Source organism: Lagenorhynchus albirostris, chromosome 18 (assembly GCF_949774975.1).
Source record: "Lagenorhynchus albirostris chromosome 18, mLagAlb1.1, whole genome shotgun sequence".
Classification (NCBI taxonomy): Eukaryota; Metazoa; Chordata; class Mammalia; order Artiodactyla; family Delphinidae; genus Lagenorhynchus; species Lagenorhynchus albirostris.
In genome coordinates, this window is record NC_083112.1 from 77,897,728 (window position 1) to 78,037,862 (window position 140,135).

At 54.8% G+C, this 140,135-nt stretch overlaps 1 protein-coding gene across 9 annotated transcripts; it reads left to right on the plus strand.

Moving 5' to 3' along the window:
* The first annotated feature begins 1,406 nt into the window (after positions 1 to 1,406).
* ATP11A (ATPase phospholipid transporting 11A) lies at positions 1,407 to 121,027 on the plus strand. Of its 9 annotated transcripts, XR_009536849.1 has the most exons (31): positions 24,822 to 25,441; positions 58,288 to 58,410; positions 63,489 to 63,578; positions 64,357 to 64,437; positions 67,852 to 67,959; positions 70,918 to 71,046; positions 73,431 to 73,534; positions 74,009 to 74,059; positions 76,822 to 76,886; positions 77,554 to 77,635; positions 78,846 to 78,996; positions 80,110 to 80,307; positions 81,547 to 81,720; positions 82,814 to 82,977; positions 83,721 to 83,792; positions 84,860 to 84,933; positions 88,686 to 88,789; positions 93,003 to 93,184; positions 94,903 to 95,154; positions 96,294 to 96,468; positions 98,549 to 98,651; positions 98,903 to 99,048; positions 99,609 to 99,668; positions 100,133 to 100,260; positions 102,120 to 102,255; positions 107,977 to 108,042; positions 108,705 to 108,808; positions 110,898 to 111,063; positions 118,873 to 118,921; positions 119,228 to 119,744; positions 120,117 to 121,027. XR_009536849.1 is itself a non-coding variant. In XM_060129492.1 (30 exons), exons 1-29 carry the CDS (start codon positions 25,370 to 25,372, stop codon positions 114,357 to 114,359), a joined length of 3,453 nt encoding a protein of 1,150 aa, XP_059985475.1. In that variant the 5' UTR covers positions 24,822 to 25,369; the 3' UTR covers positions 114,360 to 114,370; positions 115,185 to 118,923. The 9 variants fall into 9 exon arrangements, 8 of the variants coding, with proteins under 8 accessions (XP_059985477.1, XP_059985479.1, XP_059985481.1 ...); XM_060129492.1 differs by lacking the exons at positions 119,228 to 119,744; positions 120,117 to 121,027 and adding an exon at positions 114,267 to 114,370 and having other exon boundaries at positions 115,185 to 118,923; XM_060129494.1 differs by lacking the exons at positions 24,822 to 25,441; positions 119,228 to 119,744; positions 120,117 to 121,027 and adding an exon at positions 1,407 to 1,519 and having other exon boundaries at positions 114,267 to 118,923.
* Positions 121,028 to 140,135: the final 19,108 nt, after the last annotated feature.

Genomic DNA, 140,135 nt, shown 5'->3' on the forward strand with positions numbered 1-140,135 from the left:
CCCAGGCTTCTGTATCTAATCCCCAAAGGGTCCACGTGGAAGCTTCTCTTCACAGCCAGCCAGGGGGACACTCAGTGGCGTTCCTCCAGGGGCCCTGTCAGGCCCCTCTGGTTTCACAAGCGGTGGCCCGTGGCAGCGAGAACAGATGCTGGAAACAAAGTGCATCCTTTAATTCAAGGCTGACGGTGATTGAGAAGAGATAGTTCGTTTCCCCTTGGGGAAACAGAAGCATTCCCTGGGATTGAAATCGAGGTGTCTGAGAGACGCAAGGGTTCTCCGTCTGGTGACCAGATAACGCACGAGCGCGCGCCCCCCGGGGCCTGGAGGCCCGGAGCCCAGAGCTCCTTCCCGCGGGCCCAGCTCAGCCTCCGGGTGACCGCCTGGCGCAGCCAGGGACGGAGGCAGGAGCTGGACCGGCAGGACCGAAGGGGTCGGCCAGCCGGGCCGGGCGGGCCGAACAGGTTCAAGGCTGATTCCAACGCCTCAGCCCCGCCGGATTACAAGTGCCTGTGACTGTCGCAGCTCTGGAGTCCTTGGGCCAGGGGCCCCGGGCGAGGGAGCCGGCGGGGTTTCAGAAGGAAGCGGGGATCCTAGGTGGGAGACGCTGAGCTTACCTTCGCCTCGGCGCAGAGGAGCTGCGCGACTCTGGGCAGCCCCGCGGGGCCCGCCTCGGCGCCCCCTCACCTGCCAAGCAGGCGGGCCGCGCGTGGGGCCGTGGAGCACGAGGGAGACACAGGCCGGGTTTACCGGTCTCCGGCCCAACCTGATCCCGCCCCCTCCCCGACTCCCCGCGATCTCGCCCCTGCCCTCGGGCCTTCGCGGGGAGATACACGTTTCAGGCCGGACCCAGGGCTGGACGCCCAGGGCCCGCCGTCCAGGCCCCGGCTGCGCGGCCCGCACCCCCGCCCCGGAGGCGGAAGCAACAGGGAGCCGCGCCCCGCCCTCCGCCCCCGGGTCCCCTCGGCGGCCCTGCGCCAGGGGGCAGGCCGGGAGGGGGCAGGGCCGGGGCGGGCTGGCACCAGAGCGCCAGGGCGCGGGAGCGGGGCAGGGGCGCGGCCCGCGGGGCGCATGCTCACACGCGCTCGTGACGTGCGCACGGGGACCGGCCTGCCGGAGGCCGGGCTGAGACGGCGGCGGGCGGAGACCGGGAGCAGAGCAGAGCAGGGCAGAGCCGCGGAGCGGAGAGGAGGAGCCGAGCAGCAGAGCAGCGGCGGGAGCGCCGGCCGCCGCGCCCCCGAGCCCGCAGCCCCACCGCCTGGGCCTCGGCACGCGGGCTCCGGTCGCCGAGCGGCCACCCCCGAGCCGGCCGCCGCGGGCCGGGCCGGGCATGAGCGCGGAGGGGCCGCGGCCGCCCCCCGCACCGCCCGGCGCGCCCAGGCCGTGACCGGGGCGGGGCGCGCGGCCGCACTCGGGCCCGGGCCCATGGGCGCGCCGAGCCGGGCTCGGGGGCGCTGAGCGGGCGGGCGCGGCCGGAGGAGCCATGGACTGCACCCTCGTGCGGACGCTCGTGCACAGATACGTGAGTGCGGCCGGCGCGGGACCGGGGCCGGGACCGGGGGGGACTGGCCCTTCGCCCCCGATCGTGCCGCGGCCGCCGGCCCTGGGTCGCTGGGGGCTTGGGCGGCCTCGTGCGGCCGACCGCGCCCCGGGGGACGGCAGGACGCGGGGTACCTGCGGAGCTGGCACCTGGGCCCCGACGGCGGAGGAGCCGGGCGGAGCTGCCGGGGCAGAGACTGCTTAGATCGGCGCGGGCCGGGCTGGGGAGGGATGCTCGGGCTTAGCCTCGCCTGCTGGCGCTACCCCAGGGTTAAGGGACAGGGAGAGGGGCACCCACAGGGAAAAAGGCGGTGGCTTTGCTCGTTAGTTTGGTAACAGCACCGGGGGGTTCGGAAGTGAAGTTTGGGACCTTTGTCCCGAAAGTAACCAGTCAGACCCGAGGCTGGCGGTTCGGGGTTCCCCCGGAGTCTTCGCTCCGGGAGGCGCGTGGCGACGCCGGGCTTGGGCAGGGGGACACGGAGGGTCAAGTTGGGTTTGTTTCCCATCCGCCGGAGGGGAGCCGCGTGCGGCGCTGTCGCCGGCCCCGGGGGTAGAGGGGGTGCGCGCAGGAGAAGGAAACTGGTCGCGTCTCTGACAAAGGCCCCCCTGTCCCCCGCGCGCACCGCCGCCAGTCGCAGGTTGCAAAAGTTGTGCGCACTGAGGTTTCCGCTAGGAGAGGGAACGGTGGTGGGAACTTGTTTTCTTCTGGCTGAGGAATTCCCTTCGTCAGTCATTCATATTTACGTGTTTTCTTCGAGGAGACCTCGGCCGCATACGAGGGTGTTTCTGTTCATCCAAGGGGAACGTTGAATCAGTGCCTTCCCCCGAATCCACTCACCAGAGGACTCAAGGGTCAGGGGAGCTCGTGGCACCTTCCAGTAGCTCCCCTGGGGAGGGCAGTCTGCCTTCCGGTTAGTGGGGCGAACCCCTCTGGGATTCTGGTTAGGGCCGGGAAGGCTTCCCGTGGGAAGGGCCCTGTCCCCTCAGGGATTCTTGAGTCCATCTTATAACGTGAGTGTAAACATCAGGGTCACCTTGGTGTCTCTACAGTAGTAAGTTCTGGAAAATCAGGTAACAGTGGCAGTAGGTAATCAGATGTCTTAGAGAAACGCTTGACGGGTCCCAGACATTCTGTTCTCAGGCTTATGGCCCACGAGCTCGGAGCCAGCGTTTGCCTAGGATGTGCTCACTAGTTTTCCAGTTAATTTCTATTCTCTTGCAACTCTGAGACTCTGTGATAGGAAGGAGAGTTGAATTGTGAGCGGTAACGCGCAGTCTCTATCCACGGGTCTCCTGGTCTGAGGCCCACCGCCTGGTGGGTCTTCCCCTCCGTCCTGCTCCTGTGACCCCTTCGTCCTCGGAGTCCGGCAGACAGGTGTCCGAGTTTTGTGCTTTCACTCCCTTACGTCCTCCAGGCCTTCAGCTGTTTCATGGCATATCAATCTCTATAAATGTTGGTGTACCTGATATATTTTAATTCCCCTTTGCTGTGTTATTAGACTTATTTTTCTCAGACCTAACTGGGAAATATTCTTCAGTGAACTTTCCCAGCATATATGTTTGGTAATGTCCCTGGGATCCAGTTACAGGGTGCTGTTATTGTTTCTTTGTTTCTCATTCCACATCTTTTTTTTTTTTAAGTCTGATCATTTGTCTACTTCACCATATTCACATACAAAACCATTCATTTCTATGATGTGAAACTCATGTCTACGTTATTAAACTAATTTGACTTTTTCCAGAAACAGTCAATTTGTTTGCTTATAATTGGATTATCTTTCAATATTTAGGAATTAATTATACTTCCTTTTGCTAGAGAGCGAAGAGAGACTCTGGGATTAAATATTCATATTTCCTTGTGGTTTCCATATATGACGTATTTCATAAGCATGAATAAAGTCATACCGTGTTCCCATCTGGTGTTCACACAGTCAGAATTTCCAGGACAAAGAAACCTTTTCATGATGACGCCTGAGGGCTGCCAAAGATAAAGGAGTCCTTGGAAACCATTGCTGTGGGTATTCTATTCTGGGTTAATTCCAGAGAGGTAGAATAGGCAAATGAATGAGAGGATTCCCTTCCGGGTTAGGCCAGGTATATGCCAAAGCTGGCATTACTGGTCGTTTGTGAGCCTTGATGCATGTCAGCCGCGTAGAGATGCGCTGTACTTGTAAATGGCAAAGCGCTTCTGTACCTTGAGCTTTTAAAAGAAATGTTTAACGAAGTGGGTGGAGAACTAGTGTTATCCTCCTAGAAGAGATGTGAGGTGGGAAACCCAGAGTCGGGTAGTTTAAGTTCTGAGAGGCACCTGCAGAGTCTCCGGGAGCCCACCTGGATGTGGACCTGGCCTGCCCACTTTGAGGCCGTGTCACCCTGGGCAGGTGGCTTCGCTTTTTCTCTGCCTCGGTTCTCTCATCTGAGGATGAATAGCGGTACCCGTTGCAGAGGGTTATCGTGAGAATTAAGTGAGTTAGTACAGGCCAGGAGCTAAGAGTGGTGCCCGGCTCTGCGGAAGTGCTCAGCACACGCGTCACGACTAGCCGTTAGCATAACTTTGCCCCCGGTCACTGGCCGGGGGAGGGCAGGCATCTCTGTCGGTTGCCGGCCAGGCCAGTCAGTACAGCCACCAGGGGCCCTGGGTGCCCTGCTCTGGAGCAGCTTCGGGAAATTTTGAAACGAGGGGCGCCAAAATGCCGCAGGCCCCACGGAAAGCCTGCAGGCCACCTCTGAGCACAACAGTTATTTCCAGGCCAGGAGGCCCACCTTGTCGGGACACTTCTCTCCTTTCCATCCACGCCTCACATTCGGGAGATGTGACTGTAAAGCTTAAGTTTGTTATGTTTCTGGCGTTTGTGTTTAGTAAACATCACTGATCCCTGGAGAACCTCAAGCGTGGCTGTGTTAGAATGCTTTACACCTTTAAAATTCACCATTTGAATGCATGCTCATGGGTCTGCGTTGGTTTGTTTTTTTATCACCAAATGCTGTGTGCCGTGGACGTCAGTGCCCACTGGTGCTGCCCTACAGGCGGACCCATCCATCCGAGGCAGATTTAGTTTTAACAGCTTTCATGGCGCTTCCGACGTGGGGCCTCCGGATCTGCCTGGAGTCTGCACCCCAGGACACTAAGTTAAGTCACTGGAACCCCCGAGGCCATCAGGTATTTGAAGTAGGTGACCCCCTAGGCTGGCCCGAGGGCTGTGCTGCAGTGTTTGCACAGGCCTTTCAAAGCATTCTGCCAGGTGTATAATTTAACCTTTGTGTCCTGGCTGTTAAGTTCAGTTTCTTCCATTGTCCTTTCAAACGCTGTTTAATGTCCGTTGCCACAAGGGACCTTCACATGCTTTTCTTTCACGCCTGAGGGTAGGTTTAATAACCCGAGGGGAAGAGGGAGTTTAGGTGTTTGGGTTTGGCTGCAGTCAGTTGCATTTCTAGGGATGAGCACGCTGTCCTCAGTTTACAGTTAGCTAAAACCACCTGGAATGCACTGAGCTGCCGCTCAGTACGCAGGAAGGCCTCTGTTTACAGCTGTGCTGGGCCTTGAAACCTAGAGACGCACTGTTCCTCGGTGCTGCGACCACATGTTCCACTGGCAACAGGGTAATCAGAGCTGCTTAGATCCCCAAGTCCCAGACTTACAGATGCTTTTTTAACCAAGTTAAACGCCGGCAGAAATGCTATTTATTTGCAAGGAAAATCAATAAAAAGTCATTTTTACAGCAATATAAACTCAACAAGATTGAAGAAGGGATTGTTTTTGCTTTTACTTGACTCCTGGTATCTGAGAAACAAGACAGTTGTTTGTGGAGGTCAAAAGTTCAGCGTCAGAGCCTAACAGGCAGCTTGAGACCTGGGCCGGCCTCTGACTGCGAGGCCTTGGGCGTCTTCCTGCTTGAAACGAGGCACCGACTGCGGCTCCCTGGGGGCGCTGCCAGGATGGGGCCCTGTGGCATGGGGAGGTGCTCTGTCAGGGGGCCTCTTATCTGAAAGGTGAGCCCGGTGCTGCTGGCAGCCCCAGCTCCTCGGAGGGACGGCGTCTGCTGCTTCCTGGAGAGCCTCTGGCCCCCCTCCCCCTGCGGAAGGTGTGGAGGGCCGTGCTTGCCCTGCACTTGGTGGAGAGCACAGCGGTCCTCAGACGGGACGCCCCTCTGCCACCGGCCCACGCCTGTCGGTGCTCTTGCCGCCCTTCTGGTTCGGGGCAGGTGAGCCCGCTCTGTAAAGATCTGTCCTGCAGCTTGGGGTCCCCCGCCCCTCACCCCTCCTTATCCTCAATCAGCAGCGTCTCCCTTTTAGGGTGACGTCACCCAGTCCCTGTGGCACTCAGCCATGCCTTGAAATCGCCTTTTTTTTTTGAAAAGCAGACGTTGTTTGTTTGTTTGCGGTACGCGGGCCTCTCACTGCTGTGGCCTCTCCCGTTGCGGAGCACAGGCTCCGGACGCGCAGGCTCAGCGGCCATGGCTCACGGGCCCAGCCGCTCCGCGGCACGTGGGATCTTCTCGGACCGGGGCACGAACCCGTGTCCCCTGCATCGGCAGGCGGACTCTGAATCACTGCGCCACCAGGGAAGCCCGAAAAGCAGACTTTCTTGACCCCACATTCCCTTCCCACGATCTCCCCGCTTCCCTTTCCTTCACAGCCTCGTTTCTGTAATGTGGCATCTCGGTGTCCCTCCGGTGGGCGTGTCCGTCCCCACCTCCATCGTGTCCGAGGTGGCCCCACCAGGGGTCACCTTTCTGCCCTCACAGCTGACCCCGGCGTACCTGGTGCAGGTGTTACCAAGCGCAAGTTCATGTGCCCGACGCACCGCAGCGTCGGAGTTCGGAGCAGAGAAAGGTTTATTGCAGGCAGGGCCGAGCACGGAGAATGGGCGGCTCGTGCTCAAAAACCCTGAACCCCCTGACGGTTTTCGGGGAGACGTGTTTAATGGCAAAATTGGGGGTGAGGGCGTCGGGGCGCGTGACTGTCTTCTGATTGGCTGGCGGCGAGGTAGCAGGGCGGGGCTCCAGGAATCTGTGCTCAGCCTGAAGCGACTGGGTGGGGTCTTGGTTCCTGCGGAAGAGCTCTGAGATGTGGTGATGTACGTGCCTCCAGGGGGGCCAGGCCCCAGGCTGCACTGTCGCCCCTCCCGTGTCTCTGCGTCCCCCGCTTCCCTGATAGCAGCTGTTGGAGTCTGCCCTTTGGAACCCAGGGAAGGTCACGGACACTGAAACTTTTTCCTATGAACGAGAGACGGGGGACCCGGAAAGGATTTGTAGCCGGAGGGCCTCACAGGGTCCTGCTGGGTTTCTTAGGCGCGGCACACGTTTGGTGTGTGTTCACCGACGCAGCCTGAGCCAGGCAAGGGGCAGACAGCCGGACCCCCGTCCCTGTGGTCCCAGAAGTGCTGTCCCAGGGCGCTGGGCAGCGGTGGGCGCTGGAGCCGGGACCGCGAGGCTCGCCGGGCAGCGGTGGGCGCTGGAGCCGGGACCGCGAGGCTCGCCGGGCAGCGGTGGGCGCTGGAGCCGGGACCGCGAGGCTCGCCGGGCAGCGGTGGGCGCTGGAGCCGGGACCGCGAGGCTCGCCGGGCAGCGGTGGGCGCTGGAGCCGGGACCGCGAGGCTCGCCGGGCAGCGGTGGGCGCTGGAGCCGGGACCGCGAGGCTCGCCGGGCAGCGGTGGGCGCTGGAGCCGGGACCGCGAGGCTCGCCGGGCAGCGGTGGGCGCTGGAGCCGGGACCGCGAGGCTCGCCGGGCAGCGGTGGGCGCTGGAGCCGGGACCGCGAGGCCCGCTGAGCTGCGGCGTCTGGCGGGCGCGGCCAGGCAGAGAGGAGGGCGCAGCGGGTCAGCCGCCCCTTCACCGGGGTCACCCCGGGGCCTCTCCCTTCCCATCGACACCTTGCCTGGGGGAGACCTGGAATTCCTCCTCTGTGTCCGCAGATCCCACGTTACCTTCTGGAGCCCAGCCTTCCCCCCGCCCCCCACTCCCCCGTAGGCCCGGGACCGCTCCTGGCACAGAGTCAGCGCTCCGTGAACATCTGCCCCAAGACTGATTGCGCCTCTTATCACTGCTGTTAACAAGAGCCTTGAAGAAGCTGCCCTTGCCTGCTTCCGAAGGAAAGCGTGGCGCTTCCAAGGACTTGAGTGACTGATAATACGTCAAGCTTTTGGATTCTCTTTCTCTGGTACATTTCACAGAGTCTTAACAATGTGGGAAAAGACGGGAAGGCGTCCGGTCCCACCCCCTCACTTAATAAACACTAAGTCCCCAGGGTCACAGCCGCGGTCCCCGCACCTCTGGTGCGGACGCCTGACTCGGTGGTAGCTTCCGCCGTGCTCTGTCTGTGGCTCGAGGGCAGGTCCTCTGAACACTGGGCTCCCGGGATGTGTCTCTTTTCCTGCATCCGTCCTGTGGACCCCGGGCCTGGAAAGGACCCTCTCCCGGAGCCTCGTCACGAACGAGCATTCTTAGCTGGTCCCCTGCGAGGCCTGGACCCCCGTCGCGCAGAGCGCAGAACTTTTTGCGTGGATGCCTTTTGTTTTCTGGGCAGGGGGTTCCCAGATTTGCTAGGTTCGCAAAGGAGTGCCTGCCCGGGTGAAGGCCGAGAACCCTGTCTGCAGGCGCAGGTAGGGAACCGGCCCTCTTGTCCCTCTGATGTGGTTGTGTCAGAGCTACCTGAGCGTCTGGCCGACATTTAAACATGGTGAGTGTGAGCACGTGTCCAGGTTTCCTCGCCTCTTCATAAATGGTGTGATCGGGCAGTGCTGCGTTGGGTGGCTTCCCGGGACCATGGCTGCCCCTCACGGAGGGTTCAGTGCCCTGTCCTGTGGCTGCCCTGTCATCACCACCCCAGGATACAGGCTCCTCCAGTTCGGGTGTACCTTTGAGCCCAAAGCAAGCTGCGTCTGTAGGGAGTTTAGAAGACACCCGTGTGACCGGCCACCGAGAGCAGAGGGGTGGGCTCCGTGTCCCCCGGTGTGTGTGCTGGGTGCTGGGGGGTGGTGCCGGGGCGGCGATCCAGCAGTATCTGCCGGGGTGGGAGGCTCGCTCATGCTGCGTGTGGACCTGGAAAAAACCCGCCACTGGGTCGAGAGTCAGGAGAGGATTTTAGGCCCCCTCTGTTAACGTTACCTCTGTCACCTGGGCGAAGGCCAGACCAGGTGAGCTCTGTGGGTGAGTTAATCATTAGCTGCCTCTTCAAACCAAACCTTTACATATTTCCCCCATTTTTTTTTTTTTTTTTTTTTTTTTTTGCGGTACACGGGCCTCTCACTGTCGTGGCCTCTCCCGTTGCGGAGCACAGGCTCCGGACGCGCAGGCTCAGCGGCCATGGCTCACGGGCCCAGCCGCTCTGCTGCATGTGGGATCTTCCCGGACCGGGGCACGAACCCGCGTCCCCTGCATCAGCAGGCGGACTCTCAACCACTGCGCCACCAGGGAAGCCCTATTTCCCCCATTTTTAAGTGGAGCGGGAGGAAAGTCATTTCCCCCGAGTCCTCCTTTCCCCACGCTCTCAGCGAGGAGTTTGTTGGTAACATATTTACACACATTTGCAGGTGTCCTTCCCGTCTATGTTTCCGTCACTCCTGACTTGAGGGGTTAGTCATCCTCTGAGGAAAAGAGTCACTCGGATGGATTTCCAAATTCCTGGTCCAGAAATGTTTAACCACCTCTCACCCTCCTGGTTTATGTGGGCAAAATGTTTCCCATTTTTCTGGGGTTTTGATTTTGTCTTTGGTGGGTTTCAGTATCAGAGCACCTCTTGGGAGTGGTGTAGGCAGTAGAAGAAGTCAGTTTTCCTGGGAGGCAGCAGCGTGCCCCGCGTCACCCGGCATCAAAATCTGTCCCCGCTCGACACGGACTTGAGCCCACATTCGTTGGCTGCCCCTGTCAGGGTTGGTGGCCCTTGAGAAATTTGCCCCGTCCATTGTGTGTGATTTGCGGATAAAACATTTTCGCAAAGGTGGGCTGCCAGTGGCAAAAAGGCTTTTAACTTCCACTCACTTTGTTTCTGCTGTGCTCACACCAGTGCCTGTTTCACGGGTTCCGTGATAGGTAGAGGCCAGAGTTACCGTCTTCTGCACCGTTTCCTCCACATGTTACCTGCTGGGGGACCTGCATCCGTTCCAGGAGCCCCTCCCGCCGCCGGGCACGCGGGTGGATGGGATGCTGCGCATGTGGGCGTGGTGTTCCGCTGGAGCCCGTGAGTGCATATGCGCCTGAGAAGATGCGAACGCTCTTTGCGAGTTTCCTTGGGGCTCACGAATCTTTCTCTGAACACAGTGGACGGGGGCCTGGCTCGTCCAGTCTGCTCTTCCCGGCTGTGTTCCCCGGGGGCAGCTCACCACCCCTCCGTCCCCTCGTCTGCGTTGGGCCAGGGGCTTCCCAGCGAGTGTGGACGTTGTGCCCTTTGCCATGACCTTTCAGCGCCCTTCTTCACGCCTCTTTCCTGGGTCTTAGGTCAGAGACCAGCCAGCACGATTCTGAGATGCCGATCATGTCAACACACCTGTTTGATTATCGAGGACGTTGATGCTAAGAATGTGGCTGAGGAAGGAGTGGTCTCGATGGCGAAAAGCTGACATTGTTTCTGGGGTTGTTCTCTGAGATGCTCATGGCGGGTCTGTGAACTTTAATGTTGTGTTTAAGCGCCGGCATCTAAAATACAAAGCTGTGACAGGCCTGGGCGTGTCCTGGTCTGCTCACCGCAGGCAGGGCTGGTGCCCACTGCAGAGCTCAGATTCTCAGCCTCGGGGCTGCAAGTGCAAGACCTGGGGCCTGGAGGTGGGTTCCTGTGAGGGGCCTCCTCTTGGCTTGCAGGTGGCAGCCTTGCCTCCCCTCAGCTGCCTCCTCTGGTGCCCAGAGAGGGAGGGAAGGAGGGAGGGGAGCAGAGCAAGTGATCTCTTCTCCCTCCTCTTGTAAGGACACCAATCCTATCAGATTACGAGTCCACCCTTATGACCTCATTTCATCTTAATTCCCTCCCCAAATCCCTATCTCCAACTCTAATCACATCGGGGGTTAGGGGTTCGACATGTGAATTCAGGGGGACACAGTTCAGTTCAAGGCTGTATACTGTTAAAGGAGGCGCTGTTTGGGTGGTAAACGTTCACACAGGTGAAGAACCTCAAAGGAGGCGGTTTGAAACAGCGCATCGTTTGCTGACTGTTTTATCAAACAAATACAAAAAAAAATGTTCCACAGAATCTGGGAAGACTAAAATAAAATAAACATGTAGTGGGAATGGGTTACTTTTTAAACTGTGGGGCAGATTTAGGCCGGTGTGACCTCTGACAGACCACAGTTTGCATTATTTGATCAGATCTAAGGTTGTGTGTATTTATATCTTTTTCTTCTCTTTCTGTTGCTTCATTTTTCCCCCGTAGGAGGATTGGTAGGAGAATGGTGGTTGGTATTAAGACTAGACTATAAAGTGTTGTTTTGGGTTTTGTGTTATAACCTAAATCCACAGCGTCTGGCTTGTTGACAGGACAGATGTCACGGTATCTGCCACGTAACTGGATTGGGCGCACGTGTCTGCTTCGGAAGCTGGGAGGCCGCTGCGTAACGAGCCGATTCTCCTAGTCAGTGGGGTTGGGTTTTAGGGACTCCACGCTGTCGATCTGCTCTGTACAGGGTGACCTCTTACCTTTGGCAAAATCGGAAAGTGATGGTTGGAAGGTGACCCCGAGCTGTCATTAGGGTGACAGGGACGTGACTTCTCTGCACATCCAGAGCATGGTGTCACCCTGTCGCCCACACATCGTGGGCTTTCGCGGCAGTGCGTATAAGTTCCCAAGCCAGCTGCTGTGGACCTTTCCCTCTTAGGTTTCTCTGTAATCACAGCCTCGTTGACTTTTATTAAAAATTTGCTTACGCTGTTGTAAGCCCGCGTCGGAAATGACCCTAAAGCATTATTCATCATATGATTAGGACCCTGGATGGCCTCTGCTGTTGCTGTGAGGCTGGTCGCTCACCCCGTCTGATGCTGTGACACTAGTTAAAGCCACAGGACCCTGAGGGGCTCTCCCACCTCCCGTACTGTCCCGTCTGAACTGTCTGTGCAGAATGACGGGCTCTGCTTCCTGAAGGTCAAGTTCGTACCTGGGCCGTGTGCGTCTGACTCTGGCCTGGCATGTTGGCCTCCCTCCCTCGAACCTGCTCCCGGACAGGGGGGCCGACTGCTCCTCCCTCCTCTCTGGACAGACCCCTGGCTGCCGGGAAGGAGTCAGCCATCCTAGCCGTTACCTAATCTCCCTCCTTCAGAGAAAAGAGGATCTCCTCCACCGTGTTTTCAGCAAAGGATTAGGGACGGTGAAGGGCGGCCATTGGAACGCCATCCGGATTTCTTTGTGATTTTTCAGGACGGCCTCGGGGACTGCCCACAAAACATGAGATTTTAAATCACGGAATTAATTTAAAGTCATTCCATGGAACAAAATCATGGGGTGATCACTGGTGTGGAAGAGATGTGGTATGAGGGTAAAGCAGACCTAGATTTATCTGTCACTTTCAGGTGAAATATCTGAAGGTGATGGATATATGCATGTGGAATAATTTACATTACCTTTTCTGTTTAGAAAGTGTACGGAAACAGTTGTTTTGACTCGGATCAATTTAAGCAGAGCATTAAAATAGTAGATATAACCATGAGGCGTGTGCGTGCATTTTTTTCAGTTGGATATAAACCTGAAAGCCACGCGTGTTAGAAAGTTGGGGTGACCATCCTGTGGTTAGGGTCTGAGTCCTCGCTTCTGATGTTCAACTCACTTCACCATTTTTCTGTGGTAAAATGGGAATAAGCTATGGAAACTCTTGATGCTGAAGAACACGTGTGGGGCAAACCTAGTGAGATTCCAGCAGAGGAAGGCGTGCGCTGCGCTCGGGACACAGCGGGTGCTCAGCATCGGCTGTTACCACATGTTTACTGACACTTGCTGAAGGGATTCGGCGGCAGGGCAGAATACACAGACACCCCGGGCGCCCCTGGAGGCTGCATTTGGGTGGTGTAGGACAAAATAAATAAGCACACAGTAGGCCAGGTGTCGGGAAGGGCCGCGGACAGACGTGAGCCGAGGAGGGGTCAGGGGGAGGGGGTGTGACAGGAGCCAGGTCTGGGAGGGGGAGACAGGATGGTTCTGGGCAGGATGGAGGCCAGAAGCCAGCCCAGGGCGGCAGGCCCGAGGGCGGTGGGGGGGGCGGGGGGGGATGTGACAGGGATGATGTGTCACCAGCGTTTTGTTTGTTTGTTTGTTTTTTGCCGTACGCGGGCCTCTCACTGTTGTGGCCTCTCCCGTTGCGGAGCACAGGCTCCAGACGCGCAGGCTCAGCGGCCATGGCTCATGGGCCCAGCTGCTCTGCGGCATGTGGGATCTTCCTGGACTGGGACACGAACCCGTGTCCCCTGCATCGGCAGGTGGACTCTCAACCATTGCGCCACCAGGGAAGCCTGTCACCAACGTTTTAATAGGAGCATGTGGCCGCCCCGCAAATTTCATTGCTTAAAATATGGAATGTGTTATATATGTTGCCTTTGATAAAGGTTTCAGTTTGTTTTAAAGTTATATGGGCCTACTGTAGAGCACAAGGAACTCTACTCAATACTCTGTGATGACCTATATGGGAAAAGAGTCTAAAAAGAGAGTGGACGTACGTATCTGTATAACTGATTCACTGTGCTGTACTTCTGAAACTAACATGACGTTGTAAATCAACTATATACTCTAATAAAACTTTAAAAAATTATATGGCCAAATGAGGAAAATGTGACATAATAGCTAAATTAAGATGGTTTAACATTATAAAGATGCATTGACTTATTGAGTGAATATACGGTAGGTTGGTTTATGGGCAGTTCTTTTGTGATTGTCGTAAAGTATCCCTAAAATTTACCATTTTGCCCATTTCGAAGTAAGTGTATAGTCCAGTGGCTTTAAGTACATTCACATCACCTCCATCCATTTCTAGAACTTTTTCATCTTCCCAAACAGAAACTGATTTAAGAGCAATTTTAAGTAGTTTATTCCACATTTGATATTGTATATCTTGCTTTTTTGGGAACATGTTTTTTTTAAATCAATGATAAGGACCTTATCAGGGTCATGGGAAGACTTATTGAAACCTAAGTGCTGATTAAATTTTAATGGAAAATGTACCTTTGGCAGGAGGGTTTTTTTCTCTTTTAAATAATTGGCAATGGTAAGTTTTATTAAAATTTAAGTACTTGAATGTGAGCATTCATTTGGGCTTTATGTTTTGCTTAGTGTGTGCTTGTCGAGAGCGGCCGGAGTGGTGATTACCGCTCCAGACAAGAAAATCTGATATTTGTCTTAGAACAAGTAATTCTGTAATGAAACAGAATATCATAAAAGTTATGTCTAGGGCTTCCCTGGTGGTGCAGTGGTTGAGGGTCCGCCTGCTGATGCAGGGGGCGCGGGTTCGTGCCCCGGTCTGGGAGGATCCCACATGCCGCGGAGCGGCTGGGCCCGTGAGCCATGGCCGCTGAGCCTGCGCGTCCGGAGCCTGTGCTCCGCAACGGGAGAGGCCGCAACAGTGAGAGGCCCGCGTACCTCCAAAAAAAAAAAAAAAAAAAAAGTTATGTCTAGTTGGCAATACTTTCAAATAATATAGTTCATAATGGTGTTTGTTTAACGATATGATAAAGCCACGTGGTTTTCTCCTAAGTGCGTTAATACGGAATAGCAATTAAAGCATTTTATGTGAAATTTTCCTCCAGAAACTGCATTCTGCTGATTCACTGGTTCAGATCAGTTTTCTGTTTTGAGTTAATCTATAACATGTGTTCTTTTACTGTCTAAAAAATTATTAAGAATAGATTAAACTTAAATTTTTTCTGTAAAATTATTGGGTCTGTGAGAAGCAGTTTCCTGTTATTTCTCCTCCAAAGGGGATATGAGATTTTTCTGTTCTTAAATTGAAATAATCCCTTGATTTCATAAATTGCCCTGTCGCCTTTTAGAGAACAGCATGGTTTCAAAAGCAATAAGTCCCATTCTTATCAAGTACTTAATTTATTAACGAGAAACTTAGTTGAAAAGTTGAATAATTTTGGCTCGTAAAACGCTGCAGCTGTAGCAGGGAGTTGGCGAGATGCCCAGCTTGCCAGGCGCTCTTTGGAGCTGACGGAAAAGTAAAAACTAAAGGGCGCGGATGACACCTCCTTAGCCCCCTCACAATGGAAGTTTCTTGAAAGGTGGGTTGATGCTGGTTTCTATCAATCCATTACCCTTGCAGATTCAGAAAGGTTTTGGGTCTGAGGGAGGACGTCTCATCCACACGGAGGCCTCTGCCCCTCACTGGAATGAGGACAGGTCACTGTGGTCGCCGTGCCTGGGGCTGAGTTTTTTCCCTTTTTTGTCCCAAGCCTGGCAGACAGTTCACCCACCTTCAGTCATTTTCTCAGTGAATGACTGACTTCCTGCCTGTGCTCTGAACTCACCGAGGGTGGGATTTGTGTCCCGATTGAGGATCGTGTGTATCCGATTCTTCTCGATTTTGTTATTTTAATGGCCCCGTTGAGGAAGAGAGCGACTTGGTTCAGGTCTTGACCCGAAGGCCATGGGCCGGGCCCGAAGAGCAGACCCTAAGGGGGATTCAGGGAGCCGGTGTGTATCAGGGATCCTGCATGGCAGGCGGCGCGCCCGGCGCCCCACGTGGGCCCACGAGCTGCCCGCTCCCGCCCCGGGCTCGCTGGCCCTGCTGGGGATGGGGCCGAGGGGGGACCTGGGCGGTGGGAGCCTGGACTCGGGCCTGCCGCTTGCTCGGACTGACCAGCGTTAGGTCTGTAGCTGGCAACAGTGTCACGAAGATTTTCCAGGCTTTCTCTTCACAGACGGGCAGGCCTGCGACCTGAAGTCCCATTGCCGGCCTTGTGTGCCCTTCTGGAAAGGTGCCTCTTCAGTGGGTTTTGGATTGTGTCTTAAAGGCCAGGACAAGGCCTCCAGCGTGTAAAATCCACTTGTGGCTCTGCAGCCGAGGATGCCGTCCACACGCGGCACGTGCCCCATGGAGTCCGTGTCCCCGCCGGTGAGTGTGGTTCACACACACACGTGTTTGCTTCTCCGCTTTGGTCCTGATGGCTTGATGACCACCCGCTGACGCAGCGCAGCCCCCGTGGCTCTCCAGCGGGTGGAGTAGCAGGGGGAGGTGGGCCCAGCGCCCCCAGAGGACAGCCCGTTGTGACGGGCGGGCGGGTGGACACAGCTCCGCAGCAGGGGGCCTGGCCCTACGTCTGGGGTGGGGTGGCGGCCTCCCTGGGCCCGTGGGCAGTTCTGACACCTGGTCCCTACGGTCGGTGTTCTCGCTGCGGGTAGGGGGACCAGATGTTCAGTATTTAACGAAAGGGGTGATGGAGGGAGGTCATTCAGAGGCGGCCAGCAGGGCCGCGGGGAGACGGATAGTAATAAAGATCGACTGTCAAACCAGGACAGGCCCGGGCGGAGTCCACTCTTTCCTGCTGTCGCCGCTGCTCCCCGAGGGGCTCGGGTGCCCTGGGCCCCGTTCCCGCGGACCCGGGCAGTGGTTAGAGATTAGTGACGGCGAGTGGCAGAGCTCGGAGGCACTGATTGTGGGGCTCAGGGGGACGCGAGGAGCACAGGGTGGGCGCCGACCACTGCTGCCCCTCACGAGGGCGCGGAGGCACCTTGTTGTTGTAAACGAAGTGCTGAGGTCAGAGATCGCTGAGGTCGATGAAAGCGGGGCGGGGGCTCTGCACCGCACGTTCCGTTCGGGGCGTCCATCCGGGGGCTGGCCCCGTGCGCCCCTTCTGCCCGAGCGCGTGGTGGGTAGCCCACAGCGGCCGCGCCGTTGACTCGGTGCCAACGCGGGACAGACGCTCGGCCACCTCCATTCCCTCCGGGGCCCCAGCCAGGAGGGGCGGGGTGGGGGGAGGCAGGTTTACAGCCGGCCGGGACTGACATTCCTCCTAACGCAGAGCCAGCTTCTTTTCCAGTCCTGTTGTAATTTAGAATTTAGGGCTCACTATAAAGTTTTGTGGTTTTAAAAATTGACTTGAAGTAGGCAAGGGGAGAATTGTCCGAAGTTACTTGTTTGTTCAAACTAGAAACTCAGAGGGAAGGAGCGGAGCTAACTTAGGTCCGATCTCAGCTCTGCTTTGCTGGGACACCGGGGAGGAAGGAAGGGCCACTGGACGTGCTGACACGTGACTGTCCCCGGGTCCCGGGTGTGTTTCCATCTTGGGGCAGCTTTTCAGAATTCCAGGCTTGATTTTACTAGAGAGTGGTTTTCCGGGGGCTGGGAGGCTGCGCCAATGTGTGAGGTCGGGTTGAACTTTCACGCTGATGGGGACAGACAGAAAGGAGGCTGCGTGGTCCCCACCGTCTTTCTGAATGCGCCCCGGGAGCCTCGGCACGGACTCGGTTCTGGAGTGCGAGGATGAAGAGAGGGCAGGGGAGAAGCCTTACTTACCGTCCCGAGTCTGAGGTTCCTCACCCCAGCCCGGCCAGCTGTAGGGGACACAGTGCTAGACGGAGCTCGTGATAAGAGCTGCCACGTGCCTCTTCTCCGTGTTTGCTTCCAAATGCCTGGCGCTACATATGCCTCAAACATACTGCAGTCGGTTTCTGCTTCCCAGTAGCTCCCAGGAGTAAGCAACGCAGTGTCCCTGCAGGTAAACAGCAACCTGATTAAGTACCCCCACCCTGCCCCCAGACACGGATGAAATGCTCTGTTCATGGTTCGGTTTACCTGGGGATCAGGGCATGAGGGCTGGTTTCCTGCAGCCCTCCTGTGTAGGTGGTGTCATTTGGGCCCCCAACTTACAGACAGCGAGGGGAGGCCGCCAGCCCAGGTCACACAGGGGCTGGGGGCAGAGGCTGGCCTGTCTCCAGGGCAGGTCCTTCGGTAGGCAGCCCGCTGGGTCCCACAGCTTGACCGCTGAGAGTGGCTGGGGAGAGCGCCACACCCTTGGGCGGGCCCGGGGCAGAGGCCCTTTCTTATGGTTGGAAGTGCTGCTACTGATTAGCTGGTGGTCACAGCCCCCAACTCCTTTCCTGTGGAGCCCCCTCCATGGACCAGCCTGGTGCCCCCGTGAGGCTAAGACCTCCAACGTGCAGCTCTACGGCTGCAGCGAAATCAGCCAGACAGCGCCCGCCCCTGCCCGCTCTCAAATCCATTGGACAGAACCATAAAGAGGCGAATATTCCGGAGCCATGTCCCGGGACCCAGTGCCGAACACACGCCCAGGCGGGGCCGTGCATTTAGTGTCGGGACGCTTTCAAAGGTGGGTGGTTTTCTGGCAGCCGCCCGGAGCTCAGGGCCCGATAGACCTACAGTTGGTGTTTGTTAGGATCTGCGAACGAGACACGTTTGGTTATCGGAGTAGAGGGTGAACGTTGAAAGCAAGTTCCGTTGGATTTCCGTGGCCGTGACTAGTTGCAAATTCGTCCGCACGGTATCACCTAACAGTTCACAAAGCCCTGTGCATCTTTCTGAAATTATTTTTTATGAATTTCATGATCCTCGTGGATGTAAGAATTCGTATTATTGAACATGTTGGAACAGAAAGGAGTCGTGTCCTGTGTAATGGCAGTATTGAAATTGTGTTACCTGTCCTCGTGCCTGCCTTCTAGAAGGTCTCGTGGGCTTTTAATTCTTGTTTAAGCTGGGGCTTCTAAGGCCGCAGGTGTTCCAGGCAGGATGGAAATTTTATTCCCATTGTTTGTGGGCCATTTAATTAAATGGCCATTCGGGCCATTTAATCTTTTGCTGGTAGCTAAGTGTTGATAAGGATGAATTGAAACCAGGTATCAGTTTGGGCGTACCTGATTGAGGACAAGCAAGCCATACCCAGGCAGGTGGCGTAGGACACAGCGGGGTCAGACGAGCCCTGTGGCTTAATTACCTCTTGTCCCACCGGCCCCGGGCTTCTCCGCTCTCCCGTTCCCTCTCCCTCACCTGCCTTTCTTCCTCCGTGACAAACCCGGATCCCCTCCCCTTACCCTCCGTCATCCCCCGTCCTTAGGGCGCATCTTCTGAGTTCGACTGGAAACGTTCCCCTCTCAACCAGAGGAAACGCTGTGGTTTTCCTGCCCTTCGGAGGATCCCCATCCCAGCTCTAAGCCACCACAGGGCGGGGCGACAGGAAGGAAGGAGCAGAGCTGGGGGCTGCCCTGGCTGCTCATCCGGGCCGCTCCGTGTTCCGGCCCCACACCCGGGGCTTACTGTGTGTGTTCCTGTGCCGTGACAGGTGCTCTGTGTGGGGAAGCCTTGACAGAGACACATGAAGGTGAAACACCCCTGACCACAGGACGGCTGCAAACACCCAAGGCTGTTCGTCCTGTAGTTTCCAAAGGATTCATGAGATACTTATGCGGCACTTTTTTTATTGTAGTAATTTACCACTGTAACCATTTCATGCTATAAAATCAGAGGCACTAAGTACATTCACACGCTTGTCAATCATCCCACCGTCCATCCCTGGACTCTTCGTCTGAGATGGAAACTCTGTCCCCATTTCACACTAGCTGCCCCTCCCCCCCGCCCCGGTGATCACAGTTGTGCTTTCTGTCTCCGTGACTTTGACCTGTCGAGACGAGTCCCTCCTCTAAGTGGAGTCACACAGGATTCCCCTCAGCAGAGTGTCCGGAGGGCTCATCCACGTTGTACGTGTGTAGAAATCCCCCTCCTCTTTCAAGCTCATTAGTTGCATGTATATCACTCGTTTTGTTTATCCTTCATTGTTGGTAGACACACGGGTTGCTTCCTGCAGCAGTTTTTTATGGACCCAAAGCCTCAGGTTGCCCCAGCCTCCACCGGAGAAGGCCGTATCACCTGTCTCTAAAGCTCGTCGCTTCGCACAGGCCTGCAGCTGGGCGGCTCCCTCCTGGCCGCTGTGCCCCAGCTGCTCTCCTGCCCTTGCCTGAAACCCCCTTTCCCGGGAATTCTTTACAGCTGGTCTTTCTCCACACTGACCCTCATCGCCGCCCTTCCAGCACACGTGTGGCTGCTTTGCTGTCAGCTTGCCTTCACCCCTCCCGCAGCTCAGGGGGACTCAGAGGGAGCTGCCTTGGTACCGCTGGCCCAGCCCAGCCTTCTGGGGCCAGAGCAGGGGCGGGACCGAGGCCCCCTCAGGCGCGGGCAGGCTCTCACCCCTCCATCCAGGGCCGAAGCCTGGCTGGCTCCGTGGACTTGGACTTGCCATGCATCCCCCCCACTCACGGCTGGGGTCCGTGTGTGTGAAGTGGGCTCGGCTGGGGGCAGCCCGGCTCCCCTTCCAGAACCCCCTCTCTGTCTGCTTTGGAAGAAGCCGCACGGGCGATGGCAGGTGAAACTGCAGAAACCCCGGCAGTTCCGGGGCCCGCCCGAGCCCTGTGCTTTCTGGGTCTGTGGACACGCAAGCCCCGGGGGTTGGGAGCCCCGCACGGGGGTAAGGCGGGGGCTCAGGCGTGTTCTGAAAACAAGGAAGTGGAAGCTTGCTGCTGGGGTTTCTACCGGGATGAGGCTCAAGACCTGTGAGCAGAGATTGTCCTACTTGGGGAAGAGGTCGTTTTCCAGTTACAAAGAGCTGAACGAGCGGGACGGAATGTGAGATGCACAATAGGGCCTCATGTATTTGGAATAAAAGCTGGTGAAATGGGTACATGAAGAGTTCACAGCCAGAAGAATAATTTTGCTCCTGAGTCACATCCAACTTTATTTCGGAATGTACGGCCGCACCCCAAAGCAGACGGGGCGGGCTCTCTCATCACAGAGTCAGGTCAGTCGTTGATCAGGAGGGGACGTGGGGTTCTTTGGAAAACACAGTTTTAGAAAACATTTTAACAGCCAAACATACTTGGATTGAGAAGAAATATCCCCAAGTTCTCCTGTGGTAAATGTTTGTGATTTTGGCTGTACGGCCTTTATGCTACTGCGTATTCCAGACACTGCTGCGTATTCCAGACACTGCTGCGTATTCCAGACACTGCTGCGTATTCTAGACACTGCTGCATATTCCAGACACTGCTGCGTATTCCAGACACTACTGCGTATTCTAGACACTACTGCGTGTTCTAGACACTGCTGCGTATTCTAGACACTACTGCGTATTACAGACACTGCTGCGTATTACAGACACGTGCAGTCCATACAATTCCAATTTTTATAAAAGACACAACTCTGCCCCGGGCCCAGTGGAAGTGGGGCCTGGGGTCAGGGCAGGGCTGAGGCTTCCTGCCCTGTCCCGGGGAATCAGGGCGTCTCTCCCGGCACCTGAGGTGCCCACCCACCGCAAAGCTCCCCAGGCTGCTCCCTGGGGTCTCAGCACATCACCGGCCACGTGGCTGAGCCCAGTCTTCAGCCCCCTGCCCTCCCCAGAGGTCAGCAGCAGGTTGGGAGTTCCAACCCTGTCATCAGTGTGTGGCCAGCTCCTCCCCTGAAACCATCCACGTACCCACCTGAGCCACCTGGGGAGGTGTGGCCGAAAGAGGCCCGTTTTGAAATACAAGGACACTCCGGCCTCACAGGAAATTCCAAGGGCTTGAGAAGCTCTGTGCCGGGAACCACATCCGCAGTTTGTTTCAGGAATCATTTGCTCTCCTTTTCCCACCCACCGTCTGGCGCCCAGCCCTCCTGTTTCCCGCCTCCTCTCCAGGCCGCACTTGCGGCTTCTGTCCCCGGGCCTTGCGTCCTGGGCAGTGTCTTGGTTCCCAGCTGACAGTCACTGCCCCTTCCTATTGCCACTGCCCCTTCCGCGGTCACTGCCCCTTCCTACGGTCACTGCCGCTTCCTAAGGCCACTGCCCCTTCCTATGGCAGGCAGGCCGCGCTGTTCCTGGTGGATAATTTGGACCCCACCCCTGCTTCAACCCAGGGGCCATCACAGAGGCCTCGCCACCCCCCTGCCCCGGGAAACTGGCCCTTGGACAGACAGGTACCTCCATGGTTCCAAGACGTGTGGCCTTGTGTGTCAGGGCGTGTCCGCGGAGGAGGGGACCTGGGGCTGGCGAGGGGCGCTCGTGCTGAAGGCCGATCGTCTCCCTCCTCACCAGCCTCTTCCCTCCCTGCTGAGCCCAGCCGGCCCTGACCGCCCCGCCCCGCCATCTGCTGCCTCTGCCTTTCTGTTTGTGCTTCTCGCGCGCTGCCCGTCACGTGCCCCCCGGCACCAGCCTGGTGGACCAAGTGCACCCACACAAGCCTAGGCCCCCCAGGTGCCTCAGCACAGTCTGCGTGGGGTTGACGCTGAGTCTGTGTTTCATGACCCCGGACGCAGACAGTGGGTAGTTTTCCCCTCTGCATAAAGTTAGCCTGTGTTGCTGTAGTAACGAAGGAGCTTAGACACGCGGGAAATTAGCTTTTGCACCCAGTTCCATGGGGGCGGCCGGGGGGCATGTCCCCTCACTCAGTCAAGCAGTACTCCAGCACCACAGGGCGCTCCAGACTTAACTCCATTATGACCGTCGACAGCGTCAGATCCCGCGAGACCACCCTCTGCTCCAGACGCGGGTCACAGGTCCAGGTTGCCACCTGTGCTTCTGACCCACCGGCTACAGTCAGAGGCTCCCACGGCCCCTCCTCGGGTTCGGTTAAATTGCTGGAGCGCTCACAGAGCTCAGAGAAGCACTTTACATACTCACTCACCAGCTTATTATAAAAGTACACAATTCAGTGTAACCGAGCAAGGGCTGTGAGCCTGCAGCACAGAAAGCCAAACTCCGAGAACAGGTGTTCGCGGCAAAATAACGGTTTATTTCAGGTGCCAAGCAAGGGGGTGGGAGACAAGCCTCAGATCGCTCTCTCGGACACTGAGTTGGGGTTTTGTTTTGTTTTGTTTTGTTTTTCCTTGCGGCACGCGGGCCTCTCACTGTTGTGGCCTCTCCCGTTGCGGAGCACAGGCTCCGGACGCGCAGGCTCAGTGGCCATGGCTCACGGGCCCGGCTGCTCCGCGGCATGTGGGATCTTCCCGGACTGGGGCACGAACCCGTGTCCCCTGCATCGGCAGGCGGACTCCCAACCACTGCGCCACCAGGGAAGCCCCAAGTTGGGGGGTTTTTAGGGGAAGAAAAAGAGACTGGGGTTCACCATCATCTAGTGACATTTCGGGAGCCAGGATGTCCCTGGGTTTACGATTCTCAGGCCAGGTGGTCCCTGGCTCAGGGGTCTGTTCACTCATCTCGCCCTGGAGAGACAACCTGAGTTTGTAGGTAATGATGACGTCTGTGATAGCGGTTTTAGTCTGTTAACAATGTTATCGACAGCAGCGATCTTAGCATCTGACCCTGTTGATTAGTGTTCCGTGAGCACAGGATTGAGGTCAGAGGGCACGAGACAGGGAGTAAAGTTTTGCATGGAGGGATGAATCATAAACTCAGTTAGGGAACAAGGTTTCATCAGGAACAGCCAGATGGAAGAGGTGCACAGGACAAGCAGTGGGGAGGTGGTGTGGAGGGTCCAGGCCACCACAGTCCCCATCTGCACGTGCTCGCCAGCCACCAACTGGGAAGGTCTCCAGACCCGTCCTTTGGGTTTTTATGGGGACTTGGTGTTGGGAAATCTTATGGAAAACTTTAGGGACGTTGCAAGTTTTCATTAGTTTACATCTTTAAGGCTCTTTCATACTGTCTGTGAATTCTTTAAAGTAACTCAGTTTGATAGGTATTGGTGAGGCTGAATGCTGTTTCTGGCAATAGCTTGCTGCTCTATTTTCAGCAAGTTTCCCTGTTTTTTTCATTTTATTCAACCAGTAGTTAAGGAGCGCCCACTGTGGACCAGGTATTGTGCTAGCTGCTGGGAATACAGAAAAAACCAGACAACAGAAATAAGAATTGCTCTCTTCCCTGAAGGAACTTAAAGTCCAGCGGGAGAAACCGGCAAAGGGGCACAGTTTCGTTCTTGCACGTGAAGGAATCTCACAGGGTGAGGTGCAGGGATTTTCTTTGGGAGGGTCCTGCCCAGGCCCTGGCGTGGGTGCAGATGTCCTGAGTCAGCTTCCTCGAGGGCAGCTGGCTGGGGGACCTTCCTCTCACCCAACTCGTGTTTCCGGTAGGAAACTCTAGACCAAGCAGCCCACCCAGGGGCCAGCCTCAGGGCTGGGAGTGTTTGTTAGGGGTGAGGCCACACTTGTACTTGGCACTAGCGACCTGTCTCCGACCTGTCTCCTTGACTCATAACTGGGAATGAATGAGTAATGGTTACTCATAGGGCTCTAGTGACGGCCCTTCTCTGATGAGCAAAGGAAGAAAGTCCTTTTTCCCTTACCTTTTCCCTAGGCCAGCAGGTAGCAAACTTGTTTTGAAAAGGGCAAATCTTTTGGGTTTATGGGGGTCTAAGTATTTACAATATAGTAACTGTCTTAGGCTCTCAGGGCTTCGAGCTCTGTGGCAATGCCTCAGCTCTGCCATCTGGCAGGAAGGTGGCCGTGGACCGTTCATGGTGCTGGCCTGGCTGTGCTCCAGTGAGGCTGCGTTTACCAGTCTCCTGCTTTGTCCTGGACTGAAGGGGTGGCTGTTGGCCCATGAACTTGACTACCCCTCCCCCTGACACTTGGCGCCTGTATCACTTTGCCAGTTTCCAGGTAGCTTTAACTGAAAATACTACTTTTCGCTTGCCTCCGGTGTTGCGGAGCACAGGCTCCGGACGCGCAGGCTCAGCGGCCATGGCTCACAGGCCCAGCCGCTCCGCGGCATGTGGGATCTTCCCGGACCGGGGCACGAACCCGTGTCCCCTGCATCGGCAGGCAGACTCTCAACCACTGCGCCACCAGGGAAGCCCATGTTCTCCATCTTTTTATCTTGATGACTTCGTTCATGGATGGATAGACGTACATGTGGCTCGAGGTGCAAACATAAAAGAAGAGCATGGGGTGAAAGCCCCTCTTGCCTGCCCCCCCAGGGCCCCCCACCTTCCCGCCGCGCATGGGGCTGGCGAGTGGGCACACATGCGGGGAATGACAGGGAGGGTGGGTAAAGCAGGCTTGCACACTGGCAGCATTTGGGTGCTGTCTTGTTTCATGGAAATGACGCAAGGGCTTTCTTCCCTCATAAAGTCCAGGATAGGGCCCAGCTGTCCCAAGAACCTGAGCGACAGAACCTTGAGGACTGGGGGACCGCCTTGCTGGGCCCAGGATGCTCGGGCTACGGGGGACGTCCTGTCTCTGGCCGAGCCGACTTTCCTGGGGCTGCTGCTCCGTCACAGCTCAGAAACCACTTTGCCCAGTTCCCACTTCGTCCCCGCAGCCTCTGGGCTCTGCTCGCGTGAGCCTGCTTGCCGTCTGGTACCGGCCCCGGCGTCTGCGGTGAACAGAGCAGAAGGGCCTCCAGGGCGCCCAGCTATTCTTAGCCTCCTGCTATCTTTAGCTGATGCCGTCAGGCCACCTCCTCACGGGAGGGTTTAGGAAACTGCGAGGCTGCCTCGCCACCTCTTTGAAAGGCAGTAAAGGAGACTGGGAAGCTGCTCTTGTGGTCAATAATGAATCTGATTTGAAGCAGACTGGGAAAAATAATCGCTCTTAAATAGCTCATAAGTATGATTTGTTGAATTCTTTAGGTAGAACGCGAGAGTCCACACCACTCCATTGGCCAGAATTTATACTTAAGAAAATTCAGTGCTGATTCTTAGTTACACATTTGGTCTCCGGGGGGAGGGGTGCCCATGCCACCTCCTTCCCCGTTTTCTGTTTCCGGGTTAAGTGTGTTCCTGACCCGTGGACGTGAGCGTTTCTTCATGGGACGTACGGTCATCTTTGGGAAACCTCAGCAGCCTAAGCGTAGACAGTGGACTGAGCGGCTGCATCGCGGGGCCGAGTGGAAGATGCCGCCTCAGGGCCCATCGGCAGTGGTTTCTTTCCGGGGCTCTGTACTCTTTGTTTGCGGCCCACCAGAGCCTCGTGGGAGGAGAGGCGTTGATGGGGGCGGACGAGGATGGCACATTCCTGATGGGTGAGAGCGTCCGTGGGGCAGGGTCACACCTCACAGCGGTCAGTAGCTTCCACGCCTGTCCCTCGATTCCCGTGTGACGTCGACTCTCTCATCCTCAAGGGATATAGGCGTTAGCTCCTCACACATCACTGTGTCTGTGATAAAGTAATGGGGGGCACGCAGAAAACAGACACAGTGAAGGCGCTGGACCCCCGTGCCAGTTTGGGTTGGGGGCTGCGGGGGGGATTCACACGGGGCGATCACGGAGGTGGGCTCGGGCGGGCGGGGCGATCACGGAGGTGGGCTCGGGCGGGCGGGGCGATCACGGAGGTGGGCTCGGGCGGGGCGATCACGGAGGTGGGCTCGGGCGGGGCGGGGCGATCACGGAGGTGGGCTCGGGCGGGCGGGGCGATCACGGAGGTGGGCTCGGGCGGGCGGGGCGATCACGGAGGTGGGCTCGGGCGGGCGGGGCGATCACGGAGGTGGGCTCGGGCGGGGCGATCACGGAGGTGGGCTCGGGCGGTTGGGGAGAGATCACAGAGGTGGGCTTGGGCGGGGGGGGAGATCACGGAGGTGGGCTCGGGCGGGGGGGGGGAGATCACAGAGGTGGGCTTGGGCGGGGGGGGAGATCACGGAGGTGGGCTCGGGCGGGGGGGTATCACGGAGGTGGGCTTGGGCGGGGGGGTATCACGGAGGTGGGCTTGGGCGGGGGGTATCACGGAGGTGGGCTCGGGCGGGGGGTATCACGGAGGTGGGCTTGGGCGGGGGGGTATCACAGAGGTGGGCTTGGGCGGGGGGGTATCACAGAGGTGGGCTTGGGCGGGGGGTGGGTATCGTGGAGGTGGACTCACACCCCCACTGCAGAGCTGGGCTCCCGGGGAGAAAGCAGCGAGGCCCCCGCCTGGGCATGGCCCTTCCTGACCTGCAGAGCTGGCCACTGGACCGAGCAGGTGAACCCAGGCTTGGCACAGATCATGGATTTGTAAATAATTTCATAAGGGAGAAGCTTTTCGGGGGCTTTCAGGTGTTTGGAGGGGAATTGCTGTAACGTTTCCAACTTCCCGGTAGAAGTTGATCAGTATTTCCTGGCTGGTTTTGTCTGCACAGACCTTCATCAGGGCGATTATCTGCTCACCACACACCTCACGTCAGCCGTTTATCCGTTACCAGAGGCAACTGGAGTTTCAGCGCGTCACCCAGAGAGCAGGGTTCTTGGGGGAAAAGATCTAACATGTCAAAGGCGAGGGTTGAGTAGGACGGGAGCTCGTGAAGGGTGGGAATGAGCTGAGCCCCGCCGGCGGGCGGGCGTGAGGGGCACTTGTCTGAATCGGGTTGCCATTGTGGTGAAGTAAGTGGGCTTTTCAACAGAGCTTCCTCGTGGGAAGATACTTCCGTTCATTATACCTTCTTTCTTAAATAAATCAAATAAAATATTAAAGAGTAAAATTAGCTTTCTTACTAAATGAAGAGGAAATGCCACCAGAGCAACGACAGAGGCTGCGCTCAGAGCTCTTCTGATGACAGCGCAGTTCCTGACTCGACATGCGTGTCCCGTTTCCCCAGCAGACGCCCAGCCTGCGCCTCGTCCAGCCCCCGCCAGCCCCCATTCCCCAGGGCTCTCCTCTGTGCTGATGGATTTCTGTTTTGTATTAGGTCCGTGGTAATGTGACGATGTAGGTGGGAATTGGCCCTGCGTGTTAGAACCTGATTTGTCCCATTCAGTGACCGCCTGGCCCGGCTTGTGTGTCCCCTTAAGGGGTGAGGGGTGGGGGACATAGGGGAGGCCACCCTGCCAGACCGTGGATCCAGGGGAGGGCAGGTGGGCTGAGCCGGGTCAGAGGAAGCAACCAGCCCTCAGGGGCCTGGTGTCCAGGGAAGGCTGTCGGACAAGTGTCAGGTACAGCAGGGAGGAGAGTGGGTCCCCAGTGCCTAGAGGGAGCATGGCCTGCATGGCGTGGGCCCGGGGCGCACCGGTGTTTGCCCGTCACGAGTGCTGATAGGTCATTAAAGCTCAGGCAGAGCCTTCCTCCTGTTGGGAGGGTGGGCCTGGAGTGTCTATCCTTAACCTGTCAGCAGGGGCGCGTCTGCCGTACGTACCCTTACCCAGGGTTCTGCAGGTGCTGTGGTGGGCGGTGGGGGGGCGTGGTCGGGACCACAGGACCATCTTACCCGTCTGCTGGTGCATCGGCTTTATTTGGGGAATGTTAACTTCAACATCTTTTAAGTTAAAACAAATTCTGGGGACTTCCCTGGTGGTACAGTGGTTAAGAATCCACCTGCCAGTGCAGGGGACACGGGTTCGAGCCCCGGTCCGGGAAGATCCCACATGCCGCGGAGCGGCTGGGCCCGTGAGCCATGGCAGCTGAGCCTGCGCATCCGGAGCCTGTGCTCCGCAACGGGAGAGGCCACAACAGTGAGAGGCCCGCGTACCGCAAAAAAAAAAAAAAAAAAAAAAAAGTGTTAGTCCGTGCACATGGAGCACACTTTTGACCATCAAACTTTGCAGGTCCACCCTCAGGCTGTTTGAACAGCCGAACCCCGGCTGTATTGGACTAAAAGTAAATTTATTAGTATGGTAAATATTAGCAACCAGTGTGACCCAATACTAAAGTGTCATTTCCCTTCCGTAACTGTGCAGATTTCACAGTGGACAGCGATACAAACCAGCCTCTTAGTCAGCGATGCTTTGTTTTTATTGACGTAACAAAAGCTCTCCTGTTTCCCGCCACTGGTGCCCACTGCTCACGTTGCTTGTGGGAGCGTCATCCCGGTGTCGATGGGATGGCAACTCCAACAGCTGAGTGTTGTTTTAAATGTCCCTCAACTCCCAGAATGTAGTAGAGGTGCTGTGAGCCACCGCTGTTGAGATCTGGTCTTCCTCCTTCAGGAAGGGCTCGCAGTAGCTTATGCAATTAAATGCAACAAAAAGCAGGACATTTAAGAAGAAAAGCGTCAGCAGACAGCTGCTTACATTAGCTCTTTGTTTTCTTGCAGTTAAAGTAAAAAATGGAGACGTCCATCTGGGTTTGGATTCGTTACCTTTATTGGGCAAAGCAGACTCTTCCATTCAAGGGAGAATTAATTATAAAAGGACATGGGGAAATCGATCATCTTAAACTGTGATTTTGCTCCTGTTTCCAAAATGTTCAGATTAAGGTGTTCTTCTTTAAATAAAAGTTGATCCCTCTGAGAATCGCACAGGCCTGGTATCCTCTCTGTGACTGCTGGACTTTGCTTTCCGAATTCCTACAAGGCTCAAGTTAGAGAACCCACAGCAGTCATTTTTAAGGTTTTCGGCAGCAGAGCCTCATCTCAAAATAATTTCATCTGTATAAATGTGTAAGTTCCAAGTTTTACCATTTACTTACTATAAATTCAGAGAAAGTGAAACTTTAATGAGCAGGAAATTTGCAGTCAGAGGTTATAGGCTGCCCGCTGGGGTCCATCTCTACTGCCGGGCTCTCTTTTGCTTGCGTCGTGTAGGGAAAATCTTGCTGACGTATGAGTAGTCGTGAAGGTGGCAGGCTTTGGGACCCTTCCCTTTGCAGTGCAAACAGTCCCAGAACCTCCAGAGAGGCATACGTGGAGCTCCATTCTCTAGCAGCTGCTTGAAATCACCTAATATAGTTGCCTGCGTTTCTGAACGTGTGCGCACATCTTAAAATGGTTGCTAGCTGGATATAGTGCAGGTGAAGCACCCAAGCTTGCCCCTTGGCGTGAGCGAGCATAGAGGTCTCTCCCTCCATCCACACCTTGCACTGTATATGGACCACGGTACCAGGATGCTGGTTGTGAGGGCAGCGTGGATGGAAGGTGAGACCGGGGCCAACCAACTGCCCTGGGTTTGAATATGACTCTGTCACTCAGCAGTTGTTTGACCTTTGGCAAGTTATTTAGTTTTTCTTAGCCTCGGTTTTCTGGTCTGTAAAGTGGGAATTGTAACAATGCCTTCTTCCTGGGAATCTTATGATGATTAAATGAGAAAATATATGGAAAGCGATTAAGTAATATCTGACATAGTAAGGGCACAAAAAGTATTAGCTAATTTTATAGGAAAAAATGTGATTCTGGGACAGCACAGCTACCTCCTAAGGTTAGCAACTCTGACAGTCGAGCATTATTTTAGCTTCGCCTCAGTTTCTAGAAAATCATGTATGTAAGCCACTCATGGCACTCAGCAAAGAAGGCCAGGCTGATGAAAGAGAAAAGAACTGCTAATTATGAGTTGTAGTATCCCTCTTCCAGGAAGGACTTGAAGTAGCTTACTGGAATTTAAAAAAAAGAAAAAAAAAGTCAGTGTGGAGCTACAAACAATAGAAAAAGTTGTGTTCTGAGGTGTGCACGCAAAAAGGGAGTTAACCTGGCAACACGAATTAAATTTAAATGTGGGTGGTTTCTAGCGTGTTAATGTTTACAGCACACTTGAGTGTGCGGGTTTTCTGTCAGTATTTTGAGAATCGTGCCCTGGTGGTGTCCACGTAGTTGAGTGTCCATGGTGGAGGGAGAGTCTGACAGCAAGCAGATCACCTGTTAAATTACATAGTAGACAACCCGGATGTTGGCAAGGATGTGGCACTGTTAGAACTCATATATATGTATACCGCTCGTGGGAACGTAAACTAAGGAGCACTTCAGACAGCTGTTCGGCCATGTCCGGTCAAGTTACATATATACACCCGGAAGCAACCCAGACATTGGTCAGAGGTAGGAAAAAACCAAAATAATTCATGGTATGTTTATATAGTGGCACAGCACACGTGATATAAAATGAGTGAACAACACATGTGACTCTCACAGACCTAGGGTTAAGCCCAAAGAAGCCAGACGGAAAGAGTACCTTTTACAGAGTTCCATTTAGTGAAGTTCAAGCCAGGCACAGAGGTCGCGGTGCCAGGTGCCCTGGCGGGAGTGGCTGGGAATAGTGGGAGAGGCTTCTCAGGGCAGAAGAGATGTTCCGTTTCTTGATCCCGGTCTGGGTACCCAGGTGAAGGCTGGGCTGCACACTTGGATGGGCACTTTTTGTTTGTAGGTTACTTTTCAAGGGAAGGTTCATCGAAATATAAAGTGATATGGTGGTGAGTATCATGGGGAAGCCTCCAGTGGGACCAGGAGCTAGGGAGCGGTGGGCTTGGTTGGGGGGGGTTTACAGGCCCTGAGGTGAGAGCAGGGAGGAGGGGCGAGTGACCCGGGGACCCTTGGGCAGTGAGGTCAGGGAGGGCCCGGGGGCGGAGACACTTTCTCCTCTTAACTCTGGATGGATGGGAGCCTTGGAGGATTTGGGAAGAGGTGGGAAGGAGGCAACCTTGTTTCTAAAAGCCCCTCTGGCTGTGCTGAGAATCACTGCGGGCTCAGGTGCTGAGCTGATAACCGTAGGGGGTGGTCCCAGTGACCAGGTCCTCCCAAGTACATTCCCCACAGCGGGCTCCCCGTGGTTCCGGGAGACGCTGCTCCAGCGCGCCCTCCGGAGCCCTCTGAGCCCTGGAGCAAGCATGCAGGTGCTGTCGCCTTCTTCCCGGGACCACACTGGTCAGAGCTCCCGGCTTTCCGCGCCCTGAGCTCCAGAGGGCGATGGTGCCCATCCGACAGTCCGTCTGTGTCTGAAGCTGCTGGCGGTTCGGAAAGGCCTCTGTCCCCTGTTCCCTGAGCCTGGAACAGTCGTGGGTGACATTTACGACGTGTATGGACAGCGGGTGATGCACGGGCGGGGCGGGGCTGTTGGTAAGAGGTCTGGACAGCGACGAGGGAGGGCGGCCCGGTCGCGGGCAGCTTCAGGTGGAGGTGGGCAGGAAACGCGGTGGCCTCTGGCCGTGCCCGGCTGCAGCCACCTGCCGAGGCCCTGGGCGAGGACGACGCCCTGTGAGTCGCCCGGGCGAGGAGGGCTCGGGGGCGGGCCACTGGAGGAAGGCCCCCCACACCTGCCGAGCTCCTCCATGGCCGTCTCTTTAAGGCCCCTCTCCCCCGCGACACACGTCCCATGGGGAGAACTGTAAGGTGTGCATCTCAAGTAAAAAGAACTGTGTCCCTTGGAAATTTCCCGTGGGGTGTGTGGTTTATACTTAACTTCCTTTAAATTTAACGGTACTTAACTTTAGACCTTTTTGCTAGATAATACTTCATTTTTGGAGAATTCAAAGGAGGGGGATTTTTAGAATTAAAATCACATCACATTCACCACGGGTGGTTTCAGAATTCTTAGGGTTTATTCCATTGCCACCGTTTTTTTTTTTTTTAAAGTTTATTTATTTATTTATTGGCTGCATCGGGTCTTAGTTGCGGCACGCATGGGCTCTTCGCTTCGTTGCGGTGCATGCGCGGGCTTCTCTCTAGTGCTGGTGCTCCAGCTCGGTCACCCCACGGCATGTGGGTTCTTAGTTCCCTGGCCAGGGATCGAACTGGCGTCCTCGGAATTGCAAGACAGATCCTTAACCACTGGACCACCAGGGAAGTCCCAGTGCCACTGGGTTTTAGCATTTACAAATCCAAGTCTTTGCAGTTGTTTGAGCTGTAAGGACTCAGTTTGGCAGGTAAGCGCGTGCATCTGTGAATCTGCAGCTGTGGGACTGAGGTGACAGTGGAGGTGGGGACTGAAGCTATAAAACCTGCTGAAAAGCCACGCATTTCAACGTACAGCCACTGAATGTGGTATGAAAGTTATTTGCTGTTAATAGCTACGAAAGGCTGTTATTTCCCAATTTGCTATTAAGTTTATTCTAAAACAGTAGCAGTAAAACACTGGCGTGCAAAATTGCCTTAAATTATGTATGAATATGGTCAAAGACAAAGGGGGTGTGCAAAGAAGAAAATAGATACTAGTGTGTCGTTGTGGGCCATTTGCCTTTCTTGTCCAGACCGTCTGTAATTTTATCTTTATAAAAATAATTGGAACACCAAGTGGTAAAAGGGTACCATTGTTTGTGTTTCTGGCAGCATAATTGGCATAAGGGCTGTGGGGCAAGATTTTTGGACAAAATAAGCTATTAAAATTTTTAATATGCCTGAGTTTGTCTTTTAAGAATAGTAAGAAGAATTAATGACAACTTTATCACGTTGTTTTGAGAATTAAATGAACAATAAATTAAATCAACTGTAAGCCAGCGCCGGTGTCTGGCTTACAGTTGATGGGTATTAGGGTAAACTTGATATCAGCACTAATTTTAGATCCTAGAGAACCGAAAGCGAGACAAGGAAGAACTAAAAATTTGCTCAACTGTGTAAAAATGACGCTAATTACAGTAATTTGTATGAAGCCTATTATCTGTGCATGGTAACAGCCTCCTTTCTCATGAACCACCGGACTCGCCTTGTTTTCGTTCATCCCGATGGCATAGTCCACGTAAGGCGACCAGCCTTCACGATGTGCCCCACGTGTAGCTGTATCTCACGGACTCCAGTGCGTGTTCTCAACCTGAAAATTCCAGAGAACATTCTCGGATTCTGACCTTGAGAATGTTGTGCTTTTCTATTTACAGAACATGCACTTTTCAAATCCTTTATTGCATGTACTGCAAGAGGGGAAAGCAACTCAAGAATTGCTGAGAAGTTCGATAAAGATAACTTCCTAAGCTAATGTGGTTTGGTTTTTAAGCTCAGGTAGCGTAGTTTATGACACAGGGGATGCTGACAGCCTTTCTAGATGCAGAGCGATTTTTGAAGCAGTCATTAGCCGGCTCTGGCTCCTGCAGAGAAGATCTCAAGGATCGGAGCAGAGCTCGTGACGCCCTCATCCTAGCGGCGAAGGGCGCGGATTTTGCGGGGTGTCTGTCTCACCCTTTACAGCATCATAAGTACCAGGGGCTAGTGATGAGCGCATCGTCAGACAGAAAGTGGGAGGGCCGGGGGCGGCCCTGGGGCGTCTCCAGACCCTGACTCTGCGCAGATGCTACAGGTTCATCGAAGCTGAGGAGTCTGTGGAAATACGTTTACGCTGACTTATGTAGTTCAAGGGAAGAAAATGACTCATGGTTTATCTGCACTGGCCTCAGCATGTCCCGCTGTAGTTTAAAAATAGGGCCATCCAGTCGTCCAGGGGGCTTGCTGTGATCTGGGGGGTTTGCCAAGGACCCTGATTGTGCCTGGTTGTGACTGAACCAGCAGTGCAGGTTGTAGGGAAAGCCAGTTTTCACATTTTGAAACTATTTTGTGCTGGTGTGAAAAGTGGCCGTTTTAGTCATAATACTACTCGTAACAGGTAAGACTGAACCAGACCTCCACGGGGGGGAGTTTGGCTGCCTGCCTGTTTTGAGTAAGAAATGCCTTCCTCTTTGGCAAGAAGGTTCATCAAAGAACCGGAAGTGTCCCTGTTCTTTGACCTGATCTGGGCTGATCTAAAAGGGTGTGATTTCAGTGTTTTTCCTCTGTGTTGACTTATCCTGCTTTCCTCTGGTGATTTCAGGGGTAGTCCCTCTCAGTTTGCCAGCTGGTCCACCTCTGAATCTCCCGTTTGGTGACCCCCGGACACATCATATGAAAGTGATAGAGCTTCACCGTGGTTAACCGTTTACAGACGGCACTGCCCCCCGCCCTCTGCTCACCAGCCCTCCCTGTCCAGTGACCTCTACTTGGGATGTTCACTGAACCCCAGTTGACTCTCCTGGCTTTTGCTGGGAAGGCACATTTCTCCACCCACCTCACCTGGCCGACCCGCAGTCATCCTGGTGCGTAGGGTGCGGTGTGGCGTGTCCCTTGTGTGCTCAGCTGTAGTTCGAGATGTGCCTTTGTAGGAACCATTTTAATGTAAATCCTGCGAACTGTGACCACAGGACACACAGGGGCTGCCCTGTTCTTTTCCAAACACGCTTCCAGCTTTACAGGCACCTGAGTCACTTTCAGATGAGTTTCAGTGCAGAGTCAGCTGTGGCCTAAGGTAGAGCCCAAGTGAAGACTCTTCAGAATGAGGAACTTGTGTCTGAAAAGATGATCCTAAATTGCAGTATTTCAAATCAAGTGGAAGGAGAGGGATTTAAACTGTAGCTCTGGTGGTTTATCAGGTCAGAAAGAGGCAGAGCTAATCCGGAGGAAGGACCGTGGTTGGGGTGATGGAAGGGTGTCTCCCGACCCCCCAGTTCTTCCTTCTGTCCGTGTTCATGGCGCTCGGTGGGTTACCGTGGTGATGAGAGTCAAGTTTTGATCTTTGCTGAGATGTGAGGCCGAGACTCCTCCCTGCAGAGGTGGGAGCTACCATTGCCTGGTCGTGGCCTCGCAGGTGGGTTTCCTGTCTGGCGTCCAGCGAGCTGTTTGTCAGAGGGGGCCTCGCCCTGGCGGCGGAGGTGCGGGCAGCACTGCCCGTGTCCCTCCAGCGCCCCGTGCCCCGCCTCCCTGGCCTGCCCGCTGCCCGTCGGGAAGCAGCCACCCTGCATCTGGACACAGTGAACAGACTCTGTCCTCTTGGAGGTTCATGTTTTCCTCCTTAACTAAAAAAATAAAACAAAAACAAGCTTCTCCGTAGCACTGGCTTTGGCTATAACTTCTGTTACCGTTTTCTTTACCGTGTGACACTGTCCCGTGACCCCTTGTTGACACTTGTGGCCCCCAGACTCCAGGTCCAGCCCTGCCCCCCAAGGCGGGTGACTGCCGGTCCCCAGGCCCTGCTTCCTCAACTGGGAAGGATGCCCACGGGGGCGCCTGGTCAGTGCCCGGCACGTGGTCATGGACCCGCACTGCTAACTTCCCAATGGAAATTGGCACTGGACCCAGACGAGACTTACGAGTCTTGAGGGAAATTGGCAACACAATTAAAACAGAATTTAGCTCTTTATGATTTTAGCCCAGGGTTTAAAATGATTATTTAGAGTGTCGTCACTACCCAGCTAATTGTTCGTTCTTTTACTCAGTCCGCGGTCATGGGAGTGTTTTGTAAGTGCTGAGCACCTACTGTGTACCCAGGATGTAGAAGATAAAAAGACACAAGTAAACAAATAGCCTTAAATTGCCGTTTATGATTTATAGATGTCCCTAGTCATGGTTATATTAAAATCATAATAAGAAGCTTTAAAAAAGGAGATACCCAGCTCCCACCCCAAGAAATGAGAAGCTCTGAGAGGCAGGCCCCGGCATTGTTCTTCCTTTTACTGTGTATTTTTTAAATGTATTAATGAACACGTAGCGTAAGATATACCATCCTGACTGTTCTTCAGTGCCCAGTGCAGTAGTGTCAACTGTACTCACATTGGAGCACAACAGACCTCCAGAACTTTCTCCTTTTCCCAGCTGAAGCTCCGTGCCATTGAATCCCCACCCTCGCCCCTCCCCTGTGTCCACCATGTACTTTCTGCCTCTGTGAATCGAAGCGTCTCATACAGATCGTACGTTATTTGTCCTTTTGTAAGTGGTTTGTGTCACTGAGCAGTGTCCTCGAGGTCCATCCATGCCGTGGCAGGTGTCAGAATTCCCTTCCTTTTGAAGAGGCTGAATAATATCCCATCGTGTGTGTGGACCACCGTTTGCGTGTCCATCACCCTATCAGTAGACGTTCGGGCTTCAGATCCTGTGTTATGAATGGTGTTGCTGTGGACGTGGGCACGCAAATGGCTCTTTGACTCCCTGCTTTCAGCCCTTTTCGGTGCGTACCCAGAAGTGGGGTTGCTGGGTCACATGCTAATTCTATGTTTAATTTTGTGAGGAGCCTCCAAGCTGTTTTCCAGGGTGGCTGCACCGTTGTACATCCACAGCGCACTCTCGGCACGTCCTCTCCCGCACCTGCTGTTTTCTGTTTTGACGGTGGCCGCCCTGTTGGGCAGTGTCTCATCGTGGTCCTGATTTGCATTTCCCTGGTGCTCAGTGATGCTGACCATCTTCTCACGTGCCTGTGGACCACGGGTATATCTTCTTTGTAGAAATGTAGGTTCAAGGCCTTTGCCCGTGTTGTGATCGGTTGTTTATTTTTGTGTTGTTGAGCGGCATTGGTATTGTTTTTTCAGAGCTTCCTAAGTGGTACTGATGTGCTAACGGGGCTGGGAACCAGTGATCAGACGTAAAACCAGCCCATAAGCAACGGATCTGAGATTCTGGTTTTGTGCCGTTAGATCTGCTGTGTGTTCGGGAGGGTGGGAGAGGGGCCGGAGCCTCTGGAAAGCTGGCCGTAGGAGGTGGGTCCCTGCTGTGTGTGTCGACAGTGGGCGCGACAGTTCAGAGTCAGGGCCTGGCTGTGGACGGCGGATGTTTCACCTCAGGTGCTGCTTAAACGTTTCTTCAGCACAAATGGGTCCTTGAGGGAGACCAGTCGGGGAGCCAGGGAAGAGCTCGTGATGCCCAGTCCCGATGGGGGGCTGGGCAGGGAGCGGACAGCGAGAGTGACGGTGCACAGGCCGTCCCCGCAGGCTGGCCGACCCCCGGGCCGCCTCCTGGACCCTGGAGCCCTGACTGGCGAGGATTCGCTCCACTCAGCACGGGGCCGATGGTGCAAGATACTGCAAAGGCAAAATAGTTTTTCTGGCAGTGTTTCAGAGAAGCTATGCTTTTCTTAGAGAGTGCCTCATGTGCACATTTCACAGATCCTTTGTAGCTTTTTGCAAAAAAAAAAAAAAAAATGTAGGACTGTGTGCAAAAAGAAAGGATAAGACGAAGTCGAAAGGATGGGATGAATTCATAAAACATTTATGGGCAGCGGCTGGAAGCCATTACACAGACCAAGATGGGCCTTTGTTACCTTTTAATTTTGATGAGCACGCAGTGGATGTATTTATTCTGAGAAGTAATCCTAAGTATGAATGCAACTTTAAAATTATGGGAATTTACGCCTATTTTTTGTTAATCTGAATAAGCAATTGTGTTGTCAGCCAGCCAGCTGCAGATATAATGTACAAAATATTGTAAAACCCTGTTACCAGGCAGAAAATGCTGCCTGTAGGTCCGTATCTCCAGTATTTGCACCATTAAAATTTTAGCCTGTGGTCAGCTCTGGTTGCTACAAGGGCTTCAAGATCATGCTGGCGTCTTTGTAACACCTTAAATTTGTTAATTCAGCCACCGCTGCCCGCTTTTGCAGTGCCTTCCACCCTTTTCCAGCTCACAGAGCGCGCACAGAGCCGCAATATTTGCACAAGGCTCTGGGTGGGCGGATGCGGCCCGGTGACACCTGAGTCCCCAGCCCCCAGGTAGCCGGTAGCCGTATGTGCAGCTGCCCCTCCTGGGCCTGGCCTTCATCCCAGCAGGATGAGAGTTGAGAGCCAGCTGGGATCTGTCACCCTGGCCCCAGCCTTCTATTTCTGATGCCACACTTCCCTAAGAAATGGAAACTTTTTTAGCATTTTGGAAGGAAGGGATTGTAAACAGTTTATGAAATATATCAAGCATGCAAAAGAGTGTGTGTAATGTATACGAACAGTTTAAGAGTAATAATAACAAACACGCAGCTAAATAAATCGATTATCACCAGTATCTGCACACTTCCCGGGGCGGGGGGGGGGGTCCATCCTGATCACGTGCCCTTCCCTTGTCCTTCTGTAGCATTTTTAAAAACACTTATTTAAGAAGTCTTGGACTTCCCTGGTGGCGCAGTGGTTAAGAATCCACCTGCCGATGCAGGGGACACGGGTTCGATCCCTGGTCCAGGAAGATCCCACACGCCGCGGAGCAACTAAGCCCGTGCGCCACAACTACTGAGCCTGCGCTCTGGAACCCGCGAGCCACAACTACTGAGCCCACGAGCCACAACTACTGAAGTCCACGTGCCTAGAGCCTGTGCTCCGCGACAAGAGAAGCCACCGCAATGAGAAGCCCGTGCACCGCGACGAAGAGTAGCCCCCGCTCGCCACAACTAGAGAAAAGCCCGCGTGCAGCAACGAAGACCCAACGCAGTCAAAAATAAATACATAAAATAAATTTATAAAAAAAAAGAATTGCAAGCCATTGAGAATCTATTATGGCCACTAGGTAAGAACAGGCAAAGGAGCTGCACGAAGTCAGAAAGAAAGAGGGAAATACAGACGTGCTTTGGGGGAAATACTGAACCTAGATAGTAATCAAAGAAAGCGGGAACATTGGCTTCTGGGAAGGTGGGCGCTTTGCTTGGAAGGGAGAAGGGAGACGGGACACCGAGGCTGGCGGGGTCGGGGGAGGCAGCGCAGGTGGCACCGGCCCCCAGCCGTGCTGTTGGGAGCGGTCCGGCCTCCGCCAGCCCCTCGCGAACGTCTCAGTGCTGCCTCTCCTCTGCCCGCTGACATCCTGTGGGCCAGGCTCTCTCGGGGGGGGTGGGGGGGGATGCTGAGAGGCTTGGAGCTTGGACTGGCATGGAGACGGAGGCTGTCTGTCAGCAGGGCCGACCCCTGACCTCTTCATGGTTACGTGTGGGCAGCTTCCCCTTGGTAACCAAGAGGACCGTTGTCACGGTTATTTAGCAGCGGCCGCCAGCACTTGCAGAGCAGTGGAGTCTGTGTTAAGGCATTTCTGGGTCTTATTCTCCACGACAGTCCACGAGGTGGAGCGGCGTTGTGTTCCATTTGCTGATGGGAATCGAGGCGCAGAAAGAAGAAGGTTGCCCTTGTGACGCGGCTGGTGAGTTTCAGAGAAGGCCTGTGGCTGGGGTCCATCCCTTCACTGTGACGGACACTTCTTGTGTGTTTGTTCGTATACACATGGACATGCATAGGTGTGCGGATCTTAAAAATAATCACGTGGCCAGTTTGTCAGTCTTTTTATGCCCGCTGGGGGGCCACGTGCTTTAAGGGACCATTTCTCTTCCCGCAGCACAGTCATTCTTACCTTAGGAACTTAAGGTGTGTTACCTTTCCTGGGGCATTGAACTTGGAGCCTGGTGTCTGTTGATGTCATGCAGGGTCTGTCTCCTTCCAAAGGAATTCTGTGCTCGTGGAATGGATGGCAGCTGGGGGTCAGGGCCCCCTGCACGTTGGCAGTGTGGCTGGTACGGGCCTTTCTCTGCCAGGATAGTCAGGTGTAGGGTGGGCTGTGAAGGGGAGTTTTGTTGGTTTCTATGCCACCTCGCCATAAAAATGCACAGCATTTGCACTGTGTTATGGGAGAGTTTGGGATTGATTTCTCTGGGGTCCCTGCAGACTCTTGATTGTCTGTGATGTTGTGGAAGAGCCAGTGCCCCGCACCCTGGCCTCAGACTGCACGGGTTTATTGGGGAAGAGGTCCGGAAGAGGGTTATGTGTGGACCTGGAGTCCAGATGTGCAGGGCGTGTTTGCCCTGCGGGCGGTCCTGGTTTCTCTTTCAGCTTCGTTCGGTCCACGGCGTTGCCCGAGTGCCTGCCCTGCCTGGAGAGTGCCGCTCCGTGGCGGTCACGAGGGCCCTCGTGCCTCCGTTCCGGCGAGTCAGGCGGTCCATGCGTAAAAACAGGGGCGGCTTTGTCGGATGTGAGGGCGCAGAGAGAGGCGGGGGGAGGGTGCCGGTGGGCGTGATGGGCTGTTTGTGCGGCGCCCTCGGGGAAAGGGCGTCTCTGAGCACAGACCTGGGTCGTTGGAGTGTGAGAACATCCCAGGCCGGGCCCATGGTCCAGGGCCTGGGTGGCCGCACCGTGCCGTTTGCAAAGCTGGGCAAGGGGGGTTCGGGGCGGAGCCCCTGTGCGTCGGGGGCAGAGCTGCAGCGCAGAACGTGGACGGTCCCTGCTGACTGGTTGTGCGTTTCTGTGTGAGAAAACTAATGAGGACTTTCAGTCAGAGACGTTCTGATCCTCCGAGCTTAACTGCCTTCTAAGTGGAGTACACCCCACGTTTCGACCAAACAAAGCGCGTACTGTAGTCTGACACCCGGAGGAGCTGCAGATGCCAGCAGTTACTTTGCATCGCAGACAACCGCGCTGGACTCTCGCCATCCTGAAACTGCGGAAGAGAAGACGTGGGGTCGCCAGGCGACACCAGGGTTTCCGGGAACGCCTGGCGCAGCGCTCCCGGGACGGGGCTCCTCCTGGCTCCAGCGGCTGCACGCGGGGGCTCTCTGGGGGCGAGTCCTCCGGAGTGAATGGAGGAGATGGAGAGACTGGGTGTTATTTACACCTGCTGCTGTAAGGGGATGGAGCGCGCGGGCGATCTACGCGTCCTGCTCGCGCACACGCGAAAAGCCCAGGCGCTGTCTGTTCGTTTTTCACCCAAGTCTTCTGACTGCAATAGATCAGAACATCAGGACGAGGTGACTTCCCACGGCAGTCGTGGGAAGTCCGTTCTGGGCCTCAGATGGTCTATAAGATTCGGCAAAAACTGGTACTTGAACACCATCACCATTTTATCTTTTTCAAAATCACCTTGCTTTGTAGACACTTGTTTGGAGAAAGGAGATGAGAAGGAGCTGGCCTTGCAGTCAGCACAGTAAAGCCACAGCTTCACGCCGTCCACAGCTGGCGAGCAGTATCGCGTATCAGGGAGCAGGTCCCTAATTTGCAGCAGGCCGCTCAGGAAGCCAGATTATTAGTGTAGGAGCAAAGGGAACCATAAGCAGCGAATGGAACTTTCCACGCATCCTGCCTGGATTCAGAGGCAAGAATGCTTTAGGAAAAATGGCTAATGTATTTGTGTGGCTGAAAGTTTTGAACCAAAGTTTGGAAAGTAAGTGGAGGATTGTGATTGTGTGATCGTGCGAACACATAGATTATGTGGTCCATCATCTAAAAGTGCTCAGAATGTTTGTATATTTAATGCAGCAGTTCTCAGGGAGGGCGGGGGTGACTTTGCCACCCGAGGGGCACTTGGAGACGGCAGGAAGCGGTTTGGCTGTGAGTTGGGGGTGCTCCTGGCATCGAGTGGGCAGGGCACTGCTGGCGCCACACAGGATGGACCCCACGACAGAGGTCTCCTGCCCCAGGCTGACAATACCTGGTGCAACGCTGTGCTCTTAGCAGGGAAGTATCGTAGATTTTGAACTCATTTCTGATGTTTGTGGGGTCCTTTCTTTTACTGCTTTTGAATTAAAATGTGAATTGTACCAATAGGATATGCGAGAGTATCCTACAGCAGTGAAAACAGAGATAAAAGTGTCAATGTGAAGAAACTGAATATCACGTTGAGCAAAGGACCACAGTGGTCACCTCTGGGCACGCGGAGAAGGAATGACACGGCGAAGGTCCAGCGGAGAGAGGACGTGTGTTCTTCCTGCAGCGGCCAGAAAAACCTACCACTGCGCGGGGGCCGAAGACACAGGGCTCTGTCCTGTTACGCCCTGGAGGTTTCCCTCCCAAATCCAGGTGTCCCGGGGCCGCATTCCCCCCGCGGGCTTCAGGGGAGGGTCCTTCTGGAGCGTCCTCTTCCTGCCTCTGGGGTTGCTGGGATCCTCTTTGTTCCTGGACTTGCAGGTGCACCACCCCTCTCTGTCTCCATCTCGCCCGCGTGTCTGTGTTCCTCCGAGAAGGACACCGGGCACTGCACTTAGGGCCCCTCATAATGCAGTGTGAGCCGGTCTTAACCAGTCATGCTGGCAAAGACTCCTTTCCCACATAAGGTCACATCCTAAAGCCCCGGGAGTAAGGGCTTGAATATGTCGTTCTGGGGGACACAGTCCAGCCCATTACAGATTGCAGGGTTTCAGTTTTCTTACGTTAGATGGCAGTTCATGGACGTTTATTGTATCCTCTGTGCTTTAACCTTTTATCGTACACATTTTCAAACATATACACCATTAGAAATAACAGTGTAATGAACCCCATCTCACTCAGCTTCAACCATAACTGAGTTACGATCCATCTTGTTTCCTCCTTACCCTGCAACAGCTCCTTTTTTCCCTGCTAGTGTCCAAACCCAGCACTTGAGCCAGGTCACTTCACCCTACATATTTCACATAGTCTGTAACTGACGAGAACATTTTTTAAACATAGGTGTTGCCCCATCATCACACCGCATCAAACCAATAGCAGTTCTTGACTAGTATCTACTCTTCGGTCCACGTTCAGATTTCCCGATTGCCCCCAAATGTATGTCCGTATTTCTTCTTTCTCACAAAGGACAGCAAACCATAAACACTGTCACGTCCTCGATCTCTCGGTACGTCCAGAGGTCCTTCCTCACCAGCCTGTTGCATGGACACGGCTGGGTGATATTCCCTTGTGAGTCAGCCAGCCCGTTCATGGACACTGGTTGCTAGTCTCCTATTACAGTAACGCCGCGGTTACTAGCCTTGTGAATCGATAGTATTTTTGCAAGGATGTCTTTGGGATAGATTTTTAGAAGTGGGATTCCTGAGGCAGAAGGAAATGCCTCTTTTACTCACAGTTTTGCATTTTCACCTGCAGTGACAACGATACTTGTTCTCCACCCACCTCACCTGCGCAGTGTTGTCAGACTGGGGTTTTCTCCGTGGGGATCTCGTGTGTATCTCCAGCTTTTGGGGTGGTGGTGGAGAGACACTGGGATCACCAAGATGCACGGGCCTGGGGGGGATTCAGAATGGACCAGCTGTCATCATTTTAGCTTCGAGAAGCATTGATCAAGCCCCAGGCTTCCTAGCCACTTCTGTCCTGTCGGCAGGGCTGGCAACCCTCTGTTAAGGCCTTGATGGTAAATATTTCGGGCTGCAAGGCCACGTGGTCTGTCCACGCCAATCTGTCCTGCGGTGCGAGTGCAGCTGTGACAGCCATAACGAACGAGGGCCACTGCCTGACAGTAAGACTTTATAACAGATGGCGGTGTTCTGCTTTCCTCCAGTTGTCACGTCGTGAGGAATTATTTTTCTTTTGATTTTTTCATCCCTTTGAAAATGTAAGACCTGTACCACAGCTGGGGCCGTAGTTTGCCAACCCCGGAGGTCGCTGCATTCCAGCTCCCTCTGCCCAGCCTGGCCTCAGACCTTCCAGACTCTTCCCCAGCTGGGACCAGCCTCATCTTCATCACGAGGGACGGGTTTTCTCCTTTTCCTCCGAGTCCTACAGGGGTTGTCCCCACTGGCACTGACAGGTCGGCAGCTCCCTAGCGGCCCGTGGGGTATCTCCTCGTCCCTCTGGCCTCGGGCTCCCGTGTGTAATAGGGACACGAGGCCCCTGCCCTTCGGGACTGTTGCAAAAGCTAGAATTTAAAGTTTCCGGAAGCTGCTCTTTGTGTTCTAGATTTCGGTCTGAGCTTTTCAAGGTGGGCTGCCAGTGGACATGTTGATCCCACAGCGGACACGCAGCCCTTCACCAAGCGTCGGCGGGTGACCGGGACGTTCCTTGCTTGACATTAGTTTATGGTGACAGAGGCGCTGGCTCGTCTTCCTGGCCTGTTTCTCAGCGTCTTTGTCAGCAAGGGAGATAGCATCTTTCAGCATTGTCATAAAGTTCAGGTGTGACAATGCACATGACTGAGCTGGTGGCTGGGATGCGTGTTGCAAACGTGTGGTGTGATCGTTACAATTCATACCTGTGAATACCCCGCATGTAACTCGTGAGACCCCAGCACTCTCTCCGAGTCTCTATTTCCACCGTGGGGGGTCGTCCAGTAGAGTTAAAGCCCCAGTTTGACTATACTGAGGTGGAATGCTTGTATTTATTCACTCGGAAAATAATTGCTGGGCACCCACCGTGTGCCGGGCTCCCTGCCTCTCAGCTCATCTGTGCTCTGTGCCTTTTTTATTTTAAGGGCAAGGGATTGAAAATGTACAGACGCTAGAAAAGCTGCAGCCCCCACCTTCCAGGTGGCCGAGCTGCCTACCGTCACAGAAGGTGCTGGTCGTCAATAATAGCACCCCAGGGACGCGTGGTTAGAGCGGTGTAAACATCTCTGAGAACCCTAATCTTGACTTAGTTTTATTATGATAATACTTATACCTTGACGTCACGTTACGCTTACGCCATAGAACCCAACCCAAAATGCAAATTAAATACAATGTAGCCCATGAAACAGGAGGTGGGGCTGACCCTCTGCCGTGGCCGCAGCCTGAGCCACCGGCACGTCGTGGGTTAGCAGACACGCTGTCTGCGTTCCCTGCTGGGCCCCTCATTCGGGACCTGTGCCCGCGGCGCACAGAGGCGATTTGGGTCCGGCCAGCAGCGCTGCAGCTGCGGGAGGTGCTTCCCTGGAGGTGGCGGTGAGGGAGCTCTGGAGTCTGCCCGGGAGCCCCGGGTGCTCTGGGCCGAGCCTTTGACCTCTGTGGCTCTTAGCACCTCAGGACTTGTCCACCAGGGGCACGTGGAGGGTGCTCTCACCGGAGTGCTGCTCGTCCCTCCTCCTCTGAGGGACGGACCTCATGCCCTTCTCACATGTGTGTGTGTCAGTGACCTGGTTCAGCAATCTGTGACCTGCCATGTATCTGTCATCTTTGCTGAGTAACAAATTACCCCAACCTTAAAACAGGTCTGGTTATCACCTCAGTTTCTGGACCAGGAATCCTGGTGCAGGTGGGCTGGGCCCTGTGACTCCAGGCCTCTCCTCCTGGCCTCACTGAGGGCGGTCACCTCCAGGTCACCAGGTGCCCGTGCTGGCCTGGGTCCTCACGGCTGCTGCCCCCTGGCTTCTCCCTGGGGCGGCTCACACGGGACACCCCCAAATCGACTCTTGTCAAGTACCGAGTTCTTCGAGAGCTCATCCAGAAGTTTCTGTCATGGAACAGGGGAAGGGGTGACAGTCTGAGGACCTCTGCCGGACTGTGGCCCATTCCTGGGTCTAGTTGTTGGAAGACGGGGATTTTCAAGCATGTGGAGGACACGGGCCAAGGATAAGAACCGGGTATTTCTGGACCCTGACTCCTCGGTTATGTTAACAGTTCATTGAACTCGCACGCCAGTAAAATTTCCCCGACATCGAGCTCAGCTCAGCCAGTTGACCTTCATTTACTGATGGAAAAATCAGAGATGGACATTCTTTATCTTCTGTTTGCTTGTCAGAGATGCTTCGAAGATTATCTGGAGCATTTTGGAGCCTGTCTTGGAAGCTTTTCTTTTGTTTTATCTGTTTTTTTATAGAGTGATTTCATTTTTTTAAAAATAAATTTATTTATTTATTTTTGGCTGCATTGGGTCTTCGTTGCTGCACACGGGCTTTCTCTAGCTGCGGTGAGCGGGGGCTACTCTTCGTCGCGGTGCACGGGCTTCCCATTGTGGTGGCTTCTCTTGTTGCAGAGCACGGGCTCTAGGCATGCAGGCTTCAGTAGTTGTGGCACACGGGCTCAGTTGTTCCATGGCATGTGGGATCTTCCTGGATCAGGGATCAAACCCGTGTCCCCTGCATTGGCAGACAGATTCTCAACCACTCTGCCACCAAGGAAGCCCTGGAGCGACTTCATTTTGTTCTGGTTTTGCCAAGCAGGCAGAATGACATCGATTCTGAAATCTCGAATTCTTACTCAAACTAACGACGTGTCAATTGAAAAAAGACCTTGTGTAGTTTTTCTCCTAGAAAACCATAGTAACCGACTTGGTAACCAGTTATGCGTTTTTCACGTGAGTTGCTTTTTGCTTAAAAAAAATGCACACGGTGGAAAACAGAACCTTGTAGATGGATCCGCGCCACTAATCCCCGTCCCCTCGTCTGGTAGGAGGCCCTCTGCCCACATGCCTCAGGACAGCTTCGCTTGGGATTAGGGGAGAGGAACAGGAAGGTTTCACGGTGTTGGCCGCAGCGCGTGGGCTGCGCTTCCTGTCCCTCAGCCTCTGCGCACGCCGTCCAGAGATGGGAACAAAAGTCGCCTCTCTTATTTTTTTCTCATTATCTGGAACTCACGAGAGTGCGATCATGCTGGTTGCCCTGTGCAGGTCCTGGGTTTCCTGGGGTCAAGGCCCACGAGGCCAGGAGGCTCAGAACCACACAGACAGTTCACACGGGCACTAAGGGCACGTTCGCAGCTGGACGGGCGCCTCCTTCCACTCAGACTGGAGTTCCCGGACGCCGAGCCGTGTCTGTCTAAGATGGTAACGACGGCCACAGCGCTGCCCATAATACTATTGCTTTGATAGGCATTGGACAAAACCAAGCCGAGTTTTAAAGTACCGGGGCTGAGAAAGGATGATAGTTTTTTCTGTAGTACGTGCTTTATTTGTCGAGTCCACAGCCTTTTTGGCAGTTACTGGTGCTGGGATGGTGCCACGCATTGTACGCATTGGACAAATACTGCCTCATCCGCGGGCCGTGGGCCCCAGGCCGGATGTCGTGGCGTGTCCTGCCTGTGCTCTTACAAAGCCTTGAAACTCCTTGGCTCAGCCAGTGGTCCCGAACTGTCCCTGCCGCCCCACGGCTGCCCGAGGAGGGGCTGCCCAGCCACGGGACACGCCCATCTTGCTCCCTTGGTTACCTGCCCGGCCCTGCGGGTGCTCGTGTTTCCTGTTTATTTGTTTATTGATTTGGTTGCGTCGCGTCTTAGTCGCAGCGGGAGGCATCTTGTTCCCCGACCAGGGGTCGACACTGGGCCCCCTGCACTGGGAGCGCGGAGGCTTAACCACAGCACCGCCAGGGCAGTCCCCAGCTGCCTGTGCTTCTGACCCTGACAGAAGGTAGAAACAACATTAAATATGATCCTTGCTGTCGCGGGGCTTTCATCTACTCGAGATCATGATAGCCAACACTTATGAAAGGTTTTTACTCTCCCCTAATTATTTATCCAGCCAAGCTTGACTACTTGGAATCTTATTTCAGCTCCTGGCCCTGACAGGTGGGACAGCACACCTGGTCCTGACAGCGCAGCCCGGGGACACGGGTGGGGAATCAGACTCCTGGGTTTTGCCCTGGGCCTGCTGCTTTGGGCAAATCAGTTCCTCTTACTGGAACTTTATCGTTCCTTCGTCTATCAAATTATGTGGTGGGGTCTTCAGATCAATAAATCAATCAGCCATCACATTTGTATCACCTAGGAACGGAAGTCAGGTAACATCTCCTTTAAAAATATCAACGTGTACAAAGTTTTGCAGAAAGATGGGTAAGTCTGACTGCATCACAGTGTAAAACTCTACGCGAAAGACTATAAAAGTTAAAAGAGAAGTGACCGCAGGGAGGAGGTGTGCAGTGCTTCAGTGTCTGTCACCTGTAACAGGCTTCTGTGAATCTGTGAGAAAAAGAAAACCCAGGAGAGAAAAGCGGGTCAATGCCGCAGAGCTCACAGCTCACGAGGGTCCCACCGCGGCAGCCGGGAAGGCAGCGAGCTCTTTCCTCAGACAGTCAGCTCGGCCGCGTGGATACGCCCGTGACAGCTGGCGGGGGGGGGACCCGGGGGTCAGACCTGCTGGGGTGTACGTTCAGAACGCGTCGGCTCCCCCAAAATGTGCCTGCCCGTGGTTTACCGTCCGGCCTCCTCTTCCAGAGTGACCCCCAGAGAGGCTCATGCCCACACGAGGATGTCTGTCTCGGCGTGAAACATCTGGGGAAAACCTCTCGGGTGCATGGGTCACTTGTAAGTTCCTTCTCTGGGGTTTGCAGTGGGTTAAAAGGATGGGCCCAGTCTGTGTCTATCCCTATAGGTAAGCCGTTGTCTCAGAGTCACCGTTACAGCCCCGTTCCCACGACCCTGGGTGAAACAGCGGGTTGGAGGGGATTAGCACGCATGCTGCCGTTGTGAGACACATTTGGGGACTCACGACTGCAGCAGGTCGTGTGCGTGGCTCGTGGCTGGATTAACGTGGACCCTGCGTGTGACCTCACCTTTGGGACGCCCCCAGAGCTCACCATCCATCAGATGTGCCTCGTGGGGAGGGGGCGGGGCTGAAGGGGGAAATTGGGGGCTGCAGCTCTGTCCATGAGGTGTTAGCTCTCAAAGGTCCCGAGTCAGACATCACAAGATGTTCACGTCTGCCAGCTCTGGATGGTGGAGGCCTGGGCGTTCCCATCACGCTCCTGCAGCTTCTCGTCATTAAAGACAAAAGGTGTTTGACCCCAGAAATCAAATGCGGGGAAAGCCCCGGAGCCTTTTCCTGTTTCCGTCTCTTTGTGGATTTGAAGGTCCCGGCAGAGGGGGTGGTCACCGCGCCCCTCCTCCTTGGGACTTGCCTCTTGCATTGAGGTTTCTCACTGCCTGCCCCTCCCGCTCTAGTTTCTAATAACGAATGAGTCGTGTGTGGGGAACAGGGCAGCACCTCTGAGGCTCCGTGCAGCCCAGCTGTGGGGCGCCAGCCTTGCTGTGTTTCCCTCCATCCCCCTCCCCCCTGCAGCCACCCCATGTGGCCCTACCCGCCTGGCCTGCTCCTGTTTCCGGGGATCTGTGATGGAACAGCTCCCTCCGCCAGGACAGTCGTTTCTGGTTCTGTGTGACTCACCAGACCTGATTAAAACAAATCCCGGTACATTTCAAAACATCAGCTGTGGGCTTCCCTGGTGGCACAGTGGCTAAGAATCCGCCTGCCAATGCAGGGGACACGGGTTTGAGCCCTGGTCCGGGAAGATCCCACGTGCCGCGGAGCAACTAAGCCTGTGTGCCGCAACTACTGAGCCCACGTGCCACAACTACTGAAGCCCACGCACCTAGAGCCCGTGTTCTGCAGCAACAAGCCACTGCAATGAGAAGCCCTCGCACCGCAATGAAGAGTAGCCCCCACTCGCTGCAACTGGAGAAAGCCTGCGTGCAGCAACGAAGACCCAACGCAGCCAAAAATAAATAAATAAATATTTTTAAAAAAGAAACAAACAGAAACGTCAGCTGTTACGTAAATTGTGGGGAGAGTTTATGTTATTTTCATCAGAACCTTACCAGGACTGGTTCCCATTGTGGAAAGTCACGTAGCCTGTAGTATCTCTGCTCATGGTGTCAGAGCCCAGTAAAGCAAGAGTGTTGTGTCTGGTTGTGCCTGACACAGACCCAGGGTGTCTGTCTGGTTGTAGCCGTGCAGCCCTGGTGACATCACTCCTGAAGTTTCAGGTGGAGCCGTGTCTGTGTCGTACGGGCTGAAATGCGTGTGTGGTTTTCCTAACTTGTGTTCCTTCCATCTTCCCTTTGGAATCAGAGCATCCCAGTGGTTTGTACGAGTTATTGGGGTTAGTTGGGGCTGTTCCTAGGAATTTCACAGCAAGGGGACGGTAAGAGGGGTTTACTAACAGGAGGGGTCCCTGGGTCTGACGGGGTGAGAAGCGCTCCAGGGATGGGCAGGGCGGGACGCAGGGAGACTCTGCCCCGGACGGTGCCGGCCCCCGGTGGGCTTGCTCTCAGGCCCTCCTGCCACCTGGCTGGCTCCGACGGGGTCTCCGGGCAGCTTGTTGACGGGGATGCTGGCTGCGAAGTCCCGCACGGGGATAGGCAGTGAAGGAGGGGCCCCAGAAGCTCTGGGACACCCGGTGCCCCCCCTAGGCTGTATAATCTGTCATCCTTATTCCGGGGGTGGGGCTGTCTATTTCATTTTCAATGAAAAGAATCAATAAACAGTCTATAATAGGAATAGAAAAGTTTTGTTTGAGCCGAATTGAGCCCAGGAGACACCGATTCAAGGACTGACCTGAGGCTCAGAAAGGCAGAACCGGCAGTTACCCAAGTTGTTTGTCAAGAAGCAGGATTGGAGCTGCAGGAAGCGGGACGGGTTGGGGTCTGGAATGGTTGCTTAGTTACACGGGGAGACCCTGGGACCCTAAGGTGCAGCTGGCAGGTGTCGCCTGTCCTCCCTGCTCTCAGCTGCCTGGCGCACCTTGGGCCTGTGGCGCAGCTGGTGTGAAGGCCCTCACCTCCGGCCCGTCCTGGCCTTCGGCTCCCTGTTCTGGAAGCTTCTTCCTCAGGCCCTCCACCTTGTGCTGCAGGCCTTGGGCCCACCCCGCCCCTGGAAAAGGCCTTCCTGGCTGGCGCCCAGCCTCCATCTAACTATTCCTTCCTCTGAGAGTGTTTGGTGACACAGTGAAGATGAAGGAATGGCCTCAAGAGTGGACAAGGAAATACCGGCATTTCTTGAGTGGGCTTCACACACAGGGAGAGACACTCAGTTATGTTTTCACGTCTGGGGAGTGAGTCACGATGGTGAGACCATTCATGTTGAGCACCTGTCGGGAAGTGGGCGGGAGCGGTGCAGGTGTGGCGAGTCACGCGGAGGCCTGCGCCTTGAGCCAGGGGAGGGGCCAGACCTTTTGACCCCCTCAGAGGAGGGTCACAGTGGGCTTCCCTGGGGAGGGGCGGAACGGTGGGCCAGCTGGGCCGTCAGGAGGGGGGCTCCCGGTCACGGGGGGCGCCACGTGCAGACAACACGGCAGCCGCCCTGCTCTCCCCTCCCGCTTCTGCCCCCGCCAGCCCGGCCCAGGTCTCAGGACTTGTTGGCGGCCCCCGGTGGTCACCTTCCCGGGCCTGACACACAGACCACTGCGGGGTTGGCCTCAGCCTCGGGCTCCCAGGCCGGTATCTCCCCCGAAATAGACTCTTCGCTTCGGGGTTTCGGAGATTCGCGCGGGTTTCAGGCAGCCCGTTTCCAGGCCGAGGCCAGCCAGCTGAGCCACGTTTCTGAAGCGGCTCTGTGGATGTCGTTATCCAATTAGTCGGTATTGTCACCACGCAGTTTGCCGTAATTCCTGACTCAGCCCTGCGGGTCCTTCATTAGATATATATTCAATATTTAGAAAATATGCCTCCAGTGCGGCGGAAGGTACATAATTTCGGCTGTGAAAAGCCCCCGTGTACACCAACACGTTTCTGTGTGGGAAGTGGGTGAGTTTGCTTAGTTTTCTGGCTAATTCGTCTCTGGAAGGGGACAGTCTTTCCTGGGAAGTAAATATAGAAATCACGTGGTCATCCTGCCGGCCTCCTGGTGACAGCTTTTCTAGTGCCGTATGAAGCACTGCGGTTGGATCCTTGATCATTTGAGCATCTCTCTCAGGCTAACTGATTCCCACCCGCCATCCTCGTGCTGTAGTTTCTGCTGGCCCGCGTGCGTGGCTAATTCTTCTTCGCATTGTCCGTGTTCTGGCGTCTTTATCCACATTTCTTTCTGCGGAGGCTACTGCAGTTGCACTGTAACGTGAACAGCGGGGGACGCACCAGGGTGTACACCTGTTGTAAAGAGGGGCTGTTTCGTGGGGGGGATGTCGGAGGAGGAACCAACAGCCTCAGTGAGGTTAGCAGGTTGGGGGCAGATGCAGAAATTGGACGGGTCCCTGACAGGTGCCCAGCCCGCCCCTCTGCCTCCTCGGAACCTGGGCCTCTGTTCCCTTTTCTGTCCCTTCTTCATAAATGCCCCCTGCCGGCACCAACACCCCCCCAGCACGGGGACCGTCTGGCCTGTGACCCCGTCGCCCTCCTGACGCTCCAGGGGACACGGGGTCGCTGTGCTGTGCTCTGGACCGTGGGAGCCCTCGCCGCTGACTCACAGGGCAGTACTTATCTGGTCAGGGACTCAGGACTCCCTGCCCTTCTCTCTGGGGGAGGAGCTGACAGGCTGGGTCCCCTCTGGCCCGGGCCGGGGAACTGGGCTCACATCTAAGACCTGCGGGTGAGGTTCTTTCTCCGATGCTGTAAACCTCGTCTCCCTTCCCCGGGCTCTCTCGTTTCACCGCCTGGTCACTCACTTGGCCCCGCTCGCCCGCACCTCCGCACTGACTGCATCAGCTCAGCCTGGAGTCGTTGCTTCTCGTCGATAGGCTGGTTCCCTGACTTCTACGTGGGGGAGCTGTGCCCCCAGCACGGAGACTGCCCCCTGAACAGGCAGGGACGTGATCCGTCCTCCCTGTGTCCTCCCAGCCCCTCCCCAGGCAGCATGCGGGGGACCCACCCGGGCCTGCTTTCCAGGGGAGCCGGGCCTCTGTGGCCTCCATGGGACAGGTGGTGGCAGGTAACCCGCCTGCGCGAGCTGAGCTGCAACCTGCTCCCCCGTAGGGAGGTCTGAGCCCCTGCACCCTCCCCCAACCCACGACCAGAGACGAGGCTGCATCTCTGCACAGGCCCTGATGATGTGCGTCGTGAGGGGGTCACGGCGGGAAACTGGACGGAAACCCACCTTTGATCGCTGCTGCCTTTTTTCACGTTGAAGTCGCAGGAACGATTGTATCTGCTTCATCTGCAGCCTCGTCTGGAAACTTATTTTTGTCAAAAACGTCACTGTTGTTTTTGCTCCCGTGCGTTTCACGAGGGGGTCAGTGGCGGCCAGTGCTCTGTCCTGTCCAGCCCAGTCCCGGCCTCCCGCCCGGGCGCCCCAAGCACAGGACTCTTTATCTGCTGCTGTGAGCTATCGAATTAGGAGAGCCCAGAGCGGGCCAAAAGTCGTCTGTGGTTAGAGTTTTTATAGTTTGGTTCTGGACCCAGTAAATTATGGTTTAGGTCAGCCGGCATCTTCATTTTCCAGATGGTCAGTGTTTCCCAGTGAAGTGGACCATCGCTGGTGCTTCTGTGATCCAAACAATTTTGTGTTGGGAAATATGTCCACGGCAGGAAAATGCCACTGGGAGCGGTGCCGAGGCCCGGATCTGTCTGGGAAGGAAGGGCCTGTCGTTCCCATCGAGTGTGGTCCGTGGGGAGGGGCTCCGGCAGAGGCCAAGGGCACTGGTCCAGTGACAGGAGAAAGGGTGCGCACCTGGGCTCCTGCCTCACCGCGGGAAGTCCAGACTCTGCTTACTGGCCCTGGGAAGGCCGGTGATTCACGCAGAGAACTCTGATCTGATCAGCAGTTAAACCCATGGGTTCCACTTACGGAGCATCACTTTAACCATTGCTCCCGAGTAAGGCTTGCAGAAGCAGGAGTGAGTGAAGGCTCCCTGGGTGCAGACAGACACCCGTGTGTGTGGGCAGGGGTGACAGAAGGGGCCACATCACACACTCCACATCACGAGGAAGCTGAAGTGCTGGGGAAACTGAGCCAGAAAAACGTCTCAAGTTTAGAAACACCTCAGTGCTGTATCATCTTCTTAGCCGTCAAACAAGAAATGTTGCCTTTTAAAGCAATAAACAGACACCAGAACAAGGAATTGTTTTGTCATTGGATCCCTGTAAATTTGAAAAATGGTCGTTAGGGGACTTCCCTGGGGGCGCAGTGGTTGAGAATCCGACTGCCGATGCAGGGGACACGGTTCGAGCCCTGGTCCAGGAAGATCCCACATGCCGCGGAGCAACTAAGCCCGTGCGCCACAACTACTGAGCCTGCACTCTAGAGCCCACGAGCCACAACTACTGAACCCACGTGCCACAACTACTGAAGCCCGTGCGCCCAGAACCCATACTCCGCAATAAGAGAAGCCACCGCAGTGAGAAGCCCGCGCACCGCAACAAAGAGTAGCCCCTGCTCGCCACAACTAGAGAAAGCCCGCGCACAGCCACAAAGACCCAACGCGGCCAAAAATAAATAAATACATTTATTTAAAAAAAAAAGAAAGAAAGAGATGGTCGTTAGGTGGAACCACCTCTACAAAAATTGATCTGGTAATTCGAGGCTAGATTACATGTTTACGTTCCAGTCGGACATGTAACTCAGCTAATAGGTTCTGCTCGTTTCAGCTGAAATTCAAAACTCCCATTAGGTGACTAATGCTGGGTGAAATTGATTTCCGGCGTATTTTAGACTCTCTTCTGTCCTTGTGTGCTTTCTGACGTTAACGCTCAGGCTACTGTGCCCCACATCCTAACAAGGCTGATGGCGAACTTGTTGAAGGCGCGGCCACTGCGTCTGACACACCTGCTGGCCCCGCGAGGCCCCTAGAAGTGGGGTGTTTACTTGGCTCAGGCCCAGGGAGCGAGGGTGCACTGCTTGCCGTGTTCCTCCCATTTTACCCCAGATGTAATCTCTTCTTTTCCAGCTCCGCGGCTGTTGGGCGTTCTCCTTTGGAAACGCATCCAGCTCAGTTTCATCCATCAGGAAATGCTATCTATTAAAAACCAAACCTTAAAGATGTTATTCGTTTTCCCTAAAATGGAGAGGATCCCTCATTCTGGTAAAACCCAAGCTTCACTGTGGTAAGAGGAGGGGGTGGATTTGTCTGGGAAGGAAGGGCCCGTCTCAGCTTCAGAGACGTGAGGTTCGCTGCACTGACGCAGGGTGGGGGTCTCAGCACGGATGCAGAAGCAAGTGACGGGCAATGCTCGGGACCCAGGAATTCGTGGCGAGACCTAACCGACAGCTTTACTGAGGCAAAATTCATAGATCCTAAACCCCACCTGTTCAAGGAGTACAGTTCAGTGGAATTTAGTACCGAACCAAGTTATGGAACATCGCCATAATCTAATTTGATTGATTGATTGATTGATTGATGGCCACACCGTGCGGCAGGCAGGATCTTAGTTCCCCGACCAGGGATTGAACCCGTGCCCCCCGTATTGGGAGTGCAGAGTCTTAACCACTGGACGCCAGGGAAGTCCCCATCACAATCTAATTTTAAAACATTTTCATCGCCCCGAAGAAACCCGGTACCCAGGCAGCGGCTCCCGCAGCCCCTGGCAGCCACCACCACGCTTTCCGTCTCCGTGGATTTGGCTGTGCTGGACGCTTCACACAAACGTCATCCAGCGTTTGCTCCTTTGAGTCTGGCGCCTTCCGCCTGTGTAGGGTTTGATTTGCATCTCCTTGAGGGCCGTTGGTTTTGAGCATCTTCCCACGTGATGTTGGCCATTGTAAATCTTTGGAGAAAGTCTAGTCAAATCTCCTTATTTGTCTTTTCATTATTGGTTGCGATGGCCTCTGTCTATCCCAGATACCGATCCCTCATTAGATATGATTTGCGAGTATTTTCTAGGGCAACCCTGGGGACCTTTCACGCATCCTCAGGGGCCATGCAGGCAAAGCCTTGACGTCTAGTTCACCTGCGTTTTGGTGGAACGTCTTGTGATTCCCCAGGAACGTGGAAATCTGTGGGGCCGGGTCTCACCCACCTTCCTGCCACCCCCGGGAGGGTGTCCGGCACAGTTTCTTGTGGCCGCCTGGGGTTCTGATGCAGGGGAGCTGCCTCCTGCCCGCCACCCCCAGGATCGGGCCTCTGGTCTCTAGCAGTTTCCCAGGACGTCGTGCCTGTGGCCCTTGTTCACGCACACACTGCTTTGTCTGCAGCCAAGGAAACCCTTCCTGCTGCCCCTCGGTCGAGCCCTTCGTGGAGTGCCCTTCTGCACCCCAAGTCTGTCTCGGAAGCCCCGTGGGCCTGCTGGCTGCGTGCCCTCTGAGCAGACGAGCAGCGGTGCCCTTCCAGCTCCTGGGAAGCTGGATGCTTCGTCTGTGGTCGACGTGGGGCCCAGGGAGGGGCGGGCAGCACTTTGGGTTACCTCATCCTTCTTCTGCGTTATAACCTGCGGGTGCTCCTCTGCACTGAGCCCGAGGTGGGGAACTTTCCCTTTCATGTCCACAGAGCCCTGGGGGTGCAGCTGCCAACCTCAGGTGCACCTGCGACCTCAGGTGTACCCGGGGCCTAGGGTGTACCCGGGGCCTTAGGTGTACCTGCAGTCTAAGGTGTACCCATGACCTTAGATGTACCCGGAGCCATAGGTGTACTGGGGACCTCAGGTGTACGCGGGGCCTCAGGTGTACCCGGGGCCTAGGGTGTACCTGCAGTCTAAGGTGTACCCATGACCTTAGATGTACCCGGGGCCTCAGGTGTACCCGGAGCCATAGGTGTACCGGGGGCCTCAGGTGTAGCCGGGGCCTCAGGTGTACCCGGGGCCTCAGGTGTAGCCGGGACCTCAGGTGTACCTGCAAAGCCACCTTCCAGGTGACACGTGTTGGGGGCTGAGCCGTGTCGCCTTAGGGGCACATGCAGGCTCTAAAGCCCTGTCCCTGCTCCAGGGGGGCCTGGAAGTGGCAGCCGAAGGCATCACAGCAGGGAGTGTGGGTTTCAGAGTCGAGGGGGCCGGTGTGGAGCGAAGGGGTGCAGGATGCTTAGGAGGTTCACCCTCCCCAGGTCACCCCGCTCCTGTCCTGACTCAGCTCCTCCCCCGCCCCAGAGGAGAGGCTCGGGCAGCACAGGAACAACGGCCCCTCCCTGCCCCGCAGCTCTTAGTGAAGTGTCTCCTGCGCCCCCCGGGCCTTCCTGAAGCTGGAGGAAAGCTGGCCTCGCAGGTTCAGGGCCTCTTTCCATCGGAGGTTCAGCCTCTGTGCCCTGACGGTGGTCTCTTCTCGCCTGTGTGTGTGTCGGATCGAACAGGGCAGAAAGTCTGCTGAGGTCCCTGCCCAGTTGAGGACATGCTGGTGGAGAGATGGGGAGTGGGTTTATTTCTGTTGGCAGTTTGTAGATTTACAACTAAGTAGCCGAAACAGCTCTGCCTTTGTAATTTGGACACGTTACCTGCCGTCTGGCTCAGCAGCAGGATGTAAACACCCCTGAAGTCCCGAGACTTGCGAGGAGAGTTGACGGTGTCTCTGGGGAAGGTGGGACTCATTTTCCTCTTGCACGTCCGGGCGGAGGACCAGCTCTGGGGCAGGGTTTGCCTAGCCGCTTCTTGCTGCTGTCGTCTGCAGAGGACCCGACGCCCCGCGCGGCTACTGGGATGGAGCCCCGCCCCTGCTCTGTCACGCAGGGCTGAGTAGGACGAGGTTCATCCCCAACGGAGCTGGTGTCGTGATGACGTGGCGAGTCCCTCGGAATGTCGTGTTGGGTTTGTTTTCTGACCTCGTCCCACAGGCAGGTGTTGTACCCCGACTTGTACAGTTAGAACAGCGCCGAGCGGGCGAGCGGTATTTGAGGTGTTGGATGATTACGGTAAAGCCGGCCTGTGCCCAGGGTGTGAACTGGCCCTAATGAGCCTCCTCTGCCGTGCCTCCCCGGGGACGGGGCTCCTGTGCCCGGCAGCCGCGGAGCCACTGTCTTCAGAGTTTAGGCGGAAGGTTTCCAGGATTTTCATGTTTGTGTTAAAGTTGGTGGCGCAGTGGTTGAGAGTCCGCCTGCCGATGCAGGGGACACAGGTTCGTGTCCCGGTCCGGGAGGATCCCACATGCTGCGGAGCGGCTGGGCCCGTGAGCCATGGCCGCTGAGCCTGCGCGTCCCGAGCCTGTGCTCCGCAACGGGAGAGGCCACAACAGTGAGAGGCCCGCGTACCGCAAAAAAAAAAAAAAAAAAAAAATGAAGGTTCCCTGAAGCCACAAGGGCTGGACACAGTGCTGGATGGGACGGGCTGGGCCCCCGGAGCGTGGCCGTGTGTTTCCTTTCGTTGTCTCTGTTCTTGACAACGCTGAGCAAGGGGCTAGGACCCCGTGCTGGGGCTGCCTGTCTGTGGGGGGAGGTCCAGGGCCCCGTGCTGGGGCTGCCTGTCTGTGGGGAGAGGTCCAGGGCCCCGTGCTGGGGCTGCCTGTCTGTGGGGGGAGGTCCAGGGCTCTGTGCTGGGGCTGCCTGTCTGTGGGGGGAGGTCCAGGGCCCCGTGCTGGGGCTGCCTGTCTGTAGGGGGAGGTCCAGGGCCCCGTGCTGGGGCTGCCTGTCTGTGGGGGGAGGTCCAGGGCCCCGTGCCGGGGCTGCCTGTCTGTGGGGGGAGGTCCAGGGCCCCGTGCCGGGGCTGCCTGTCTGTCGGGGGAGGTCCAGGGCCCCGTGCCGGGGCTGCCTGTCTGTGGAGGGAGGTCCAGGGCCCCGTGCCGGGGCCGCTATGCGAGGCTTCATCATAGTCTCTCGTCAGCAACCATCATGTCTCAGGCACTGCAGTGCTGACTGCGTACAGTTGGTTGAGGGTCACTAGAAGGTTCTTCGGGTCGGAGGTGTTTCCTTAACGTCCGGTGCACAGCACTGTGAATAATGCAAAGATGAGTCAGACCCAGGTCTTCTCGGTTTCCGGGGAGGCTTATGGGTGAGCTGCTGCTGCAGCGTGTGAACCGTCCTTCTGCTCTGAACTCATAGTTTTACTTTCTTCTTGCGTTTCCCAAAAGTTCTGGGATTGTCGTCTTTTTTTCTGAAGGCTTAGGGTTTTGCTGTCACTTTCTGGCTTTGAATGGACCCGCCCTGTGGCCTTTCCACCGCCCACCAGCTTTGAAGCCCCCCTCGACTCCTGCTGGGGGTGCCGGTGGCCGCTCAGACCGCTCCCCTGAAGAGCTGGGCGGGGGTTTGAGCACTAACCCCGTGAGGGCCCAGCGGGTGGGCAGGGGTGGGGGGCCCGGCCTTGCAGGGGCGCCCAGCCCTCCCCAGGGCCCAGCACAGACCTGCTTCCAAGCCAAACCCCGGGAAGACCCCACGCCCCCGCCCCAAGGCCCGCTCTGACCGCTCTTCCCCCCCGCAGTGTGCTGGGGAGGAAGACTGTGTGGACAGCCGGACCGTGTACGTGGGCCACCGCGAGCCCCCACCGGGAGCTGAGGCCTACATCCCGCACAGGTGCCCGGACAACAGAATCGTCTCCTCCAAGGTAAGCATCAGCCTGCGAGCTCGCCGCACGGCCCTCGGCGCCTGGGCTCAGCACCCCTCCGGTTGCCCCCCGAACACTGTTGAGACTTGACGTCACAGCACATTCTCTTCACGTCCCTCTTACCCGTGTCACGTTTAAGCATCAGGTTTGAAGTCTAGGACGTTCGGGTCCTGCCGGCACCACGTATTAGCTGTTGGCCGCGAGCCACCATCGAGCCGCCCCAGGCCAGGGTCTCCTCCTGCAAAACAGACGACGCAGGGGCCCCGGCGCCACCAGCTGGCGAGCGCGCGCTGGGCGCGTGTCCGAGGCCGTCAGGGAGGAGCGGTGACGCAAAGAGGAGGACGCGCGTGTCACCGTTTACGGGGGCTTTGACCGTCTCTTGGCCTGGAGGTGGGGTTGCAGGACCGTCTTCACACCTCAGGTTAACCGGTAGCTGGGTCTTGAGGATGGGGTCGCTGACTCTGGAAAACGGTAAACGGTGGCTTTGCAGGCTACGGAGAACTTTCCACACGCCTGGGTGTCCTGGACACCCAGACCCACGTCACAGACCTGCGTAATTCACACATCAGTGTGCTGCGTGTCCAGATACCTGTGGTGGACCCGCTTAATTCTGTCATGAGTTATCAAGAGTGTCCCGTGCTTGTTACAAATACTTGACAACTGAGGTTTTCTAAAGCAGTTTTTTTTAAAATTTTTTTTTGTAGAAGTACAGTTGATTTGCAATGTTGTGTTAATTTCTGCTGTACAGCAAAGTGGCTCAGTTACACATATATATACATTCTTTTCCATTATGGTTTATCCCGGGGTATTGAATAGAGTTCCCTGTGCTCTACACTAGGACCTTGTTGTTCATCCATTCTATACGTAATAGTTTGCATCTACTAACCCCAAACTCCCACTCCATCCCTCCCCCATCCCCCTTCCCCTTGGCAACCACAAGTCTGTTCTCTGTGTCTGTGAATCTGTTTCTGTTTCATAGATAGGTTCATTTGTGTAAGGCAGTTTTCTTAATGGAATTATTTTATTTTAAAACCGCAATGTAAAATAATAACTTTAATCTCCAGAAATACAGCATGGGTAAGTCAGTTGCTCATAAACAAAATCACAGCCAAACAAATGTAGTCCGTGGTTGCCCAGACATGACCAATGAAAGGAGAAATAAACAGGAGGACCTCATATCCAGAAATAGGTCTTTCCAGTAGTGACATTTATAAGTTAGACAGTCTCGAATAGAGCTCACTGAAGATGCACTCTGTCAACCACTAGTGCCCCCAAAGGAACAAAATCTCAGACGTATTTCTTAAAAATCTGCTCGCGTGCAGTGCAGACGCGTCGAGGGATGGGGAAGTGCACTGAAGACACTCAGATACTGTGCACGTGTGAACTTGCAGGGACGACTTCGAGTCCCCACTCGACTAGGCCTCGAGTCCCCACGCTGCCCCGCGTCTAGTCTGGGCAGGACGTTTGACAAAGCCGCCCCGGCTGCTAAGTCACATCCCGCACAGCTGGCTTCTCCCCCAGGGACGAAGCTTGGGCCCTGCTGTCCCAGCCCCGCTTCCTCCCAGGGACCTGGAAGGTTCTGTGCAGCCGCTCAAAGGAAACTTCAGAAACTCAGGGATCGGAGCAGCAAAGCCCTTCCTGACGCATCCGGTGGACTAGAGCCCAAGGCTGCGGGGCACTGCGTTTGTTATGAAGCCGCGTCCACGCTCTGGGGGAGATAATCGAGAGCAGAGATTCCTAAATCCCATTTATGACCCCTTGCTATGATTCAAGTTTCGAGCCAATTTATCATTTTCAGGTTTTCCCTTCTAATATTCCCGCAGCCGGTGGCCAGCAAGACGTTGAGGGGCCCCATGTCACCTCTCGGGGTCTGCAAGAGGCGCTGCCTTGCCTGGGGTGGCTTCTTCCTATGTGCCCCGAGGCTCCTTGGGTTCTAACAGAGGAAACCCACCTCCGGGGCGAGGGCGCTGTAAGGATGGGTTTCCATACACGTGCAAGTCCTGGGCGCCTTTTCAAAACTGTTTCTTTTCGGGAAGGTTCCTTCACCCCACACCCTGACAGAATTAAGTCAGCACCTGCCCCCGGAGCCAGATCAGGCTGTCACACGGGAGGCGTGGGTTTTGGTGAAAAGGCGACACGTCTCAGCTCTGAGGAGAGAGGGCACTTGCAGTATTGGTGGCTTAAAGTCAGTTCCGGGTAGATGATGGTGTGTCATTTCAAGGACAATTACAGACAACGTAACCTCGGTTGCTAATTGATCTCAGTACAGAGGAGACCCTCAGACGAGGGCCTAGAATCCAAGTCAGGAGCAGGGTGGACAGGCCGTGGACTTAGACCAGATGACGTGGACATCTGGACACAGGATCATTTTCATTTAAAAACAGCTCAGGATGTGGAAAATACAACTTAATTTGTAAAGCGTAAGTTTACAGACAGGTTCAGAGAATACGTTTCTGGTGATGTATATATGTTTTCTTGGGAAGAGAACATTCGTTTCTACCTTAAAAGAAAAGATGGTCAACAAAGATTTCGTAAGTGCGCAGACGCACTTTAGTAATAAGTTTTATGACTTATTACTTAAGGAGCAGTAATACTACTACCAGCAGTAAAGTCGTAAGTTTGATTTTATTAAATCCAAGGTCGTGAAAGCACTTAGCATGTGAAAAGTTACACGAGGGGTGAAAATGCTCATCTGGCCTGATCTGAAGAAGTGCTGTTATTGGTGATCAGTGAGTTCTGTTTCCTTTTGGGGCAGAGCCTGGTAGAAATGACCCCAGCACAACCCCTTGGCTTCTGACCTCACGCCGAGCCCCCAACCCAAGGCCTGCTCTAGCACCAGATCCTGGACTCAGGGACAGTGGGGCTTCATCAAGTTACAAAATTGTACCTTTGGGCACAAGACGCGTGTGGCTCCCATCTCTGCCCTCAGCATGCTATGGAATTAAATGTTCAGCTCAGGCTGTGCTGTCCCTCCACCCTGTACAGAAAGCTGAACTACTTGTGACCTTCCGGGTCGCCTTCCCTGGAGATCAGTGACCGTGCCCAGTGCGCTTTTAGGGCGCCCCGTGCGCACCTGTGAGGGATTCCCCCTCCAGGCACACAGTAGCCGCAGCCTCAGCGGTTTCCAGGTGCTCTGGTTTCACTCTCCGGGGCTGGCGAAGCAGGGTGGCGCCAGGCTGTCCTTGTCTCCCCGTCTCCATGTGACTAAAGGTCGACCAGGCGGGACGGCTTCTCTGCGTCTGAGCCGCCCTCCCAGTGAGTACAGGACACAGGTGACTCTCACGGAAGGAAGAGAGTGGCCAAATCCAGCTCAGCGCTGACGACACACGACCCCCAGGGCAGGTGCACACTTTGGGTGTGAAGTCTTTCATGGCGTGAAAGAAACACAAGGCTAGTAATTGTCCTGTGGCTTCAATGCTCCTCAAGTTGTCTGGTGGGAAAGAGATGCTCCGCCGACCTCAGACTCCTTAGCTCCCTCATAGCAAAAAAAACCCCCTTTGTTCCATGCCTGTGGCTCAATATCAAGGATTCCAGTATTAAGTTCTATTCTACTGATCCGGGACTTGACAGATGTAGGTCAGAGTGTTGCATTGTACATTGTAATACAAAGTGTTACATTATATTGTGGCCCAAGTGTCTAAGCAGATATTTAGATCTTTAGAATTTAGCAGAGATCAAAAATGTGCAATTGGAGGACTTCCCTGGTGGCACAGTGGATAAGACTCCATGCTCCCAATGCAGGGGCCTGGGTTTGATCCCTGGTCGGGGAACTAGATCCCACACTCATGTCTCAACTAAAGATTCGCACACAACTAAAGATTCGCACGCCGCAACTAAATATTTGCACGCCACAACTAAGGAGCCAGGCAAGCCGCAACTAAGGAGCCCGCTTGCCACAACTAAGACCTGGTGCAACCACATAAATAAGTAAATAAATAAATACTTTTAAAAATGTGGTAATGGAATATTTTAAAAATGTACAATTGGCACACCATTATCCAATTGCCAACCCTTACATGTGTAATAAAATGCTTGTTTTATTTTATTTTATCCATACAGTACTGATGTATCAGTGCAGTCATGAATGTTTCGACTGTCTCTTTGGGTTTTCACTCTTCTTACCATACATCATCAGGGATTTTGACCGTATTACTAATAATCAGCAGTAATAACTTATGACAGTCATTTATTCTGTAAAATATGGAGATCACAAAACATAATGTCTGAGCTGCAGCGTGGGTCTCCTGCACCTGATAGGAATAAAGTCATCATTTAAGTGGCTTTAAATTAAGTGGCTTTAAAGGTGCCTGTGGGTCTAGATGCAGGGAGATAACCAAGGTGCGTACCGGTCCAGATGAGAGAGATGGCGTGCAGAGCAGGCTCTCCCCCTTCAGGGGGCGATCTTCGTTAAAAGGCAAAACTGTCAAATGGAATTTTAAAAACAGTGTCCAAGCTCAGTGTTTACTGTAGGTTAATGACATACGGGACATAGTTGTTTTCAACACAAAGGTTAGGGAAGGTCTCCTTCTGAGGCAAAAACGAGACATTTGGCGAGTAAGTGGCCTGACTACCCTCCCTGTGTCCCTCTCCAGCCCCCTAGGTAAGGGGGAGGGGCTGGCCCAGGACACCTCCTCAGTAGCCAAGCTGGGTTAAGACCACCTGAAAATGGTGACTTCTGTTTCACGTTCTGTCCCCTCGTAGCCACGCTGTAACAAAACAGCTTACCAAAAATTACAGTCAAAGAAGAATGCTAACCATGTGTGTTTTGAGTTAACAATCAGAGGTTTACATTTTACGAGAGACATTTTAATAGTAAAACTATTCTTAAGCTACTTTGCCTTACCTTGAATTGTTGGAATTAGGTAGTTGACATATGCTCCTCTTGGAGCACATGTTCTGTGTTAGCAGTGTTTTTACAGTCAACAAGTTGATAACATGTCTACAAACACTCTCAATTTTGTATCTAAAGCTAGACATTTTGTACTTTGAAATTCAGGACAGCTTATCACGTGGTAGAGTTATGCTACACAACGTAAAATGGGATCAAAATGACTCCTTTCTGTTTTTCTTTTACACAGTACACATTCTGGAACTTCATACCCAAGAACTTATTTGAACAATTCAGAAGAATAGCCAACTTTTATTTTCTTATCATATTTCTGGTGCAGGTAAGTCTGGTCATCTTTTTCTGTCACCTCAAGTGTAAATATGAGTAAGTGGCATTTATTCTCAGGTGACTGGTTTGCTCCTCAGAAGGAGGAAGCACTTAATGCCCCTTTATCTGCAGCTGCTTCACTTGTTTTCTTCAAGGACAAGCATGTTGGGTCAGAGAGACCTGTTCACTAAAACATAGGCGTGAGCGCTGTGCATGTGAACTGGTCCTGGCCACTTTCTGTCCTCGTTCTCCAGAACTGACGGGAGAGCAGGATCTTCCTAATCTTTAGGGGGGATTCTCCTAAAAAAAAAACATTAAGAGAAAGAGAGTTAAAAAAAAAAGAGAGTGAAAACCACAGTGAGGTATGGATTAGGGAACAGGTCAGATGTGCTTTAAGAACAGCAACCTAACTTGTTTCAATCATACAAAATACCGTTGAAGGACTTTTAAAATTTCCCCGACAGTAATTTATGCAACTAATGTAATTAAAGTGTGGCACCAGGAGCAGAGGGGTGAATTGAAATAAAACGTGCACTGGAGTCAGCTGGTGTCTTTGCCACTGCCGACGTGGCTTCCTAAGCACAGCCCGTAATTAAGGAGAACTGCCCTCAGTTTTATAGTAAAAATTCATATCTAATTTATCTCCAGGGGTGGGATGAAGTGGGGTAATAGTAAAGCGAGTTAAAACGAGTCAAAGCAAACGTCGGCAGGTGTTACAGGGCCAGCCAGTCCGTCTGAAGCCCCTAAGAAGTGTTTCTGAAAATGACTCAACGGTTCTCTTCTCACTGCAGCTGATTATTGATACGCCCACGAGTCCAGTGACGAGCGGCCTGCCGCTGTTCTTCGTCATCACTGTCACAGCTATCAAGCAGGTGAGCCTTACAGGCAGAAGGGACGAAGGTCCTACAGAATCTCTGCTATAGGACATCGCCTTTCATCCAAAGCAGAGTTCCCCGCCTTGTTTCAGCTGGCTCGTAGGAAACTTAGCTGACTTCTCGAAATTCACTTTCGTGACTGGTTTAGATAGTCTTGAGTCAAGAGATGCTTGAGTTAAAAGAAGAGAGATTGTGTAATTTAGTGCTAGTTTGTCGCCCCGAGCGTTTGAAGAGGACACGGTCGTTCTCACGTGGAATCACCCGGAGACAGCACCTGAGTTGCCTCGCCCGCCGTGTCCCTGGCTGCCCGAACCCCGAGGACCTGCTCGTGCAGAGGGTCTGGGGTGCGGCTCCATAAGGAGAACAGCCCGGCGACCCCTGACTCGCTCCGTGTGGATTGCGCTGTTCTTTGCAATCCTGATAGGTAAAGCCGGTGACTAACAGGAAGGACAGGTCGTCTGTTAGTCCCACCAACCACTCAGCCAGATTCAGTGCTCAACCATCACCTCTGCTTAGTTCCAGAAAATTCCCGACATCTTGAAAGAAACCCCCGTACCCGTGAGCGTCACTCGCCACCCCCCTCCGCAGCTCCTGGCAGCCACCAGTCTACTTCCTGTTGCTATAATTTGCCTATTGGGGACATTTCCCATTAACAGAACCATACGGTAGTGATCTTTTGTGTCTGCCTTATTTCACCGAGCACGTTTTCAGGGTTTATCCACATTGTAGCCTGTGTCAGCGCTTCATCCACAGATGAATAATATTCCATCATGTGGACAGACAGACCACATTTTATTTATCCGTCATCCACGGATGGACATTTGGGGTGCTTCTACTTTTTTTTTTTAATGTGGCTTTATTTATTTATTTGCTTACTTCTTGCCACATGGCGTGGCTTGCGGAATCTTAGTTCCCCGACCAGGGGTCGAACCCAGAGAAAGCGCAGAGTCCTAACCACTGGATCGCCAGGGCATTCCCGGGATGCTTCTACTTTTTGTCTATTATGGAGAACACCGTTATGAACATTCATGTGTAAGCTTTGTGTGGACATAGGTTTTCATTTCTCCTGGGTACATACAAAGGAATCGAGTTGCGCTAATGTTGTAAAGAACTGCCAAAGTATTTTCCAAAGTGACTGCCCCATTTTACGTTCCAACCAGCCGTGCGTGAGGTTTCAGTTTCCCACATTCCTGCTAAGGCTTGTTGTCCATCTTTTTTATTACACTTACCCTAGCGGGTGTGGGGTGGGATCCCACTGTGGCTTTGATTTTACGTTTCCTTGGTAACCAATGATGCTGAGCATCTTTGCATGAGCTGATTGGCCTTTTGTAAATCTTCTCTAGAGAAATAGCTTCAGGTCATTGGCCTGTTTTTAAATTGCATCGTCTTTTTCTCCATGAGTCGTGAAAATTCTTTATATGTTGTAGATACAAGTCCCTTATCTGCTGCAGACTTTTTTTTTTAGTGATTTATTTATTTACTTATTTGTTTTGGCTGCACCGGGTCCTAGTTGCGGCATGCGGGATCTTTTAGTTGTGGCATGCAAACTCTTAGTTGCGGCATGCATGCGGGATCTAGTTCCCCGACTAGGGATGGAACCCTAGCCCCCTGCATTGGGAGCGCAGAGTCTTACCCACTGGACCACCAGGGAAGTAAGTCCCTGCTGCAAACTTTTGAACAGGATGACATTTGCATTTGAAATAATTTACAGAAAGGTAGCATCTAGTTAAATTCTTGATGGTCACATTGTTGCTGACAAAGCCGTGCTTTCTGTGTTAGTTTCTAAATAAAAAATTAAGAAACTGAATACACATGTCACATGAGACATGGTTCAAGTGACAGTGGGTGACAGTGGGAATGAGGTGACACATGGCGGAGTGATTGACTCCAGACTGAGAAAACATGAAGAACGGAGTCTCAAGGTGACCTTTGTGAGTGTAAGGGCGGTGCCTGTATCTCTCCCAGCCAGTCTTCAGTGTGAACGTCTGGACCGGTCTGTGTTTAATACAGAACCGTGAGAAGCATTTGAGGGTTCCTTTGTGATAACTTGGGTTTTATTTTCCACTCACCAGTCATCTGGAAATACAGATTTGAACAACGATATGATTTTACTTTATACCCACTAAATTGGCTTTTAAATGTGAAAGTCTGAAGAGCAGATGGGATTAAGACGTGGTCACACAGGCATCCACACACACTGATGGGAGCATGTCGGGACCGTCCTGGGGAACAGTTTGGAATATCTGGCAAAGCTGAGGATGTCATACAGGGACCCACAGGTGGACCCTGGTCTATGTACTTAGCACATACTGAGCCTCTTAGAACAGACCAGCCACCAGGGGGCTGGCGACCCCAGGCCTGACCTTAGAGGGTTCTGCCCTGAGACAGTGATGCGGGCAGATCTGAAAGAGCACCGAGCCAGCCCCAAGAGCATCCTGACCACAGCGAGGGGCCTCTGGATACAGCAAGTGTCCCTGTCCCTAAGTGTGTGCCCTCGAACTCCCCGCCCTGTGGCTACGGAGTGAGGGCAGTGGTAGCAGCTCCTGGTGGGCGAGACCCGCCCGTGGGCACAGAAAGCGCCTGCCTGCCACCCTGGCCGGGACACGGTGCCCTGCGCAGCCCGGGTCCATCCTGGCTCGACCCTCAGACATAGGCCAGCAGACCCAAAGGGCCTGAGGAGAGGACGAAGGAGGTCCCTTGTCAGAGCTGTGACCTTCCAGGGCCGCCCGTCCGCAAGCTAACCTCCAGCTCTGCCAGCCCCCCCGCTTCCTCCTCAGCCCCCTCCTCCCTCTGCACGCAAAGCCCCTCCCACGGAGCCCACCGCCTGGCCAGCGCCCGAGCTCCCGTCCTCCTCTGGGTGCTGAGCAGCCGACATCGGGCGCCTCTGCGTGACCCTTGCAGCGCTCACCTGGGTGGGCGCAGCCCCTGGGTGCCGCCCGCTCCCCTGCCCACCTGCCCGCGGCCCTCACCCCTCCCTCGGCGCTCCTGAGACCCAGGGGGCTCGAGCGGCCCTCGGCCCCCCAGGGACCCCAGGCACAGCCCAGCTGACCCGAGGGCGGCCATCCACCTGCGCGGGTCCCGGCGGGGAGCCTTTGGAGCTGTGTCGGGTGGGGCGGAGTCGGGTTGGTACTGTCCTTGCGGGCCGGAGGCCGCGGCACGGGGCAGCCGGGACGCGAGCAGGAAGGGGTCGGTTCAGGACGCGTGTCCCTGTGCAGGACGCGCCAGGAGTTGCCCGGGTGGGGGCTGGGTGCGAGGGAAGGGCGCACAAAACGTGACGTGGCTTCGTGCACGGCGGTGGCGGGAGCCCAGGGACGCGGCTCCCCCCCGCTCGTGTCCACACGCACTTGACCGTGGCCACGGCCGCCCCCACCAAGTCCAGGAGGGGCTCACGGCGTCTCTCCCCCACCGCAGGGCTACGAGGACTGGCTGCGCCACAAAGCCGACAGCGCCGTGAACCAGTGCCCCGTGCACTTCGTCCAGCACGGCCGGCTGGTGCGGAAGCAGAGCCGGAAGCTCAGGGTGAGTCCCCGCCCGCCGACCCCAGAGGCCCCCAGACGGCCGCAGACCTGTTACGATGAGGAAACAGCGCCAGGGGGCTGTTTTCTTTGGCCAAACCTCCGTCTGAAATGGTTTCATTTATTGGATGCAGGCCCACCCTCTTCCCCAAGTACTGCTCACTTCAGGCAAGCTCCTACCACTATCTTTCTTTAACGTCTTATTTCTATGTATTTATTTTTAAAGCTTTAATCGACTTTATTTTTAGAGCAGGTTTAGGGTCACAGCAAATTGAGTGGAAGGTCCAAAGCCTCCCCGTGTCTCCCCCGCGCCCGGTCCCCCATGCACAGCCTCTCGGCCATCAGGCTCCCCCCAGGCCTGTTGTCTGAAGCGTATGACGTGATAGTAACCAGTCCAGACAGGGAGAGCTCTAAAAACCTGTAGAGAAGTTATTTTACAGTAAGGCAAAATCATATTAGTATGATCAGCTCTACTAGCTGGAAATTTATGAAAATGGGGACAGAAACCTCCCTGAAAGCTGCATGTTGATCTCTTCTTTTTCAATATATTATTGGTGTAATAATGCATCATTATGTTTAAATTCAAATTTAAATTATTTAAGTGGATTATTTTCAGGCCTGTGCTAGCCGTTTAGAAGCGCTTACACGTGTGCAGGTGATAAGTATGATTTTTACGGTTTGTCCCCGAGTCATGTCTCGCTGTGAGCCTGGGGGTGGAGCCTGGCCACCCTCCCCCGGATCCTCCTTGGGCTTGTCCTCCCCCTAGTCGCCGCCTCCCTCCCCTCCCCTGCAGCCCCACCATCCCTCTGTCCTCCCCGGGGCTGCTTTCCTGGCCAGAAGTCCTGGCAGGGGCATCGGGAAGCTGCTGTGGGAGAGAGTCGCCAGCGCTCCTGCACAGGGACAGAAAGGTGGGCCTCCGCGTCTTTGAACCCAAGCCTCTGCTTCCAGGCACATCCCCAAGCCCTGGGAGGGGCAGCGGGTCAGCCTGGGGGTCAGTGGGTATCTCTGGTGGAGGACAGGGTTCGGGATGCCGGGACACTCCTGTTTCAGGTGTCATCAGCACGTGGTCCATCTTTGTTAACCTCATAATAGTTACTATATGTGTCCTATATTGGGGGTATTTTTAAGTTTCTAAACCACATTTTCTTTGTTTTATAAATTTCACCGTCCAGGTGTTTCAGTAATTCCCCTCCGTTAGCCTAGGTTGGCGACATTTTCCTAGTGGTCAAGGAGTCAGGAGGTGGGGAGCTGGGAGGACAGCCTCTCAGTATGGGAACAGCAGTGGGGACCCCCATGTATATGTTAACAGGCTCTTTCGGACCCTAGGCTCCAAATACCGTTTCCTTTAACAACTACATTTCCTTTGCAAAGTCTTCTATACTTTTAATAAACATCTCTTCAAAAACAGACCGAAACAGTACCTGTCAGCAGAAAATTGAATTTTTAATGTATCGATCTCCTATGGGGAATGTCTGCCCTGTATCCAGCCTGTTTTACCCGAGAGGATTTTAATGGAGTCTGTGAGACAAGGAGGGAAGCAAAGGCTGCTTGTGGCGAGTAGCAAAGGAACCTTCAATTTGTCCACCTCCAGGATTTGTCCTCGCGTGGATGGTGTCACACAGTCTGTAACTTTCATGCAGCTGAATTCCCTTGGGACTCACCCAGGTTGGGCATCTGGACGCCTTCCTTTCGTTGCAGAGTCTGGGGGGTGTGTGGCCCAGGTGAAGGATGTTGATGTTTCTCCAGTTTGGGGCCGTTCAGATAAAGCTGCTGTGAACATTTGTGTACAGGTTTTTGTATGAGTATAGTTTCCGTTTCTCTGGCATAAAAACTCAAAGAGTTCAGTTGCTGGGTTGTCATGAAATTACGGTAAAAGGAACGGCCAAACCATTTCCAGAGCGTCTGCACTGTTGTACCAGCAACGTGTGAAGGGCCCATTTCTCGGCCTCCCCGGCGGCGTTGGGTGTCTCGCCGTTTCTTCTCTCGGTCGTTCTGATTGTCGGTGCGGTTTAAGTGTGCGCTTCCCTAGAGGCTGGTGAGCATCTTACCGTGTGCTTATTTGCCATCAGGGCATCCTCTTCGTGAAACATGTGTTCATGGCCCTTACCCATTTCCTACGTGGATTATTGAGGGCTTTTACTGTTGAACGTTGGGAGTTCCTCTATTCTCGAGCCTGGTCCTCTGTCAGAAGTACCTTCATGGGGTATTCCGCAAAGCAGAAGTTGTTCATTTTGATGGAGTCCCATTTACTGATCTTTCCTTTTATGGCTGCTGCCTTTCGTGTCAAGGTCAAGAACTCTTTGCCAAGCCCTGGAGCCCAAAGGTTGTCTGCTGTTTTTTTTTCCCTGCAAGTTTTATAGTTTTATGTTTCAGATTTAACTTCCTGATCCATTTTGTGTTACTTTTTACGTCAGGTGTGAGGTTTAGGTGAAAGTCCCTTTTTTTGCCCAGGACTGACCAAGTGCTCATCTGTTGGAAGGGCTGTCCCCCCTCCATCGAGTGGCTTTCGTACCTTTGTCCAAAGTCAGTTAAGCGTATTTTCGTGGGTCTGTTTCTGGGCTCTGGGCTGCGTCGCGATGGCCTGTGCCCGTCCTCTGCGGGGACCACTGGGGACCATTCAGTGCTGATCACTGCGGCCACGTCACAGGCTTCATGCCCGCGGGGTGACCACCCACCTCATCTGCCTGTTGGAATACAAATGGTGCAAATATTTCTATCATTGCAAAATAGAATATCGCAAACTATTCTGTCATAATGCACTGTGAAGATCCCAGGTCTAAGGCTGGGGCATTGACCTCACAGGTCTTTCCTGGGTTTGGGCCAGATGGCCGGGCAGCGATGTTTCTCAGTCATATTAGCATCCACACGCCTTCCTGCAGGTAACACCGTGATGGTGTCTGTGGGAGCCGCTGCCCGGAGCCCGGCTTTCGGTTCACGGTGCTGCTGTCTGTCTGTCCCGCAGGTCGGGGACATCGTCATGGTCAAGGAGGACGAGACCTTCCCCTGTGACCTGATCTTCCTGTCCAGCAGCCGCGCGGATGGGACCTGCCACGTGACCACCGCCAGCCTGGACGGAGAGTCCAGCCACAAGGTAACGTGCCTGTCGTTTGTGCCCCGTCGGGACCCGTCGGGACCCGTCGGGACCTCCGCATCCTCCCCCAGCTGTGCTCCTGTGGGCAGAAGCTGCACCGGGCATGAGGCTCTGTGTTCAGGGGAAAGCCAGGGACTGTTTTCCTCTCGTTTGCTTCTCCCTGTTTCCCACTTTCTTCCTTCCACCCTCAGCCCCCCTAATGACCAGCCTCTCAGGTTAACAGAAGCAGCTCCACGTTCCTTATTTAGCTGCGTCGTTTAGCGTCGGTACCTAGTTAAGGATGGAAGGAAGAGATTGTTGGAATTTTGAAGTTTTCATTCTACTGGTCAAAGTTAGTGACTTGACTGGACTGGAATTGTGTGAAAAGTAAGTCGTGAGTCTAGATTTTGCCCGACTGTTACATCAATGAGTGTCGTTTTTTTTTTTTTTTTAATTTTTGGTTGCATTGGGCCTTTGTTGCTGCGCGCGGGCTTTCTCTAGTTGCGGCGAGTGGGGGCTACTCTTCGTTGCGGTGCGCAGGCTTCTCATTGTGGTGGCTTCTCTTGTTGCAGAGCACGGGCTCTAGGCGCGCAGGCTTCGGTAGTTGTGGCGCACGGGCTTAGTTGCTCTGCAGCATGTGGGATCTTGCCGGACCACGGCTCTAACCCGTGTCTCCTGCATTGGCAGGTGGATTCTTAACCACTGCGCCACTAGGGAAGCCCTATGAGTGTCTTTTTGTTAAAATATCTTAGTAAGGATTTTCTGAAATTATGATTCATTTCTTACGCTCAATATGGAATTCTGTACCAGCAGCTAGTGCTACAAAATTTTAATTAACAATCACAAAAGAAGAAACACATTGCTATTAATTTTAAGGATTTCATTGTTTTAAAAACCTGGAAGCTTCCAAGGAGTTTATGAAAGTGAGCCTTGCTCTGAGGCTCTGGCTCCGAAGTGCAGCTCTAACAGTGCCTGAATGCTGCCCGTGGACACAGGCGATTCTATGCGGGAAAGCAGCAAAGGATGCCCTAATCCTTTGTGGGTGACTTGGGGTGTCATCGTATGAAGCCCTATGGGGTTTCCCACGTTTACTCTCACATTTTCTATGTAACGAATCCCAGGAGGGGGGACCCTTCTGGCATAGTCAACTGTCAGGGAAAGCAGTTCTGGGCTGGAAAGCGCTGGGTGTCCAGTGGCCGTTGGAGCTTGGGGTATCGTGTCCCGTCCTCCCCAGCCCCGGCGAGCCGTGCACACCCGGCTGCGGGCAGTGGGCTGCCCTCTGCACCCCGACCCACAAAGGGACATCACTGCCTAGACGCGTCCCTGGAGCAGACGCCACGAGCCTCCGGGTGCAGCACTGCTGTCAGGGTGAAGTTCAACAGCAGTCACCCTGGTCCAGACGTGGCCCATGTCTGCACCGGGGCTGCGCTTGGACCTCTCTGTGTTTGTGCTTGGGGGGGGGGCCGGAGCCACCTGAGCCCTTTCCTTAAAAGCAGAGGTCACGCCTACAGTTTTCACATCTGTAAGATGGGGGCACACCTGTGTTCCAGGGGCTCTTGTGAAGCTATAACTAGGAAATGTCCCAAAGTGCTGGACGCACAAGTGCCTCCACAACGCTGCAGGGATGCTGTGGTCACACCCCCTGTTGCTCTGAATCCTTTCACGCTTTGCCCGACACTCATGGGAGACACGGAGGAGGCTGCATCCCCTCCCCCCGCCCCTCCTTCCTGTCTCTTCCCAAGGCTGGTCCACCCATCCACGCTCACTGGTGCCGTCTGGGTCCATCTTCTCAAAATGAGGTCCCAGACCCCAGCACCAGCATCACCTGGGATCAGGTTAGAAATGCGGTTCTCGGGCGCCACCGCAGACTCACGGCCTCAGAAACTCTGGGGGCGGGGCCTGGGGTCCGTGGCCCCCTTAGTTTGAGGAGCCCTGGGGTCAAGGCCAGGTGAGGATCCGTGCAGAAAGCTGTGCTCCCCGGACAGTGACAGGTGAGGGCCGCTTGCCATGCCTGCGACAGCTGTCTGTGAACCACGTAAACAAAAAGGAATATTTTAGGTCCCAAATTTGTTTCCTCATTCAGAGCCACCACTCTGACAGATGAATCCAAGTGTCCAGTTTTGAAGAAGAATTCTGTTAGTTGAGGACACTGGGTAAGAATGGAAGAAATTTCCGGCACCTAATAGGTACAGGAATCCCGGTGGTACCTACAGTTCTGTAACCTTGTTACATTTGCAAACTCTTTATTATACACCCTGTCTCGTATGGTAACCAGGCTTTGTAACCAGACTTATTTATATGCCTAAAAAATTAAACATTGGTGCTGCCCTAGGACGGGAGGTCCCCGCCGCTGGGTTTGTCTTGATCATTTTGGCTGTGAATTCCCATTTCTTGTCAATCTGCAGACCCATTACGCAGTTCAAGACACAAAGGGGTTTCATACGGAGGAAGATATAGATTCTCTCCACGCCACCATCGAGTGTGAGCGACCGCAGCCCGACCTCTACAAGTGAGCCGGCTTCCTCCCCGGGGTCCTCGCTGCTGTCCGTGCCCATGGCCCAGTCGCGCAGGGGTTTGGAATGAGATTGCAAATCACTGCTGAAAAATTAGGACCTGGTCAAACATACATTACTTCTGTGTTTTCATAGTCCAGCAACATTCCAATCCATAAATCTTAATACAAATATTTGAAAAGGCTTAATGGAACTACCTTGGTCAAAGAAAAATGGATTTTCTGTATTTTGAGGAAGTGACTGTAAGGGAAATCATTTAAGTCATGAGCTAAATAGAACAATTAAAAAGTGGGCGGAGGGGGGAGGAGTGGTTTAGCCTCACACCCCTGTGTTTCCAGTACAGAATCCCAGTCCTTCTTAGAAACGGGTCAGGGGTGAGGAGGGGGGTTCCCCAGAGCCGGGGTCTCGGGTCCTGCCCACCTCCCCGGTCCCCTGTTGCCCTGGCAGTGACCTGACTCTCCTGTCCCCAGGTTCGTCGGCCGCATAAATGTTTACAGCGATCTGAATGACCCCGTGGTGAGGTGAGGATTCCTGCTTCTTCTAAACACTTGGCGATTTCCTCTCTATCGTTCAATTAAACGTGGATTCTTTTCCTGATGAGAGTTTTTCATCGTTGCTGTCCTGCTGGGTTTGAGGGGGGAATTCTGCGTGACCAGAGGTCCGGGTTCCGCTCCACTTGCTGGTTTCTCTTGTGTACACGCGTGTGGACGCGTTAACAGACGAACGCCCCCGTGGAGCACGTTCTCCCATGACTCTGCCGAGGGTCTTCTCACAGCCGGGAAGGGAGGGAGCTGGTCCAGCAGGCGAAGGCAAAGGCGCGTTTCCCCAGTAGAGACGCTTTCATAGCTGAGCAGACCGTGCGTCTTCGGCCAGGACGTTGAAAGGTTTCTGACTTGGGGGCCACTTCATTGGGCTGCATGAATCTGCCCAGACTCACCCCTGGGACACAGCCTCAGTCTTAGACGTTGGGGGATGTGTCTCCCAAGGGCTTGTGCGGGCTCACGTCCCCCGGGGGCGGGGGAATCTGCTTCAGGGATGGGCAGTGGCCAGCGCGGTCGCAGGTGGGTGTCCACACCTGCTTCATCAGTGGCCTCGCCCCGGGCCGCTGGCGGCAGGGAGCTGACCCAGCCCTGAGGTCGTGGCGCCCAGACGAGCCGGCCCTGCTCACTGCAGCTGTGGCCTGTGCTGCCTCACTTCCCGGGCCTTGGACGTTTTACCTGCACGTGGCCTGGGGTCTACGCTGAGGGAACCTGGCTTTCAGTAGGTTTTGACACCGCCCTCCTTCTTCACAAATCCCGCTGGTTAGAGAAATTAGTTTTCTTCCAAGTTCAACAGTCACCAGATTCTCTGTGTCCTGGCATTGCCTCGTGTATTAAGGAAAATACTGGGCCAGAAGTAGGAAAAAACACTCAGTGGGAAATTACTGCAAGGTAAATCGTCATGGGGTTTATGTCCTTGAAAGGCTCCAGAAATTACTCGCTTTAAGGAGACAGTTGGCACCCCTCTTAGCATGTTTTGATCACCATTCTTCATCAGCAGGTTAGCGGTTGCTTTCCAGAATCTGTGGAGGCATTGCCTGCTCGTTCTTAAATACCTGTTGTTCTAAAGGTAAATGCCTGGTTACCTTGGAGAAATAATGTGGATTTCTGTGTCTTGCGAGGGTTAGTTTGAGTTTGAACAAGAGTGAATATATTTAGGCGGATCCGTATTGCCAGCGGGTGAGGCTGGAAAAGTGAGCGCCGCAGGCTTTCCTCGTTTGGTATTTGGACGGAGCTGAAGGCTGAGCCCTTTGGGAAGATAATTACCAATATATTTTGTATCTTGATATGAGTTTTACTTTAGCTTTTTAAGTATCCATGTGATTCAGCAGACTTTTAATATTTGGGTATTTAGAGACGTTTATAAACTCGTGGTGTGGACAGCTGTGAGTTATATATCTAAGCTCTCAGTCTTCTTGTAGTGATATTTCTTCATCCTCCTGTCCAAACTAGAAGTGAAGTACTTTCTGAAGTAAATTATTTTTAGACTCCCCAGAGACACTTCATAAAAGGGCCATTTATTTCCATAAACACCTTGGACATGAGCTGTCCTAAGTGTTAGCTAACAGAGGCTGACAGTACTTGTAACACAAGCAGACAGCACGTGTGCAGCCGGGCGCCTGTCCCGCGTGGCTGTGAGGCTGGGGGACACACCCTGAGGCCATGGGACAGCCCTGGGTAGGCCCGTCGGGTCGGGGGGGGGGCCCTGCCAACGCACCCTGCTGGGCAGCCCTCCTTTCTCATCTTCAGCCTGATGTGGTCCTGAGCTGGGTCAGCTAAGTATACTGAACACATTTAAGCTTATCACGTTCAGTGGCTTCTCAGCCTTCTGCGGTAAAGGGAAATTAAATGCCGACAAAGTGAAAAGCAAGCTTTAGCAAACCGTTCCCTTTACCCCAAATCAACGCTTTCCCTTCACCCTCCGAAGAAAATCGGGAGAATATTGTAAATGGCAAAATTAGTGCATCTGGATTCTGCCTATTTCTCTTCTACTCTTGGGAAACGAGAAGAAATTATCACTCGGTCAACAAAGGGGACCACGCGTCCACGAGCCCCTGCAGGCAGAGCGTCTGTCTGCGGCTCACTGTCGCGTCCAGAGGGCTTGTTTTTGCACGAATGGTTCTAAATGCCTCGGTCGCTGCGTTGGCCCCGGGATCGCCCCAGACTCCCCGGCCACCCGCATTCAGGGGCCCTCGGGGCTCGGCTGCAGTGCTTGTAATGCCACGCAGGGCCTCACAGCCTTCTTCCCTGAAGGCGCGACTGTGTTGTGTGCGTGAAACCCCCGAGGGTGCGGTAGAAACAGCTGAGTGAGGCGCAGGCACCGCTCGGGGTCCCCGGTGCCTCAGGCCTCAGACCTGAAGCCTGTTAGGAGCGGGTTTCCGGGTTGGTCCCTCGAGTGGCGCTTCTGACGAGTGCCCAGGGGCTGCCCCAGCACCCTTGCTGTCGCCAGTGGAGCGCGTTTAAAGCCTTGGGGTGCGGCCCGGCGGGGCTGGGGCAGGGCCGGGGCCCTGGAGGGGCTGACTCTTCCGGGATCTCCCAGCAGACAGGTTCTTCCCGCCCCCCAGGGAAAGAGCACGAGTTTTTACATGGGCCCGGCTAGCTTTCCTAGTCCGAGCGCAAGCAGATCTTCACTGAGACGGTCTCCTCTCAGAGCGAAGCGTGTGGAGCCGTGAGCGGCTTCTGCGTCTTGTCGTGCCGACCTGCTTTCTCCATTGCCCTGTTTCTGGTCATCCTTATCTTTGCAGGCCATTAGGATCGGAAAACTTGCTTCTTAGAGGAGCCACGCTAAAGAACACTGAGAAAATCTTCGGTAAGTGTTTTAATTAGTGAATTATTAATAATAGCTTCTAAAACCAAGGACCCGTTAAGCAGTTAAAATTCGTAGATTTAACCATGGATGAAAGGGTACCATAAAAGCGTCTCTTTGTGCTTTGAGGGGCTGTGGATTTATGGCCGCGGCAATTTTCCTCACTAAGAAAACCAGTCGCCGCGTATAACCGCAGTCCACAGAGCCGTGACACCTGAGAGTGTTGCTTGCAAATTGAGTGCCTGTAGTTTTTGACTCAGACGTGAACTTATATCTATGAAAGGATTCACACAGTGTAGTTCTGCAAGAAATTTCCTCTAATGGCTGTATTTCTTTGCTAGTATTTCCCAGTTCTGGTGGGTTACTTTTTATGTTTTAACTGAAACAACTTATAAATATACGAATGTGTCTCGTTGTTGGAAAACTCAATACATTAAAATCTGAACCTAAAAAAAAAAGGGCGGATTGCTCTTTATGCAGGAAAAGAAAAGCATTCCTTTGGTCTGAAGAATCCTGTGTGACTTTTTATGAACAGCTAGCTTGCCTAGAAAAATTTAAAATATGATCCGTTTTGTCCAAGATTTCATTTTTATCGTAGCTGTGCATACTTCATGATGTAGAGCAAGACACAGTTGTGGTGTTGTTTTAACATCTGCTCTGTACTTTATAGGTGTTGCTGTTTACACAGGCATGGAAACCAAGATGGCGCTGAATTATCAGTCAAAATCCCAGAAGCGATCTGCTGTCGAAAAGTAAGCTGATTGCCCCGTGGTTCGAAACGTGTAAAAACTCATCCATGGCTTCCCACTGTGGCAAACCCCCGCAGATGGGGAACCATTTTCCTCTTAGTCTTACTAGCAGCTCCTTCATGGGATCTGATGGACAGTCAAGCGGGTTATTTAGACCTTAGATTGACAGCGTTACTTTGTGGGGATGTAAATGGCCACGCACCCTCAGCCACGTCTGCAGGCTCCCGCCCGCGCATGGACACCTGGAGTTCTGGGTCAAGGTCCGTTGTGGGTGCCCAGCATCTCCTCCCACCATTTCATGAAAAAGTGAAAGTTCAGTCACTTTTCTGATACGGGTTCAGTGAGGAAAGCATTAGCAGAGGGAACAGTCTTCTTTTCATTAAATGGTAAAATCCTGTTAATGTCAAGGACACAGTTGAATTTGTAAGAAAACATGGCCCAGAATGATGTCTTCTTTGCCTCTCGCTAAAGTGTGTCCTTAACTTGAAGTGTACAACTGAGTGTCCTTGTGTAGCGTAATGAAGCGCTCCGGGCTCCTGGGTGATCTGTGGGGAGACTGTTGAGGCATCGTCTGTCTGCTCCTGGCAAGTCGACCTTGAAATGTGATCCTGGGTCTCTGTCCATCTGTGGCTGCATCAGATATGAACTTGGACAGTTGGTTCTTACTAAAGAAGAATGCTTAGTTTCCAGATGTCTGCACTGACAAATTGGTTTCAGAAATAGATATTGGAAAACCAAACCTTCTTCATAAGCTCCTAAGATACCGGCTAAGGATTCAGCACTTTTCCCATGCAGAGGGCATTCGCTCCCTCCCTCCCTCCCCCCTTCCTTCGTGGTGATAATCTCCAAGTTTGGAATTCACTGGCTGATGGTAGAAGAAATTGATTTCTGGGTGTTCTTTGAATTAAGAGTCCTAGACCATGCAGAAGCCCTGTGAGCCAGGCTGTGCCCTCCTGTCTATAGGAGTTCCCTGCCCTCAGCACTTTCCCAGGTGGCCGCAGGACACACGCCAGTGCCCACGGTGTGTACTCAGATGTAGACGAGTTCGCATTTTCACTTTTACCCTGACAGTTCGTCGGGGCGGGGGAGTCCTGTTGTGCTGTTCCTGTCTGTTCACAACATGTTCATGCTGACGTTTGTGAGAAAGGCGACGCCCAGCTCAGGTTTCCTCGGGGAGCGGGAGCTCAGTCACCCCCGCTGTCTTGTGTTTCAGATCAATGAATGTATTCCTCATCGTGTACCTCTGCATCCTCATCAGCAAAGCGCTGATTAATACCGTCATGAAGTACGTGTGGCAGAGCGAGCCGTTCCGAGATGAGCCATGGTACAACCAGAAGACAGAGGCAGAACGACAGAGGAACCTGGTATGGAAAGGGACTCCGCAGGCTGTCGCTATGGAAACGTGGGCAGACCGGATGAGGTCTAGGTTGATGAAGTCTTTGTAGCAGACGCCTCGCTCATCGATAGTGAAGGTTGTCAGCTGCCTGCCCCCGCCCCAGCCCTGCGGCTGTAGACCCTGGTTGAGCCTCCTTCTTTGGGTATTTGAATAGTCGAGTCTGAAAAGGTATCGGCTTCCATCCCAGATTCATAAGGACACACCTTAAACACCTAACGCTCAGCGCGGTGACCTGTATTATAAGGGGGGCTGAGTAACTGCTTATTGGTGAGATACACGGCCCCTAATTAGGTAATAGATGGATGAAAGGAGCGTCTCGATGACGATGGGAAATTACAATAAGAATTGGCTTCATTTTTACGTACTCCTATTTATCAAAAATGTTTTCCCCCAAACCAGTGAGTTAATTTGATGACATGTCCTCTGCTTAAAGCAGTACAGTCTCCTGCTGGGCCTACTGCGTCCACCTGAGCGGTGTGCAAATCCAGACCTGGACCCACTCAGCTCAGAGCAGGGCCGTGTGCAGGTCCCAGCCTGGCCCCCACTTCCTTCCTGTGTTCAGTCCGGCCTCCCATGAGACAAATGGCTCAGAATAAGGATAAAACTATACAGAAGCACCCTTTGTACAGACCCCTAAATGCGGTCGTTTATCAGACTCTCGAGGGAACTTGCAGTAATCACAGTATACAGCGTCCTGCGGGCTCTCAGCTGGAGACCCTCCCCCGCTCCCCGCCGCCTCTGAGTGTGACCCACACCCCCCGCCACGCCCCCCACCCCCCAGCAGCGCAGATGTCGGGCAGCTCCTGTCCCAGGCCTGCCATGGTGCTCAAGTCGGGTGCGGGAGACAAAGCTGACGGCCCCCGCTGCCCCAGTGGCCTTTACCTTTGGGTTTGAAGCACTTGGTTTAGAAACAGCACTTGTTAAGCTGTGCCTGACTGACTGAGGTTTGAGCCGTCGTGATGCTGACGGGCGGCGGGGGTCACACGCCTTCTCTTAGCTCCTCAGAGCCTTCACGGACTGACTCTGAGGTTTGAGCCGTCGTGATGCTGGCGGGCGGCAGGGCTCACACGCCTTCTCTTAGCTCCTCAGAGCCTTCACGGACTTCCTCGCCTTCATGGTCCTCTTCAACTACATCATCCCCGTGTCCATGTACGTCACCGTGGAGATGCAGAAGTTCCTCGGCTCCTACTTCATCACCTGGGACGAAGAAATGTTTGACGAGGAAACGGGTGAAGGGCCTCTGGTTAACACCTCGGATTTAAACGAAGAGCTAGGACAGGTCAGGTCTCCTGAATTGTCTTCTCTCACTGGCTGGCCGTTGAGCCCCTCTCTGTTATGTCCCCAGGTTTCTGGAAGCTACGTGATTCTTATCACGCAGGCAGGTCATCAGGATGGTCAGATGGGAACGTTTCCATTTCAGCTCGTGCACAGCGGTGTAACCTATACCTAGTGAAAGAGGGCGGCAGAGTGGCTTTTTAACTTTATGTGACAGTGCAGGGTGCTCTGGGTTTACGAGTTGTGCAGATTCATCACATTAACTCACTGCCTTAAGCTCATCGTGGCCTTTCTAAGTGGTGCTGATTCTGGGTTTCAAGGGAGAGTTAGCGGCGAGCCTGCTCACAGGGGCTGCCCTCGGCTGTCCCGTCCCATCTCCTCGGTCCTCACGGCCCCGGTCATCATCGTCAGGGTGGGCAGAGTGAGACCTGAGTCTCAGTCTCGCGGTGTAGAGTTCAGAACCCCTCCACTGCACCCCTGCTCCAGGCTGATGGCTCGCGGCCTGGGCTCTGTACTGGCAGCTCTTGACCTGTAAAGTGGGCGTAGTAACAGGTACCCGCCCTGCAGCGTGTCCCGCGGACAGGACGTGCGGGTGGGAGCCCGCGAGCGGGAGCCCAGCGGGATGGGTGGAGCGGGGACTCGCCGGGACCCTCCACCCCCTCCCGGGCCCGCGGGTCTCTGATAGCCGGCGGCAGGGGCTCAGGGGGGACCCGTGTTCCCCACAGCTCACAAGGTGCCCACAGGGTCCGGGATCCCCGCCTTCTTTCAGTTCATCGAGATCCAGGGTTTAAAACTCCGTGTAGTTTTCACACTTGCCACAGTTTTCTATCAGAGATTTGTGTCCCTTGACTTGTTTGAATTCTGTCATCTTCCAACCCTTAAGCGATGCTGCAGGCTTGGACCTCCCAGGCCTTATGGGATAAGCTCATCCCACCCATACCCTTGATTTTTTGGTCAGATCGGATCCAGGACCAAGCCCCCAACCCCTGCCGCGTCTCTGTCTTTCTATGAGATGGAAGGAGAAAAGTGTAGAAAGTCACCCCTCGGCCCCCGGAGCCAGGCTGTGTCCAGACGCTCGCATGCACGGCGCTTCGGGCGGGGATGGCCAGTGTGCTCACCGTCCGGCCAGGGAGGCAGCGCGGTTGGATGAAAGCCTTGGAAATCGATTCGTTGGGACGAGGCTGCCTTGGGGGGTCCGAGGGCCCTCGAGGGGCAGCAGCTCCCAGCCGAGTCATGTCCGCAGGTGGAGTACGTGTTCACGGACAAGACGGGCACCCTCACCGAGAACAACATGGAGTTCAAGGAGTGCTGTGTGGAGGGCCACGTGTACGTGCCGCACGCCGTCTGCAACGGACAGGTGCTCCCCGCCGCCGCTGCCGTCGACATGATCGACGCCTCCCCGGGCGCCGGCGGGCGGGTAGGTGGCCGTGCTCCTGGCCGTGCGTCCTGCTGCCACCTGGCCACGGGCGGGTCATGTGAGGGACCAGGGGCACCTCCTGTCCTGGGGTCCAGGACAGATGCTGCCCTCCGGCGACTCGGGGGGGCAAGAGCTGTGAGTGTCCCCATCTGCACAGGCGTCCCCAGGTGCATCTGGCCATCACATCAGGGTTGGGGCAGCTATCTTCACGTGGCCAGGTGGGGAAACCGTGGACTGAGACTAGTCAGGCCCTGCGTGCTCACACACGGACACACAGACACACACTCGCACACAGACACGGGCGCACACACAGACACGGGCACACGTGCTTACAGACACGGGCGCACACACAGACACGGGCACGTGCTCACAGGCACGGGCACACACACACAGACACGGGCACACACCACACACACAAGGCACACACGTGCTCAGACGCAGACACACACCTGCACACAGCCACAAGGCACACACGTGCTCACACATACGTACACGCTCACACATGGGCACGGACACACACACACACACACACTGGCTCTGTGGCTGCAGGGGGCCGTTCCGGAAGCTCTGGTGGTGCAGAGCCTGCGTGGAGCCCCAGGGGCCTGAGGGGGCCTGAGTCAGCCCTGCTTCAGCGGCCTCTTGGGAGCCGGTGCGCGTGTGCCTCTGGTGGTGCAGAAACGGCCTCTTCACCCCCGAGCCTCGGGGGAGGGCCCGGCGGTCTGTGGCCTTGCGGGGCGTCGCACCTGCCTCAGCTGCCCACCTGGCCTGCGCGAGGCCAGCCCAGCCCTTCTTGGCCCCCTCAGTCTCGGTCACACCCCAGGGCGCGGGACGGCTTCCGGGAACCCGGGGATCGCAGGCCCGTCTCTTCCTGTGGCCTTGAACCCACGGCCTCCCGGAGGTCCGTGTCCGTTTCCGTCTGGACTGCGAGAGCGGGGGAAAGGCAGCCGGGCCCCGCTGCCACCGCCAGAGGTGGCGCTAAGACTCCCTGGCCCCCAGGGCCGCAGGCCCGGCGTCGTTGCTTACCGTCTTCTGTTTGGTCTCCTTGTTTTGAGTGGGTGCGCCATAGAGTTGTGGGTTTGTGCTGCATTTGTAGGAGAGGGAAGAGCTGTTTTTCCGGGCCGTCTGTCTGTGCCACACCATCCAGGTGAAGGACGACGACGAGGTGGACGGGCCCAGGAAGTCGCCGGATTCAGGGAAGCGCTGCGCGTACATCTCGTCCTCGCCTGACGAGGTGGCTCTGGTCGAAGGCATCCAGAGGTGCGTCTCTGGTCCCTGATGCGAGGGGGGTGCGGGACCTCTCCACCCCGACATTCAGTCATAGAGATCACCCTCCAAGCAGCCTCTCCTTCAGCCTGCCAGCTCCTGCCGGGTCAGCGGGACCCTGTCCCCATAGTGTCTTCCTAATACGATTAGGGCTGTTGCCGTGTTAGTGTATGTCTCCACCTCCACGTCCTGGAAGCTCCTCGAGTCCAGAAGCCAGGCCCGTTTGCTCTTTCCCATCCCAGCCTGGGCCCACATGGGCAGAGCCCTCACACGTGCTGGTGCAGGAGGGGGCGTTACAGACGAAGTGGCCCGTGGCCCGTTGGTTGAACGGGGCTCTAGTTTCCTCATCAGTAAAGTGGAGCGTCTGTCTGGAGATGGATGGGCTCCCAGAGTCCTTCCAATTCTGACATGGTAACCAAGCTGTAAGCAGCCCCACTGATCAGTAGAGACAGGGACCAATCCTCAGACCTGCTGCCGTCCATACCCTCCAGTAAGAAGGCAGCTAATTGCGTGTGGTGCGCCAGACGGTCGGGTAAGTCGACATTCCCTGGGCTCTTGGAGAACGTTCTGAGACAGTGCTGTAATTTCCCGACTTTACAATGCAGTTTACAGCCTCTTTTTCTGGAAGCATTTCTTTTTCAAAAGGAGAGCTTTCCCAAAGTGTAAAATGGAAACATGCCATGAAAGAGGGCCATCCGGGTCCACATGAACTCCCAGGTGTGTCTTCTCCTCTGCAGGTTGGGCTTCACGTACCTGAGGCTGAAGGAGAATTACATGGAGCTCCGGAACAGGGACAATGACATCGAGAGGTGAGAACTGCCTGGTTGGGACGGCAGACAGGGTCGTCTTTACAGAGCTCTCTCACTGGAGAAAATACCAAGTTCTCCGCACTCCTTCCATAACTCGTTCTCCCTCTTCTCAGTAACAACACCAAGAATGTCACCGAAACGCCTGGAGAAGTTGAGTCGGACGGTTAGAGGAGAAGTTGGGTGGTGGTGTGCCCTCAGACAGGCTGGGGTTAAGCCACACATTGTCAGTTTTACTGCAGGAGTTGACAAAGCTTCTAGTACATTCTGACACCCCCAAGGCCGAGCTCTGACTCCCCACGAGAGGGCCAACGTAAGCCCTTCCCCCGGGAGTGGCCCTGGAATCCTGTGTTCTCAGAGCAGGTCCCCAGGCCGTGGAGCTCGGGGTCCTACAGAAACACTGAGCGGTAGCCTTGGAGGGACCAGATGGACGGGGGATGTTTCACTTTCCATATCGACTCTTAGGGACCATCTAGTCTAAAACTGCTGCTCCCAGAGACAAATGGCATGTTTTGATTTTGACTCAGAGGATGGGGCCATCCATCTCTCCTTGCTAAATAAACATCAATGGGCAGTTATGGTTACACGTGGCACACGTGGTAAATAATGTAAGATTTGGTGGTGATGGTCTCAAAAGAGCTGGATTTTACGTTTTTGCTCTTAAGAACAATAAACTCCCAGGCTGCGGAGGTGTGAGCCCCTCGACTCCAGAACGGCTGCCGGGCCCTAGGCCCGCCGGGTCAGCTGGGGCTCCTCCCGCAGTGCTCGGGGCCTCTGGGCGCCATGGGGTCACCCCTGGGAGGGCAGTGACGTTGCTGTCCAGCTTCTGGTTTCCAGCTGGGAAGGCAAGTGAGCGCCCCTGAGACCGTAACCGCCGCTCGGTGCTCCGGGCCCCCCGGGAGCCAGCTTGTGGGCCAGCGGGGCCGGCGCAGCCTCACAGCCACCTAGGCTGACAACCCCCTTGCTCTTTTAGCGATCGTGAAGCACGCAGGGGCGGGCCGGTAGTCACCCCATGTAGTGAGACGTGGAGCCGGATGACAGTAAAAGCAATACTTCAACCTCTTTTTCAGGTTCGAACTGCTGGAGATTTTGAGCTTTGACTCAGTAAGAAGGAGAATGAGTGTGATTGTCAAATCTGCTACAGGTAGAGATTTCTTTCCCTTTGGTTTCTTAAATGATACAGTGTGACTGTGTTTCACTCTGATGCCTCAATTCTGTGGGCGCTTTAAGGATGTAACTGTTTACTCTCTTTGTTTAAAGCATGGATAAACCACCACTCACCCCTCAGCCTCGGGCCCGTTTGTCCCCGAGCATCTTCGGCTGAGGTTGTCACCTTTGGTTTTTCCCCCGAGGGAAAGTCCTGTGACTCATCCCCGGGGCTCTGAACCCCCCTCAGTTTACACACACTGCTCAGCCTGTCTCCTGGGTCCCCACCTGCAGGCCCCGCCCACCTGCAGGCCCCGCCCAGGCGTCTGCGACCCCGTCCCTCTCGAGCCCTCGTGTGCTCGCTGTCTCTGCCGGGCCTCCTGGGCTCGGGTCCTTGATGGAAACAGGCAGCCGCCCCTCCAGCTCTTCTCGTGGAGGCCCTGAGCTGCCTCCCAGCTTTCCTTCCCAGGCCGCCCCCTAGGGTACACCACCCGGGCTTTTCCACCTGGAGGCCCTCTGCCTGGTCTGGACTTTTCCACTTAGAGGCCTTCTATCGGGTGTAGACTTTTCCACCTGGAGGCCCTCAACCTGGTCTGGACTTTTCCACCTGGAGGCCCTCTGCCTGGCAGGGCTTTTCCGCCTGGAGGCCCTGTTACTCATGTGCAGCTCTCCCAGGACCTCTCCACGGCCACCTGTAGGAAGCCTTCCTGGTTTCCTCCTGCCCTTGCGGGGCTGCAGATGTCCTGAATGCAGAGCCACACTTACTCAGCAGTGTCCCCAGCGCAGCGCTGCCGAGCGTTCGGTGAGTGCTTCTGGGTTCAGCTTGCTAACGTGTTTGCAAGTGGCATCTTACCAAGAGACAAGGCATCTTACTCTTTCTTGTTTCTTAAAACGAGACCGCGCTAGGCTATGTTTTTCTCTTTGGAAACTTGCCTGGAGAGCAGTGAAACCAAGCTGCTGCCCTGAACCTACAGACTCGGCCTCAGGTATGACCTGGAGAGCTCTGCGTCAGCGGCGTCCTCACGCTCAGCTCGAGCGGATTTCCTTTCCACAAAGTGAGTTCCCGTAACAGGGCTGCTTGAGCCTCTTTCGATGGAACCGGAAATGCCTTATTTTGTCTCCCAAGCCGGTTGAGGACATGGGGCTGAAGGCCCATCTTTCAGCCAGGCCCTGTGAACCGCGCTCCGCGAGCTGCGGCGCTTGGGTGTCTCGGAGCTCGTGCTCAGACCGCGTGGCTCCCTCGCCCGCGAAGCAGGCCGTCAGACGTGGGGTCCCCACCGACGAGCCTTGCGCCAGTGAGCGCCATGGGCGCCAAGTCTTTATGTAAATGCTGCCCCGGACACGTGGCAACAGGGGCAGCAGGACACGGGAAGCACACGGCCCGTCGTGTTTGGAGACGAGTCCCCTGGGCGGGTGCCCCCTCTGCTGTGCGCTGGCCAGCGCTGGGGTCCATCCAGGACGAAGGCGTTCAACTGTGCAAGGTCCCACCATCCGTCTTTGTCTCTTGTGACTTTCCCCGATACAAACGTGGCTCATGCTCGAGACAGTCCGTGGGCCGGCAGTCGTGGCCACAGCCTCGGGAAGCAATGCGTCAGCTGGTCACACACCACCTTCTCCCCCTCTGCACATTCTCCTGACCCGCCCTGCACAGCGCAGGAGCCGAGGTGTGGACCGTGGAATCTTCACGAACAGCGACACTTCCCGTCAGGAGGAGCGTGGCTCGGCCTGGAGCAGCAGCTGGGTCACGTGAAGGACTTACATCCTCGGCGCTCGCGCCGCTAGAAACCCCTTCCTGGAGGGGAGAGGCCGGGCCATCAGAACCCCGCAAGGCAGCAGTGAATTCTCAGAGACGTTGAATATTTAACTAAACAAGTTGTTCTCTAAGTAGTAATACCTGCCCGGAGATGACCCTAAAGGCACTGATTTCCAGCCTCGTGGGCGGGACGGAGACCGGAGCCCCTGCAGCCCTGAGCTTCTGAGGATTCTCCCCAAGAAGCCACTGCAGCCGTGGAGCCACCCGGGTCCCACGGCGCTTGGCGTGGGCCGCGGTCACCTCACCTGTGTGTTTGCACTGCTCTGGAGTTCCAACTTCTTATTCGTTTACAAAACTGGAAAAGCAGGTCTGCAGCTGGGGCCCAACAGTCTCTGCTCTTGTCCTTTGCAAGTTAAACGTCGCCTTCCACTCCAGATGTTTTCACGTCAGAGGCTCCGCTCGACAGAGTCTTTAGGCTGAACACGGCCCACGTCTACGGCGGGTACAGGGGGATGACAGGTTGAGACAGGAGAAAATTTAAGTCATTCACAGGCCATTACTTGGAGTCACCTGTGATTTTTCTAGAAAAGGAATTACTGTTCAAGAAGGTATCACCACTCAGAATTGTCTGGACCACGAAACTTGTTTTATCCTATATCTGGTGCCGTACGTACAGCATTGCCTAGAAGTCACGGCTGGTGCCGGGCACGGATTCTGCCGTTAGGCTGGCGGGCGTGTGACCAGGACTCTCGGGTCACGGCCTGAGGGTGTGTGGGCTTCTCCTGGGGATTGGACTCACTGCTCAGATTCCCACTGGGGGCGGCGGCCGTGCTGCCGCTTCTTCGCCAGCTCAGCCCCGCGTGTCCCTTCCGCACGCCTGCGACACACACTGCAGACACCGTCCTTCCTGGCCGTAGGTTGACGTTGCCCTGGGTTTAACTCCAGGACTCCCGTGAGCGTGAACCGGGCCATGTTTTAAGTGTTTCGCTCTGTATGTTGCAGAAGATAGTTCTTTCTGGGACCAAGGACAGAGCCACCCACAGTGGGCTCCGATGCTGCCCCTGAGTTCACGGGCCCTTGTCCAGATCCCCGTGTGGACCACCGGTTCTGGGCACCCCAGCCCTCACCCCAGCACTGTGCCCCCTCCTCCCGGCCCCTCCTGGTGCCCTGGGTTTGGCTCCCGGGTTTCCTTCCCGCGGGCCGTCAGCATCTTGGGTTTCCAGGGACCCACCCCAGGCCGGGGCTCGGTGTTCGTGATTTCTGTCTGATGACAAGTGCTGAACAGAACCCGGTTCCAGCGGCAGTGCCCCCTCTCCGGCCCTGCAGCCGCTGTGACAAGCCCCCCGGTGCTTCCGCAGCAGAGGGCCACGTGGTTTGCAGGCCAGAAGAGTCCTCGAGAAAGAGGAGCCCCGGTGCCAGTGGCCTGTGGGTCGGCGCGGGCGCCCGCAGTTCTGTCTGAGCCGAGAGCTTCCCGACCCTTCTGGAAGGGAAAACCTTTCACCTCGAGGGGGGAGGAGCGTGCACCCCCAGCACTGAGACGTGTGAAGTGACCGGGGCAGTAGGTGTGGGGAGAATCGTTCGACAGATGCTTCTCGTCACTCTTGGTCACGCCCAGTGTCCCAGCAGCTTGTTACCCCATTTGGGGTCGGCCACGCCCTCTGCGTCCGTACCCCTCCCTGGTCCCGAGGGCATTCGTCCCTCACTCACATCCTTGCCAGGGAGCAGGCAGAAGTGACAGGACGAAGGACGCCCAGGAGCCAGTTTCGTTCCTGACTTTCCTGAGATTCTGGGCTTGTCGGAATAAAACGAGGCTTTGTGGGGGAATCTGTGGCTTTGACGTTTTCCTGATCTTACAGGTTAACCGGTCAGTCGACATCTCCACGACAGTCTCAGCGCTGGTACCCCTGGTTTTGTTTTTAATAAAAGCGTCATTTGAAAAATAATTTAGTCTTCCCCGTAGAGTGATTAAATGAAAATCTTCTTTTCTCGTTTTCTAGGAGAAATTTATCTGTTTTGCAAAGGAGCAGATTCCTCAATATTTCCCCGAGTGATAGAAGGCAAGGTGGACCAGATCCGATCCAGAGTGGAGCGCAACGCAGTGGTGAGATGCGGGCGGTGGCCTCACGCCTCTTCTCCCTCGTGGGGGGCACGTTCCTGCTGGGTGCCACGTGTGCGCGCCGCGGGAAGCCTGGCCACGTGCCCTTGGGCGGGCACCACGCTCCGCAGCCCTCCGCTGGTGTTTGGGGGGGAGGGCGTCCAGAATGACAAGCACGTTGTGACGGTTTTGAAGAAAATAGATCTTTATCCTGAGGACTTCCAGTGATTGGCGGGTAATGCTTTCCCTTGTGACCTGTTTGGTTTTCTTCTCGCGTTTTGTTCTGAAGCGAGTGCTCAGTCTGTTCTAGGCTCATGCGAGTTCTTACATCATCAGAGCTTTGTTCCATTTTGTGGCTGAAAACTATTCCATCGTGTGGACGCGCTATGTGTGCCACACTGTGTTTATCCGTCATCTGTTGGTGGGCACTTGGGTTGTTTCCACCTTTTGGCCACTGGGAACGATGCTGCTGTGAACATGGGTGTGCTCGTATCTCTCTGAGTTCCTTTGATTGTGTACCTAGGACTGGGATGGCTGGGTCACCTGGTAATTCCAATATGTTTCACTTTTTAAGGAGATGCCAGACTGTTCCGCAGAGGCTGCACCGCGTCGCAGCCCCACCAGCCGTGCGTGAGGGTGTCAGTTCCTCCACCTATTCGCCAGCACTTGTTATTTTCCATTTTTGTTAACTGTAGTCACCCTGGTTGGGTATGAAGTGGTAACTCATTATGGTTTTTGTTTGCATTTCCCTAATGACTGAAGGTGTTGAGCACCTTTTTAGGTGCTTATGGACCATTTGTATCTTCTTTGCAGAAATGCTTATTCAGGGTTTTTGCCCATTTTTTAATCAGGTTTTTTTTCTTGTTGAATTGTAGGAGTTCTTTATATATTCAGGATACTAACACCTTATCAGATGTATGAATTGCAAATATTTTCTCCCAGTCTGTAGGTTGTCTATCACTCTCTTGATAGTATCCTTTGATGCACAAAAGTTTTTAATTTTAATCAAGTCCAATTTACTTTTTTGTTGTGGCCTGTGCTTTTAGTGTCGTATTTAAGAAACTGTTGTCAAACCCGAGATCATAATTTGTCCCTATGTTTTTCTCTGAGAGTTTTATAAGGTAGCACTTATATTCAGGTCTTTGATCCATTTAGAGTTAATTTTGCGTGTGTGGGACAGGTACGGGTCAGGACCGTTGGTTGAACAAGACTGTTCTTTCCCTGTTGGATGGTCTTGGCATCCTTGTCAAAAATCATTGGGCCACATGTGCAGCTGTTCATTTGTGAGCTCTCAGTTCTGTTGCGTTGGTCTATGTCTGTCTTTACGCTAGGACCACCCCGTTTTGGTTACTTGTCCCTTTCTGGTGAGTTTTGAAACCAGGAAACGTGAGTCCGTCCTCCAGCCTCGTTCTTTTACAAGATTGTGGTCTACTCTGCGTCGCTTGAGATTCCCCATGAATTTCAGGTGGGTTTTCCCATTCCCACAAGAATGCCATTGGAGTTGTGATGGGCGTTCTGAACCTGTAGATCACTTTGGGTGGTGTCGTCATCGTGGGATATTAAGTCTTGCAATCTGTGAACACAGGATGCCTGTCCATTTACTTAGATCTTCTGTGATTTCTTTCAGCAACGTATTGTAGTTTTCAGTCTATGAACCTTTCACCTCCATGGTTTAACTCATTCTCGGGTATTTTATTCTTTCTGATGCTACTGTAAATGGTCTTGTTTTCTTAATTTCCCTTTTGGATTGTTCATAGTTAGCGTGTAGAAATGCAGCCGCTTTTTGTGTGTTGACTTTGAATTCTGCACCTTTACTGAATTCGTCTTTTAGTTCCAACCATTTTTTTTTTTTTTTTTTTTTTGGTGGTGGAATCCTTAGAGTTTTCTACATATAAGATCCTATCATCTAAGAACAGAACTAACTTTATTTCTTCCTTTCCAACTTGATACCTTTTTTTTTCTTGCCTGATTGCTCTGGTTAAGACCTCTGGCGCCATGTTGAATGGACGTGGCAGAGGCAGCCATCCTTGTCTTCTGCCTGATCTTAGGGAGAAAGTTTTCCACCTCCCCCCGTTGAGTATGATGCTGGCTGTGAGTTTGCATATATGGCTTTTATCAGGTTGAGGAAGCTCCCTTCTATCCTAGTTTACTGAGTGGTTTTATCATGAAAAGCTGTCGGGGTTTGTCGATGCTTTTTTGCATCTGTTGAGATGATGATGTGAGTTTTTCTCCTGTGTTCTATTTATGTCATATATTACATCGATTGGTTTTCATATGTTGGGTCACCCTTGCATCGCTGGGATAAATCCCTCTTGGTCATGTATATAATCCTTCGGACATACTGTCAGATTCAGTTTACTGAAATTTGGTTGAGGATTTTTGCATATATGTTTGTAAGGGATAATGTTCTATAATTTTCTTTCCCTGTGGTGTATTTGTCTGGCTTTGTATATCAGTATTGTTTTATATACAGTGTCCAGGGTTTTAGTAATACTTTGCAGGAAGAATAGAGAAAAGTATCTCTACTCCATGTTTCCACAAGGGGAAGCCCCATAGCTGCTTTTAAAGGCAAGGTTCTATTTATTTCGGAAGTTTCTGCTGCCCGTTCACACCAGCTCTATGTTCTGGGACAGCTCTGAATTACTATCCTCGTAAAACCTCTTTCTTATCGTGCAGTTTTTCTGGCGTAGAATGAAGTCATATACATACATCCTGTGCGTTTCACCTCTTAGGAGAAGTCAGAGGATCCATTCTGTAGCTCGAGCTCATGTCTCCGATTTCCTTGATCACCGTGGATACTTCCGATCCAACTTCAACCACTTTTTTTAGCAGAAGTCACTGAGTTATTATTGTGTGTCAAGGAGTCGGGGGTGAAGTGAGACAGTGCCAGTGGCCTGAGCGCTCCCTCCCCACAAAGGAGACAGACAGGAGGGCAGCGAAGTGGGCGGGGCGTGGACCCGGGAAGGATGCAGGGGAAGAACATCTCTGCGCTTTCACAGCTCGGGGGTGGAGGGGGACCTGCCTTCTCAGAGAGGCGAGCGGGCTGCTTGCTTGCTCCCCGGGGACGGGACTCGGCGTCTGGATGGTGGGCGGTCACAGAGCTCAGTGCCTTCCCAGAGCGTCGGACACACAGATGCTGCTTTTGTCCCGCTCCTCCCCGGGGGCTCCCTTCCCGCCTTCAGGCTTCCGAGAGCTCCGAGGACAAGAGGAGCTGTTAACCCGACCGTGATCGTGTCCCTCGGCTACATCTGGAGGTCGGAGAAAACATGGCAGATGTGAAGCGTTCCCTGAGAGCGATGGGACGTTAGAATTCATATAGTGGAAACCCTTCAAATCTTAGGAACCAGTGTTCTCCCAGAATTTGGACTGATCATGTAGGAGACTGGCTCATTTCAGGGGATCCGTAGAGTTGGGGCTGAAGGAACAAGGGAAGCAGAAGGGGATCGTCCAGGGTCGCCAGTCGGGCCGTTGCGATGGTTGCTTCATCGTGAACAAAGGAAGCCTCTGTTGACGCAGTGAAAGTGCTCTGTGTGGCGCCTTTGAGAGCCCAGCTTCCTGGTGCCCTGCCGGCTGGTGTGCTTGCCCTGCGCGCCCTGACGTCCAGAATTAGTCTTAGGTTCTTGTTTTCCTCTCTGGTGGACCCGATAGGTTTGATCAATAACCGTGTGGTTTTCCTTCGGTGAGACCCGAATAAGATCAAAGTGTCACACAAACTCCCCACGTAAAGCGTCACTTTAGAAATATCACTTGATGGGACTTCCCTGGCGGTCCAGTGGTTAAGACTTTGAGCTTCCACTGCAGGGGGCGTGGGTTCAATCCCTGGTCAGGGAACTAAGTTCCCACATGCCACGTGGTGTGGCCAAAAAAAACAAAAAAAGAAATATCACTTGATATTTACTATAAATTGCAAATTGCTATCCTAAAGAAGGTTAACTCTTCATTTGTCAAAATAAAAGAACAAAGTCTTATCTTTCGACGGCCCCGGTTTATATTTTGTATTCCCACACTTACTAGTTTGAAAACTTTACCATCGACCATGATTGTGTATATTTAAGGTGGATACGCTTCACTTGCAGATGACCGGCCCCTTGAGGGTGGGTTGGTTTCTCGTTCTCTGGTTAGTCACTCGAGCTGGAGGGGGGTGTCGGGAAGGCTTTGGGAAGTGATATTCAGCAAGTGACCCTCGAGTTCACGTTAAGTGCCGCTTTGTGTCCTGCAGGAGGGGCTTCGGACCTTGTGCGTTGCCTACAAAAGGCTCATGCAGGAAGAATACGAAGGCATCTATAAGCTGCTGCAGGCCGCCAGAGTGGCGCTCCACGATCGGGAAAGGAAGTTAGCAGAAGCCTATGAGCAGATAGAGAAAGACCTTATCCTGCTCGGTGCTACGGCCGTGGAGGATCGGTAAAGGCTCGCCGCGCTTGTCTTAGAAATAATAGTGTTGCAGCGGGATCGCAGGGGCTACAGGGGCGCTTCGGGAGGAGCCCCACAGCCGGCGTCGGCCGCACCCGGTGAACGTGTTCACGCGTCAGGACCGGGCAGGCCACTTGGTTACCTGGGGTAATAGCGCAGGGGGTCAGGCTGTGCTATTGTGATGTTTGACTCTCCACGAGTAAAAGGCCCCCAGAAAAAACCAGAAATGGTCAGCATTTTCACACCATATTCTGAATAGTCAAGCTACAAGGCTATGCTGTTCAATTATTCTTTAGAATGGAATCAATAACTAATCTGTTCCTCAGTTTGTCACTAGTTCTTTCCAAATACAAGTGTAAACATGTTGGATCTTAACATTCTCAGTGTTCTTGTCATCGCTCATTGAAGGAATTTAAAATAATGAAGTAGAACATTGCAAAAACTGACAATAATAGCTGGTAGAATTCCTGGGTCCTTGGAGGAACTGGGGAGAAGGGAAGGCTCTTAAGGGTGGAGGGATCTTCGCCTGCACAGCCGAGGACCCTCACGGGGGTCCTGGGAGCTGATGCACCTGGGGGGAGCTGACACCTCAGGACACTGAGAGTAGATCCCCGGGGATGGGGCGGAGGGGGGGGGTTTGAAGTGATGATATTTGATTACAGATTATTTCTTTGAAATCTCTGGCCAACATCTTTACAGACCACTCTGGGCCTCGGTTTCCTTTTTGCAAAAAAGGATGAAATGAGAGATGGTTTTTTCTGCCTCTAGAATAGTACGATTATATCATCTCCAGACTTGACCTAGGAAGTCTATCCCAGAATCTAACCAGATGGTTCCAGTCAGAACCCGGATCCTTTACTTGCCTTTCACTCAGCACTGGACAGAAACACATCACTGACACACATCTATCAAAAACTAAGACTCTAAAATCTAGAAAACACAGCAGGCCCCCAAGTGAGGCAGACGTGGTTTTGCTGCCAGACTTCCACGGATGGCAAGACAGCCTGACCAAGGTCAAGAGTGCCGTTTACCCTCAGACATGTTTTGTGGCCTCTGCAAGCTGTGCGTTTTCTACACGTAGACCAGGATCCTAACACCGTCCTCATCCTGTAAGGTTCTGGCAAAGGCAAAACGTCGCAGGCAAGTGCTTCCCGCAGCATCTGATGCGGGGCAAGCCTGCGACGCCATCAGCCCGTCCCAGAGCCGCGCCTGGCATTTCACGTTCTTTAGGGGAACCTGGGCTCCGATTTGATACGTGGCAAAATTAGAACAGTTTATGCACAATGAAAAGGTGGTGAGCGTCACCTCTTTTCCAGGTCCCGTTTTTCCCTGGTTAAGACTTTTTTGGTTGGTGGTTATGACGGGCCTTCTTATAATAGCGTAAAGTCCTCTCTAAGTAGCAAGTCCCACCAGGCAGAAAACTGTGTGCTCGGCCACTGTTACTCGTGCAAGGTGCCGTTTTGTTTCTTAATATTTTATCCCTGTGGATTTTCTCGTGTTAGGAAGTGCTCTGTTGTGAAAGGTTAATACACGGCTGGAACCAGCCTCGGGTCCTTTATGGTAAATCATGGGCCAGCACCGCGGTGCTTTTTAATTTGGGGGCAGAAAACTGAAACAGTTCAGTGGATCACAAGTTCTTGGAATTCTACACTTGGTTTGCTGTGTCCACGCTGACGTGTGTGTGTTGTCCCCCGCCCCCCGCCCCCCAGGCTGCAGGAGAAGGCGGCCGACACCATCGAGGCCCTGCAGAAGGCGGGCATCAAGGTGTGGGTGCTCACGGGTGACAAGATGGAGACGGCAGCCGCCGCCTGCTACGCCTGCAGGCTCTTCCGCAGGAACACGCAGCTGCTCGAGGTGACCACCAAGAGGCTGGAGGAGCAGAGCCTGCACGACGTGCTCTGCGAGCTGAGCAAGACCGTCCTGCACTGCAGCGCCAGCCTGACCCGGGACAGCTTCTCAGGGTAGGCGGGACGTTTGCAGACGGACTGGGCAAGCTCCGTGGGCAGGGCTGTGGCCTCAGCTCCCTTTGTGCGGACGTGGTCCTGTCCTCTGGCCTCTAACAGCATCCCGTGGTCGGGACCATGACCAGAGCTATTTCTCTTTAGCAACTGTGATATATATGCTTTTTTGCATCAGAGCGGGGGGTGTGTGTGTGTGTGTGTGTGTGTGCGCGTGTGTGTGCGTGCTCACTTGCAGACTGCTGGCTGAGGGTGCAAAGAGACTTCATTCATGGATTTACAAACTATCGTGCCTGGGGTGATTCCCATCTGCTTCTACGACACTTGCGGGCTGCATCGTGGATTCCTCAGGGCTCCTGCCAGAGCAGGAGGGAGACGTGAATAACGCGTGGTCGTTTGTCGATTAAGACAGAACAGTGTATGCCCGACAGTTGTTTTTTCCGAGAATATTCACCAGTTTATTCACATTTTATCAATGCTCTCCTTGCTGGTATTAGACGCATGATCTAAGGTTAGATTTCATTTGAGTCGTTTCAAATTGTCATTAATTTAGATAAAGCAAAGGCAGCTCTCTAATCGTATGTGGATTTAAAATTATGCATTTATAAATAGTACAGCGATATTTCCCTTTGCCCTGTCTGCAGAATTCCTTTTGGGGGTTAGAGATATTCCTTGTAATTTTGAAACCCAGCAAAGAGAAATTACCACCATGTTCTTTCCAAGTCAGGCCACCCGGGCAGAGTAGCACGGAGGTATTAGTTGTAACAATAAAGACTGTGGTTGGCTGAGGTGGCCAGGCAGTTCGGGAATGAAGGCCGATCTCTTCGACAGCGGGATAAACGCTCTCCTTCTGTTGTCAAGAAGTACCGGAACACGCCCAGGAGTCCACAGTTGCGACCGTTGTTTGCTTTGCCTCAGTGAAATGAGAAAGTTTAATTCACACACAATTTTAAAATGTAATCAAAGGCCTTACAGCCACTAATCTAGAGACTGTATTATTATTGACAAAACAAGAAAACCCAGTTTCTTAATCCTTGATCCTGAATGTGTAGCATCTATAGATATCCCAAAAAAGTACCTAGTCTTCTCAAATCTCTGGATTTAGTTACTGAGTAATTTCTCTGGTTTGTATGATCTAACAGACTCTCCGCCGATATGCAGGACTACGGTTTAATTATTGATGGTGCCGCGCTGTCCTTGATAATGAAGCCGTGTGAGGACGGGAGCGCCAGCCACTACCGAGAGCTCTTCCTGGACATCTGCCGGAACTGCAGCGCTGTGCTCTGCTGCCGGATGGCGCCCCTGCAGAAGGCCCAGGTCCGCCGCCCACCAGGAACCAGCTAGGGATCCCCGGGGGAAGGGGTTACGTAGTGAGAGCCATTCATGAGCCCTTACAGCCTCTGGGTTTTTTTTTTTTTAAATCTAGCAAAGCACCTCCTTTTAAAAATGGAAGCAAAAATGATAGAAATTGAAACGTGAGACTTAACTTTGCTCGCTGTGGTTAGTAAGCATTGATGGAATCAGACGGATGGCCCTTCCGGGTGCAGAGACCAAGGGAGATGCTCGTCCCATCTCTCACGTAAACAGAACTGTATCAAGGAGGTAGAGCCGTCTGTAAGAGTCTGTACGGAAGCCCGCGGGGAGGCAGCTGCCGTCGAGCACCTGCTGTGTGCCGATTGCTGAGGCAGGTGCGAACCCACCGACCCTCACGGTAACCCTTGAGGCGAGGGAGGCTGCACTAATTTTAGGAATGAAGTACCTAAGACACAGAAAATCGGGAGAACCTGCCTGGCGGGATGATCTGGAAAGTGGCGGTCCGAATCGGCTTCCACTCTGTCGGACTCTGAACTCACGTTCTGCCCCTTGCACCACACTCTTGTGGAAACACCACCTGACGTGTGTTTTTTTTCTTAATGTTTCTTTTTTTTTGGCTGCGTTGGGTCTTCGTTGCTGCACGTGGGCTTTCTCTAGTTGCGGTGAGCGGGGGCTATTCTTCGTTGCAGTGCGCGGGCTTCTCATTGCAGTGGCTTCTCGTTGCGGAGCACAAGCTCTAGGCGCGCGGACTTCAGTAGTTGTGGCTCTAGAGCACAGGCTCAGTAGTTGTGGCATGTGGGCTCAGTAGTTGTGGCGCACGGGCTTAGTTGCTCTGCGGCGCGTGGGATCTTCCTGGACCAGGGCTCGAACCCGTGTTCCCTGCATTGGCAGGCGGATTCTTAACCACTGCGCCACCAGGGAAGCCCCCTGTTGTGTGTTTTTAAATATTTTTTAAAGCATATGGGATACGAACGTGAGCATGCGTGCCTTTCTGGTGTTGGTAAACCTAAAACGGTACCAATTCTGTAAACCACATTTTAGTTAAGGGAGATCAGTTTCTCTTGAGTTGCTCATGAAGGAAACTGTCACTTCTCAGACTGACCTAGTGCTTAAGGTAAAATACTGAACACCACGTGCAAAGGGGTCATTTTTCACGTCCTTACATGCGTGCTACACTGACATGCCACGTGACAGTGTCACTAAGCATAAAACACATAAAGCATCGCCCTGGGGTGGTTCTCAGTGAAGAGAAGCAGACTCAGGCGTCCATGTACATTCTATTTGGGATAAAAATGGTTTCATTCCCAACTGTCCCTCTTAAATGTGTGACTCTGCGTAAACCTTGTACAGTGACGTCCAGAACAGAACTAAGGATGTCGTTTGGTCTTCTCATGATACTTGGTATTTCTTTTAGGTTCTTAAGTGACTTTTGCAAACTTTTATACCAATTAGTGTCTCAGTCTTGAAACAAGAAGGCAATCCACACATTTTTTCCTCATCTTTTCCATCATGGAACCTTATACTTGGCACATAAATAGGAAAAAAGACTGTAAAGAAACAGACTAAAAATTTGGAAATTACTCATTGCATTGAGTTGTCAGATTTGGTTTTGCACACATGACAAATTTGAAAAGTAAATGAGCAGCTTATTTTAAAAAATAGATGCTTGAAACCAGATAGCTTGGAATAGCAGTATCTTCTAACGGAATGCAGCATTCACACTCCCCCCACCCCGTATATTTAAATCTGTTTCCCCCACGTTTACATAAGGAGTTGAGCAGCCCCTGCAAATGACTTCCTGGATTTCACTCTCCGTCCTGTCTGCCCACCAGCCTGCTCAGCTCATCTTACTACAGTCATTTCTCAGCTGCTTTTGCTGAAGTGTGTTTCGCTTTCGACGTCAAAAAGATTTTATCCTAAGTGGATAAAATAGACTGCATATAATAAATAATTCACTTTAAGTACATAGTTGTTTCATTTTTCCTTGACTAACTTGACATCGTTGTCGTTTCTGCCTAGTTAGTGAATGACCTTTGCAAAAATAAAACAGAGACGATAAAATCTGCGCTTACTTCTTTTCCAGATTGTTAAATTAATCAAATTTTCAAAAGAGCACCCTATCACTTTAGCGATTGGTGACGGCGCAAATGACGTCAGCATGATCCTAGAGGCCCACGTGGGCATAGGTAAGCCCCTCGGTTCTGCTTCCCTGCGCCTCTTGGTAACCCGGGTTTATCACGCAGCTGGACGAGAAAGGACACAGCCAAGGCAGGGCCATAGAATGTAGACACACGTTCAGGACACTGTCTGTGACACAGAGCGTTCGTGACTAGAAATCCGACAGTCACGTTCAGCCTCACCCGTTTTGCCTGTGTCCGTGTCCACCTGCGTGGTGTTGAGAAAGGCTTTCCTCAGCGCGTTTGCTCCCTTCTCGTAGGCATCATTGGGAAAGAAGGTCGCCAGGCTGCAAGGAACAGCGACTATGCGATACCGAAATTTAAGCATTTGAAGAAGATGCTACTTGTTCATGGGCACTTTTACTATATTCGAATATCTGAGCTTGTGCAGTACTTCTTTTATAAGGTAGGAAGGCTTTCCTTTCCCCTCTCACCGTCTCAAAGCGTGTGAGCGATGGCTCGTCTGTCATGATGCCCCGAGGCTACAGGGGTGATTTGTCCATGGATAGAAGTGACTGTCAGAAAGGAGGGGGTAATCGTAGGACCACGGGAGCAAACGCCCAGCTCTCTTCGCAGTCTCAAAACTGAATATGGAACCAGTGAGATACGGGCTGTAAAATGCTTGAGGAAGGGGCATTCTTTTATAGTTCCTTGAAGTAGTTTCTTCTTCTTTAATGCGGTTGCATTCTTTCCTGTCTGTCCTGACACCGACGTTGCCGCCTCATTGCTCTGCCACAAGTTTCCCTTGAGTCTGTCTGATCTCAGGGTGACCAGAATGGTCCCGTGTGCACTGTGGGAGCCCCTGAGTTGAGCAAGGAGTTTTAGAGCCATTGCCCGTCTTGCTGGAGAATGTGGGGCACTTTGCCCAGGTAGAGTGTGTCACGTGGCCAAGCTCTGTGACGGGATAGAAAAGTGACGTCTTTTACAATGTGCCCTTGATTAACATGCGTGTGACTTCTCTTTCAGAATGTCTGCTTCATTTTCCCTCAGTTTTTATACCAGTTCTTCTGTGGGTTTTCACAACAGGTGAGTCCTGATGCCTGAGGTCGAGCTCACCTGAGCCTTATCCCTCTTCCCCACATGTGTCTGTGGTGGGCGGAGGGTGGACGGCAGGGCATGCAGGCCAGATGACCCCCCCGTTCCGTCGCTGATCTTCTTTCATCTAAAGCAGCCAGGACCGGGGAAATCTAAGCTTGGAGGCGGCGATCAGAATTGCAAACTTTCGTGCAACTTTCTCTTGTTGCAGGTTTGGAATGGCAGGACCGGGTGGGTCCGCTGTGATTTTAATCCAGACTAGTCGACATCCTGACACTTTGAAAAATGTCCTTGTCCTTCTGTATCTGTAGAAAAATGGCTCTGTGTGCATTTTAGAATGCTCGTGCCTGTGGCCCTTTGTAAATGAAAACTACACATGCATATTGAAACGAATCATCCGAAAGTCTTGTCGAGATGCCCGGGTGCTGTTTTCACGTGGCTTTTCGGTCCCGCAGACCCTGTACGACACTGCCTACCTGACTCTCTACAACATCAGCTTCACCTCCCTCCCCATCCTGCTGCACAGCCTGACGGAGCAGCACGTCGCCATGGACACGCTCAAGAGGGACCCTGCCCTCTACAGGTACCTCAAGCAGGCAGCCGCTGTAGGCAAGGAGAAGGACCGGGCAGCCCTGCCGCGAATCCGTATAATACTTGGTTGAAGTACTTAAAAGCCAGACGATTCAGTGTCAGCTGACACGCTCGCTTCCACAGGAGATTCTTCAAGCAGGAAGCCATGTGATTTAAGTGAATATACTCCAAATTCAGACAGAGGATTTATGTTGCGTTTGAAATGTACACGTTAAGCCGGTTTGTATTTAACGTGATTTTCGATGGTTATGAAAGAACTTGGGGTGAGAGTTTCTAGCCCCTTGTGACCTCAGCGGATTTATGGCCTAAATGATCCTCGCAGGTCCAAATAGGTTCCATTCAGTGAGAAAAGAGAAAAGTTAACATATCTGATCTCAGGGTGCTCTTTTCTGCTAAAAAGTATTTTTAATAACAAGGAAACGATTTTTCTGCTATTTCAGAACTGCACCCCAGGATCTTTGGCCGATTCAGTGTGTCACTGTTTATTGTGGCTTTGTAAATTAAACGTGTTATTTTCAGAACATTTTAGATGCACATGTGGTTGTAAGAAATAGGAGAGAGATTCTGTGAGGTTTTATCCAGTTTCCCCAGTGGTAGCATCTGACAGACCGCCCTGCAGAACCGCAGGACAAGGTCACAAGCAGGGCACCGACGCGACACGCCCAGCCGTCTTACTCGTGTGCACACGTGTGCTCACGTGTGTGTGCACTAATCCTGTGCAGGCTTTTCACATGTGTGAGTCCTGTGCCCACACAGTCAAGACACCTCACCAGCCCCACGGCCTACATCAGAATCATTAGCCGTTAAATGGGGTCTTGAAGTGTTGGGGTCCAAAATAATCCCTGTAGGTGATAAAAAAAAAAAAGCAAGCTGTGAGTTTGTCACGTGCATTTAATGATACAGGAGTAAGTCTAAGAAAATAGGGAACCCACACCATTTTAGACACACACCCGGAGGGAATCCTGCAGCTTCTCTGTCTTATTGAACTAAACTGACAGGTGTCGGAAGCCCTGTCGTGAAATGCGCAGCCTGGTCCGGGAAGCCCGCGGTCTTGGCATTTGGATGCCAGCGTGTCCCTGTGTCCTGTGTCCTTTCTTTCGGAAGCAGAGGTGTGAGCGCTGGCATCTTTCTTCCTCTAGTCATATCACAGTCCATTTTTGAGAAATAAAATATTCAAACAGAGATTGTTCAGGAATATCCGTATGTAGTAAAATGCAAAGTCTGGAGAGCATTTTGCTTTTGCTCCCAGGAAGCTCACTTCATGTCTGTTGGTCCTTCCCACTGTATCAGCTGGGGACGTCGCCCCTCACACCTCAGCATGTTTGCTCCCTTCTCACTGTGCTTTGACCGTGATGGTTTCGGTTACTACAGCTTTGTGCTACAAGCTGTCCCAGGGCCTTTCTGGGACCGGGTGTGGTGTTGAGTGAAGTGACAGGTGGTGTGGCCGGAGGAGCCGCAGAGCGTCAAGTGTGGCTCGGGAGTGTGGTCAGTCGTGAGGCCCACCTGGCATCCCACGGGCTCCGTGCATTCAGAGCGTGTGCCGGCCAGTCGGCGGGTGGAGGTGGGGGTCTGGCCGCGATGTGGACAGGCTGTGTGGTGCTCGCGGCCGGGCTTCTCCAAGACCCGCTTTTCGGGGCTTGGCTAAGTGGGTGTCGGTAGGGGCCCCGCCCCCTCCGAGGGCCCTCCTTCTCCTGTCCCTGCTTGTCCCTGCAGCTCTGCCACCTCGGGGCTCTCCGCGAGTCAGGGGCCCCCGGACGGGGACGGCGGCCGCAGGGCCGGTGGACACGGTGGGGGCTGAGCGGGCGCGTGCGCCTGGACGCGCTCACAGGTTCCCACCCTTTGCCTCCCCAGAGACATCGCCAAGAACGCTCTCCTCCGCTGGCGCGTGTTCATTTACTGGACGTTCTTAGGCGTGTTCGATGCTCTGGTGTTTTTCTTCGGTGCTTACTTCATGTTTGAAAACACAACCGTGACCAGCAACGGACAGGTTAGTACGGAACTGGGTCGTGTCAGCGTGGCTCCGGGATTCTTTGGGGATAGAGCTTGAATCCAGCACGATCCCGGGTCAGCGCAGTCTCAGCACAGCCCGTGGGGACCGTGTCTGGGTGTCTGCCCCCCAGCTGGATGGAAGGGACATGATGGCAGAGTTCTGCCGACTGTAGGGACACCCTTCCTGAGGGGTTCCAGGCTTTAGTTCTGTAGCTTACTCACCGTTAGCTATATACCTAGTGGTCCGATTTGATCGTTGAGACGTGGCTTATTAAATATGGGAAATAATTTAGTATTTAACCCATTTTAGTGTTTGTTCACATCCTTAAGTATCTGTTTACTTCGCAACAAGTAGATTTACACTTGCCTGGTAGGCGTTCAGCGCTCTGGTTTTCTGCATAATTTCTAGGGGTTGTTTTATTCGTATCTTGCTTTTTTCTTTCTGCCATGGCTTCCTTCCCACTCTCAGATAGTGACCACCAGCACACACATGGTAAGAAATCTGTGGGTGCGTCCTTTGTGTTTTTGGAGTGCGTTATAAATAAAATATTTCTTGAAAATATTTTCCAACGTGACTGCCTTTGTGTGCTTGTCGGTAGAAATGCTGTTAGTTGCTGCCCCACGTCTGTAGGACTGGGGTCGTCCCAGAAACCTGTGCGTCCACTTGGGTCCCTGTTGCTGAGGTTACTCCCTGTATTTCCATGTTGGGGACCACCAGCGGGGTCAGTGGTGTTTCTAAGTGGACTTGATCTGTTTGGACCTCCCTTGACCTAAATAAGTAGGAAGACACACGAGCATGTGAGGCTGGAGGGGATGCTGCTTTGACCGTGGCCGACCTCCAGCCCTGCCTGGAGAATACGAGAGGCCCGGGGCCCGGAGCCCTGCTTCTGACCTGATGCCCCAGGGTCCACGTAAAGAAGGGGAGCTTGTGAACAGAGGTTTACTGCACGTCCTGTCTGATGGGACACCTCTCTGCCCGTTTGTCCCTCCGCGTGGCTGGCCTGAAGTTCAGAGTCTTGCTGTGTGTTTGCCCATCGGTTTGTCTGTTTCTTTTTTCTTGTGACTGCAAGGTACTGTCATCTCTCATTATAACTGAAACCAATTTTTCCTAAATTGATCTTGAGGATTTTTCAAAGTCTTTTTGCACTTTTCTAAAATCTTCCCATTTTTCAAGGATTTACACTTTGTCTTAGTTGTGGTAGAATAGCTCCCGGGTGCCACGAGGCCGTCATGTACCGGTGGTTGAGTCGAGCTGTCTTAGCGTTTGCTCTGATGCATCTTTTCGTGAGAGTCCCTTGCGGGCCCAGTTTTAAGTGAGCACCTCACGTGTACCTTAAAGAGCTCAGACTTTGTGTCCCGGCATCCGTGGTCCCAGGATCCAGGCAGTGAGTCGCTTCTGCAGGCGTCACCCTCGCTCACCAGTCGCTCCTTCAGTCGGACAGTTTCACGGTGTTAGAGCCGAGCAAATGGAAGTTGACAGATGAGTACTGTACGAGGTCAGGGAATTAGAGCTCAAGCCCAGGGTGTGTGTTTTAGACCATGCAGCTGCTGAATTGCTTGACGCTCACATCACGGGGTGACATGGTTGGCCCTGCTCTGCAAGCCCACAAGAGGGCGGGTGTGAGCAGGGAGGGGACATGCACCCTGGACACAGGTGCTGGTCACCCGAGGGGCCCCGGATGCAGGCCTGGGGGGCCTTCCCGGCACGAGGCTGGGCCGCATCTCCTCCTGCCGCTGCTGTGGTCAGAGCTGCAGGCCCGGGTGCCTTGAGGCCCTTCCCGTGAGCCAAGGGCTTCTGCTGTTTCCTGTTTCTCTGCTACTCGCTCCTGAGGGCGCCCTGAGCCACCATGGAACCCGGATCCCAGCGTCTAGAAGGGGTCTTTCCCATACCATCCCTCCCCCACCTGCCACCTCTGTGCCTTTGCTCAACTGTTATGGGACAGAAGCGTTGGTTAGAATCTGGAACGATGACAGGAAGGGAGAGCGAGGTAGAAAGAACGCCTGTTGGCTGGGGCCCTGTGCTCACGGGCCAGGAGCTCTGAGGCCCCCGTGGGAACAGAGTCAGCACAGGCCACGCACATCCTGTCGCGTGAAAAGCTCCTGAGATGCACGGTGATGTCAGGAAGCAGCGTGCGCGACAGTCGTACCAAGCGAGGTGCTGGACCTGGGCGTTTGTCCACAGCTGTGCCTTGGGTCACTGGCGCCCGGGGGACGATAAACAACCTGCAGACGTAGAGGCGTGAGAGCAAGGCCAGCGCTAAGCGGAGGGACACCTGCGGGGACCCAGGGTAGACCTTTATCACCAGGAGGACAGGAGCCCCAGGGCCACGCGTGGCGAGTGCGCTCCGTCGATGGTCTGACTCTAGACCCCTGCGGTACCTCGGGGCCTCCGCACAGAGCCTTCTCGCTCTGGATCACTGAGTCTTAAATTCTTGTTTGTTTGTCAGGTAAGGGGGTTGCATCCCTTACAAAACCAAAAATGATATCGTAGGCTGGTTCTGTAGCAATTCAGACAAAGCAGCAAACAGAGCTGTAAGTCCAGGGCGGCCTCAGGGGGCTGCTGACGTCCTTGGTCTTGGGCAGCAGGTGGTTCGGTGAGGATAGCGGTCATCTCTGTCCTCTTCCAAGGAGGACGGACGTGTCTTCTTGGTGGGACATTTTAGCTGCCCTGTTCTAGTGATGGTCGGGAGGTGACCCCTAAATCATTCTGTAGGCGTGTTCGTGGATCCGTTGAGAACAACTGAATCATTGATAACTTTCGAAAAAGAGAAATTCACTTGTGGAGCGTTTTCTGCACAGACATCAAGAGCTGTATTATTTCTCAAGTGAGAATATAAGACAATGATTATTTTATTGTTGAACTGCGGGATATTCCTAGGTGCACGCTTGAAAGTTTGGGGCGCGTTGTAATAGAAGCCAGTAAACATCTAGAGCGCGGGAACGTGAGCTGTCCTCAGCGGGCTGAGGACAAGAACACCAGCGCTCAGCAGAGGTTCCCAGTCAGCACGTGAAGCGAATGTAGTAGATGTGGCCGCGATCTTGAGAAAACATAAGACATGTTTGTCGTGGGATATTTTTACACACAAAAATTAGACTGCTCTAGGCTTTAGAGCTTCTGTGAGCAGTAAGATTTCCTACAAGATAGTCCTGAGGAAGAGGAGAGAGGGCGGAGTGGGAGAAGGAATTAAACTTGGACCTGGTTGCGGGGGAGGTGGGAGACCTCCTACTGAATCCTCTCCTCTGAGCGAGGCCCAGAAGTTCACGACGTTCTCCGCGGAGACGCGTGTTGCTTTAGGAAATCAGCCCCGGGGCTTCCTGGGGGCTGGGGAACTGATATCACTCGGGAGAAAGGCCGTCCCTCAGGACACCCCTTTGAGAAAGGGGATTGGAGCCCCAGTGAATCACCCCCAAAGTCCATAGAAATGATGGGTAACGAATTCAATAATGCGTTGACTATCAGCTCGACCTGAGGGCTCCCTTAACTAAGGAGCCCCAGAGGCGCTTACGGAGGTGTTACCGTGATCACCTCCCAGTGAGCTGCGATAGCTGGCCGAGGGCACAGGTGAAGGTGGCCAGGTGTGCAGCCTTGCCCAGGTTCCAACCCAAAGGCCTGAATCTGATTCAAGGCACTTGTGCTTTACTGCTGTTCGCCTGTAAACAGCACACCCTGTGTTTTGCTGGGCTGGGCGTGGATCCCAGATCCACCAGAATCTACCGGATCCTAGGAATCTTGGCAGCGCCTTGGGAAGCACCGTCCTACCCCTCTCGGGAAGAGATGAGAAGCCGTTTGAGTGATTGAAATGTTGTCCCCGATTGCGATGCTGCTGGAGCTGCCCTGTCGCTCTGCCACTGGTGCTCCACAGCCACATTTGCTGCTGCCTAACAGTTTTGTAAAGGATCTCTGAATCAATCCCTCCCAGGCAGGGGCGGCAAACACAAAGGCTGTGAGGGCTTCTGCCCGTGCAGCTGAGCTGATGGTGCCCGCGGGGTTCAGAGCCGCCCCCTCCCTGCGCCTTCACCTCTTGCTTTTGGCTAAAAACGGTAGCTTCCAATGAAAAGGAAGCGGGCGCTGCGTCCTCCTGCACCTGCTGGCCACTGCCGAGCTGCAGCCCACCTCAGAGGGAAAATTTCCTGCCCCCGACATGAAGCATTGAAGAGAGAGCCCTGTTTTTGAGGGTTTCCCAGCCTGGGCACTGTTGCCAGTGAGGCCAGGAGTTCTTGGTTGTAGGGCTGCCCCGGTGCAGTTAGCAGACCCCTGGCCTCTGCCTCCTGGATGCCAGTAGCCCCCTCCCCCGAAATGTCCCCAGACATTGCAGGTGTCCCCCACCTCAGGGACAGAATCACCTCCAGGGACGGCCACCGTGGCTGTGGATCTGAGCCCAGTTTTGATCACGCTGATGAAGCGAAGAATGAAGTGACGAGGGTCCTTAAGTCTGTTCCCTGCAGAAGTCCTGGCGCTTTGGTTTTTCTCCTAGAATTCTGCAAGTAGGTTCTTGCCTCGGTAAACACCTCGCAAGGCCTGCAGCCCACATGCTCGCCTGAAGTGAGTCGCGTGTAGGGATGTTCCTTTGGTTGAAAACTAACCACACGGGAAAGCAGTTTTTATTCCGGCTGGTAATGCTTTGTTTTCTCTTAAAGAAGAACTAGGAGCGTTTTCTGAGGCCCAGCTCGCAGAATCTGACAAACCAGAAATGGGTCGGCTCTTAGGCGGTGTAGAAATCTCAAAGAAAATAACTCTTGTAAAGTAACAACAAGAGGCTGGTTTGTCCCCGGGAGGAAGACTCTGAAGTGGCTGGTGTTGCCTTTTGCTTGTGTCTGTGTCTGTGGGTGAGAAACGTGTTGTCCCCTGGTCGGACGTGTGTGCTCCCCGCTGGCCGAGCCCACATCCCGCCGGGGCCTCGTCCGGGGGCTGCTGCGTGTCCGAGGTCCTGGCCGCGGACCTGCCCCGGGCCCTTGTGCAGCTCTGTCGTGTCTCCCCTCCTCCGTTTCCATGGCTCCCACGGGGCCGCATCCTGGTGATGCCGCCCGCAGGGGACAAGGCTGTCGCTCTCACCGCTCCCAGGACGATGGCAGCCGTGGTTTGCCTTCCGAGCCGAAAGGTGTTTGAGCTGAAAAGAGACTAGACACGCGCTCTACCGAGCGTGGGCTGGGCCGCCGGGTAAAGGTCTCGTCCGCATGAAACACGAGCGGGGAGAGCGGGGTCGGCCCCTGCGGACCGTGACTATAGCGAGCGGGGGGAGCGGGGTCTGCCCCCTGCGGACCGTGACTCTAGCTCGCAGACGTGTCCTGTCGTCCGCGTGAAACACGAGCGGGGCGAGCGGGGTCGGCCCCTGCGGACCGTGACTCTAACGAGCGGGGGGAGCGGGGTCGGCCCGGGCGGACCGTGACTCTAGCTCGCAGGCGTGTCCTGCTCTGGTTTGTAAGCAGGGCCGCCGTTTGCGGGAGCAGGGAGAGGGCAACACCGGGGGTGGCTGTGCAGGAAGGACGGGGCGCCCAGCGGGAACCACCACCCGCCCCAGCGATGCTGCGGGATCCGGGGCCTAGCGAGCCGGGCTCGGCCGGCCTCCCTCTCACGTTTTGGCGACATCGCGGGGTCTCCGCGTGTCTGGGGCTGGAAGTGTCAGGCGGGACCGTGGGAGGTGCTCTCTGCCCCTCGTGCGGAGTGCGAAGGAGGAGAATCCGTATTAGTGGGAGACGACGTGGACTCTTGTCTCCACAGGTATTTGGGAACTGGACCTTCGGGACGCTGGTTTTCACGGTGATGGTGTTTACGGTCACCCTGAAGGTACATCCCCTGACCTGACGTGCTTCCTCCGGGCACAGTCAGCCCTCCTAGTGAGTCGTGACCCTGATGCTAACCCTGCCGGGGTCTTCTCCCCGCCACCAACTCGGCCCCGGCCCCGAGGGGCAAAGGTCAGAATTGCACAGAAGGTGGTGGAGGGAAGGAGCCTGTTCTGTGGGAAGGGATGGATATTAGACTTCTTTTAAATGGCCATCTGCCCCACCCCTAGTAGAAGCAAAATCCGTCTTAATTGGAACAAATTAATGTACCGTGGAAAATTTAGCTCTTTTTCGAGTCAGGTCGGATTCTTCCTGGAATCTCATTATGAAGGTCCCAAATCCTACCAGCCCGAGTCTTGGAAAACCCCAGAGCAACATCCCGGGTGGAGCTATGACCAGCGCCTCGAGCCGCCGCCCGCGTCGCCCTGTGGGAGCATCTCCCTGGGATCCGGGCAGGCTTACTGGCAATGTTGAGACTCAGAGGCCGTGGGGAACCCTTTCTCTCCATTGGAACCTAAAGTGTGTTTTTCCCAAACAGGTTTATGTAGGCATTTGAGCTAAAATTAAGGCTGTTTCCATTCTCCTCCCGCTTCCTTCCCCAGCTGTCAGGGCTCCCAGGGCCATGCCCAGGTAACACCACCATCAATCACCTTTTCCCTCTTTCAGCTGGCGCTGGACACACACTACTGGACTTGGATAAACCACTTTGTGATCTGGGGATCACTGCTGTTCTACGTCGTCTTTTCCCTCCTCTGGGGAGGAATTATCTGGTATGGAGTTGATAATTCTAGAATCATCATTATGTTACTGGCCCCGCGGTGTCTTTCCTCGAGGGCTGACAACTGTGTGCAGGAGGGGCATGGCGCCAGGGCCGGGGGGGGGGGGCCCGCAGGGGACGAGGCGGGTGTGGTCCCTGCTCCTTTCCGCCAGGTTCTCAGTGGGGGAGACACGCTGCATCATACACGTGACAGGAGGAGCAGACCGGACGCTACAGCAAGGGACCTATTTCAGATCAAAGGCTGGGGAAGTCCTCTCCAGAAAAGCTGTTATTTAAACGGAAACCTGGGAGGGAAGCACTGTCATCACCGTGGTGGGTGCGCCCGGGGAGCTGGCCTGGGCCGAGGCAGTCGGACCCCAGCCAGGGCCCTTCCTAAGGAAGGGAGCCCCACGGGCAAACACCTTGGGGCGGGGCCCGGCAGGGGAAGGAAGGTCCAGCCTGCCTCCATCGGGGACTTTAAGCAGAGGAGTGTCAGAGTCCGACTGCACTCTTAGGAAGGTCACCGTGGGTGCTGTGTTGGAAGTGAACTTGGGAGTGGAACACAGACAAGGCAGCCGGTCTAGAGACCGTTGCAGTACAGCGGTCAGTCCTGATGGGGGCAGCAAGTGGCTGCCTTTGCTGGCGCTGTTCCGTCCGCCCAGATGTCCTTTCTCACTAGCCTGCTTGGGGAGCGCCTGTTCATCTTTCGAAACCCGGCAGCCCATCAACCTCATCCACTCTTCCCTCGAGTCACCTCCCAGGCGGGCATTTCCACCTGGTCCCCCGAGCAGCTGTTCCTTCCCCTGTCACAGCGCATGCCGGATTTACCTGTAATTCTCCCGTTTACGTTTCCACGTCCCCCATAAGATGGAGAATTTCCTGAGCAGGGCTGGGACTGGGGGGAGGCGAGTGAGGCCCGGGACCACAGCCTGGCCGAACGGGAGGCCAGAAGCAGTGTCCCCTCCACCTGGCGTCCCCAGTGCTGACCTCGGCTCCCAGGAGGGGCAGGCGGCCCCCTAAATGGGGGAGAGGCTCCCTGGTCCATCAGGTCCCCACGTGGAGGTTGCTGAGCTGACATCCACCCAATGACCCGCTCTGTTGCTGACCCCCCAGTGGCCAGATCCATGCATTGCACATTCTTGGAGACGAGGAAATCCAGGAAGACCAGACCAGCTTTTGGTGGGTTTCCAGCAGCCCTGCCCCAGGCCACAGATCCCTGCGGTTCTAGCGAGCTCTCCAGAGCGGCTGTGCAAATGGGAGCCTCGCCTTAGAACTCCCAGGCCGGCTCCTGGGCCTTGGGGCTTCGGAGCCAAGAAGCGGGTGTGTTTAGCATCATCACTGCCCCTTTCCAGAGGCTTTTGTGATTCACCTGGCAGGAGAGTCATTTCATTCTCTGCATTTTTATGGAAATTAAAAAAATATATTATGGCATAATTTTTTTTTTTTTTTTTTTTTTGGGGTACGCGGGCCTCTCACTGCTGGGGCCCCTCCCCTTGCGGAGCACAGGCTCCGGACGTGCAGGCTCAGCGGCCATGGCTCACAGGCCCAGCCGCTCCGCAGCACATGGGATCTTCCCGGACCGGGGCACGAACCCGTGTCCCCTGCATCGGCAGGCGGACTCTCAACCACTGTGCCACCAGGGAAGCCCCATGGCATAAATTTTTAAGTATTTAATCGTTCTGCTGACGCGTGCAGATATGAATGCATGAAGATATGCATGCTTGCATATCTTCTCCATATTAATAGCTATTGCGCAGATATGATTCTAAGGTACAAAAAATATTACCTACTTCATCTTTTAAAATCTTTCCCGCTGTTCTGAAACTGAACTTCGGGGACTTGTTTTCCCCTTTGGGATGACTTCATAGAATTCCTCTCCTTTTCCCGTGGGTTAACACGCAGCGTTACAGGGAGAGGTCACAGCCCAGTGTTTCTGGGGTTAGTCCCCGCAGGCAGGCTAGGTGGCTTGTCCAGTGACTGTCGTGACAAAAGTGAAAACTTCCAGAACACATGGGCTCTTCGTGCAAGTAGAGAAAACAGACCAGGATTTCGGTGTTTCTCCTGCCATCGTGTTACGTTTCTCCTTTCCCTCGACGCTGCAGGCCGTTCCTCAGTTATCAAAGGATGTACTATGTGTTCATACACATGCTGTCCAGCGGCCCCGCCTGGCTGGCCATCGTCCTGCTCGTCGCCGTCAGCCTCCTTCCCGACGTCCTCAAGAAAGTGCTGTGCAGGCAGCTGTGGCCCAGCGCCACCGAGAGAGTCCAGGTACCGCCGCGGGCACCGTGGGGCAGCCCTTAGAAAGGGGAGCGGGAAAGGTCTGGGTTTGGAAATGCGGTCAGTCCACCGTTACTAACGAATTCCATGATGACACGTGGTTTTATGCCTGAACCTAGATGACCAGTGGTTAGACTTGAGCAGCTAGTCCCTGAACTAAGAAAAAGATTAAGAGAAAAAGATGAAGCCAATACAAAAGGCAAATTGGTTTTTGTACATTTTTAAAAGTTTTTTCAACTAATCATTACCTTGAAGGTAAAATTGCATTACTTTTAGGGATGGTGAATTTGGCTCAAACTTTAGCATTTATTTTGGAAAATTCTGGTTATGAGTAGTTAGGGCTGTTGTTTTCCACCCTCCCAAATGGAAGCCAACAAGCTGAATTCCGGATCCAGGAAAGATGAGGGATACGAAGGATGCCGGGACCGGCATCAGACACAGGTGGTACTCAGAGCTTCCCAAGAGCGCTCTGGCCCTCCCCGGGGTTCCTGGGGAGGGGGTGTCCCCCGTCCCCTTACCCCTGTGACCCCCCGCTACCCTCTCACCCCTGTGACTTGCCCTTGGAGGTGCAGGCCTCAGGAGGAGGAGGAAGGATGCTAGTGAGAGGGCAGAGGCCACAGCAGGGCCCGTTGCTGCAGGACGCTTGTCTCACCTGTAGCAAGGTGCTTGTGCAGGTGAAGGGGGCGGGGCATGCAGGTGGGGAGGGACAGGAGGGAGGGTGACAACAGGAGAGGGTGAGTGGCACGTCCTGGGGCTGAGTCACTGGGAAGCTCAGGGGCCCCGTGGTCTCAGTTCCCAAGTGCTGTTGGCCGGCTTTGGGGTGGACAGCAGGTGGACCTCCAGGGGCTGGAGCTGCAGTCGCGGCGCTTGCCCCCGCTCCCCTCCCAGCAGGTGACGGGTCGGGGGCAAAGCCTTCAGGTTCCTGGTGCTGGTTTAAAATGCTGAGTGCAGTGCCCCAGCCCTGGGGATTCTGCTGGGTTTGCAGAGTCGGAACGCAGGAGGGGTTAGTGCAGGTCCACGTCTGACAACTTCATTACGAGTTGCACAGTCGTCCGGGGCTGTTCCCGGGACACAGGCTGGAGTGCGATGGGAGGGATCCCGCCCGCCTGGGCTGGGCTGGGCCGGGCCGGGCCGGGCCGCGGGGCCGGTGTGGCCTGGTTTCCAGTGGCTGCAGGGACGTCCGGAGGCTGCCGCTCGTCTCACCGGACTCACCGCCTTTTCTTGTCTCTTCCCTTCTTCGTTCCTTTCGTCTTCCGGCCTCTTTGCCCAAATAACCACCTTGTTTAACGATGTGCATGGCCTCCTGACCTCTGACCTCTGGCCTCTGGGACCGGCAGACTAGGAACCAGTGCCTTTCTGTCGAGCAGCCCACCGTCTTTATGCTTTCTCAGACTTCCAGCAGTCTGACTTTCTAACGGAACAAGGTGACGCTTTTCTGTCTTTTTGCATGCTTGGGACTCAGTCGCAGGACCGCACAGGGTTGACGGTTAAGCTCGGAGCCGCGCTCGCAGGCCCGCCCCAGGCAGCACCGGGCCGCTGGCGTCGGGGACGCAGGGTGCCGGGCTCCTGCCGTCCGCGCCACTGACCGGTGCCCGCTCTGCAGGCGGGACTGAGGGCCTCCGGAGAGACCAGACTCAGGCCATGGCACTGGGCTGCAGAGAAAGCCAGGACAGACGTGTCCGGGGTCAACATTTTTACCAAAAAACTTTCTTAAAAAGTCTGATCATTTTTAGAAAAAGGCGCTGAGCTTGCCTCGAAGGGCCGTAGCGCCTCTCTCGGGCGCATGGAGCCATTCACACGGCGTTCTGTGGCCGCCGCCCGGGGTTGAAGGCGTTTCTTCCGGAGGCAAGGCTTCGGGGACACGGCGTATCTGTTTTCAGTCGTTTGTGTGCCTGGTGCCTCGTTTCTGTGTGCTCCGAGCCAGGCACACTCTGAAGGTCTGTGTTTGGTGTTACTGCCTCACTGAGGCAGCCTGCTTAATGGGAAAATGCCTCAAGCAAAAAAAAACAAAAAGGCTTTTTCCTCTTTAATAACTGTTCATATGCCACACAGCTTTAGCACTGCTTTTTAACTAGCAGGATGGTACATTTTTTAAGTTCAAGTAATTATTGGCGATCGCAATTTTTTTAATCTGATGCCCTCAGAATTTGTTGGAATAAGTTACATCATTTCATCTTGCTGTTCACACGCTTGGAAACATTCAGGATGAAATTCTTAGGAACATTTTAATAAGTCACAGGAGGTGCTTATGAGATTGGTTGAATCATGCCAACTCCAGGCTAAAACTGAATCCCTCTGACTGTTGATGGGGTTCATTTAGAGTTGATTTGCAGACGCCACACTCTGGCGGCTGGGAGAAGGGCCCTGAGCTCTGCGTGTCCGTAGCCGCGGCCGTGACCCCAGGGTGCCTGGAGCCTGCACTCTGGGCACACACAGGGTCAACGTGTTGTTGCTGGAGAACCGTCCAACTTCTGCAGAACCTGGGAGGAACAAACACTTGACTAGCCGTTTTGTGGGACGTACTGCATTTGAGATGGATGGCTTTTTCTTTCCACCTGTCCTATTAAAGCGAAAACCATGGCAGGCACCGTGTGTGTGCACACATAGGTCATTTACATATACGTGTGCATTTCTGGTTTCTACATCCATTTGCACATACAGTCGTGTGCGTTTCCGCCCCTGCGAAGAGCAGCGCCCCCAGCGCTTGTCTGCTTCACCCCCTCCTCGCCGGAGAACGTTCTGCAGCTCACGCTGGTGATCCTTCAACTCCTACAATTCTCTTCTTCCTTGTTACTGAGAGACTCATACAGTTTGACTAGAAAATCTCAGTGTTCAGATGCCCGGCCCCGCTGACCTGTGGCCCTGTGACTCCTTGCACCTCCCAGATTCTGGTCTCAGTCCGGGACTCCTCTGTTTGACCAGAGACGGGGCCAAGGGACGGGGTCGGGCAGGCACACAGAGAGTGACAGGCAGGTGGACAGAGGACAGAGGGACAGGCAGGCACACAGAGAGGGACAGAGGGACAGGCACAGAGCTCCTCCCTTGGGGCCGGGTGCCCGCTTGGGGAGCCCAGCCGTGCCGGGGTGGTCTCGGGGAGCGGGCAAGGCCGTTAGCCAACGCCCCAGTCTGGGCAGCAGCCTCCCCGGTGGCCCGGCCTCCCCTCCGCGGGCTCAGTGTCTGTCCTCGCCTTGCAGAGGAGCTCGAGCCGCCGAGCCCCGGCCGACGCCGCGCCGAGCCCTGACCGGCCTCTCCTGATGGACCCCGAGCCGCGGCCGCGGCGCGAGTAGCTGGTGGATAGGTAACGGCCGCCCGCGGGCAGCCCGGTGTGCTGTGCTCTTGCTGTGCGCGGTTTTCCTCCAAAGTTTTGCGTGCTGTGCTGTGTCTGTTAGGTTCGTGGTCACAAAGAAAGGCCTTTACACACGTGGGTTCCATCCCAGGTAAGTGGCCTGCCCAAGAGGCCGGCCGCGTGGGCCGCGTGCCGTGCACACACACGCACACGCCTGCACACCCGTGCAGCGCACACGCCGGGTGGACATCGCCCCACACGTGTCCGGTGTTCGGCGTCCAGAGCACAGTTCATTCATTCTCATCTGTGGTGGTGGGAATGGCTTCACCTGAAAGGTCCATCAGGAAAGACCACCTTTCGAAGTAAAAAAGGGGGTCTGGAGTGAGCGGCCCGAGCCTTGGCCGGGGCAGGTGTCCAGCAGCGCCTTCAGTGTCCAGAGCAGGCGTCTCCCGCCCGGCTGCCCCTCCCCTCCCTGCCCGTTCGATCCGAACACACGCGTGGGCCGGGGAGGGGAGGTGCCTCTGGGGGCGCTGGGTAGGGCGAGGTCAGCATCCCCATTAGAGGAACCGCAGCCAGTCCGGGCCCAGGGAGGGGCTTCGTGTTTTCACGCGTGTCTTCTGCGGGACGGTGGGCCCGAGAAGGGGACACGATCGCAGCCGGGATGGTCCACGTGCCTCCTCCGTGTCTGGTCCAGCTGTGTTCAGGGGAGCCCAGACCGGGGCAGCGAGGGCGGTGGCCACGTCGGGGCGTCGGGTCAGACGACGGGTGCTCGATGGGATTCTCGCGGGGGTCCCGGCACTGACTCTGTCCTTTCTGTTCCCGACAGACCGCGTGCTTGGTGTCACGACCACCTCTCGGGAGTCACCCCCTTGCCTCTCTGTAGACCCCAGCCCTGGGCAGCGCCCTGGGAGGGCGGGGGCGCCAGGCCCCCTCCAGCTCAGCCTCTCCCACTCCCCGCGTCCCCACCCGGCTACAGACCGCGCTCCTGTGGCCCGAGGGGAGACCGGATGCACGGATCACGGGTCCAGCCTCTAAGAGCCGCACGGTGAAGGGGGCAGGACAGGCGTCTCCGGGCGGCGACCAGGCAGGACGCACGCGAGCCCTCGGTGCACCCTGTGGGAGCAGGATCTGGGGGGATCGCGGCCCCCCCCCGGGTGAGGCCGCACCTCGACCTCCTGGGAAGCGCAGCTGAGCCTTGCAGGCGGGGTCGGGTCTGGCCCCTCCTCCCGGGCCCCAAAACCTCTGCTTTCGCAACCAGCCCAGGGACACCCCAGGACCGGCACCCCTCCCTCCCTCCCGTCCGTCCGCTGCAGGCACCGGGACCTGCGGTAGTGAGGCTGACCGCGGACGCGTCTGGTCCCACGTCCCTTCCTCCGCCGTGCTGGGGCCTGTGTGCTTCGGCACCGCCTCCTGCCTCCCCCCAGCTGCCTGCGAAGAGGGGAACCTATCCAGTAAAGCTTCCGGCACAGGTTCCGGGCAGTTCATCTTCCCGCTCCCGAGGATGCGGCTCACCGGGGCGCCCTTGCTGCGAAATGCCCGTTTCGGGGGTTGAGGGGAAGGGTGGGGGCTGGGTGCCGGAGGCCGGCCTCTGATGTGGTGCTTAGGCCCCCATTAAGAGTGGTCGGTCTCCCGGCGGTGTTGTCTCCCAGATCTGTGTCAGGCCCACAGGTCTGACAGGGTGGCCTGGGCGACCTGAAAAGCAATATCGCAGCCCTCGCCGCCACCGCGCTGACTCTGACCTAACCCTGCTCTGCCGGGGGTCCTATCCGTGTCTCCTTGTGGGGGTGAACCGTCAGAAGGCAGCTGTGCTGTAAACTCCCTGTGACTTTCCTGTACCAGTATCTTATTTCTGGAAATAACCCGTTCGACATAGCCTTAATAGTCCGTAAAGAAGACATTTCAGTTTGAGATTCAGAGGGTAAAACCAATGGCTTTTTAGGAAAGGGTCACCCAAAAGCTAAACGTTGCCCCCGCTGGATGCATGGGTGGGATTTAGGGATGTCGGTTGGGGAGTGAACACCGAGTCTACTTCCAAGATGCTCGACGTTAGGGGTTTCGGGAAGTTCAGATTTCAGTTTGATTGTGTAATGTTCACCTATAAACTATTTGTTTAAACGAGGGGATGAGTTAACAGCAAGAACAAGCGTACACAGGTAGTTGGGGTGAAGCAGGTGAAGTATAAACATACCAAAGACTAGGATGATGGACGTGGGGCCTCCAGTGAGACGGGGATGGGAGGGCGTGTCTGTCTGAGGGTCCTCCAGCCTCCGCCCCGCCCCCTGTCACTCACACTCCACGTCCAGTGTGTGGTCCACACTAGACCCTGCAAACAATGGTGTGTGCATTTTTACAGTCGTTTTTAAGAACCTAAAATGGGTATAAATGTAATACACGTGGGGGACAGATTCTCTGTACGTTTAGTTAACAAATTGTTTGTAATGTATTTTTTTAGAAATCTTAAAATTCCCTTTGCACTGAAGTATTTTCATAGCTGTTTTGTTTGTTAATGTATCATATCTAATTTTTAAAGTATGTTTTTAAAGCTTTTATTTTTTACGTTGATGGCATTTTGGCCACTTTATATTTGAATTCTGATGAACATTTTGGCTGAATGTCTCAATATCTGACGAATGTGAATTTTCAGATTTGGTTTTCTTCTCTACACCTGTTTATTTTTGGTGTTTCTGGCGGTAGTGAGTAGCTAAAAGGCACATTTAGAGTATGATAATTTGCTATGCTCTTTCTTCACAGTTCATTGCCATTTCATCTGCTTTTTATTTGGTTTTTAATTTCTATCCTTCAGCCTTAAAATAGCTTCTTGACGGTTCTGTGTCCTCTTTTTGCCTGTATTGAGATGCTTACCATTTACCTCGGATAAGTCAAGTCTCCTTATGAAAGTTACTGACCTTTCCATGCTCCAAAAAGTCTTCTTAAAATTGTTTGGGAAATTATTAAGTGACTGTGCCTGATAATTTGAAATAGGCGAGGGGCATGAGATCAAAAGAGAAGTCAAAGGAGGGACAGAAGAGCCCACCGAAGTGACATTTCGGACGAGACAATGAGATTCCCACCTGACAGTGGGCAGCACTTACTTGCCTTACGCTAACCTTAAAGCAAGTAACTTAGTTTTGAAAATCTTACAGCTGCACGTTCATCACTTATTAACATTTCCCCCGCTGGTCCAGATGTCTGGTTCCTGACCCACACGCCATCCCCCAAAGCAAGCTGTCTGTAGGCCGTGTTGCTCCGGCCACCTCCGTGGTCCTGCTTTCAGCTCCCGGCCACCCGAGGCCGCACACATCCCACGTCCTACGGGGACCCTGCGGGGGCCTCTGAGCCCCACCCTCAGGACAGGTGGCTGCCAGCAGCCCTCGGACCCTCCCAGCTGCAGCGTCCCTGTGTCCGGAGCTGGGAGTAAAGACCCTCTCTTGGCAACTCCTGTTAGAACCCAAATCAGCCCATTCCTGTGCCCTTGATTCCATGGGGTGAACGCAGACCAAATGACCCGCGCCCCCCTCCCCCGGGGGGGGCCGTGGCCCCGTGAGACCCACTGGTGGCAGTGCCGGGCCACGGGAGGAGCCCAGGAGCGCCACCTTCTGCAGTAGCAGGTTTATAGAAGCATAGTTCGGCCTGGTGAGACTTTGCAGCTTTAACTAGAGAACTGCCTCGCACATGCTGTGTAACTATTCCTAAGTTCATGGGCGTCAACCAGAAGTTCAGGGCAAAACCTAAGGGAAGTTTCCGGCCTCTTTCTTTAAAACCACTGAGTTCATCTGTTTTGCACTGTTAATGACGTAATACAACCACTTCTGCTTTATCTTAAAATTAATGGTATTTATTTGACGACTCAGTGTAACAGCTTGCTATGCACTTTCTTTTGGAAGTTTCCCATTTGTAACTTTAAAAACAGGAAAAATGTCAGCAGGCAAACGCATTCTTTTTTCTTTTTTTTTTTCAGTTAGAGGGCAGGTGAATGGGGCTGGGAGTCATTCTGATTCGTCTATAAACAAAGCTTTAATGAAGCTGTGTCAGAGTATTATTAAAGTGTGATTCTACTTTTGCAGAAAAAAATCTAAAGATCAGTTTATATAGCTTTATTTTTTACCTTATCGAAATATACAGAATTTTAATATGCGTATATTGTCTCTGACTTAAAGTTATAATGTGCGTCTGCATTGCTGTTTAAAATGTCCGTTCGTTATGTAATGTAATAAAAGAGAATCTTCAAAAATGTATTTAACACGAATGTTATCTCTAGGTGTTGTCATCGTAAATACTGGAATTTATTTTTAAATTATTGAATATAGTAGGTGCGTTTAAGATAATAAATCAGCCTCCAAACAGTAATGTTTAATTGATAATTATTTATTAACCTGCTTTGAAAAATTAAATTGTGAATTAAACCGAATCTTAAATTTCTGTAGAATTTATTTTGTATGCTACTGTTTTTAACTTTTATTTCTGTAGGTAAAGTGTATCTTCATAATACGAATTATGATTGGACTTTTCTGCAGATTATCTAAGCCGGAGACCTGAATCTGCTTGCAATAAAGAAGAAGAAAGGTCTGGATTAGTTTCTTTACAAATTAAAAAGATCATAGAAGTTGGTCTTAACTTTCTGCTAAGAGGAGCTGCCGGGTAAACACTCTCAAAGGGAGTGTCTCTGTTTGGGATGAAGTGGACGGCACTGTGGGAGCTGGTGCCCTGGGAACGTGTGGGACCGGGTGCCTCACCGAGGCCGAGGGGCGCAGAACAGGAAGCTCAGTGTGGGATTTCCTAGCGCTGGGATCCTGCCCATCCCCCTCCAGCTGCTCCCTGACCCTCCGCCTGAGACCCCTCTCCATCTGGATTCCTCCCCTTTCCCTCCAGGCTCTCCTCCCCACTCTTGTCCAGGCCCCGGGTCCCACAGGCTCGTGGGCAGTCGGACGGAGGGCGGGTTCTGTGCGCCCAGCACCGCCATGCTCGGGTTCCTGGCCCCCCAGCCCTGGCCTCCCCAGCCCCTGGCCGCTGCTCCCACCAGCACCAAGCTCCCTGTCTCCTCTGAAAGCTTCAACCTCAGAAAACTCCACACATCCTCGCACCAGGTCTCATTCCTGGGATTAGGGGACCAGGGTGGAGCCAGGTCGAGGGTCCTGAGAAAGGGCCTCCCTGGGCTGGGGCAGGACTGCCCCTTCAGGGCCGACTGGCTCCCTGGGAGGGACCGGCTCAGGCCTCTGGCTTCACCGGGCACAGTTCTAAACTGGGGGCTTTTTTCCCGGCTCCCAAACACCATGGAACAAGCACACAGCCGGGGCGAGTAACTCACCCTGAGTGGGTGACCTTGGCTGTCAGACCAAACGCCAGCAGCCAACACAGCCACAGACGCGACAGGAAGCAGATGCTGCAGGTGAGTCGGAGTCCCGGGGCTGCTGGTTGCTGTGGTCCAGTGTCCACACCTGCCTCAGGTGACCCAAACGTGTGACCACGCTAACCTCGGCAGCTGGGAGGAGCGAGCGAGGGCACCTTCGCCTGAGGCTCTGCGGTGTGAACAGCCAGCCTGCGCGCCTGTGTTCCCGTGAACACAGCCCTTTATTCTACTGGGTCGTATCCCAGCTTGATCAACACCCATGTTATTAAGCATCCTCTTTCATGGAAAAATCTTAGAAACACATAATTTCTCAATTCCTTTCTTGCACTAAGGGGATACCACTAAAACTGTATCATCGTATTAACTTCCCCACAGAAAATGCTCACCCCTTTGTACATTTTTATTATTCAGGCCGTTCGAATAATTCAGGAGCATTTAATTAGCCATCTTCTAATTCCTCATCGAGGTGCATCAGTCCTAATCGAGCCTGACGGAGGCCCAGCAGAAATCGAGAGATGCAGCATCTTTAATCGGATGAAGAATTTCTTACTCAAGACATCAAACCCCACAGCTAGTGGACAGGTGTCACGTCTAAAGGTGATCTTGAGTCAGCGCTTGACACCCAGAGAAATTTACCCTTAATGCCCCACACAGCACATTCTTCAAGGCCCCCGTGTCTTCGTTACATCGTGTTGTGTGCTCCACTGACCCATCTGCAAGGCATGAGAACTCATAACACCCCAGAAACCATGAGAAGGGCTGTGCCTTGTACCTGAGGGGCCTATGACAGACCCTGTCCCAATTTATTTGTTAAAACTTTAATGAGAAATATGGGTTACTAGCTGTATTACTTATTAAGAGTATGTATTATCCTTTAAAATTAGTTATACAGGGACTTCCCTAGTGGCTCAGTTGTTAAGAATCCGCCTGCCAATGCAGGGGACACGGGTTCGAGCCCTGGTCCGGGGAGATCCCACATACCGCGGAGCCACTAAGCCCGTGCGCCACAACTACTGAGCCTGCGCACCGCAACTAGAGAAAGACCGCTCGCCGCAACTAGAGAAAGACCGCACGCAGCAACGAAGACCCAATGCAGCCGAAAGTAAATAAATGAATTTCAAAGAATAGTTACACAACATCATAATTTGAAAAAGTTCACTCATCAGTGCTCTTATTCACTTGGTTTTTACAAGATCCAAAGAGAGAGAGGGGGTTGTAAAATAATCAAATTTCCTCTGAGACTCAGATAGTTTCAGTACCTTTAGAATTTTAAAAAGACCTACTGTAAAGTCTCAAAATATAAGCCAAGTATCAAAATAAACATGTGCTTTAATTAGCTAAGACTTTGTCTTGTTTATGAATGATTACAGTTCCCAAATCCTTAGAAACTAGTTGAGCAGAAAATATATGTGTTGTTAGGGACATGAAGGCTAAAACACAGACCAGTGACGCTGAATGTGTGAAACCTGAAGACTGGCTATTGCTGTAGCACTTGTAGGTCGTCTTACAATAGTTAAGAGGAGGTCATTCCATGGGGACAGCACAGTGTGAAAGAATCACCGGGCAGCACAGTAAAGCCACTTGGAAGAAAATGTGTCTCCCGTTCCCTGGGGCTGTGGTGGCCCACGGCTCAAACACAGGAACTGACTGTCCCTCAGTCCCCAAAGCAGAAGTCTGAGATCAGGCTGGCTCCCTCGGGGCTGGGAGGGAGGGTCTGCCCCTGGGGCTCCTGGAGACCCTGTCCCTGCCTCCATCAGGCAGGCATTCCCCTGTGCCTGTCTGTATCCCAACGTCCCATCTTTATAAGGATGTCCGTCACATTGGGTTAGGGGCCCACGCTGATGACCTTATTTTACATTAGTTGTGTCTGTAAAGACCTTATTTCCAAATAAGGTCACATTCTAAAGTGCCAGGGGTTAGGATCTCAACATACCTTTCTGGGGAGACACAATTCAACCCATCAGTCTGTTTGGGGGATCCGTGGCAGGGCACTCGGGGCGACCATGGAGGCTGTACCCTTGGGATGCGCGTGGGGAGGAAGCAGCGGCGGGGGGGGGGGGGGGGGGTTGAGGGCAGAGCTCAGCTGCCTCCCCTCACCCGGGGCTGCTAACTCACTGCGGCCTCCACGTCGTCCACCTTGGGGTGCAAGCCCGTAACCACCGTGGGCCCAGCGGGTCCTGGGGGTCCTGCCCACACCGCGCCGGTGTTCACAGCCCGACTGATTCGTCCCACGGGAGCCGCCCAGAGCAGCAGCCAGCACGGGGCCTGGGGCCTGCCCGCCCCGCCGGGCCGCAGCAGAGCCGGGGCCCCGGGCCTGAGGCGCCTCAGCTCAGGAGGAGCGGGGGGAGGGAGGGTCGGGGCCAGGATGCTGCCGACTGGGGGCCCGCTGGTCCTCCCCGCGGTTGGGGCCCCGACGCCCTAGCGATGGGGTAGGCAGCCCCCCAGCCCCCAGAGGGATGGCCCCTCAGGGCTCCTCGGGACTGCAGAGGACCGGGTCCTGTACCTGGCCTCCCGCGTGTCCCAGGGGACCCCAGGCTTCCGGAGAGCGGGGCGGTTCTCCCCGCTCGGGTGTTATTACTGCCTTTAACACAAACTTCTCTGTGGGAGCAACGCTTTCCACAAAGGATTTAATCTCAAGCGGCAAAGTTCCAAACTCCCCGAGCGGCCATCAGCAGTGACCGAGCGGGGACGCCGTCCCAGGACGGCCCTCACACCTGCCGGGCGCCCGCACGCCCGAGCTGCGCAGGGTCCAGGCCGCGAGCCCCGCCTCCGGGGAGCCCACGGGGCTGCCTGCCCGGAGGCCCTGCTCTGGCTCACCCTGGGGGCCGACACCGCGGGAGCGGAGGCTCCTCAGGCGAGCTGTTCCTTAAGCTCAGCTCCTCGGGGGCTCTTTCTAGAACTCCATTTGTGATGCTAATTTCCTTGTGCTTCCCCGGGGCCTCGGGGCCTGGAAAGCCGGGAGAGTCGGCACAAAGGGCTCACTAGGCCCCAAAGGCCGCCGCCAGCAGGGCGCCCGCCGGGCTTTTGTTCTGGGGCTTCGCTCCCCCTGAGTTACGGCGACTTTAATGAGCCCTGACTACTTCTAAGAGCACAGGGGTCTTGGGGCGTTGTCCCCCGTGTCCTGTGTCCTCCCCATGTCACTCACCACATCCCGAGGCAGAAAGCCTTCACGGGGAAGGAAAGGGGCCCCGGGCTCACTGGCCTGTTTCCGCGTGCGGGCGACTGAGAAGGGGACCCAGGACCCTTCGTGGGAGGCCCGCCTTGGGGCAGCTGGGCTTCAGGTCGGAGTCCGTGCTGCCCGGCCGTGGGATCTGAGCCTGCAGATACCCTGACCGGGGTCGAGCGGGTCAGCGACTGCTTCCCCTCGTTTCCGCACCAGCGGTGCTGTCTGTTCGCACGTCTCTGTAGAGAACCCCTCCCGGGCGTGCTCGCCGCCAGGCTGCCTCTCTTTGGACTTTCACGCCTCCGGTAAGTGATACTCAAACAGCCTCTGGGAGGGCATCCCCGTGACCCAAGCCCTCGGTGTGTCATGGGAAAGAGGGACGTGGTCTTAGTTCAGGACCCCACGCTGACACACCTGACTGGTCTCCAGGCCCTTTGAGAAGAGGCACCTGTTTCCAACCCTGGCAGGTTCTTAGGGGCGTTTCCAGTGGACCCCTCCACCCCACTTCTGTGGAGGAAACCATCCAGCTGGGGGAGTTCCCTGCCTTTACCGTCCTGTCCCCTCAGGCCACCCTCCTTCTGCAGCGGCCGCCGCTGCGCCCGTGAAGGAGCTGGTGTCCTGTCCACCCAGGAGCCCTGCCCTCCCCCGCACCCATCCCGTAGGGGGAGAGCCTGCCCGCCCAGCCCGGCGCCCCGGCCTCCGCCTGGGCTCCGGGACGCCGGGGAAGTGCACGCGGACTTGCAAGGCGATGCTGCGTGGCCGCGGGAACCGCACTTTGAGGGGAAAGCCCTTCAGAGGCGCCGCCCCGCCTCCCCAGGGGTGCCCTAGAGCCTTTGGGGTCCACGTTGGCCACCTTCGTGGCAGAAGCCCGCGCTTCTGTTACTCATTTCCCACCGTGACCCACGAAATGCAGACGTTTTAAAGCCCCAACTAAAATAACGTTTATACCCAGGTCAACATTTGGGATGCTTCAGTCCTTCCGTGCACCTCGATTTTCTGAGTTCTACTCGGGCACTTGTGTGTGCCCTGAACTCGGGAAGACCCAAGAGAGAAAAGGCGGGCGCCTTCCTGTTCCTCGCAAACGCTGCCGCAGGGTCGGGGAACCCCGCGGCCGGCTCATCCAGAACCACTTCCTGCCCTGGGATCCGCAAACCCAGAGCCCGGTCCGAGCAGGTCGCGGGCGACGCCCATCTCGACCCATAGGCAGCGGCACCTGCCCCACGCAGGCCGACTGGGGCGCGTGGGGCGAGCGTGCGAACACGCGGGGGGCGGGGCGGGGCGGGGCTCGGAGGCTCCTCCCCCTCCTCCCCTCCCCGCGTCCTCCCGGCCCCGCCCACTCGGCTCCGCGCTGTCCCCTCCCCCACCGCTCCCTTTACTCCAGACCCTCCTCCCTCCTCTTCCCCTGCCCCCCGCCACTCTCGTGGCGCCGCCTGACCGGCCCTCCACCCCACCGCCCTCCTGCCCTCCCTCCCCTCCCCTCTCCCCTCTCCCCTCTCCCCTCCCCCAGGCCGAGGGGGAGCGGCCTCAGCGCGGGCACCTGCGGGTGGAGGCCTCGGACACGGGGAGGACGGGCCCACGGCCGCGCAGGTGTGTGGGGCTGGAGAAGGGGGGAGTGGGGCCGGGGAAGGGAAGGAGGGAGGGAGGGAGGGCGCTCGGTCAGCTCCCGGAGGCTCCGCTCGCCTCCCGCCCCCGCCCCCGCCCAGCGTGCGACCCCTGAGAGCCCTGGGGACTCCGGGCGGGGCCGGAGCGCGGGCTCTACGCGCACAGACGCCCCTCCCCACTGCACAGACGCCCCTCCCCACTGCCGGGGCCGGGGTCCCGCACGCCCAGGCAGGTGTCACTCCCAGGCCTTCTCCTGCAGGGTTCCCTCCGCGGAGGAGCCGACCTCCAGGCTCTGCAGACCCCCAGCAGGTGCCGGGACAGGTGTGCTAGGGGCGGCTGGGGCGTGGGTCCCCCCCTGACTCTGCCCTTCCTGGCCGGGCAGCGGGAGTGGCGTGGCCCCAGCCTGGCTGTTTTGCTTTTCAGCCGGGCCGCAGAAAAGTAGGCTCTGCAGTTTAGAAATAATGCCGTTTGCTCTTTCAACTCCAGAGACTATTGCTGCCAGTTTTTCAAAACCACACTTTGTTGCCTTTCTGTAGCGCTAGACACTTAAATAAGAGCCGGGCGGGAGCTGGTCCTGAAGGAGACTTTCTTCTGGAGCAGGTGCAGCCTCTTAACTTCACTGAAAGCGTCCCCATCCGGGGCCACGTGGCTCACCCTGCCCCTAATGGACCGCCTGCGAGCCCTGCACGGGGAAGGGGTTAAGGTGACCCTGAGGCACAGGCAGGATGTGTGGGGTGGCCGTGGGAGGCCCCAGGATGTGTGACCGCTGGGAGGGGCAGAGCCAAGCCACAGAAATAGAAGTGCGTCCCCCAGGGGCTGCTGGTGCTGGAGTGTCTGCCGAGGGCCCCAGGCCGGCAGGGGACCCGGCTGGGCAGGTAGGTGAGGGGCGCGGGCCCCGGGGAAGGAGCCCTTGCGCTGGAGGGTCTTCTAATATGCAAATCATCGGTGAAATGACTGGCCCAAAGCTGGTTTGGGGACCTGAGTTCTGAGCTCTGCTCCAGCCTCCTGGGACCCACTGCAGCAGGAGAGGCCACCACCACGGGGGCGGAGGGAGTCCTGCCCTGCGGTCCTGCGGGGGGCAGCCAGGCGGGCGCTCTCTCTGCGGTGAGTCAACCCGGGAGGGGTAGGAAGAGAGAGTTTTCAGCTCTATTTTAGGACCCCCGCCCCCTGGGGCAGGGGCACCCTCCCAGGTCCTGGCCTCACAGTCTGGGCAGGCGCTAGTGCAGCTGTGGTCGGGAACACCCAAGCCTCTGTGGCCTCAGCCCCGCCCCGTGTGATGCCTCCCCTGGCAGCCAGGACTGTTGTGTGAAAGGCTGTGACTGGAGAGCTGAAGGCCTTATGCGCCGGAAGCCTGGTTACAACCCTCCTGGCCACAGCTTCAGGCAGACCCTTTCCAGAGTGGTCTTCGCACAAGAGACCCTCAGAACAAGAGGAGGGCGGCAGCCTAACTTGTCAAGGTGATCGGATTTGCGGAGCTCGGCGACAGAGGACTTCTGTGCTTGAAATGCAGCTTGAAATCCCGTCTTTCTCCTGAATTTGAGTGTCTTCACTCCCCCCCGCACCCCGCTGTCACTGCTGGGCTTCTGTTGAACTCAGGTCCTCAGGTCAGCGGTCACTGTAATCAGCGGTCCAAGGTCAGTTTTCCACGAGACCCTCTTTCTGAGTTTGGGGCTCCGTTGTGAAAACTGGACATTTATCTGGGAGGCAGCATCCTGGTGACTAGAAGTAAAGTACAGCCACTTGGAAAGAAGAGCCTTCTGCCCATAGGCATTTAAGTACCTTTTGAAAACAGCGAAAAACCTGAAGTTGAAAGGAAGGTTACTGGAGTACTTGTGTGATGGAAATAAACTGGCCTGGAATGTTACAGATTCGGATTCGTAGCATCTGGCCACCAGCTTAGTTGATGTGGTGCTATTTTAAGAGGCTCTGGGAGAAGAAGTTAGAAGTGTAACAGTAACAGTGACGGGAAGGTGACGTTCTGTTGTTCTGTTCTACGTAGTAAAGCTCAGCCTCTTGTTCTCAAGTTCATTCATTCCACCCTCATCTGAGCCCAGGAGGGCCTGGGTGAAGCTCTTACCTGACAGACAAGAGACGCTGGGCTGACCGCAAGCACACAGCCTGAACCTGGCCGAGGGCGTGCAGGGCTGCGTGTGGAGTCTTCATGCTGGCGGAGCCGGCCCGTAGCACCCTCGCCTTGGGGACGGCTGCATCCTGTGTCCTCTGGGCCTCCCCACGTAGAAGGCTGGGGACTTCCAGCCCACGATGGGGTTCTGGACACTCCGTGTCTACCGAGAAACTCGTGGACATCTGGAGCCGGACACTTCACTTTGTGGTCAGGGGCCCCTCCAGAAGCACCCCCTCAAGCATCAGGACAGCCCCGGTCACAGCCCCAGGATCCCCAGGAAAGCTGGCGTTCCCCGGAACCTCCCAGCATCTCTCTGGAGCCCACAGGACCAGTCCCTCCACAGCTCCACGGAGGTGGTCAGCCCCAGGATCCCCAGGAAAGCTGGCGTCCCCGGAACCTCCCAGCATCTCTCTGGAGCCCACAGGACCAGTCCCTCCGCAGCTCCACGGAGCTGAGCAGGGAGCCGTCCAGGGTCCGTCTGCAGAGCCTGCGCCAGGGTGGGTAACCTTTGGGACGTGTCAGGTGAAGTGTGGGTGTCAGTCACCGCTGGGGGCATTCCGTCCAATCTGTTGAGAAAGTGAAGAACTTTATTCAAATTACCTAGTGGAAACAAAGACAAAATCTGAACAGATCAAATAGGAAGGTACTGGTGTGGACGCCAGAGTGGAGCTGGAAGGGCTTGACATCTTCGCAGACTTCCTCCTCCTCCCTTGTCTGCGTCTCATTCCGAGTTCAGGGCTGGAGACGGGGCACAGTGGGCCCGACTCCCGCGGGGAAGGCTCTGCTCTTGTCCCACAAAACGGGCCTGGGGGGCAGGGAGGGTGCGGCGGGGCGGAGGGGAGATTTCACCTCCCTGAGGGTTGCCCGTCCCAGGCACCGAGTTGGACAGCCCCTACCTCCCTTCCTGGTGCCCTAGATGGCGCGGTGGGTGTGAGCGCCGCGGAGCCCCACTGCTCCATGGCTGTGGTCCCTGAACAAACCGCTCTTCCGGGCCACGAGCTCCCTGGGGTGGGGCTGCCCTGTGTCTGCGCCCTCAGCGCCCAGGGGGACGAAGCAGGGGAGCAGGGAAAGCCGGCTGAGCAGGTGGCAAGCCAGGGAAGCCCCTGGGGTGGATGCCCCACCGTGCTTGGCCGCGTCTAGCCTCCGGTGGCCGAGTTCTCGTCTGTGTGCAGGACACCTGGAGCTCGGAGGCCAAGACCAGGCGTGGGCCCTTGTCATCTCTGTCCTAGCTGCTTGTCAGGGCTTTTTCGGTGGGAAACAGGACATCGAAAGGCACCGACAGGGTCTGGTGCTGTGGTTACGCAAGCCTTGAGATTTTTAAAGTGAACAGAGGAGAACGACAGCCCATGTGGGCCTAATGTCTGGGTTTATCCTCTGCGCCCTTGGACCGTGGGAAGCACTGGGCTGGAGAAACCACCCTGTCTCCTGGCCTGTCTCTGGAGGGATGTTTCAGCACCTCTGCGATGCTGCTGTCCATGCAGCTGGAGAAGTAAATTCCCAGTGGAAGGCAGAAGCCCCACCCTTCCTGGGCCCCTGGCACCAGCAGCCTCGGGGCTGGAGGCTGACCGCAGGGAGGGGGGCAGCCCTGGACGGTGTCCTGTGGAAGCGGGATGCTCACCTGTCCTCTAGCCGGGTCAGGCGAAGGGCACGTTTCTTCTGTTTCTCAGAACAAGCTCGTTAAAAGCAAACTTTGGGGGCTTCCCTGGTGGCGCAGTGGTTGAGAGTCCGCCTGCCGATGAAGGGGACACGGGTTCGTGCCCCGGTCCGGGAGGATCCCACATGCCGCGGAGCGGCTGGGCCCGTGAGCCATGGCCGCTGAGCCTGCGCGTCCGGAGCCTGTGCTCCACAACGGGAGAGGCCACAGCAGTGAGAGGCCCGCGTACCGCAAAAAAAAAAAAAGCAAACTTTGGGGGCTTCCCTAGTGGCACAGTGGTTGAGGGTCCGCCTGCCGATACAGGGGACATGGGTTTGTGCCCCGGTCCGGGAAGATCCCACGTGCCGTGGAGCGGCTGGGCCCGTAAGCCATGGCCGCTGAGCCTGCGCGTCCGGAGCCTGTGCTCCGCAACGGGAGAGGCCACAGCAGTGAGAGGCCTGTGTACCGCACACACACACAAAAAAAGCAAACCTTGGCTCTTGCACTTGTGCCTTGAGCCTGAGCGGCCGCTGATACTTCCAGCAGCGCCTTGTTGGGTTGGGGGAAGGGCTTTCCCGGAGTGGGTGGTGGGGAGGGGGGACATCACGGCCACTGGCGGCAAACGTGAGGCAGACACACTGGCCTTTTCTGTTCCTTCTGGAGGTTTGAGATCACGGTCGGCCTGCTCGTGTCGGAAATTCTCTGAGTAGAATTTAAAAGAAAAGAGGACAAAAGAGGGTTTGGGGTTTTGTTTTATTTTTAGCTAGGGAAATTGCTCTTCCTACTTTTAAGTGTCAAAACTAGACTGAAGCCACCAGAAGCCTAGTCCCGGATCTGACCGCGCTTGGCATCTGGGTGTGTGCGTGCGCTCAGCCCAGCGTCTCTCGTCTGTCTTCACCCTCCCGAGCACCTGCCTGGCCTGGGTTTCTTGGGGAGACGCAGCAGGACCCAAGGACCAGGGCCGAGGGCTGAGGTCCTGCTGGAGGAGACGGTGTGGGCTGTGGCTCCCTTGTCTCTTGTCACCAGGAAGGTCCCTCGTCATAGGGTCACGCAAATGGGTTTAATAAAACGTTACAGGGATCTGAAGACACGCCTGGAAAAGTGACAGGAAGACTCGTGTGGGTAACGGATAAAACAGACGAGGTACTGACCAAAGGCAGTGTTGATAGAGGCAAAGGGACGCGCCTTTGGGAGCCCGGTGGCATTGTAGGTTTTGGTGGGAAGAGGAGGGGACGGGAGGAAACGCCACCTGTCCTTGTTAGTATGGGGTTGGTGGAGCCCCAGAGGGTTTGGGACCTGAACTGTGTCCCCTGCCCCATGGCAGCCCCTTCCCCCCTGGAACGATGGTCGAGCCGTGGTTCTCGTGTAGGCGGCCCATTGGACCCCCTCCCTGGGGCCGCTGGCAGTGGTGGGCTTGTGCACGGTGCTGGGCGTGGGCTGGCATCGCGCGGCCAGGTGGCCAGGGAGGGGCTTCAGGGAGGGGCACGAAGGGGGAGATGTGGGAACAGGAGGGTCATCCAGAGTAGCCGGGCGGCCTTTCCCGTGTGTCCAGGTGGCCTCCTCCCCGGGCTAACAAGGGTTTGCCCGTGGGGTACAGCTGGAAGCAGGACAAGGCACCTGAGTGGAGAAAGCATCTGAGCAGCTGCCATGGGACCCCAAGCAGAACGTATCCAGGCTGAATGATTTACATCTGTGTTCTTAAGGGAGGGGCCCAGCCAGGTACTAAGCCAATGAGCCATAAATATGCCAGAAACCTGAGTACAGAAAGCAGTCGTCTGTGATCACCTGCTGGCGGTGCCCATCTACCCAGCAGGTGACTTCACACGGCTTCTGTTTGAAATATAGTCACTAGCTGTCTCTTTAAATCCAAGATTGCCTCCCAAAGACTTGGTCTGAGTTTCTTAACCACATTTTCACTGGAGGAGTAAGACTCGAGTGTGTGTCCTGGCACTCGGATGGCGTTCTTTACCTGGAGGGTTGGAGGTGTTTCCAGCGCAGGGGGCAGTGGCTCTGAACGTTTGCCAGTTCAGTGGATTCGACTGTGCCATTGAAACCAGGAGAACCAGGGGCTTTTTTATCCTTGAAACGAGAGCCCAAATGTCAAGGGGAAAATCTAGGTTTTTCCTTTCCTTAAGCAGAGGAAGTAAGTAATGTTTTTGCTTGTGCCACGTGTTATTCCATTTCGGCGTTATAAAAGAACGCTGCTGCTTTAACTGCACGTTGACACAGTAGAAATTCACTGGAGAAGAATGACTTGAATTCTAAGTAACCTGCATCCATTTCAGAATAAACACTGCTGCAGGCTGTGTCTGGTGATTTGGGTTTTGTTCAAAGAAACACGGCTGATGTCTTTGGCTGCGTGAGCTGCGTTTCCTTTTAAAACCGTTTTTCGCTCTGCAGACTCATGTTCAGCTGTTGGAGGTTCATCCTGTGCAAGGAGACTGGAGGTGACAGTGGTCCTCCCGCGCGAGGGCCCAGTGAGGCCAAAGAGGAAGAAAGTGACCCTCGGGTCGATGTGTCTGACGTCATCAGGCTCGTTCAAGACCAGCCGGGGGGGACGCCCACACCCGCAGGTAGGGCCGCCTTACACCTTTGGGTCCTGATCGTGCCTCTGGTCCTCCCGGGGGGACCGACGTGTTTTAGATCTGGGGGAACAGTGCACCTTGGCCTCCCAGGCCACCAGCCGGCGGGGTCGGGCCCAGGCTGGGTCCCGGGGCTGCCCCTGCCCTCGTGTGGGTGAGACGTCACCCTGCACGTTTGCCCGTTTGGCATCCTGGCGGTCGACCCGCTGAGGCTGGCTCCGGTGGGACCACGGGACGCACCTGTCTGGGCTTTAGACGGAGCACGGTGCTCCCCCAGGGCTCAGTTCCCCGTCTTCGCTTCAGCTTAGGACCACGCACGCCGTTGTTTGGATTTGGGGTCTTGTCAGACTGAGGTAGTAGCAGGCTTGCACTGGTCACCACAGCCGTGGCCCAGGCCCACGGGACACACTGGGCGGTGCCCACCCGCCCTCGTCGGAGCTCGGCCTGACCCCTGGTCCAGGCCCGGGCCACGTTTCTTCCTGTTCCTGGCCGTCCCGAGCCCTCTCCCCACACCTCTTAGTGGAGGGACGTCGCTCCTGTTCTTACTTTGGCCTGTGTTTAGTCATTTGTTGCCATTCCTTCCCAAACTGACTCCCAAAGTAGTTTTCACTGGACGAGGGACGCGCGCATGGCCACCCGAGGTCCGGTGGTAACCTGCTGGTGAGCGCGCTGGCCTGGGCCGTACGTCCCCCTGGGGCTGGGCCAGGGCCAAAAGCCAGAGACTCATCCGGGGACTTGGGTAACGGTTCTTCCGGCTCTGCCGCTGGAGCTTCCTCGGCCCCAGGCTGGGTCCCGTGGCGGCTTGGACGGCTGGGGCTCAGGGCAGTGCTGCCGTCCTGAGACTGCGCTGAGTCCCCGGGTCGCCGGCTCACGGCTGTGTCCTGGGCTCCGTCCTGCTGCGGGCGTATGGGGTATGAAGTCTGCTTGTGTCAGAACTTAAGTCTTTGAAATCAGTTGTTAGATTTTTGTTGTGCTAAAACGTACATAACATGAAATTGGCCACTTCAACTACTTTTAAGTGTGCGGTTCAGTGGCATCAAGTACATTCACATTGTTGTGCAACCGTCACCGCTGTCCGTCTCTGAACTTTCTCATCTTCCCAAACTGAAGCTCTGTCCCCGTGAAACGCTCCCTGCCCTCCCCTCCCCCAGCGTGGGCCCCACTGTCCACTTTCTGTCGCCGTGAATCTGACTCCTTCAAAGACCTCGTGTCCGTGGAGTCAGACAGCGTCTGTCTCCTTGTGGCTTATTCCAGCCAGCGCGGGGTCCTGGAGGCCCCTCTGTGCTGTGTCCCGGGTCGGGGCTTCACTCCTCAAAGCTGAGGCCTGCTCCCTCGTGGGGATGGGCCACACTGTTTATCCACCGTCTGCTGAGACACTCGGGTGGCTTCCATCTTTTGGCCACTGTGAACAGCATTGCCGCGAACAAGGTACACGGATGTCTACCCGAGGCCCTGCTTCCCCTTCTTTGGGTGCATCCCCAGAAGTGGGATTGCGGGTCATGAAAGCGTTCGCCGGTTTTGAAACCAGAAGGGAAGCTGGTTTCCTCCTGTCGGACTGGGTGACGGTGAGGTGAAGGGCTGATCTGTCTGGCCCAACTCCCAGACTCCGCATCAGCAGACACTCGTCCTGGAGAAGGTCAGCGGGGCTGGGCCGGGCCAGACTCCGCATCAGCAGACATTCGTCCTGGAGAAGGTCAGGGGGTGCTGGGCCGGGCTGCGTGAGCACCGGTGAGCTCGATGTGGCAAGGGGGCCTTCCCCCTCCCGCCTCCCCGTCCACACAAGGCCTTCGTGTCCACACGCAGGTCCCCGCGAGCTCCTGCTGCCGCCTGTGCCTCGGAACCGGTGGGTGATGGGTCTCCCTGGCTGCGCACACGCCGCGTACAGAGGACGGTGGGCCCACAGCCGCGGCCGGCGCGGCCCCGTTCCTCACAGCAGGCTGCGGGGCACGAGGATGCATTTGTCTGGAAATGTTTGCTCGTGTTTCCAAATGCCTGCTGTCATCGTAGAGCCTGAGTTTCGGGGCAGGAAGGGGAGCTGAGAACGCGTAGCAGTTTGCCTGTCACAGCAGCGGCGGAGGGGCAGGACCCCACCACCATTGCCGTGCACGTTTCCTTTTTAGAAAGTTCTGTCTGTCCCGATCGGTTAATAGTGTCTTTAGTGATGCCAAACGCCACCTACAATATTCGTTGAATTGTGAAGTTGCTGTTGTTTGGGTCAAAAACCTTAGCATATCGGTAGTTGCTGGTAGCTGAACCCAACACCTTAGTGCAGCTACGGTGTGAGATCCTTCAGGATTCTGGGGGGGGGGCTCCTGAGGAGGGGGTCGGAGGAGACTCAGGGAGGGGCCATGGGCCATTCACATTTCTGGGGAGGGAGGGTTGCAGAAACAATTCGCTTGGGCTGAAAATGCATTTCAGAAAAGGGGAAAACGACCACAGGAAAGTGATGCTTGGAGAGAAATTGGCTTCCTGTCTGTCCCCAGTGTTTCTGGCCTGGGTGGTGGTTGCAGTTTAAGGAGAACGAGTGACTTTCCATGATCGCGGCCCTCTCGGGGGTCGAGCTGTGCCGAATTGGGCGGATGTCGCACTCGCGGTTTCCTGGTTCGTGTCTCCCAAAGCTCATTCTCTCTCTCGGGACCATCCATCCTTTCCTGGGAGCCTGGCAGTGTTGCCGACCCTCCCGACCGAGCCAAGAGCACCCGGGCCAGTCAGCCTGTTCTTTGTGGTTTTGTGTGTCTCGAGCGGGACGTTCTCAAAAGACATGCGCTGTTGGTGGAAACGGAGCTCCTGGTGTAACTTCTGGTGATTCACTTCTCATTTTTAACCTTTCCTGATCCCTTGGTCTTTATTTGGACTTTTTATATTAGCCAGGCAGCTAGAAGGAGTTCTTTTTTGTTTCAGGAGCTGTGTTTTAGAGAACACAGCACCATTCAGGAATTTATAAATACTTGGGACTAGCTGGTGTGTTGCAGGTTGACGCTGGGAGCAGATTGACCATCTTCTTACGGCAGCTGCCGGGGCGCCAGGGCCGGGTGAGGCAGCCGGGGGATGGGGCAGGCCTCAGAGTAGAAGGGCCCCGAGCAGCCCCGAGCTGATCAACTCCCCGGCCACCTTGCAAAGCTCTGGGGACTCCAGGGGAGTCCTCTGTCCCCCAGCGTCTCCTGCATGCTCTTCTCAGGGAACTGACGTGGTGTGTCTCATCTTCACTTAGCATGGCCAGGCCGCATCACCTAGAATGAGGAGTGATGGCTGAGCGGCTGGAGGAGTTGCTCACAGGCCTGAGGATGCCTGGGGAGCCCTCAGCCCAGAGCCCGGCCCCCAGGACCCACCTCTGGCAGCCAGCGCAGCATGCCCAGTAGCAGCGGCGAGTTTGTTAATGTTTCATCTTAGCAGGTTTTCTGTTTGACTGTGCGCTTTATAACACATGCCATATGACCGAGGTGACCAAGGGGCCACACCCTCCTCTGAGTATGACCATGTCTGCTAGCCAGGAGGGTGTCTGAGGGGCCAGCCTTTGCACCCTTTGACCAGGTCCCACCGCCCAGAAATTCCTCCTCCCCTGGCCTCGCCCTGTGAATCCTGCCTGCCTATCCAGGACTGGCAAACACCCAACCTGTTCCAAGAAGCAGTGCTCCCGGCGTCCCTCCCATCATCCTCCCCCTGGGGCTGCGCCTGCAACCCCATGACCCCATGACCCCGCCTGCAACCCCATGACCCCATGACCCCGCAGAGCGAGTGCTGCTCCTGTCTGGGCTCTGCATCAAATCAACATGACGATTAACAGCGAAGAACTAGAAAAAAAAATTGCTGCAAAGATACAGCCTTTCTATACGTGGCTCTCCTACAAGGCAGGATCAGCAGGACAGACGTCTTAACAGAAACGAAAGCTTTAGGGATGACACAGCAGCACGAGGACAAGAAACACTGTCCTGGGAATAAACGGAAACGAGAAATGTCGATTTCCACCGGGGATCTCCTTTGTCTCTATCGTTATGGACAAAAATTTGAAACCCATTGCCGGTAAGAATGCCTGTCCTTATAGCTGACCTGGAAATCAGGTTGATGGTGTGGATAAAAATCTTCAAGCGTTTTGTTTTCAATCAGCCATCTCCACTTCTAGAATTCAAACTAAGGAATGAATTAAAAATTGTCATGAAGATTCATAAACAAAGATGTTCACCAGAGTCGTTACTTATGACGATGGATATTTTGGGAAAAGCAAAATCACAGGATTGGGGGTGGCAAAGTCATTTAGTCGTCCGGTGATAACTGTCGCATGTCTTATGCTCTAAGGAGTGGTGCAGCCGATTATAAAACAATACACTGCGACGGCAATTTGTGAGCACAGAGTGTGTGTAGTTTTGATGAAAGACCTACAGTGAGTGCCCCAGTGTATTTTTATCATGCATTCGCAGTTGTTTCTTTCCTCTGTTTTTCCGCATCAGGAAGCCTTACCATCTCTGAGATACTCGTTTCCCAAAGCAGGACGTGAGCCTGGACCCTGTCGGCCCCAGGACCCACCTCCCATCCCACGCTGACCCTGTTCCCGGAAGCGTGTGCCCACACGGGCGCTGTTTCCACAGGAACTGTCCCCACTGCGTGGTCCCTTTGGGAGGCGCCCAGCTTCTCCCGAGGGCAGGAGGGCACAGAGCAGCTTTGAAGGGAGGTCTGGTGGGAGAATTTTCCTGGGGGAGAAGCTGGGTATGAACAGAGCCGCGGAAAGGCGGGCTAGGCAACCCCCCCCACGCTCCCACCTCCCAACCCCCTCCATTGGGTCACACCGTGGGCACAGCTTGGGAAGGGGCCAGGCCTCCTCCCCCATGGCGCCCCCACCCTGGTCCAGACACTCCAGAATAGACAAGTCAAGAATAAATAAAAATAAATGTATCAGGAGCCTCTTTGGCGTCTGTGGAGATGGTCGTAACGTTCTTATTAACAGATGACAGGAGACAGCGCAGGCGTGAATTTTACCATACTTAGTCCTCTGTGTTCCAGGCATAAACCCCAGCCAGTCGTGACAGCATTCCTTTAATGTGACGCTGGAGTCTATTTAATACCACTTTTTTCTTTCTTTATAGTTTGATCTTTGCATGCAATATGTTCCAGAAATCTTTCCTTGTCAGTTCGCTTAGGTTGACCTCAGTTTGTATTTCAGGTGTGACGTGCTCTAAGTACCAATCTGAGTGATTCTGTTTTTAGAAATAGATTCTAATCTTGAGAACAGTTATAGGTGAACAGACGCGTCGTGAAGGTGGCACAGGGCTCCCACGCGCCTCACGCTCAGCTTCCACTGTTAGTGACATCTTACATTTTTATCGTGTGTTTGTTACAATTGATGAGCCAATGTTGACATATTGTTATTAAATAAAGTCCTTACTTTATTCAGATTGCCTTGGTGTTTACCTACTGTCCTTGTTCTGTTAGAGGGTCCCATCCTGACACCACATGACACTTAGTCACCAGGTCTCCGGTCTCCTCAGGGTCCTCTCGGCTGTGACGGCCGCTCAGACTCACCTTGTTTGGTGACCTCGACGGCTTTGAGGGGGACCATTCTGTAGGACGGCCCTCGGCTGGGATCCGTCTGATGTCCTTCTCCTGGTTAGGCTGGGGCGGGGGGTTGGGAGGAACAGCCCAGAGGCAGAAGTGCCCTTGGCATCACCAGGACTCACCCCCGAGGGTGTTGGCCCTGGTCACCTGGCCAAGGTGTGACTGTCAGGCTCCCCGTGGCACAGGTTCCCCCCTTCGCGGCCCGTGCTTTTGGAACCAGGCTGCTCCGTGCAGCCCATCCCGCAGGACGGGCTGTGAGACTGCTGTCTTCAGGGGTTTCATTAATTTTGCTGCCGTCCATTGCTGCTTGTCTCTATTTCCCGAGCTTTATTTCTCCTTTAAGAATCTTCCGAGCTCCTTCCTGATGCATTTATTTTTCGCTCAGCCTCAGGGCATTAATGCAAGGACTCTATTGATCTTTCCTGCCCCCAACTCCCCGCTGCTCAGCGGGCACCTCCGTCCCCACACCCCTCGCTTCCTGGCACCGACTGGGCAGAACCAGGGCCTGGTGTCTCCATCCGTCCGCCTAGTTCCGCTCGTACTTGGGTGAGTGAGGATGGGCGTCGTGTGCCAGGAGGGTCTCCAGCGGGCGGAACCAAGGGCGGAACCGAGGGCACCAGCGGGCGGAACCGAGGGCGGAACCGAGGGCGCCCGCGGGCGGGACCGAGGGTACCCGCGGGCGGATCAGCCTTGAGCCTCGGTGAGCCGAAGCCCTCGGGGAGGCTGCTGGGTCTGCAGACTGTCCAGGCCTGCTCCCTCCCCAGCCCAGTGCCTTTCCCCACTCTCTCCTGTGGGTGACCCTGAGCCCACCCCCCACGGGACTGAATCCCTCGCAGGGGTGCCTTCCCGCCAGTGCCACCCTTCCACCTGCACCACACGCCTGCCTTCCTGGCTGTCGCTGCCTGGACCTTCCCCCTTCACCTGAGCCCCACCTGACCACACCTGTGTCCTACCTGTGTCCCACCTGTGTCCCACCTGTGTCCCACCTGAGCCCCGCCTGAGCCCCGCCTGTGCCCCGCCTGTGCCCACCTGTGCCCCACCTGTGCCCCACCTGTGCCCACCTGAGCCCCACCTGTGCCCACCTGTGCCCACCTGAGCCCCACCTGTGCCCTACCTGAGTCCCGTCCGAGCCCCGGTGCCCTCTTCCTCCCTCCAACGTCGCTGTAGCTCCCCCTTGTCCTCCCTGCGTCTCTGGGTCTTCATTCTCTCCAGACCCACATCAGTTCAGAGGTGCTGTAGTGTCTCCCGCCCGAGAGCCTGCCCGCCGTCTGCACCCAGCCCCTCGGTACGCTCCCAGTGCTGTGGCTGTGGGTACCATCCATGTCGGGATGCCCGGGTCGCCCTGAGCCCCACCTCTAGCTGCCTCCACAGCATCTCCGCCTGCAGGCCTTGCGTGCTCCACACCTGCTGCACCCTCCGGCTTCTCCATCAGTCCCTGCCCTGCAGCCCCTGGAACCTCCTCTGGGGTCTCTGGGCTGACCCTTGTCATCGTGGACCCAATGTCTCTGTGCTGTTCACTCGCTTATTCTCTCTCCATGTGCGTAGAGATGATTTGATTGATTCAGGTTCATCTAGAATATATGAAATCCTACAACAGGACTTTTAGTCTTTACTCATTTTCCCACCAGGTAAGGGTTTGCAGTTTTTATATTAAAATGCCATTTGGGGGGAGTTCCCTGGTGGTCCAGTGGTTAGCATGCTGCACTTTCACTGCCGAGAGCCCGGGTTCAATCCCTGAATAGGGAACCAGATCCCACAAGCTGTGCAGCACGGCCAAAAATAAGTAAAATAAAATAAAATGCCATTTTCATGCCAAAAATGTGCGGAGCCGTGGTTTTGCTTTGGAAGAAAATGCTTTGAAACAATAGAAAGCGTATAAGCGACGAGTGCTTACGGTAATTCTCGTCATGCGTTTGTCCTCCCTGCGGACTGGACTTGTGGTCTTGTTTCAGCTGCTTTAAAATCCGACCTGGACCTTTAGCCAGGCAGCTTTTTCAGTGACTCTCTGAAAACAGCATTCACTTATTTCATTGGCACCGTCTGCAGCTCTGAAAGGCAATTTTTTATTGATTGAATTAAGGAGACCGTGAAATGTGTTCGAGATGCAATATTCCATTTCTCCATGCTTTGAAGGACCCAACAACTGGTCTGATTTCTCTGTGTAATTTCTCCTCCTTCAGATATCAAGGCTTCGCTGAATTAAGCATCTTTAGTCATTTACTGTCCTTCTCTTCTTAAATAAACAGACCTGCCAAGCAGTCTGACGCCTCTTCAGGCAACGCCATGTCTCCTAGTGTCTGACAGCTCTTGTGAGTTTTGACACCTCTCTTGACCTGTGCCCTGTGCAGCTGGGATCTTTTCTGTTTTCTGAGGTTAGAAGCGGGAAGGCGATCGCGACACCTGGAGAGTTAGGCGGTTAAGAGAAAGGGGGGATGTGGCCAACAATCCCAGGTGGCCTCCTCACCTGCAGAGGGAAGAGCTCGGATTTGTGCATCGGGAAGTGGGAAGAGGGATCTGTGTCTTCAGGACTCAGTTCTGAGGTCATCTGATGGAAGTACATTTTCTTTCTTGTGTTGGCACAAACACGGAAGAAAGCTTGACCCGGCAAGCAGCTGTGCAGCCCACGCGTGGGTGTCGCCTCCTGCACATGTGTGTGGTCAGTTATGGACACTCACGGGCACACGTGTCTCTTGGGCGGAGCTGGATCCCTGGGGTGTGGTTAACAGGACCCAGCAGCCTGGCTGCAGAGTCGGGACTGGCGTCCGCAGACAGAGATGTCGAGATCTGATGGATGCCCTGGGTACAGACAGCTGTTAACCAGGGAGCAGCCTCACACCTGGGGGCAGGGGGACAGGGCCCTGGCTGGCCTGGGCTTTTGAGGAGGGACAGAATTCAGTGGGTGGAGGGAAAGAAGAGCCCCCCTCCCGCCCCCGCGGAGGGACGCGGCGCCTTGCGCTGCTCATCTGCTCTGACAGGTAAAGTGTGTAGAAACGGGGATTACCGCGTGGTGGGCGTTCACCTCGAAGCAGATGTTGGAAGACAGGAAGGGAGGGTTACACGGGGGGCGGGGAGGAGAGCGGTGCCCTCGCAGTAAAGGAGATAAAGCAAAAGCTGCCCTGAGATCTGAGGACACTTAAACCTGATGACAGTTTCTAGGCGATGCTGGGAGCAGGGACCTCGCTAAAGGCCGCTGAAGGCGAGGGACTGGCAGACTCCAGTCTGTGGGAAGCCTTACGTGACCCACGAAAACGTTGCGGAGAAGCAAGAATTGGAGGAGAACCTGCAGGTCCGAAGAGCCGCCGGGAAGTAGCGGCCAATCCAGTGTGTGAGCTGCACCGCGCAGATCCCAATTCTGACACACCCACTGGGCTCAGAAAACAGAGCAACGATGTGCAGATCCCAATTCTGACACACCCACTGGGCTCAGAAAACAGAAACAATATTTAAACTAAGAGCTGTTAACCACGTCGTGGCCACGCAGCTGTCGATTGTCTCGTGTTTGTGTTTAGATGGTGGTGGCTGGTCTCCTTAGATCACACGGGGGCAGGGGCGGTGCGGCGGTTGGCGGGATGAGGGAGGCGCAGGGCGGGTCGGGCGCAGACACCCGCAGTCCTTACCCTGTGCCGCTGCTTCTGTGCACATTTGAAGTTTCTACTCTGGGCGGAAAATCCCCTGTAACGTAACTTGCGTGGTAGAGACCCCCGACTCGAGGCCACGACTGTGGGTCATCACAGTCGGGGCTGGTTCTCTGCCGGATCGCATCCCTGGGGACCAGTGG

Coding starts and splice junctions, on each gene's coding strand:
- ATP11A (XM_060129491.1), top strand. CDS start 25,370: ATGGGGGCGGACGAGGATGGCACATTCCTGATGGGTGAGAGCGTCCGT. Junction 93,185..94,902: donor GCTACGGCCGTGGAGGATCG/GTAAAGGCTCGC, acceptor CCCGCCCCCCAG/GCTGCAGGAGAAGGCGGCCG. Junction 99,049..99,608: donor TGCAGTACTTCTTTTATAAG/GTAGGAAGGCTT, acceptor CTTCTCTTTCAG/AATGTCTGCTTCATTTTCCC.